The sequence below is a fragment of the Schistocerca cancellata genome, chromosome 1 (assembly GCF_023864275.1).
Source record: "Schistocerca cancellata isolate TAMUIC-IGC-003103 chromosome 1, iqSchCanc2.1, whole genome shotgun sequence".
NCBI classification, from domain to species: Eukaryota; Metazoa; Arthropoda; class Insecta; order Orthoptera; family Acrididae; genus Schistocerca; species Schistocerca cancellata.
The window spans coordinates 986881616-987025794 of record NC_064626.1 but is presented as its reverse complement, the minus strand read 5'-3'; positions in this window follow the sequence as shown (position 1 = coordinate 987025794).

Sequence of the window (144179 nt, the reverse complement as noted above, 5' to 3'; positions counted from 1 at the left end):
TGGAACGGTTTATCTGACGTCCAAAAGGGCTTGTCAGTGGCTACCGGGCTAAGAGTGGTTTTTTTTAAATCTTACGGGACTTAACTGCTAAGGTCGTCAGTCTCTAAGCTTACACACTACTTAACCTAAATTATCCCAAGGACAAACACACGCATCCATGTGCGAGGGAGGACTCGAAACTCCGCCGGGACCAGCCGCACAGTCCACGACTGCATCGCCTAAGACCGCTCGGCTAATGGCTCTGAGCACTATGGAACTTAACATCTGAAGTCATGAGTCCCCTAGAACTTAGAACTACTTAAACCTAACTAACCTAAGGACATCACACACATCCATGCCCGAGGCAGGATTCGAACCTACGACCGTAGCGGTCGCGCGATTCCAGACTGAAGCGCCTAGAACCGCATGGCCACACCGGCCGCTCGGCTAATCTCGCGCGGCTAAGGGTGTGTTGTATTCTGCATAGTTGTCAAAGATAGGGTGCCTAGAAAACCTGCTTCTCGGATCACTAGACAACAATTCAAGCAAATCGTAATAAAGAGTTTTATTACAAAAGGAAATGATCACAATACTTAACTTTGAGAAATACAGATGTACGGCGAGCAAAGGGCGACTGACAAAATAAACCATGTTCTTCAGTATATACAATTCCTAAGTCGCTGGGCTCAGTGCCTAATTTCAATGCGAAGTGGTCGCGACCAATCGGGAGCGGCGCTTATGTTCTCTTCGCCTAGAGGCCGCTGCTGTCGCGCGTTGTCGCCCTAGAGAGGTATCGGTCAAGGTGCTATTGGCTGACGTCTTCTTCGCGACCCTCTCTTCTCTAACGTTCCCGACTGGCGATGCCGGCGCTTGACTTTACGCCGTAACAGGGTGGACGCATTTCTGAAACAGTTAAGTGTGTGCATGCCGCCGTGGTTCAAGTATGCCGTGCCCGGTAACATGGGGCTATCCAAAACCGGAACTGAGGAAACTGTGTAACACCAAGAGCTACAGATGAGAGGGGTGAACGACGGCTGCGGAGATGTGAACGAGCGGTTAGACGTGCAACTGTTGAGCAACTGACCACCTGGATGAACCAAGGGGCTACCAACAATGTCTCTTTAAGGGCTGTTCAGTAGATGTTGCTGCCGGGCCCCCGCAGCAGGCGCCGGTTTCAAGCACCCGCCCTGATGTTGTTCATGCGCAACGAAGGCTGGAATTTGCAGTACAGTACGGCAACTGGACGTCCACCTAGTGGCGACAGGTGGCCTTTCCAGATAAATCATGTTTTATGCTCCATTGGATAGACGACCGTCCCGGAGCGAAACACCCAGCAACAATCGTCGGAAGGATCCAGGCCGCTGGAGGGAACTTTATGGTCTGGGGAAAGTTCTCACGGCATTCTCTGGGTGATCTCGGCGTTCTGGAAGGCACAGTGGGCAAACACAAGCGTGCATCCATCGTTGGGGACTATGTCCAACCCTACATGCAGTTTGTATTCCCTCGGCACGATAGCATCTGCCGGCAGTACAATGCAACCTATCATACAGCTCGCAGCGTACATGCGAAGAGCATCAGGATGAGTTTACCATCAAAGTGCCTGGGTTTAATCCCAATAGGGAATCTGTGGGCTCTATCGGCTGTTTGTGACATGGATCCTCAACCGAGAAACATAGCGCAGCACTGGAATCGGCATGGCTCCATATCCGTGTCGGTACCTTCCAGAACCCATTCCTGCACATCTCGCTATGGATTTTAGAAATATTGACTGTGTAAACGTGAGTGCGTTACGTATTTGAGTAGCTCTCGACATAAATAATGGATGTTGCGTTACTTCAAGCTATTAACGGGAGGTTTACTATCTTTGTCCCGAAAAAAGCATGTTCTTTGAGAATTTTTTTCTCGGGATGTGTTGTAGATATCAATGTGAAATTTAGTCAAAATGTTTATCGATATTTCCTCTACGAAATAGAATTTTTTCGCCCGGAAATGTCGAAGAGCAAAGGCGGAAGTGCCGTCAGAACGAAACAAAATTTCGATGTAGACCTCCACGCGCGGTATGTCACAGGTCAGCTGGCTCGTCTGAAATCAAAATGGAGTTGACGTTAGAGAAATATATAAGATTCTTTAGGAGTTGTACCTCGCTTAAGTTATTTGGACCATAGGAAACAAAGTGGCGGCCATTTGAAAAAAAAAGGTTTTTTCATCGATTTTTCGAATTCGTCGGCCAAGTAAAAATATGTATAGTTGATGGATTGGAATAAAGTGGTACAACTCCTAGACAATTTAGTTAGCTTCGTCGAAAACAAAGAATCTTGCCAATCGGTTCAGTAGATTTGAAGTTACCAAACAAAAACGCATTTGAAGTTTTGACTACACATAAATACAATACTATGGGACGTATGTTCAATCTGCTATTCTGGATCCATAAACTAGTCCTTCCTCTTCCTCACAGAGGGCGTTCTGCTCGATCTGGGCCATCCTGCGCTGCTCCAGAGCCGCTCGCACATCCGGTGACAAGCTGTTTTCGGCCGCTTGAATCCTGTGGTCGTCCGAATGCTTAGAGAACTGCATCGAATAGAGTCCCAGGGTGACGTCCATCGTTGTTATGGTATTCAGAATTGCTGAATACCCTTCGTTGAAGCTGTTCACTGCCAGGAATGTCGCAATCTCCACAGTCTTCGCACCAGAATGCAAATGCTTGGGGCTAGCTTCCAAACACATACGTTCAAACTTTCATTTGAATTTTGTGTGTTTCCTCCCAAGCACCTGTACAATAACTCGTCCTCCGAAAGAAAAAAAAATTGGTGCGCGAGAAAGGCCGATTTCAGGCAGGTGCATTTTTTTGTTCAACCGCGAATAACAAACATTTCCGTCCCGTATTCGGAAAAACCTCTTCAGAGATGGGTTCTAAACACATTTATGGATCCAAAAATGCAATTTTAAAAAATCGATTTCTTGAACCAAAAGATAGTAAACCTCCTCTTAATTCATGATAAGGAATAATAATACAGTGCTTTTGTTACAGGTATGTAGTGTACGACAACCTTTTTACGGTAACCTCATCAATTAGCCTTCGTCATTACGATGCGCTTCCTCTGTTACTTCAATTAATGAAATGTGATTCCGACTACAGAACAGTGGAGATCAAGGTAATTCTCCCCCACCCCCTCTCCCTCGTGATATCAGCACCATATCTAATGTGAATTACATCGAACAGCTCTAATGCGGTATGTCCTCTGGAAAAGGTAACCTCGACAGAATTCTCATATTCTAATGTTCGCAAAGTTAACGTACCTATAAGAAAGTAGACCCTTGACATTGTTTTCGATGACGTTAGACACTGTTGGATATTGGCACCGCGCATTTACCTCTTAATCCCACGATTCGGACTTCTTGCTGAAGCTTTCTTCCGAGAACTGGCTGCACACTGCGCCTCTTGGTACAATGTAAACCTATATCGTATTCGTCGCAGGTGACGCCTGACATTTGCGTCCTCGCATTCGTAGCACGTTCGAGGGCTCTCGCTGTAGCGTCAAGGGGTTTTTCGCATCAGACCTACCAGCTATGTGACTAACACTCAGGGACGATGTACGGCTATTGGCAATACAAATCGACAGGCGAAACTGACGGCAATCTGCCAGATATTACGGAGGAGGTGATGCACACACCTGGGTGCGAGGTCAGTTAACGTAAAAAATTATAAACTGATGCTGTGTTAGACGATAATGCTATACCCAGTAATTAAATGTACACAGGCATAAAGTCATGCTTAGTATTTTGACTGACACTGGCTTGGTAAAAACGTAATAAAAAGTAGACGGTATCATTGCTTCTGAGATTCGGTGTTCCGATAAGTCCACGAGATCTCAATGACGCGGATCTATTTCATGTTCCACACACAACTAGCAGGAGTGATATTAAATCACGCACGAGCAGAATTTAATCATGGTAAACATTTGGTTTAAGAATAATGAAAGAAGAGACCTGGAGGCAAGGGTTACAGACGGTTTATACAGGTTGTCTATACCTAAATCCCCTAATTTCAATTTGCTCCCGATACAAAATTAAATTAAATAAATTTAGATCCTTCTAAAAAATATGTTGTATATCAAGTTAAGCTTTAAAAAAATTATGACATCAAATCAAAACGCTTCCATGTGAGGTCCTGCGGTGACGCGAAGAATGTCTAGGTCTGTGTCCAGTTTCCATACAGGTCCATTGCAACATGTCCGAAGGAATGGTGCCGATGACTTCCACAACCGAGTACAGACGTCTTGAAGGTCTCCCACTGCGGTGGCGAACAGTTTGCCCCTCGTGTAGCCCCAGAGGAAAAAAATACAGTGGTGTGGTGTCAGGAGAACGTGGAGGCCAATTCATGGGTCTATCATCCGGTCGACTAGGTCAAGCGTTTCTCATGCAGATCCATATCGCCGTCAGAATCACGCACCTTGCACGAGTACAGACGAAACCGATTTTTGAGGTCCGTGTGAATAGTTGCACGTGACATCTGAAGTTCCTGTGTAGCCTAACGAATTTATTTGCGTGGATTGCGTTGGAACGCTTGGCGGACATTCCCAGCACGTCTTCAGAGAAACGCCGACCACCTGCAAGCCGCTTCAGAACTCTGCCAGTGCCTAGAAATTGACTATGCCATGCTTTTATCCTCTTGGCATGTGGTGCTAGTTTCCTGTAAACAGATATAAACTGCCTTTGCACCATAACAATGGATTTAACCTCTAAGTACCATAGCACAATTTGGCCTTATGCTGATGACGCCATTTTCTCTCGGACGGACAACAATGAAACAATGAAGACGCGCCAAACGTTGACAAAAGTTAGACAGCAACTTCAGGTCCTTCTGCACCCTATGGACAAGTCCCACCTGAACAAAGAACCATTTGTTATTCTTAAACCACCTGAAAAATAGTACATTTCGGTGTAGACACCTTGTATAAAGGTAACCAAGACAACTCCTCCAGTAGGAGCCTCGTGGAACTGGAACGTTGACTGCCAGCATGCCTTCACACAGCCATCTGTTAAGAATATTCATAATGACTAGTCAGTCGAAACTAGTATAGCCATTAAACAATTTATGTAAGCATAAACTTTATACCTTGTTCGAAATTCTGAAGGTGGCAGGGCCAAGTATAAGAAGGGAAAGGTAATCTAAAACATTCACAGAAACCAGAATACAGCTGGAAGAGTCGAAGGACAGCAATACTTGAGAAGGGAGGGAGACACGGTTGCAGCCTATCCTCGATTCTATAGTAATATGTGCATTAAGCAATCAGTAAGGGAAACCAAGGAGAAATTTGGAAAGAGAATCGAAGTTTAGGGACAAGAAATAAAAAGAAGTTTGCCGATCATATTTTGATTCTTTCAGATACGACAAAGGCTTCTGAAGAACAATTGAGCTGAATGGATAGCGTCTTGAGAAGAGGTTATATGGTGAACATCAACAAAGGTAAAACAATGGTAATGGAATGTAGTTGAAGTGCAGTGCGGAGGATATTAGGATAGGAAATGAGACACTAACAGTAGTATACGAGCTGCGCTGTTTGGTCAGCAAAGTAACTGAGAATCCTAGAAGTGAAAGGGATATAAAGTGCAAACCTGCAACTTCAAGAAAATCTTTTCTAAAAAGGGAATGAATTTAAGGTGCAGTAGTTAAGAAGAGATGAAGAGACGTGCACAGGATAGACTAACATTCCGAGCTACGTTAAACCGGTTATGAACTGAAGATCATGTCAACAAAAGATATTTTAAGAATGAGATTTTCACTCTGCAGCGGAGTGTGCGTTGATATGAAACTTCCTGGCAGATTAAAACTGTGTGCCCGACCGAGACTCGAACTCGGGACCTTTGCCTTTCGCAGGCAAGTGCTCTACCAACTGAGCTACCCAAGCACGACTCACGCCCCGTCCTCACAGCTTTACTTTCGCCAGTACCTCGTCTCCTACCTTCCAAACTTACAGAAGCTCTCCTGCGAACCTTGCAGACCTAGCACTCCTGAAGGAAAGGATATTGCGGAGACATGGCTTAGTCACAGCCTAGGGGATGTTTCCAGAATGAGATTTTCACTCTGCAGCAGTGTGTGCGCTGACATGAAACTTCCTGGCAGATTAAAACTGTGTGCCGGACCGAGACTCGAAAGAGAGCTTCTGTTAAGTTTGGAAGGTAGGAGACGAGGTACTGGCGGAAGTAAAGCTGTGAGGACGGGGCGTGAGTCGTGCTTGGGTAGCTCAGTTGGTAGAGCACTTGCTCGCGAAAGGCAAAGGTCCCGAGTTCGAGTCTCGGTCCGGCACACAGTTTTAATCTGCCAGGAAGTTTCAAGAGATATTTTGCAGACTTTGCAGAATCGCACTCCACGTGAAGAATCACATCACTAGGAAACTATCGACAAATTGTAGCGGCTTTGTAGCGGACTAAGTCAAAAGTTGGAGCAGTTTATCTTTCACTGTTGGACCAAGACCACGGATACTGGAATACACTGTCGGGGTTACGTTTACGTGCAGTCGGGCTGTGAGCTTTCAGGTCACCGTGAACACTCTCCCAACGGCGCACTGCATTGAAGCTTACCTTGCGCACACATGTTTAACTCATATGCAGGTATGAATTAATCGAGATTTTCCATGTTTTAGTCTATTGTTGTTATTGTTATTATTATTATTATTATTATGAAGGTTTATAGTAATCAAACTATTTTTTCTATGATCGGTGAAATGCTAGTGTAAAACCTCTGTAGGACGTCAAAACCTTTCATTATCTCGGAGGTCACGGTTATTTTTCTGTGGGAAGAGTCTCACACAGGCTTAAACCACATAGACCTGCAGCACGGAAAAATCCCCAACAATATCATTTTAAACTCTTTCAACTATATTAACAGATTTTCTGTTCTGGGGAGTTACGTTACAACTCTTTTCACTTTTTCAGTTTTTGTCTTTGTCCACTCTCAGTTCACTCACTACCTTTGCATTTTTTTCTTCTTGTTGATAGCTTTCATTCTGTGTCGTTATGAAACATATTATTGCAAAGTCCTCCATTTCTGCATACTTCCCATTTATTATATCCTTTAACCTTACAAACACTTTTAGGCTATGATCAATGAAACTGCCGTGGAACTATTGAAATTCTCTTCACATTTTCAAAGCGAATTCCATAAAACTTTCAGTTGGCTTCCTTAAAGATTCTCTTGAAACTGTTTGAAGCCAGTTCTTTCCTGAAACATTTACACGATCAGTTAGTTTACTGTAGAAATGTGGTAACTGGGAATGTTCGTGTTTATATGTAACATATCCTACAATGATGTCTTTTCCTTCAAATCTGGAACATTTTCCTCTTCGCATTCTGTGCAATTCTCAAAAAATTCTCCCACCTCTGAAACAGCCTCTTCAATTTCCTTGTTATTGCATTCACTTTCTCGTTGATGGTATGTCTTGCTTCTCAGAAGATGACGGTTCTACAATCGTATGTCGAGTTTCCGCCAATCTACGACTCTACGAGTATTAACATTTAAAGTATCAAATTATTTATTCTTGCATGTACTTCATGATAGGGTGTCGCTCGCTTTCACAGCAGTGGTTGTTTTTACAGTAAACGTTTTGTCTAGTAATAATTTCTTCATTAGTTCATAGTATGTTTACCTGTAAAATATCTTATTCTTCTTTACAGTAGCTTCTTTTTTGGCCTGAATACTTCTCTCATTATTAGGCTCATTACTATGCACTAATTCGTAGATTTGGAGTTGGAACAGCATCAGTCTTCAACTTGCGTTTCGAAGGACTGTTCAACGGTTCACTTTTCAAATCCCTTTCATAATCTGAATCAGTAGAATGAACAGACACGAGCATTTTCAACTGAAAACGAATTTGCACATTTACAAGCATTCATTTATTTTCGTTTCGTCTCATTGTATATAGTAAATACTTGAAACTTAATCCCTAACTTACCTACATGTCTGCTGTGGTTAGTACAAGTGGCGATCGCGCTGCAAACCGTTTCTTTTTTACCTACAAACTGCCTCTAAAAATTCGTCAACACATTGGTAGTTATGGTGTAGCTCTGTACTCAATCACCAGTCACTAATAAAAAATTCACACTGCCGTAAACAACCTGGTTTACGCTCTTAAACATAATTACAGCATACTACGGTATTGCAATTGTGAGATACTGAGCTCTAGTTGGGTTCAATTTGACGTTAGCAGCGCGGCATGCTACTGTGCATACACCTCGTGATCCGTACCGTGTGTTCTAGAACCCGTGGCCGAGACCTTATCAAGGTGTAAAGTGCATGGCGGAGAGTACATCACAACAATTCTATCGATTTTCCTTCCTATTCTATTTGCGTACAAAGTGAGGGAGAAAATGACTCTCAATATGCTTCAGTAAGTATCCCAATCTCAACCTTATCTTCTTCTCATGATCCGTATACGATATATACTATTGTGGCAGCGTAACTGTCGCACAGTCTTTTCCCTATACAGGTTCTCTAAATTTACACAATAGAGTTTCGCGAGAAGTACCTTATCTTTCGTCCCAGGAATCCCATTTAATTCATCTAAATTTTTTTCTTACACTTATGTATGGCCTATACCGGCCGGTTTACGACCCTATCAGTGTGTCTCTGAATTAGCTCGACCTCTATTGTCATGCGAACCAGAGAAGGACGTCAAGCATTGGATTAATACACTAGAATTGGTGACACAAGCGTCTTCACTGCGATTTCCTTTACAGATGCATTGCATCTTCCGGAACCCTTCTAATAAATCGAACTCTTCCATTTTCCGTTCATAAAACTAATTTTTTACGCGATCATCCCATTTCATACCGTTTCTTAGTATCAAACTTAAATATTCATATGATATGACATGCTCAAGCTGTTTCCCACTAATATTATTATCTGATACTGTCTGATTCCTTATCTTTGCTACTATTTCTCGATCAAATCACGTATTTGCAAAGATACTTCGTACGATATTATCTTGATTAGTAGTAGACGGTGTGACACACTGTTGAACGCCATTTGGAAAGCTGTGAAGACGGAATATTGTATATATGTCACCCTCCTCCATTGTTTGCAAAATATCACGTGCGATAAGCGCATGCTGTGTTTCACACTAGTCGTTTTCCCTACGTCAGCACCGATTCTTTCAGAGAAGCTCGGTTTTCTATATGATCATCATAATGTTTGAGCATAGAACATTCTCTGGGATTCTCTGGGATTACAGATTATCTGCGATATTCCTCTGATTCCGTGGGGTGTCCTATCTTTTTCCCTGACCTGGAATGATCTGCACTCTTCTCCAGTCACACCCGACTACTCGTTGTGCAAGATTTTCTCGATTATTTGAGCTAGTAAAGAAGCTATTTCTGCAGCGTATTCAATGTGCACACTAACCAGGGACTAGGGTAGCGCCTTCAACTATTAATCAAAACGTTCTGGGCCCAAGGTTCCAAAACAGTCATTGTTAAATTTTAAATCACAGGAATGACACCCTTGTAAAAATGAGCGAAGGGGTGGACAGTGGTTTAGGGCACCCTCCTCTCCTCGTGGTGGGGTACTACCCCTAAAAGGCGGAAAAATCAGCAATGATCGAGGGCATGAGGATGCAGTACGCAACGGAAGTCACTGCATTAAAGACGTAATGTGTATCCGTAGGACATGAGAACAATAACTGAAAAAGCGTCAAGATGATCTGTACATTGGCAAATGATTCCTGACTAGTCATCCATTCAGATCTCCGGAAGAGGACTGCCAAGGGAGGGGTGAATATGACAAAAAGATTGAATAATCAGTGAAAAGGTAACGTTCGAAATATCAGAAGTTTGAACGTGGTAGGAAAGCTAGAAAATCTGAAAAGCGAAATGTTAAGTCTCAATCTATGTATTGTGGGTATCAGTAAAGTGAAATGGTAAGAAGATAAGGATTTCTGGTCAGACGAGTACAGGGTAACATGAACAGCAGCAGAAATGTTGTAATTGGAGTCGGATTCATCAAGAGTAAGAAAGTGTGGCAGATAGTGAGTTACTGCCAACAGTTCAGAGGTAGATTTAGTGTCACCAGAATTGACAGCAAACCAATACCGACAAAAATAGTTCAGGTACACATTGAAATATGGCTATACTGAGCCACAGCGCCAGAGATCGCGCCAGAGAGTATTGTTCCGCCGCCTCCACTGGCAGTGATTATTGAGACGTAGCGGCAAGCAGTTCTTGCCGAGAAGTTGTGGTGGACACTGCTTGTCGTGAAGTTGGAGTGAGATGTGGTAGTGGAGAGTGTTGTTCCATGTTTATGCAGTTATTTGATGGGAGAGATAGCAGATGTTATTCCAATGGAGATATTGTAATGATCTGAGTGCTTTTCGTCAATATATATGAAGGTAATACAACACTATGTTCTTTTATTCTTTCAGTGTACTGAATAATGTGTCATTACAGGTTCAGTCAACAAAGCATCTGGCTTGTGTTCTTGTATTAGAGTGTAATTTTGGTTTTCTTGCACAATTATAGTATTTCTAATTTTCTTTTATCACGTCAATATTTAAAAATTCTTGTCTTGTTGAAGAAGAACCGTGCCAGATGTGCGTTGAGTCATACTACCACATACAGAACAGCTACACTTGTGCTTGTTGTAGCGTTGGTTTTATAGTTGCTGGGGACTTAATTAATTAATTGTGTTAATGAAAATTTTCATTTCATTCTTTGTTGTTGTTCTATGCAGTCAGATTGCGTACTAATACTAGTCAGGGCCAGCCGTTTACGAGACTTGCGTAATCGGACACACAGCTACAAAAAAAAATATTTGCATTCCTTATATATATAAATTAAGCCCCCATGCACGTGGCGACCGCTGCTTCGGATCGTCCCTTGGAATTCTTCTGATTGTAAAAATAGTAGACAGTAGTATTGTTGTAGTAATCTGTAGTTTAGTATTTGTAGTCTATGTTGCATGTGTAGATTTGGTAATTGTCATTCTTCTAATGGTATTTTTTCTCAGAATTTGATTTGTTGTCTTGTATACGCGTTTGACAATTTAGTGCAATTATTTCAATTGTTCGATTAATCGTGTTTGAGGGAAACATTTCATGTAAATGGTATTGTTGGAGATAAAGAGTCATTGTGTGTAATTTTCGTACAGTGACGAATTTTTTATGTTTTGTAAATGATTACGCGATCTATGAAAAAGGCAAAAATGATGAATAGTGAGAATGACGAAATTGTTAACATGGCGAACTCGCCAACAGAGGAAAACAGTGTGATGAATAATGAAGTGGAAAACAATGTAATAAGTCGGGAAAATAGTCCGGAACCATTTCAAAATTTTTCTCAATCAGAAAATTCACAGAATACGAGATTAACGATAGGATATTCTGAAATAGTATCGAACACAGATAGCTTTACAGCTATGACGAAGGAAGCTGGTTTTGTGGGAAATGTTAGGGGCGAAAGGAATTTCGAACAAGTTAATATGGAGCAGTTGATGAGTGTAATATTAAATTTTCGATCTGAATTTAAAACAGAGATAGGAACAATTAAAACTGAGATGGGAACAATTAAAACTGATATGGGAACAATGGAAACACGGCTAGACTCACGAATAGGGACATGTTTCAAAAATATGAAAGATGAATTAAAGAAAGAAATTAGAGAAGAAGTACAACCGATTTTGAATTCTCACAATAATAGATTAATTGCAGTAGAGATTAGACAAAGGGAACAGGATAGAGAACAGGAAGAAAGAGATCGCGTGATAGTACAGAAATTTTCAGAGTTACATTTACAACGTGCACACGATAAGAAAGAAATATTTGAGAGAATCGAGGAATCCGTACCAAATGACAGATTATATAACTTAACACAACAATATGAACAGTTAACTACCAAATGTGTCAATACTGAAACCCGAGTCGCGACACTTACGGAAGACGTAAATAAACAGAAAGAACAAATAGGTGATTTATCGGAAAGAGTTGAGGAGATTTCAGATAAATTGACAAGTCTTAGTTTAAATGGGGACAGAGATTCAGATGATACAGCACCATTGCCATTTGCAGAAACCGAAGAGTACCAGAACATAAATAAGCATGTTGAAAATCAGGGAAAATTTAATGAACGCGTTAAAAGGGAAGTTGAGGCATTACGAAAGCAAGTCAAACAAATTGAAGGCGAAATTGTAGGAAAAGACAACAGAGGAAATCTAGAATCACAGATAGCAGAGGGCTTTGAAGAAAATAATTTGTTTCATTTACGGGATGCAACAAGAGAGCGCCAGGCGCGCGAACTTTACAATAATCGGCATTCGGACTGGGACAGACGCGGTAGGTCTTTGTCGCCACGAGGCGAAAACTTTGACTATAAACACTTTTTGACTGTTCGGAAATTTAAGATCTTCCGCAATTCTAAGAATGACATACATCCATGTGCATGGTTAGATCAATTTATGTACGCACTCCCACCAAATTGGCCACTAAGTCACAAACTGGAATTTATGTGTGGATATTTAGAAAACGAACCGGCGACGCGGATGCGCGCACCCATTAGAGATTGTAATAGCCTAAATGATTTTTATCATGCATTTCTATCGGCATATTGGTCCGAAAACACGCAAGACAGAGTCAAACACAGTCTTATTATGCAGCGTAATTTCAAACAGTCTGAGTTCCGCACGCCAGCGGAATATTTTGAAGACATGATTCGAAAGAATCAGTTCTTTTCCAACCCTTATAGCCCGACTGAATTAATTCGCATTTGTTTAACTAAGCTGCCACAATCCATAAGACAAATTGCTTTAGCCGGAAGATGTAAAGACGACATTGAGACTTTTAAGACTTTGTTGCAAGAACTTGAGTATGACAACGACGACGGGACTTCTTGTAACTTTTTCAGTAACAGTAATTACAATAGATTTTCAGAGAAAAGGGATAGTGATCGGAACGGGCGTTATATGGGTAACTTTGAGAATGACAGACGTAACAGACAGGACAATAGATACCAGCCTTATGACAATAACAGACGTTCTAACAGAAATTACACAGACAATTATAATAACGGTAATTCGTACCGGAATGATCAATCATACGGAAACAGTAATTGGTATTATCAAGACAGAAATTATTCAAACAGTAATAGAAATTCTTACTACAGAAATAATCAGGGTAGTAGATACAACGATAATTTCAGAAGTGACAGTCGAAATTACACAAGAAGTAGTTATGCAGACAGAGAGGAAAACAGAAATTTTAATAACAGACAAAACCAAGAATTTGTATCCAACAGACAGGAGGGACCTAATTGGCATCCTCCACGTGACAGAACTTCAGAGAGACAAGTGCAAATCGTAGGAATGGATCCGCGAAATGACGCGAATAATCAAAGACGTGACGCAAACAATCGACAATGACTAGCAGCTTCGGCTTCTGGCAGCAATATAGACGGTTCAGAAAGTAATGACACTACGGCTTTACACTACGTACGCCTGGAAGACATGAGAGACATTTTGTTAGACGAAAAGGAAAATAATGTAGACGCATTTTTACATCCTGTTATTGAAGTATGTGTGGGTAAGAATAAGTTCACTGCAGTTTTAGATTCTGGGAGCCCATTGAACGTCATTAGTGAATCAGTTTTTCGTATATGTGAAAGGACTATTGCCTGTCCTGTGTTACCTATTTCTAAAACTACAATTCGAGGAGCGATTTCTGGAAAAGGTGTAGAAGTTAAACAACAGACCAACCTAAATTTCAATTGTCAAGGATACGAATTTTCTGCTAATTTTATTATTGTTCCATTACTCAGTACACAAATTATATTAGGTATGGAGTTTCTTAACGCACATAAGGCAATTTTGAACTGTAAAGAAGGAAGTGTGAATTTGACTGTTGCCGGAATGCCGAAAAGTTTGAAATTTTTCGAGTGTTTAACAAGATCTGAGTCAGATACAAAATGTTTAAGGTTTCTTACTTCTGATGTTTTCGTTGAGCATTATGACGACAGTGTGTTTATTCAAGACAATGACAATAGATACAGTGACGCGATGGATGATATAATTAATAGCGAAGAATTAATTAATGAAAAGGTTAAGAAAGCTGAAGTGCCAGATGACATTGCAAGAGAAGAGCTGCACCAAATTTTGACTTCACATGCTACAGTATTTAGTCATTACACGGGAACTATACAAGGCCTACAATATCTATTTAAAGTAAAAGAACACACACCATTTCGTGGGAAAACGTACGCTATTCCTTTGGCTTACAGAGACAAGGTTAAGAATGAACTTAAGTACATGTTAGATCAGGGCATTATTGAGCCTGCAGTCAGTCCTTATACTAGCCCATTACACGTTGTTCTTAAAAAGGATGGGTCAATTCGTTTGGTTCTGGATTCCAGACAGATAAATAATATCATCATTCCTGAAACTGACCGTCCACAAAATTTAGATGAACTTCTTCAACATTTTCATGGAATTAAAGTTTTATCCACGATTGATATCCGCGCAAGTTTTTGGCAAATAGAACTCCACCCTGATTGTAGAAAATATACTGCCTTTTTAGCCTTTGGTAACTGTTACCAGTTTCGGAAACTACCGTTTGGACTTACTGTATCTTCAGCAGCATTCATTCGTAGCTTAAATGAAATTTTACCTGTTTATCTTCGTGACAATATTACTTCATATGTTGACGACATTCTTATTGCTAAACATTCTTGGAGTGAGCACAATAAAATTTTGGATTCATTATTACGTATTTTTGCAAGAGTTGGCATTACGGTGAACTTAGAAAAATCTGAATTTGGTCGTTCTCAGGTGAAATTTCTCGGTCATATTATTTCTACAGAAGGTATTCTTCCTGATCCAGAAAAATTAGACGCTATTCGTAACTATGCTGTTCCTACCACAAAACGTGATGTTCGTAGTTTCCTTGGTGTCTGTAATTTTCTTAGACGCTTTGTTAGATTGGACGATTTGGCCACACCTCGTTTATGTGAACTATCCGGAAAGAAATCTAATTGGTGTTGGGATGAGGAAGCTCAGTCAGAATTTGAACAACTTCGTGATGCCTTAGTTGCTGCCCCACTTCTTTCACATCCGGATTTATCTAAAGATTTTTGTTTGGCGACGGACTCATCATACAAAGGCCTAGGTGCACACTTATTTCAAGAGATAGAAGAAAACGGCGTTGTAGTACAGAAAACTATTGCATTTGGAAGTCGTGTTCTTTCTAAATCAGAAAAGAATTATTCGATTATGGAACTTGAAGCTTTGGCGGTTGTTTGGGCTTTTACAAAATTTCGGACATTTTTGTTTGGCAAACATACTAAGGTAGGAGACGAGGTACTGGCAGAAGTAAAGCTGTGAGTACCGGACGTGAGTCGTGCTTCGGTAGCTCAGTTGGTAGAGCACTTGCCCGCGAAAGGCAAAGGTCCCGAGTTCGAGTCTCGGTCGGGCACACAGTTTTAATCTGCCAGGAAGTTTCATACTAAGGTTTACACCGATCATCGAGCTCTGGAATTTCTTATGTCGACAAAATTAACTCACGGCAGATTGTCACGATGGGCGTTGTACCTACAGGAATTTGATTTTAGTATTGTTTACATACAGGGTTCTTCAAATATTGTTGCTGATGCTTTATCACGTGCACCTATGAGTCTGAAACAAAGTGCTGAAGAGGACTGCAAGGAAAACAATTATTGTTTGATGTATATTCAAGGTGTTGCGTTTGAGAACTTTATTTCGTCTTCGCTCCAGGACATCGCTAAGGAGCAAAATAAGGATCCAATCTGGAAGGACATTAAGGAGAAGTGGAGGAGAAAGGAAAGCGTAGCGATTAGACAGCATTATTTAGTTCGCAATGACATTCTTTTTAAACGAAACTCGGTCGACAACTCTGTTTGGTTAGTTTGTATTCCTGATGAGTGGGTTAATAAGCTGATTTGGTATACGCATTTCAGTTATGCACACTTTGGTCCCAGAAAATGCTTTCATAAATTACGAGAAAATTGCTACTTCAATAATATGGAAAAACGTATTCGATTTGTTCTTGCCAAATGCAAATTACGTCAAAAGGCTAAGCCGCCAACAATTTCTCACAGAGCACCGTTGTTTCCTATCATTCCAGCGAAATTAAAGGACATGGCTGCAGTTGATTTGTTCGGTCCAGTGGTTCGATCTACTAATGGTTTTGCGTACATTTTCGTAGCAGTGGAGTTGACATCAAAATATGTGTGTTTTACACCGTTACGCAAAGCAACAGCTCGTTCAGTATCTAATGCTTTCATCAAACATTTCCTTAAAGAAGTGGGTCATGTTGATAAGGTTATATCAGATAATGGATCACAGTTTCGTTCTAAAATTTGGCTTCGTACTCTACGGCGTCGTAAAATTAAACCAATTTTCATTTCACTTTTTCACCCCCAATCTAACGCTTCAGAGAGATGGATGAAGGAAATCAATAAATTGTGTCGTCTTTATTGTCATCAGAATCACAGAACTTGGGATCAGTATCTTCATATTTTTCAAAACATTCTGAATGATCTCCCTAATGATTCAACTTCTTTACCGCCTTTACTGATATTAAAAAACAAAGCACCGACAAATCGCATTTCTGAAATCGTTTCTTTTCCGCCTACACGGAAACTGCGGCATTCTGAAATTGTCAACCTGCCTCTACGAAATATTACATCTGCGGCTGCTAGAAGAGAGAAATCAGCTAAGCGTCCTGGACGTTTAAAAATCTTGTCAGTTGGTCAGAAGGTGTTAATTAAGTCTCATCGTTTGTCTCACAAAGGAAAAGGCTTGTGTCGCAAATTTTTTCTGCTTTATAACGGTCCATATAGAATTCGTAAAATTATACATGATAACACTGTTGAAGTAGAAACTCTGATATCACGACGCTCTAAGGGAATACATCATATATCTAACGTTAAAATTTTTGTGGAATGACATACTTTCGAGAAACCAACAGTTTACGTAAACATGCAGAGAATACAAGGATACCGCGCTGTGTTTTGGCGGCGCGGCGGCACATACTCAAAGCAACAGTGAAGTCTGCGCGCCGCACAAGGCAGTCGTTGACCGCAAACAGTTGCTTTCTACGTCACGCGCCTACAGCTGATCGAGCGCTCGGTGCGAATGCACTGACAGCCGTAAACAAATACACAGTTTAATTTCTCCGATTAAATTCAGTATAAGGCTATAGTGACTTGATGAATTATGTTATTAACATTCAGTATTTTTCAGGATACGGTTCTATAAAATATTTCAGAACTTCAGGTAATTTCTGTGCGTGTCCGACGTTAAGACGACTTGCTATCGAGAAATTTTCAGGAAGAATGTAATTTCCAAGAAGAAACTAATAAACTAAAAAAAAGGTAACTGTTAATTGAGTTCATTTTCAGGTAACATGTTTCCACTTAGGTACGTACTTTAGACGTAATTTGCTGCTCGCGATTAAGTGATTCATACTTTGTGCTAAATTTCATGTTCTATGAATTTACTTGTGAAGCGACGTGCTTGCGTACGTTAACTGATTTTGACAATGATTATTAATGAACTGAGTTGTAACTTGTGTATATTATGCATCGCTTGGCTGCTAGGCTTTTTCACTGATGTCATATTTTTTAATTATGTGCCTGCTGTGCTTATTTATTTAAATTATAATTGTCAGCTGATTAACTGTGCTGACTGTGGTTATGTATGTAGGTTACACTTTGTCATTTATCTGCTTGCGCCTTCATGTTTACTTATTAAGATTACATATGAACATTTATTTGCTTATGCTGATATGATGCTAATGACCTGTTTATTACGTAAGATATATGTTTACTGCTATGCGTATGGATTGCATATTTATACACTTCTGTTTGTCGTCACAACTACTCTTTAATTTAGTATATAGAAATGCTGATATACTGTGTATAAACATAGAGTTTAGGTCACACTATTGTATTAATTACAGATTGTTCGCTTGGCAGAGCCTCGTTGTAAGAATTGTGCTGCATCCACTTGTTGACATTCTGTTCACTACTGGTATATTTACTCGCTATTGCTTGTTTTGCTTACGCTCAGTGCTTTATATTTTAACATAAGAAAATGAACTGCAGTAATTCGACGATCGACTTTAGTACAAGAAACGTCATAGAAGTCACATGAGCTGGAGGTTTTATGGAAGCTGTATAAATTTATGCTAATAGGAAGGAAGCTAACGACATGACATACCAAAACTAGGTTTAGACCATTGACAGTTATTACACTGCATTTTTTGTGAGCAACTGAAATAGGAAGTGACACTTGACACAAGAAATACTCCACATGTTTGCTTCTGTTTGCCATAATTCTTGAAGTGGTGTACACACTGTGAAATATTATGATCATTCACACTCCGTAATCGTACTTAATTACTGAGAGTTATTCGAACTAAGTCTGTTAGAGGTCATGTATGCATTTCTTTGTTTATAATTCATAATGAGTAGAAGATTTTGGCTCAGATGGATTACACAGAGGTTGTGTGTTGACAGTGTGTCTTCGGATTGTATGGGATGATGAGGTTTGCATTAGGATTTTATCCGTACTTGTTCGAGGAGACTGACTAGAGGAAAGAGTTGTTATGGAAGTGAAATGATATTGGCGATAAGGTTTATATGTATCGACGTATTGAAGAGATATTATTGAGGTATTGAGATTGTGTGAAATTGATGATTGTTGAAGTTTTGGTGGATAAGAGGTAAAGTGAGTGAGGTGCATATTTTTTTTTGTTGGTCTATATGGAACAAGGAGGATGAAGATAGCAGACTAGAACACTAAAGCGGAAGGAAGATTGTCTACACACACTTTGTTAAATCACTAAGCAGTACATATTTTTTTTGAAGAGAGGAAGTATTTGCATATCTTGGCACACTGACAGTTGTTCAGCAACCGTACATTTGATCTGGCTTGGCAAACATTGGACTTGACATGATGACTATGACGTTGACTTAACTATTATTGACTGTTATACAGTGCTGCCACTACCACTTGATACACATGATGAACATCAAATTTTGACAGAATTGCAATTACACAGTTGACACTATTCAATTACACAGTAGTACTTAATGTGGATGAAAGATGAGTGAGTGTGTTTTGTGTGTTTTCCTTTCCTAATCCTACCCACCTATCTCCTAAATATTATTTTATTTGTTTGTAGTGGCTTGCACTGACACCCATAACTATTATAGGTTTACTGATGTTTGTGTATTTGTAATAGTTAATATGACAATTATCTGACATCATTTGTGTATTTGTTATGATTTGTATGTTTAGTGTAAAAGCATTTGTATGTGTATTCAAACTATTGTTCATGCTTGAACTGTCTGATCAGTGATGGTGAATATTATGAACTGTTACATGCACTTTTCAACATGATGTGTGACACTTAGAAATGTTTAATTTCTGCTGATGAACTGTGTGATCAGTGATAGTAAATATTATGGAGTGTTGCTTGTACTTTTTCTACATGATTGGTGCCACTAGGACATGTTTAATTTCTGCTGATGAACAGTGTGATCAGTGATAGTGAATATTATGGACTGTTACTTGTACTTTTTCTATATGATTGGTGCCAATAGGACATGTTTAATTTCTGCTTATAAACTGTGATGAACAGTGTGATCAGTGATAGTGAATATGATGGACTGCTCTCTGCACCTGCTCATCATTGCTGGGTGCAACTGATGGAACTGCTTTTATTGAAATGATGTCACTTGTTGCTCTCTGCACCTACTCAACAATACTGGGTGCACAGATGGAGCTACTTCTATGGAAATGATGTCATTTGTCGGTGTCTGCACCTACTCAACATTGCTGGGTGCCACTGATGAACTGCTTCTGCTGAAATGATGTCACCTGATGCTGTCTGCACCTGTTCCACAATGCTGGGTGCCACTGATGGACTGCTACTGAAATGATGTCACCTGATGCTGTCTGCACCTGTTCCACAATGCTGGGTGCCACTGATGGACTGCTTCTACTGAAATGATGTCACCTGATAGTGTCTGCACCTACTCAACATTGCTGGGTGCCACTGATGGACTGCTTCTACTGAAATGATGTCACCTGTTGGAGTCTGCACCTACTCCACAATGCTGGGTGCCACTGATGGAACTGCTTCTGGTGAAATGATGTCACCTGATGGTGTCTGCACCTGTTCCACAATGCTGGGTGCAACTGATGGAACTGATTCTACTGAGATGATGTAACCTGTTGCTGTCTGCACCTGCTCAACATTGCTGGGTGCCACTGATGGACTGCTTCTACTGAAATGATGTCACCTGATGGTGTCTGCACCTACTCGACATTGCTGGGTGCTACTGCTGGAACTGTCAACTACTTGTTTCTTGAACTATGGAAAGGATTTATGTGAATATTTGTATAAACTGATTTTTTGTGTATTACTGTTTGTGAAAAGTTATGAGACTCTTACCTGTACATATTCGTCATTGCTGACGCTATTGATTGAACTGTTTAACCACATGATATTTGTGTAAACTATTATGTAAAGTCATATGTATGAAAAAATTTGTATTCCTTACTGTATTTTATATATTAGGCTATTGTAAGGTCAGTGCAAAGCCAAAATTTTATCTAGTTATATGATATTTACGTATTAATATTATCTTTTATTTTTGTCTGTATTTTTTTTGACGAATTTGGTGGTATTTTCACCACCAATGCTGGCAAAAATACCATCAAATTCTAGCCCGTGGAGGAGGGGCATATGAAAGGTGGCTACACTGAGCCACAGCGCCAGAGATCGCGCCAGAGAGTATTGTTCCGCCGCCTCCACTGGCAGTGATTATTGAGACGTAGCGGCAAGCAGTTATTGTCGAGAAGTTGTGGTGGACACTGCTTGTCGTGAAGTTGGAGTGAGATGTGGTAGTGGAGAGTGTTGTTCCATGTTTATGCAGTTATTTGATGGGAGAGATAGCAGATGTTATTCCAATGGAGATATTGTAATGATCTGAGTGCTTTTCGTCAATATATATGAAGGTAATACAACACTATGTTCTTTTATTCTTTCAGTGTACTGAATAATGTGTCATTACAGGTTCAGTCAACAAAGCATCTGGCTTGTGTTCTTGTATTAGAGTGTAATTTTGGTTTTCTTGCACAATTATAGTATTTCTAATTTTCTTTTATCACATCAATATTTAAAAATTCTTGTCTTGTTGAAGAAGAACCGTGCCAGATGTGCGTTGAGTCATACTACCACATACAGAACAGCTACACTTGTGCTTTTTGTGGCGTTGGTTTTATAGTTATTGGAGACTTAATTAATTAATTGTGTTAATGAAAATTTTCATTTCATTCTTTGTTGTTGTTCTATGCAGTCAGATTGCGTACTAATACTAGTCAGGGCCAGCCGTTTACGAGACTTGCGTAATCGGACACACAGCTACAAAAAAAAATATTTGCATTCTATATAAATTAAGCCCCCATGCAACATTCCGACGTCACAAGCAGAATACGGAGACCGAGAAAGTATATGAGGATACTGAACGCATGAGAAATGAAAATCTGACAATTACGTGGGAATGGAATGTTGAAGCAGGGGAAGGAACAGAATGAAGAATTACGGGAGAACGTGGGCTCGATAGCAATAATGACAGGTAAGAAAGTCTAATTAAATTCTGCTATCAGTTTAATCTAGTAATAGCGAATATACTGTTCAAATAAGAAAGAGGGGAAGGTTGTTGTTGTCGTTGTTGTTGTCTTCAGTCCAAAGACAGGTTTGATGCAGCTCTCCATGCTACTCTATCCTGTGCAAACCGCTTCATCTCTGAATAACTACTACAACCTACATTTTTCTGAATCTGCTTACTGTATTCTCCACTTGGTCTCCCTCTACGATTTTTGCCCCCAAACTTCCCTCCAATAATAAATTGGTGATCCTTTGATGTCTCAAGATGTGTTCTATCAATCGATCCTTCCATTTAATCAAGTTGTGCCGCAAATTTTTGTCTCCCCAATTCTATTCAGTACTTCCTCATTAGTTACGTGATCGACCCATCTAAGCTTCAACATTCTTCTTTAGCACCACATTTCGAAAGCGTCTAACCTCTTTTTGTCTAAACTGCCTATCGTCCATGTCTCCCTTCCATACATGCTACACTCCAGTACAATACTTCCAGAAAGACTTCCTAATACTTAAATCTATATTCGATGTTAGGAAATGTCTCTTTTTCAGAAACGCTTTTGTTGTCATTGCCAGCCTACATTTCATAGCCTCTCTACTTCACCCATCATCATTTATTTTTCTGCCCAAACAGCAAAACTCATCTACTACATTAAGTGTCTCGTTTTCTAATCTGATTCCCTTAGCAGCACCTTATCGTCCTTGTTTTGTTTTTGTTGGTGTTCATCTTATATCCTCGTTTCAAGACACTGTCCATTCCGTTCAACTGCTCTTCCAAGTCCTCTGCTGTCTCTGACAGAATTACAATGTCATCGGCAAACCTCAAAGTTTTTATTTCTATACCCTTAGCTTTAATTCCTACTCCAGATTTTTCTTTGGTTTTCTTTACTGCTTGTTCAATGTACAAACTGAATAATATCTGGGATAGGGTACAGCCCAGTCTCACTCCTTTCTCAACCACTGCTTCCCTTTCATACCTCTCGACTCTTACAACTTCCTTCTGGTTTCTGTACAAGTTGTAAATAGCCTTTCGCTCCCGGTATTTTATCCCTGCTACTTTCAGAATTTCAAAGAGAATATTCCAGTCAACACTGTCAAAAGCTTTCTCTAAGTCTAAAAATGCTATTAATGTAGGTTTGCCTCTTCTTAACCCATTTTGTAAGATAAGTCGTAGGGTCAGTATTGCCTCGCGTGTACCCACATTTCTACGGAATCGAAACTGATCTTCCCCGAGGTTTGCTTCTACCAGATTTTTCATTCTTCTGTATAGAATTCGTGTTAATATTTTGCAGCCACGACTTATTAAACTGACAATTCAGTAATTCTGTCACCAGCCAGCAACTGATTCCTTTGGAATAGGAATTACCATATTCTTCTTGAAGTCCGTAGGCATGTCGCCTGTCTGATACATCTTGCCCACCAGGTGGAAGCGTTTTATCATGTCTGGGTCTTCCAAGGTTTTCAACAGTTCTGGCAGTATATCGTCAACTCTTGTGACCTTGTTTCGACTTAGGTCTTTCAGAGGTCTGTCAAATTCTTCTCGCAGTATCTCCCCATCTCATCTTCATCTACGTCCACTTCCCTTTCTATAACGTAGCCCTCAAGTTCATCTCCCTTATATACAGGGCGAGTCACTAACTATTACCACCAAGAATAACTCCGAAAATATGATAGTAGCTGCAAAGTTTGTGGGACTAAAGTTGCATGGGACAACGGAGACAATAATATGACGTTGGCGTTTTGTTGTTAGGTGGGGTCGCTTCAGAGATATGAAGGTCAACTTTGTTTTTCTAAATGGGATGCTATAGTTTGGTACTTATTTTCTGATAGCGGATATCGAGACGAATCCAATTATGTGTAACAGTAAGGTCTTTGAAAGGTCAACGAAAGTCACAAAGGTGGCAGCAATGTTCATTTACAGAAGGTGTTCGAAGCGATGACCATTGGTATCAATGCAGTGCTGCAATGTTCTTATCATGGATTTTGTGGTATTCCTTATCACATCGACACTTATCGAAGCACATGCTCTGACAATTCTCTCTTGTATATCTTCAGGTGTAGTTGGAACGTCTTTATAAAAAATGTCTTTTGCGAATCCCAACAAGAAAAAATCCAGAGGCGTCAAGTCTGGCGAACGAACCGGCCACGACACATCTCCTCCGCGTCCAATCCAAATATCTGGGAATTGTCTCTGCAACTCATTTCTAGCCATCAGCGAAAAATGTGCCGGACACCCATCGTGTTCATAACACATTCTGTTCCTTGTTCCTAAAGGTATTTCTTCCAATAACAGACCTAATTTTTTCTTGCAGGAGTGTGGTGTACTTCCTACCATTTAGATTTCCTTCGATGAAATAGGGGCGTATAATTCTGTCCTCCAGAATCCCACACCATACATTACCCGACCACGGTTTTTGGTGTGCAACTTGCAGCAAAATGGCTCTGAGCACTATGCGACTTAACTTCTTAGGTCATCAGTCGCCTAGAACTTAGAACTAATTAAACCTAACTAACCTAAGGACACCACACACATCCACGCCCGAGGCAGGATTCGAACCTGTGACCGTAGCGGTCGCTCGTTTCCAGACTGCAGCGCCTAGAAACGCATGGCCACTCCGACCGGCCAACTTGCAGCAGCCAACATGGATTTTCAGTTGCCCAATTATGCATGTTATGCAAATTAACATTTCCATGATTCGTGAATGTAGCCTCGTCAGAAAATAAAATCAAATTAATAAATGTCTCATCCCTCTGAATCTGAAGTTGAGCCCGTCGGCAGAATTCAGTGCGATGCATACAATCCGTACCAGTTAATTCTTGTTGGAGACTGATATGGTAAGGGTGATATTTATCGCGATGCAGAACACGAACAACACGACGCTGGCTCATGCCAGATTCCCTTGCGATTTGACGCGAATTAAGACAAGGATCTCGAACCACAGTGACAAGAGTACCAATTTCCGTTTCCTCATTAGTAACTTGCCTTTGCTGGATATGTTTTCGATGCGTTAAAGGTCCAGTTGTTCTCAATTTATCATACACAAATTTAAATGTAAGACGTGTGGGGTGAGTACGTTGAGGATATCTTTCAGCGTATAGGCCTCTAGATCCCACTGAATTATGTTGGCATTCTCCATAAATGAGAAGCATATAGACTTGTTCTTCGAAGGAATACATCATTCACGATCGTTTGATTTCACAATATCAGTCTTACCGGTCCTATTACTGTTGTGTAGCGAAACCGTCAAATGGTATTTACATGTCAATGGCACGTTAGATGGACACGCCGTATTAGGCGAATATTTACTATTTGCACGACATAAAAGGGAGAATTATCAGAGCATGTGGTTCAAATGGCTCTGAGCACTATGGGACTTAACATCTGAGGTCATCAGTCCCCTAGAACTTAGAACTACTTAAACCTAACTAACCTAAGGATATCACACAATCCATGCCCAAGGCAGGATTCGAAACTGCGACCATAGCAGTCGCGCGGTGCCAGACTGAAGCGGCTAGAACCGTTCGGCCACAGCGGCCGGCTATCAGAGCATGTGCTTCCGTAAGTGCCGAAGTGATAAGGAATACCACTCAGTCTATGATAAGAAGATTGCAGCGCTGATACCAATGGTCATCACTTCGAACACCTTCTGTAAATGGACGTTCATGCCACCTTTGTGACCTTCGTTGACCTTCAAAGACCTTACTGTTACACATCATTGGATTCGTCTCGATATCCACTATCAGAAAATAACTATCAAACTATAGTATCCCATTTTTAAAAAAAAGCAAAGTTGACCTTCATATCTCTGACGCAACCCCACATAGAAACAAAAAACCAACGTCATATCATGGCTCCCGTTGTCCCTTGCAACATTTGTCCCAGAAAATTTTCAGCTACTATCATACTTTTGGAATTATTCTGCCACGAGAAGTGGCCGCGCGGTTTCAGGTGCCATGTCACAGACTGCGCGGCCCCTCCTGCCGGAGGTTCGAGTCCTCCTTCGGGCATGGGTGTGTGTGTTGTTCTTAGTATAAGTTAAAGTAGTGTGTAAGACTAGGGACCGATGACCTCAGGAGTTTGGTCCCATAGGAATTCACACACATTTGAACATTTGGAGTTATTCTAGGTGGCAATAGTTAGTGACTCACCCTGTAGATCCTCTATGAACTCCATCTACGTTTCAGCTTTCCCCTCTTTGTTTAGGACTGATTTTCCATCTGAGTTGTTGATATTCATACAGCTGCTTCTCTTTTCTATAAAGGTTTCTTTAATTTTCCTGTAGACGGTATCAATCTTTCTTCTAGTGAAATATGCTTCTAAATCGTTACATTTGTCCTGCTGCTTAGCCATTTTGCACTTCCTGTCACTCTTATTTTTTAAACGTTTTTATTCCCTTTGATCCGATTCATTTGCTGCATTTTTAAATTTTCTCATTTCATCACTTAAATTCAATATCTTCTCTGTTATCCAAGGATTTCTACAATGGTTTGTTTTTTTACCTCTTTGATCTTCTGCTGTCTTCACTATTTCGTCCCTTAAAGCTACCCATTCGTCTTCTACTGCATTCCTTTCCCCTGTTCTAGTTAACTGTCGTCTAACCTCCCTATGAAGCACTCTACAACCTCTGATTCTTTCAGTTTATCCAGGTCTCAGCGCCTTAAATTCCTATCTTTTTGCAGTTTGTTCAGTTTTAATAAAGTTCGTAACTAATAGATTGTGGTCAGAGTCCACGTCTGCCCTGGAAATGTCCTACAATTTAAAATATGGTCCAGAAATATCTGCCTTGCCATTATATAATCAATCTGAAGTCTTCCACTTATACAATCTTCTTCCATGATTCGTAAACCAAATGCTCTGTGCAAAATTCTACCAGGCGACTTCCTCTTTCATTCTTTTCCCCCAATTCATACTCACTTACCATTTTTCCTTCCCTTCATTTCCATGCTATCGAATTCCAGTCCCCCATCACAACTGAATTTTCATCTCCATTAACTGTCTGAATGATTTCATCTCTTCATGAATTTCTGCAGTTTCTTCATCATCTACAGAGCTAGTTGGCACGATAACTTGTACTACTGTGCTAGGTGTTGACTTCATGTCTGTCTTCGTTACGATAATACGTTCACTAAGCTGTTTATATTAACTTACTCGCATTCCTACTTTCTTATTCATTATTAAACCCACTCCTGCATTGCCCCTATTTGACTTTGTAATTTTAACTCCATATTCACCTGACAGAAGTCTTATTCCTCCTGCCACCGAACTTCTCTAATTTCCACTATATCCAACTTCAGCCTATCCATTTCCATTTTTAATTTTTTAAATCTACCATCCCGATTAAGGGATCTAACATTCCATGCTCAGTTCCATAGAATGCCAGTTTTGTTTCTCCTTATAACGCCATCTTCTTGAGTAGTCCTTGCCCGGAGATTCGAATGGTGCACTATTTTACCTCCAGAGTATTTCCCCAAGAAGAATCCATCATCACTTAACCATACAGTACAGCTGAATGCCCTCGTGAAAAATTACGGCTGTAGTTTCCCCTTGCTTTCAGTCGTTCGAAGTACAGGGTTATTACAAATGATTGAAGCGATTTCACAGCTCTACAATAACTTTATTATTTGAGATATTTTCACAATGCTTTGCAGACACATACAAAAACTCAAAAAGTTTTTTTAGGCATTCACAAATGTTCGATATGTGCTCCTTTAGTAATTCGGCAGACATCAAGCTGATAATCAAGTTCCTCCTACACTCGGCGCAGCATGTCCCCATCAATGAGTTCGAAAGCATCGTTGATGCGAGCTCGCAGTTCTGGCACGTTTCTTGGTAGAGGAGGTTTAAACACTGAATCTTTCACACCCCACAGAAAGAAATCGCATAGCGTTAAATCGCGAGAGCGTGGAGGCCATGACATGAATTGCTGATCATGATCTCCACCACGACCGATCCATCGGTTTTCCAATCTCCTGTTTAAGAAATGTCGAACATCATGATGGAAGTGCGGTGGAGCACCATCCTGTTGAAAGATGAAGTCGGCGCTGTCGGTCTCCAGTTGTGGCATGAGCCAATTTTCCAGCATGTCCAGATACACGTGTCCTGTAACGTTTTTTTCGCAGAAGAAAAAGGGGCCGTAAACTTTAAACTGTGAGATTGCACAAAACACGGTAACTTTTGGTGAATTGCGAATTTGCTGCACGAATGCGTCAGGATTCTCTACCGCCCAGATTCGCACATTGTGTCTGTTCACTTCACCATTAAGAAAAAATGTTGCTTCATCACTGAAAACAAGTTTCGCACTGAACGCACCCTCTTCCATGAGCTGTTGCAACCGCGCCGAAAATTCAAAGCGTTTGACTTTGTCATCGGGTGTCAGGGCTTGTAGCAATTGTAAACGGTAAGGCTTCTGCTTTAGCCTTTTCCGTAAGATTTTCCAAACCGTCGGCTGTGGTACGTTTAGCTCCCTGCTTGCTTTATTCGTCGACTTCGCGGGCTACGCGTGAAACTTGCCCGCACGCGTTCAACCGTTTCTTCGCTCACTGCAGGCCGACCCGTTGATTTCCCCTTACAGAGGCATCCAGAAGCTTTAAATTGCGCATACCATCGCCGAATGGAGTTAGCAGTTGGTGGATCTTAGTTGAACGTCGTCCTGAAGTGTCGTTGCACTGTTATGACTGACTGATGTGAGTGCATTTCAAGCACGACATACGCTTTCTCGGCTCCTGTCGCCATTTTGTCTCACTGCGCTCTCGAGCGCTCTGGCGGCAGAAATCTGAAGTGCGGCTTCAGCCGAACAAAACTTTATGAGTATCTGTAGTGTGTCGTGACCATATGTCAATGAATGGAGCTACAGTGAATTTATGAAATCGCTTCAATCATTTGTAATAGCCCTGCACCAGCACAGCGAGAGGAGGTTTAAGTGGTTAAAGCCAAGAGAGACAGGAATATTCCATCTGAATAACATTATTGGCAAAAGGAGATTCCAGAATGAGATATGAGACTGTAAGGCGTACACAGGAGAAGATGTAGATTAAGATCACTATTTGGTAACGATGAAGAGTAAATGGAAGCTTAAGAGAGTCATCCGAAAGAAACTCTGTGAAAAAAGTGGTTTATTTGAAGTACTATGGAATTATAGAGTGCATTTAAAGTTCCTTACGTCTGTAGATATTGTGGTAATGAATACTGCAATAGCCACTTCAGTTGAAGAGGAGAGATAATATGTAAAAAGGGCAATCGCAGAATTTGCACAGACAAACATACATACAACGAAGGTAACAGCGAAGAAACATTTGTTAACACAAGAAATACTTCAGCTGATCGACGAAAGAAGGAAGTACAAAAAACTGTTCAGGAAAGTATCGGAATACAGCATTACAACTAACTTAAGAATGAAATAAATAGGAAATGTAGGAAAGCGGAGACGAAACGGCTGTTGGAAAAAATGCAAACAAAACGAAAAAGAAATGGTCGTCAGAAAGACTGATACAGTATATAGAAAAGTCAAAACAATCTTCGTGAAATTAAAAGTAAACGCGTCAACATTAAGAGCGGAAAATAAATTTCACTGTTGAACGCAGAGAAAGGAGCGCATAAACTGCATAAGTACATTGAAGACCTCTATCACGAGGAGGAACTGTCTCTTGGCTTGATAGAAGAAGAGATGGGAATCAACCTGGAAGTCATAATGGATTCATATCTAGACTCAACAGTTTAATTGAGCTTTGGGAGACCTGAGATCAAATTCCTTAGGAATATCTAAGATCATTGAGGGATATGTCAACCCAACGACTGTTCAAGTTGATTTCTAGAATCTTGCGAAACACCATGATAAATTCGAAAAATTATCATCCACAAAATCCCGAAACGGTAAAGACAACACATGAGAAAACTATGCTACAATCACATGAACAGCCCATGCATCCATGTTGCTGAGCCGGCCGGGGTGGCCGAGCGGTTCTAGGCGCATGGGTGTGTGTGATGTCCTTCAGTTAGTTAGGTTTAAGTAGTTCTAAGTTCTAGGGGACTGATGACCTCAGAAGTTAAGTCCCATAGTGCTCAGAGCCATTTGAACCATGTTGCTGACAAGGACGATAGATAAAAGAATCGTAAAAAATAGATTGTTATGAGATCTATTTGGCTAATAAAGTAACTAGAGAGGCAGTTATGACCTTGCACTTGATTATGGAAGTAGGTCTTAGGAAAAATCAAGACAGGTTCATAGTTTTTTTTTACCTAAAAAAAGCGTTGCCAATGAAAATGGCGCAAGATGTTCGAAATTATGTGGAAAATGAGTGTCAGCTGCAGTGAAAGACGGGTATTACGATGTGTATAAGAGGGGAAAAATGGAAGACCAAGAACGAAGTTTTCGGATTACAAATAGTATAAGACAGAGATGTAGTCTTTCGCTCATACTGTTTAACCTACACATCGAAGAAGCAATGACGAAAATAAATGGAAGATACAGGATTGAGATTTAAAGCCAGGGAGAAAAGATATCAATGATAAGATTCGCTGATGACATTGCTATTCTCAGTGAAAACGAGGAAGAATTGGTTGATCTGCTGAATGGAATGAACAGTCATATGATTACAGAGCATGGGTTGAGAGTAAACAGAAGAAAGTAATGAGAAGTAGCAGAAATGAGATTAACGATAAACTTAACATCATAATTGGGGACAACGAAGTGGAGGAATTCTGCTACATTGGACGCAAAACAACACATGACGAAGGAACCAAGGAGGTCATGAAAAGCAGACTAGCAAACGCAAATAGGGCGTACTTAGCAAAAGGAAGTAGTATCAAACATCGACCCTTAATAGAGTGAGAAATTTCTGAGAATGTATGGTTGGAAGTGATGTATGGACTGTGAGTAAATCGGAGGATAAGATAATAAACGTATAAAGGTGTTGAAATTTAGACGGACTGATAAGATAAAAAATGGGGAGGTTCTCTGCAGAAGCATCGAAGAGAGAAACATGCGAGAAACATAAATAACGGACAGGATGATCGGGCATGAAAAAAAAGGAATAACATCCGTGGTATTTGAAGGAACTTACGAGGGGAAAACTGTAGGGGAGACAGCGACTGGATTACATCCAACAAATAACTGGACACGTTGGCTGCAAGATGAAGAGAATGGCAAAGCAAGGGAGTCCGTGGAGAGTGCATCAAACCAGTCAAAAGACTGGTGAAAAAAGGTTATGTCTACGAAGGGTCAAGTTGCTTTCTCTTAATGTGAGTTGATTTCAACAGCCTTTCGCATTTACTTGATTTCATTTTGAGAAAGAGGATGATAGTTGGGCTATCAGGTTGTAATGTTGTGTGTTTGGCACCACTCATTTTATTTTGCTTGCTGAATTTGATGAAATAGGGGCCTTACATTCTCATCGAATTACTGTGATTTCGCTTTGGATCCTAGAGAGTAACCCATAGATGAGTGGCCATTTTGGCAGTAGAGCATTGTGTTACATGTGCATGAACTTATAACAGCTCCAACTGTTGTGTTTCAGAGATCAGAAGCGGTATTGTTATTACACAGATCACACACTCCCCCGAACACACCCAAAAACATATATTTTTCATATTAGGTGCATTGCGCTGCCACCTTCTGCCAAGTACTCCATATCAGTGATCTCAGTAGTCATTAGACATCGTGAGAGAGCAGAATGGAGCGCTCCGCAGAACTCACGAACTTCGAACGTGGTCAGGTGATCGGATGTCTCTTGTTTCATACGTCTGTACGCGAGATTTCGACACTCCTAACATCCCTAGGTCCACTGTTTTCGATGTGATAGTGAAGTGGAAACGTGAAGGGACACGAATAGCACAATAGCCTACAGGCCGACCTCGTCGGACAGTTTGGCGGGAGGTGAGAAAACTTTGATTTCATGGTCGAACGGCTGCTTATAAGCCACACATCACTCCGGTAAATGCCAAACGACGCCTGCTTGGTGTAAGAAGGGTAAAAATTGGACGATTGAATAGCGGAAAAACTTTGTGTGTAGTGACGAATCACGGTACTCAATGAGGCGATCCGATGACAGAGTGTGGGTATGGCGAATGCACTGTGAACGTCATCTGCCAACGTGTGCAGTGCCAACAGTAAAATTCGAAGGCGGTGGTGTTATGGTGTGGTCGTGTTTTTCATGGAGGGGGCTTGCACCTCTTGTTGTTTTGCGTGGCACTATCACAGCACAGGCCTACACTGATGCTTTAAGCACTTTCTTGCTTCCCACTGCTGAAGAGCAATTCGGGGATGGCGATTACATCTTTCAACACGATCGAGCACCTGTTCATAATGCACAGCCTGTGGCGGAGTGGTTACACGACAATAACATTCCTGCAATGGACTGGCCTTCACAGAGTCCTGACCTGAATCCTATAGAACGCCTTTGGGATGTTTTGGAAAGCCGTCTTCGTGCCAGGCCTCACCGACCTACATCGATAACTCTCCTCGGTGCAGCACTTCGTGAAGAACGGGCTGCCATTCTCCAAGAAACCTTCCAGCACCTGATTGAACGTATGGCTGCGAGAATGGAAGCCATCATCAAGGCTATGGGTGGACCAACACCATATTGAATTCCAGCATTACCTATGGAGGGCGCCACGAACTTGTAAGTCATTTTCAGCCTGGTGTCCGGGTATTTTTGATCACATAGTGTATTTATAAGCAATAATCATTACAATTATCTCTCAGAGACGCACGGTACAGAAATGATCATGGTTTATTTACAGACTCAGTTGAAACGATGGTATAAGCTGTAGGCTCGACATTATTGTTTATGCTAGGACTGTAATGAAAAACCTGATTCAAAACATACCTCGATATGCTGACAAGGCTGATTGGAAATGTACTACAATGTTTTGAGAAATTGTTCGTAAGTACAACTGTTACATCTCGTTGAAAACTATTAAACATTTGATAACAAAAAAAAAACCTGTTGCATAAATTTCTCAATAGTTCTTGCCCATCAGATTGCCATAGGAACAATTTCATTTTTTATTATTTTAATGTAAAGAAATTTTAAACAGTAGTGAAAATCATTTTTTGAACGCGGTCTCCTTTCAGCGTTTGTTACGTAAGCGCTTAAGTGGGAAAAAATTATCTTCATTTTATTATCTGTTGCTATGTTACACAGATTACTATTACTCTGCGGTTTATTCAGCTGTCTTAAGCCCAACTGTCTGGGCTGACTGTTTTGCGTAATATTGTTTAGATTTGATAGCGAGCCTTTCGCTTCTTTGTACAGTATGTAATAAGAAAACTGTCACTTTTTTTTTACAAAGATCGTAGCGCAAGTGGTTCAATGAATTTGTCGGAAATCTCAGTTAGTTTAGGAACTTTTGTCGAAAGCATTTTGTTTTCTTGTGTAAACACATTTCTGACATAGATGACCTCAATTTATCCAGTCCATTCTTATCGCATTTTAAAGACTTTGTTTGATTTTTTTGTTTCTGTTTAATTTTCCTTCGATAGCATGGTTGGTAAGATCTGAGCATTGCCTTGATTCGAGCAGGACAAGGGGAGTAATACTCCGTTTAGGAAGTAAGTAAGATATTTGCCTGAAGCGGCTCGGGAACCACGGATGTCCTAAACCAAGATGTCCAGAACTGGTTCTGTGCCCAGTTGCCAATCAATCAGTCTCTGGCATCTTCGGTATCGCTCCATCTCGCTCCTCAGAAGTGTGGCAGTGTTGCTGGAGGTACATATTAAATAATTTCTGTAGCTACGTCTGTGATGAAAGCCGATAACTGAAGACTCTCTGTGGGGATGGGTTGGAAACCAAGTCTACAGAGGAAGAGTAAAGACAAGGCACAGTTAAGTCGCTCAGTCAATGGACAACGCTATTCTCATAAAATTACACCAAGAATTCTCACAGGAACACATTCATTGCTGTGAAGCTAGCAGAAAGATGTACTGAGTTCACTGATTCTTATCGTTACGAATAGAACTGATTATTTCTATTGCTGTGTATATTTAGTTATGAATAAGTAACCTATCAGTTGTTTCTCCATGACCGCAGCATGTTGTCATGTATATTCCAATTGAATTAAATTTATTGAAATGGAAATAATAAAATTAATGTGGATGGCACTCAACGACGTGGAATGGCATAAGTGAAATCCGTTCATAAATCCTGAACCCGCAATACAATGAGTGCATCGTAACAAATGAAAACTTCTACTAGACTGGGGGAAGGGAGGGGGAGTAGAAGAGTTCGAAACTGCGTCTCATGTATAACCGCAAGCAGTTGTCTTAACCAGTATAACTACCACCAGGCCGGACTAAACTTTTCATCGCTATTAACGCTTCCATCCCTTTCTTCAAAATTATGTTTTGTGTGTTCACGTACGAGAATTAGAGGATCATGCTAGAATGACGGTGTGCATGATGATGTAGTATACGTTCACTATAGAGAATCACTAGTGATGAAGCTTCTACTAAAAACCAACATTAACAGTACATCAGCTACCTTAAGGAACATGATGCTTGATGAAAGTAACCATTTTGCAGTAAATGTGTCTATTGTTCTCCAAAAAGCGAACGTCCAATCAGTAGTACTGCCTACATTTAATTATAGCATAGATTCGTTTATCAGTTTTGAATATGCAGTTCGCGACCTGAATTGACGGAGAAAATTATATTGACTTCCGCGTTTTGTGATGTAGAATCACTGCAGCCACTTCCAAATCAATCTGAAACCTTCTCATTTCTTTACGCTGTGATCTCTGTGCATGCTTCGTCTCTTGAACTGGTTGTCGACTTCCCTCTCAAGTCGGAGCAGGTGCAGACAGTGCCTATGCTGGTCATTGGGAGCTCTAGCTCCAGACAGGTAATGAACTCCTCAGACAAATATCAGACACATCGGAAAATAGGCTTCCCGCGCAGGTGTGTCTCGTCTGGGATGTGGAGAAGGCTCTGCCGGCGGTTGTTGAACACACTGTGCAATCGTCTGCAAATCGTAGCTCAAGTCGGCATGAATGGCGTTTGCTGCTTGGGTTCTTAGGCCATCCACGCTTCCCTTAGGCGTTTGGCAGAACTGGTGAGGGCACCTACTATCTCACACAGGTGCAAGCTCAGCTCGCTCTGTGTAGCATCGTACCCAGAGTCGGTCGCAATCCTCTAGTTTGGAGACGAGCGGGAGGTCTAAACCAGACTTCAGACGATTCTGCCGGGATATCGGTTGCGAATTTCTCGACCTCCATCAACTGTAGAGCCCAGCTCAAGAAGCCAGGCGGGCACTACATAAAAGTGAACGAACTGGTATCAAATTAATTATTCAAATTAATTAACTGGTCAAATAATCCCCCCCCCCCATGGTGACGTCAAAGGTTTTTCCCAGCCGACCAGACCTCTGAGAAATCCCTACCCTGCCCCTCCCCTCCCTCACCCACAAAAAAGGGTGAGAAATTCAGATTCTGGCGTGAAATTAGGCGAATTGAGCTACTTCCATTAACCTAATTCCCCCCTCCTCCGTTCATATGACGTCATCCACTCCCGACCACGACAAATCCCGGGAAATGATGGGAAATGGTCAATCTCTGTCAAACTGCAGGAGAGGAAGGGTAGGTTAGTCTATTTAATTTATTTTTGGTGGGAAGCTGAAGTATAGATTGATCCAAATTAATAACTAATCATAAAGATCAGTCCTAATGACACATAAATAGCCGCGCGGGATTAGCCGAGCGGTCTGGGCGCTGCAGTCATGGACTGTGAGGCTGGTCCCGGCGGAGGTTCGAGTCCTCCCTCAGGCATGGGTGTGTGTGCTTGTCCTTACGATAATTTAGGTTAAATAGTGTGTAAGCATAGGGACTGATGACCTTAGTAGTTAAGTCTCATTAGATTTCACACACGTTTGAACATTTTTGAACACGTCAATATATATAGTGCTACACTATCACCACCTGAAATCTGCTCAAATATGAATATGTCACACAAACCTGGCGTTATCCTGCTGCAAAACTCGAAACTAGTAGCAGGCGCACTCGAAATAAACAGTAACTCTACATAAAGCGCTACCTTCACCTACAACACGAAATAAATAAATATCTCTGTAACTCTAACCGGGATGCTCATCTCATCTACGAGTCGAAATAAATGAAACACTGCGTGGGCTTAGTTTATGTTTGCTGTTGGAATCAGTGGCGTCAAGGAAATTGTTTATAACTTCCCTTACTTTTCGCGACATAGTTCTACAATGAGAAATCCACACTAAATCCAGACTGGTATCTAAGCACAGACGGGAAAATCGGAACAATTACATATCTAAAAGTTCAAGACATATTTCGAAACCCACAACAGGTCGCGGAAAAAGCGTAGACATACATCAGATTGGATGCCTAAAAAATTCTCCTAGTTTCGAAGCACTGTCCTACAAATGAGAAAAATGGCTGGAATTTTCGAAGTCCTACAAATTCTGGTCTGGAGATACTGTAAGGCCAAAACGGTGGGTGGGGGACATTGTCACACCAGTCCGAAACAGAGGAGACTGGTCTACGTGGACTGTCTCTGAACACTCGAACATAGAAGACATCACTTGACTCTCTTACATCATGGAACTGTCCATAGATGCTTTGTTCTGCCCCTGTCTTGTTCAAACCAGTCTGTAGAGACCCCTACGTCCCCCACAAAGGTTGGCCTGTGACTCTCTGATGTAGTGGAACGTCCCGTGAATGGGACATCTTGATTGGTTCTTATTGAATTTACTCACCTAAATGCTGCTGTTGGTGTGGGAGCACTGTCCGCCACTGTCTACAGACGGACGAATTACAAGAATTTCAGCGGAAAATTGTCTTGTGCAGATCGAAAAACATACAGCTGTCATATTACACTGACAGTTAACAAAACTAGTCTACAGGTCAAGAAATATGGAAACTATCGCCCAAGACATTTAGTCGATTGCACTGTTCTGCTACTGTCGAGGAAAGCTTGAATTTTTCGGCGTGAAACAGATTTCCATCCAGGCTATATCACCACAAACATTTATACCACCATAGCATATCGCTGTAGTAAAAACACAATTCGTATCCTGCACCACACAAAATCATAACTTCAGCATCCTGCATGTAGCTGTCGACCGCCAGGCACTCATGCATTTACCATCTGCGCACACAGATCCCAAAAACAAGCACATGCACCGTATATAGTCGCAGAAGCAGATATCCCCTGCGAAGTCGGTCATCCACCGCAGCCAATGGTCACGAGCCAACTGCTCTTAGGAAGTCAGAAATAAATGGATCAGTCTCCAGAGTTCACGAAGAGTGCTGCGCCATCATACATTGATGTGATAGATAGTGGCTATTGCTATTTCCTCATCTGTACTTTTTCCTTGCGGTATCACTGGAATGATCCGCGGTTCTATTGATGGTGTGTTTGCTGGAGTCCAGTACTGACTTGCACTGTGCTGTTTGAAACTCTAGGTGCACTTCCGTTACTCAGAGCCACCACAACAGAGAGAGGAATGGGATGGAATGATTTTAAATTACCCAAACGAACATGTAATTTCCCTCATTCATCCACATTTTTATCGTAATTTCCTCGATTTTACGGATTTTCCATCAGTTTTCAAGATTTCATTATGTTTCCCTCTATTTTACGTATTTTCCATCAATTTTCTCGATTTCATCAGGTTCTTCAGTAATTTAAACGCAGTTTACTCAATCACTCGCGTCCAAAACGGCGGCCCTCGATGACTTCTCACGTCGACAACGCGTCTCTTCGCTTCGTCCTCATATTCCCCTCTCCTCACACCTAATTAATACGTATCGCATTAAAAGATAAGGAGACGCGGCTGCACTGGCTGGATGCTTAGTGGCTCTTCGGCGTTGTCGGAGTGAGCCTCCAACGCGAACACCCTTGGGCAGTAACCCGCGCCAGGCTGTTGCAACCAGCACGTGTCACATGAAGAGCGAGCGGAGGGATAACAACCGCACGTACATGGCACCAAACTTTTCACATTACTGGAAGTTAGCTACCAGGTGTCATGACCAGGTGTCATGAGAGACCCATCCTTAATTCTTACATTACTGGCCATTAAAATTGCTACACCACGAAGATAACGTGCTACAGACGCGAAATTTAACCGACAGAAAGAAGATACTGTTATATGCAAATGATTAGCTTTTCAGAGCATTCACACAAGTTTGGCGCCGGTGGCGACACCTACAATGTGCTGACATGAGGGAAGTTTCCAACCGATTTCTCATACACAAACAGCAGTTGACCGGCGTTGCCTGGTGAAACGTTGTTGTGATGCCTCGTATAAGGAGGAGAAATGCGTACCATCACGTTTTTTTACTTTGATAAAGGTCGGATTGTAGCCAATCGTGATTACGGTTTATCGTATCGCGACATTGCTGCTCGCGTTGGTCGAGATCCAAGGACTGTTAGCAGAATATGGAACCGGTGTGTTCAGGAGGGTAATGTGGAACGCCGTGCTGGAACCCAACGGCCTCGTATCACTAGCAGTCGAGATGACAGGGATCTTATCCGCTTGGCTGTAACGGATCGTGCAGCCACGTCTCGATCCCTGAGTCAACAGATGGGGGCATTTGCAAGACAACAGCCATCTACACGAACAGTTCGACGACGTTTGCAGCAGCATGGACTATCAGCTCGGAGACCATAGCTGCGGTTACCCTTGACGCTGCATCACAGATAGGAGCGCCTGCGATGGTGTACTCAACGACGAACCTGGGTGCACGGATGGCAAACTGTCATTTTCTCGGATGAATCCAGGTTCTGTGTACAGCATCATGATGGTCGCATCCGCGTTTGGCGACATCGCGGTGAACGCACATTGGAAGCGTGTATTCGTCATCGCCATAGTGGCGTATCACCCGTCGTGATGGTATGGGGTACCATTGGTTACACGTCTCGATCACCTCTTGTTCGCACTGACGGCACTTTGAACAGTGAACGTTACATTTCAGATGTGTTACAACCCGTGGCTCTAACCTTCATTCGATCCTTACGAAATCCTACATTTCAGCAGGATAATGCACGACCGCATGTTGCAGGTCCTGTATGGGCCTTTCTGGATACAGAAAATGTTCGACTGCTGCTCTGGCCAGCACATTCTCCAGATCTCTCATCAATTGAAAACGTCTGGACAATAGTGGCCGAGCAACTGGCTCGTCACTATACGCCAGTCACTACTCTTGATGAACTGTGGTATCGTGTTGAAGCTGCATGGGCAGCTGTACCTGTACACGCCATCCAAGCTCTGTTTGACTCAATGCCCAGGCGTATCAAAGCCGTTATTACGGCCAGAGGTGGTTGTTCTGGGTACTGATTTCTCAGGATCTATGCACCCAAATTGCGTGAAAATGTAATCACATGTCAGTTCTTGTATAATATATTTGTCCAATGAATACCCGTTTATCATCTGCATTTCTTCTTGGTGTAACAATTTTAATGGCCAGTAGTGTACATCCCTCCAAGCGCTTTGAAATATATGTATATCGGTATCTAGCGCATATATCAACACATGGTGAAAATATGGTATTTTCCGAACATTAGGACGCGTCCCTCCTTCGTTTATAATAGCGCTCTATAGCAAACGAAAATGTGGTTGGAAAACCTATTATTTCCTAACATCCAGTGGTTTAAAAGGTTGGGAATGCCGCCAACCAAGTCTCGTCAAATGGCATAGTATTCATGTACACAAAATTTACGTTGGTATTTAGCGTAAATATAGAAGCGCACACACACACACACACACACACACACACACACACACACACAGCACCGCGCGCGCAATAAAAACACGATCTTTTCCGGGCATTACAGCGTGTATAAAGGTGCGCTATAGTAAACGAAATTGTGTACGTCTGGAAACACTGCGCTACTCCATCTGGGTTATTTCACAACGTCCGGCGGTATTAAAGGTCGGAATGCCATCAAACTTTACGCACCATAACGATTGTTTTTACTAACTATCCTGTAGTCACTAATGTGTAGTGTAAGCTACTGGTTTGAATACACGTTTAAAATAAGCAGGGACACAGTACCGCATCCCGTGAGCCGAAGCTGTTCACACTGTTGTAAACTAATCAAGTTTCCGCATGTTTCTTTTTTTGTTATCAGCATTCATCTTCTTTTATACTACTCACAGTTGATCTTACACCATGCACCGAGCGAGGTGGCGCAGTGGTTAGCACACTGGACTCGCATTCGGGAGGACGACGGTTCAATCCCGCGTTCGGCCATCCTGATTTAGGTTTTCCGTTATTTCCCTAGATCACTTCAGGCAAATGCCGGGATGGTTCCTTTGAAGGGGCACGGCCGATTTCCTTCCCCTTCCTTCCCTAATCCGAGATTGTGCTCCGTCTCTAATGACCTCGTTGTCGACGGGACGTTAAACACTAATCTCCTCCTCCCTCCTCCTCTTACACAACGCGACGTCAAGTTTTCTGCACACAGTTCCGGGGAGAGTGTCCTGTTGTCAATAAGAAATGCTACCTTCCGGCATCCTATGAACACGTAGACCATTCCTCGCGCTAAAAAATGTCTTCACTTTCCACTGTGCGAGCAACACCTCAGCGATGTGTAAACAAAAGGCTGTGACATAAACGCACGACAGCATCCAGAATAATCTGTGCAAAAATATGCAGCGGCAATTGGGCATAACATCGTGAACATTCTAAGACTCATTCCCCTCTCCCTCGACGCTGACTGATGCTGGTCCTGAATCACCCACCACAGCGAAGTGGAGAACATCGCTTTCCTCGCGAATGCTTGATTTAACCACACTGGAATGATTCTGATGGGAGACTAGCGACGAGTTCGTTCCAGGATCCTCTTGTGGTGTGGGTAACAACAGATTTTTTTGGGGGGGAGGGGGGACATCTGTACTATGACAGCAGAAGTTGCACCGAGTTAACGAACTATTGTAAACAGTGAAATGACGTCTCCTCAAAAACGGAACTTTCAGAAACGATCCAAACTCATCGGGTTGCATCTTCCACATTTGATCAGTTGAAACAACGCCTCTGTCTCGTGATGCGAGAACAGTTGATCTTGTGACGCGTATCATTCGGTGTTAATGTCGGTTTATACATCAATGTATAAATAGAGAATATATTGTGGAGCAAAACAGTGCATCAAGACGCTGACGGAACTACAACTCACAAAAAGCTTCTAATTGTCTTCTTCCAGTACAGGTCTTTGGAGAGACTTGCTTCCATGTACTAATACGTGTGTTTTGCCTACATGTGAAAGATACTGGTCTGTATTGATATTTCATGCGCCTCAAATATATGTAATAGATACGTGCACGAGAATTTATTTACAGACACTAACTTTGAACGCTCTCAAACTGACAATCGGCTGGAACCATGATCGCCTTATTTTTATTATTGCCGTGCTAGTGTTCTTTTAATAGTTGGTCATTTATACGACCATAAAAGTCATGTTGCATCAGTTCATATTTTATGGAAACACACACACACACAAAATCAGCTGCGTACTGAATTCCGCCACGAATTTTGGCCGTGCGAGGTGGCATACCGATTAGCACATTGGACTCGCATTCGAGAGGACGACGGTTGAAACCCGCGTCCGGCCGTCCGGAGCTAGGTTTTCCGTGAGTTCCTGAATCACTTCACGTAAATGCCGCGATGGTTCCTGTGAAGGGCACGGCCGACTTGCTTCCCCGCCCATCCCTAATCCGATGGGACCGATGACCTTCTGTTTGGTCCCGTCCCCCGAATCAACCAACCAACCATGAATTTTGCTCTGAGAATTACTAACTCCACCACAGATACCAGTTCATAACGAGCCAGACAATATCACATTTACCACAAATCTCACGTGCAGTGATCATTTCTTGTAATTACAAAGAGCGCCAGTGAATACTACATGCACGAGGTATAAAATGAAAAGTACACTGAATCAGGAGACATCGCTCGAGTGAAATACAGCACATATATTAACGAGAAGAGGGGTTTTTACATATCTGAAAGGCATTAGATACATTACTAAACTAGTAACATGATGTAGGTTGTCGAAGATTCAATCTAAATGAAAGTAACTGGAATATGTCTCTAGTGAGTATAACACAGTGGCTAAGGTTATCGATATCCAGCAGCGATGTAAATGATTTTTTTTGTTGACGCTGTTGTTCTCAACTGTAAGGTATTGCCTGCAGACACAAGTGAACTAACGTAACCGATAGATTCCTGTAGGAATCAAGCACTGTCGTCATAAATGGAAATGGCGTTGACATATGACTTAACTGAAATTTCTAGACAGTAAGCTTTGTAGAAAATGGAAAGGTCCTTTCATTTAGGAAAAAGAATAATCGTATTGCAGTACCCCGCGGTATGTGAGATTGCGAAAGCTATCACAGTAATGGACCTACCCAGACCCCGTCACACTCCACTTAAGACTCCATGTAAACCGTTAATAACGCAACGGAATCGCCATCTTGAAATGCCCCAACATAGAATCATAAGACGGAAAATTACAATTATCAACTGTACTTATCCATTCAATCAATAGAATAAATCGTTTACCTAAAGGGAGCTACGTGCCCCTCAAATAAAAATTGCAAATGAAAAATAAACCGATTATTTATTGTATTAACCAATTACAAAGTATTTGTATCAACACTCTACGAAAAAACAAAGTTAATTGCTGACGACAGCTAACGAGATAGGCAAGTGGAGGGATGAATGTTGTATCCTAGTCGCAAATTAAATCATTAATCAATTACAGCCCAACGATTAATTAAAAAACTTCAGTGGTCGATTGAATACCACACCAAACGATACTAAGGCATTAATCGCGTTTAGTGGAGCTGTAGCATCGCTACGCTTTCCTATATAAACATTAACCCCATCTAGTGAGCCGTGCTGCTGTATACCCTCACCAATCTCCTGCAGCGGTAAGTCGGAGGACGGTGGTCGTAGTGGAGAATCAGAATCTTGCTCGTCAGGACTCGGACATCTCGAAGTGCCACGTCGCCTCGAGCCAGCGACCTGTCTCCATCCAAGTCCAACGAAGAGTGCCCCTTTTTCTCCATCAGCTCCCGACTCGCCAATTTGTGCCAATCTGGCCGCAAAAAACGAATAAGGAAGAATGTTACTGTTTTCCGCCAATAGCGTGTCACTGCCACTTTTTACTAATTCTCACCCCGGAATGTCGTCAGTCAAGGGCCAATCAGAGCACATCTACTTCGCTAATTTGTCCCAGAAATTCCTGTCTGACGTCAGCCGGCAATGGGCGAATCAGAGCGTTGTTTAACGCTTCTGAATTTCCCGAGTTCTTCTCAGCGAGGTTTGCCCCAACATTCTAAGACTCGTACATTTCAGCCATAAATTGTGGTGTCCGAGCAAGCGCTAGAAACTTTTGCCCTCGGTCATCTGAAGAGGTGAATCGTGCCACAGGCCGCTAATCCCGACTAAATGAGGAGGACTGGTAAGTTCTGTAAGCTTTCGTTGGTGACCACTTGGCACACAAGAGCCAGCACAAAGCTAAGTGTGCCCACAACTCACCTGTCACACTCAGAGCAGTGTGCGAGCTGTACGTATTCACAGACTGTAACTATTAGCCCCTTTACAGACACCCAATGAAATTTTATAAAATTATTTCCCTGTAATAAATCAACGTAATGAGACTTTAAGTAGTTGCACCCAAGTGTTCTGCCTATCGCCAGTCGTGACAAGGGGCAGATAAATTTAGTATAAATCGAAGGAGGCAAGCCAGTTTGCTTGTAACTTTCTAGTATCTATTTAATGATCCAAGAATATTTAACAAATTGGTTCAAAGCTTAGTAAACCATTAGATGGATCTCTCCTTCTGACTCGTAATATGTGAAAACTCGGTGTTCAGTCTCTCCGAAAGTTCTTCTTTGGACCTTTCATCACCGTCGACTGTAAATCAGATCAATCAGTAGAGAGCTGACAGCAGCGGAGGCAATTAGAAACATTTTGCGAGGTGTATGGTGATAATGCCATTGGACAGAGCACGGTGAGAAAATGGTTTTCTCATTTTGACATTACTCACTCGCCGGGTTTTGATGAAGATGTTTATGCAGAAGTTAGCTGTACCCTTCTAAGTTACTCTTTCTACATTAAGTGTGTCAATCCTTCCTGTTCTGGTATACGTCGACTATCCTGCAAGAATGCACGTAACACAAATAAAAGACGCGAAGTCTATTTAATTGTAATTATGCCCTTTATCCCTCGACAAATATGTGATAACTACGACGTGTCGAGAAGTTTTTGAAACTGGGAAGCTATAGTAGGCCGTTAGAAATGATACCTAACTGGTGTGAATGTGGAAATAATTTTTCGGACGCTATTTACCTATAAATGATTATCACGCTACTTGTCGGGATGCTACGCTGAAGGAACGTAATGTTACTGTGGTTAGCGCTCCGACATATCACCAGGTATGTGTAGGAAGTGTTCCTGTAAAAAAATTTACGTATGGCTAGTCGTAAGGGGAGGATGGATTTGATGAGGATAATTGCGATTTAAGTTCATTGACGAGTATGTCCGACCATAATAAACAACTACACAATATCCCAAAGTAAGGGTTCAAATGGGTCTGGTACAATGTACAAACAGGGCAACCAACACGGCTGTAAGATTATGGATACGCAGAACGTCCTGTCTGAAACACTGCCTGAAAATTGCAAAACTGCAATAATTTGTCCCATACACAAGAAAGGAATGTGGAAATTACAGAGGAATCAGTTTGCTGAATATAACATACAAAATCCTGTCAATGATCATTCTGGAAAAGTTTAAACCTTACGTAGAAAACATTATTCAAGATTACCAGGCTGGATTCCGAACAAACCGTTCCACAACTGATAATTTGTTTACTATACCACAGATCTTTGAGAAATATTGGAAATTTAACAAAAACATCCACTGTCTCTTCATTGACTTCCAGCGAGCCTATGACAGCATCCACAGAAGTAGCCTCTAGAACACATTACGAGAATTTAGTATACCCAGTAAAATCATTAGGATGATACAACTGCGCATGGATGGCTCCCAGGCAGCAGTGAAGTTCAGAGGATCCATATCCCCTATTAAAACAGGCTTACGACAAGGACACGTTCTTTCATGTGTCCTCTTCAACCTTCTATTGGAGAAATTGGTTCAGGAGAGTAAGTTACATCTATACAATGGTCTCCGATTCGAACACAGTGAAGTAAAACTCCTGGCTTATGCAGATGATATAGTGTTGCTGAGTGAAACCGAAGAAGAACTGAAAGACATGTACAGATCTCTCAGGCACAGTGCCAGCAAAATGGGGTTTTTAATTAACCAAGAGAAAACAGAATATATGGAAATAGGTCGAGTCATAAACCCAAATCCTTGCTTTGAAATTGACCAACATTCTAAATTCAGAAAAGTTCTTTAGTTTAAATACCTTGGATCACATTTCAACAGTAAAAATATCATAACAGTGAATATAAACGAAAGAATAGCCTCAGGGTCAAGATGTCTGTCCTCACTAAGCAATCCACTCAAAAGTAAAGCTTTGTCAGTCACACACAAAGATGAAGATATACAACACTATCATCTGCCCCGTAGTACTGTACTGTACAGAAAGCTGGGAGCTTACAAGGAATGAAAAAGAAAAACTGAATATTTTAGAAAGAAAAGTAATGAGAAAAATCTGGGGACGTGTGTTGGAGAATGGCGTATGGAGAATTCGAAAGAACAATGAAATTTATCAGTTAATGAAGCGGCCCACTATCATCCAGAAATTAAAAAGTTGGAGACAGCAATTGGCTGGACATGTGGCTAGAATGGAAAACAACAGGATCACCAAGAAAGCATTTGAAGGAATTCTCCAGGCAACAAGACCATTGGGCCGACCTCATACAAGGTGGAAGGATGACATAGAGAAGGACGTCGCACCATTACGAATTTCCGCGGGGTGGAGAGAGACTGCGAGAGATAGAAGGTGGTGGAAGCAGATCGTTGATGCAGCGCGTGGTCGACAGGGTCTGTGATCGCTGAGAAGAGAGAGAGAGAAGGTCCTGTCATCAGCTCCTCTAAGCAGACCCTCACCTCTTCTTTGTCGTACTATCGACTGCGATGTTTATTACAGTATACCAATCCATATCGGTTATGTCTTTCCAAACCTTTCGTCCGCGGTAGCGCTGTTGATTATCCCATAGCGCCGGACACCTGTGCTTTACAACACTTGTTTGAGTCTTGGCGGGATGCAGCACCCTCTGGAAGCGTTGACTGAAAATTCACGCAGTCTGTTCTCGAATCTGTTTTGCTGGAAACACTGAATGTCAAATAAATTCCTAGAACTAAGGAGAATCGAAACACGTAGCCGGTGTGAGTGTGGTCATACCATAATTTTTTCGGACACTATACACATACACATAAGAGCCAAACTAATTTATATTCCTGTCTAATATGTAGACTATCAGGGGTCCTATTTCACTCCAACTGCACATGCCCCACACCATTACAGAGCCTGCAGCACCTAGAACATTACCCTGCTGATATGCAGGGTTCATGGATTTATGAAGTTGTCTCCATACCCGTACACGTCCATCCGCTCGATGCAATTTGAAACAAGACTCGACCGACCAGGCAACATGTTTCCAGTCATCAACAGTCGGCGTTGACGGGTCCAAGTGAGGCGTAAAGCTTTGTGTCGTGCAGTCGTCAAGAGTACTAGAGTGGGCGTTCGGTTCCGAAAGGCCATATCGATGATGTTTCGTTGTATGGTTCGCACGCTGACACTTATTGATGGCCCAGGTTTGAAATCTGCAGCAGTTTGCGGAAGGGTTCCACGTTTGTCACGTCGAACGATCTCTTCAGTGGTCGTTGTTCCCTTTCTTGTAGGATTTTTTTCCGGCCGCAGGGATGTCGGAGATTTGATTTTTTACCGGATTCCTGATATTCACGGTACACCTGTAAAATAATCGTACGGGAAAATCGCCAATTCTTCGCTACCCTGGAGGTTCTGTGTCCCATCGTTCGACTAAAACACCACGTTCAAACTCACTTAATTCTTGACAACCTGCCACTGTAGCAGCAGGAACCAACCTAACATAATTCATTTGATATCAAAAGTGCGCCAGAACAGGCTTTGTTCGAAACTCCTTTTTGGAATCAGTGATGAACTCCCTGTCGAAGATGAAGTTGGATCAGCTACATTACAATCAGAGAAAGTTCGTACCTGCAGACTGGGAATAGAAGAGGTTAATATGATATTAGTGAATTGCAGGATCATCCATGGTATGGCTCCAAAATAGTAAAGCGATGCCCAGCTAGTATTAACGGAAGTGAAATTATAATTTCAAATCAGAATGTACATAGGGAGTTCAGAGAGTAAATTACACATTTCGTCTCACGCTAAGACGGTTTCACAACAAGAATAGTTCATTGCCAGAAGAGAATCCCTGTTCCGAGTTTTCTGTACACACCGTTCTGCTGCGGCACAGATGACTGGGTTACATCGCAGTGTGCGAGCGACATGGCGTGGCGACTGGAAACTTATTCCTAAGTTGAAGTACGCGGGATGGTACCATTATTGTGAGCAAAATTTATAAATTGCACATAGATTCATCGTGAAATTCTGCGTTATATGGACCAAATGCAATATCGAGACCAACTTAAGTGAAATGGTGCCAGAAATTTGACAAAGGGCGCACAGTCGTAGGTGATGCTGATCTGAAAGTAATGAAAATCTTGTGCCATTCAGCTTTCATAATTTCGGCAAGCCGAAAGAACATCTGCGGGTAAACAGATTTTATAACGATGCGGACTTCCTCACAGCGGTTCTCGAATGGCTCCGTGACCAAGGAGCGATCATCGATGGACTGAACGATTGATAAAACAGTCCGACCAGTGTTTACAGAGATTTGGTGGCTATGTTGACAAATAGTGCCAAATATCTGCGCCACTTTGAAGTGTAGTGCTGCATTTAATAAAAGTTACTTGGTCTGCCATAATAACACATTCTCTTACGTCGTGAATCACAGTAGAGCAGCGATTAGCAGTCTAACAACACTTTACTACATAGTCACAGAACATACAATACAACAAGTCAAAGATACATTGTCCTAAGAGTAAACAGTCTCTCACTTGCCCAAAGTACATCACTCTGTGACATCCTCCCCACCCTGGTCGACCTCCAAAGGTACGGCCAGCTGCACAGGACGACTAATGATGTGACCTTCTGATGTCCGGAGTATTATCGTCCTTACCCTGCCATCTCTTCCTGGTAGTACCTTTTCTATCCTGGCCTTCTTCCACATATGTCGCGGACGAAGGTCCTCTTGGATCAGCACGATGTCGCCTGGGCGAAAGGGGATGACTCGTCCCGATGGGTGTTTAACTTCATGGTAGTTCCTGAGCTCCAATAGGTATTCTTTAACCCAACGGTTCCAAAAACTGTCACAGAGTTGCTGTCTCAGTCGGAATTCCTTTGTTAAATTCGTGTTCGCTGAAGGCTCTGGTCCCGTCGGAATAGTCGTAAGTTTTTCTCCCGTCAGAAAATGGAAAGGGGTGAGTGCATTACAATCATCTCCTGGTGTGATGGGCCTGGAGTTCACCGCGGCTTCAATACTGATCCAGGTGGTGTTCAGTTGTTCCTCAGTGAGTTTTGCGAGTCCCAATACCTTCCGTAGGCAACGCTTTATAGTGCCCACCATTCTTTCCCACCATCCTCCCCACCAAGCCGCCTGGGAGACAATGAATTTCCAAGTATACCGTGGTGGGCGAGGAACTGATAAGTTTTTGTGGTGGTTAATGCCTTCCAAAGTTGGGCTAGTTCCATATTCGTTGCCTGGAATGTTTTCGCGTTATCTGTATTTATCGTGTGGGGTAGTCCACGTTTACCGGCGAATCGCTGAAATGCCATAAGAAACTTGTCCGTTGACAAGTCTGTACAGAGTTCGAGGTGTAGAGCTCGTGTGATAGCACATGTGAAAAGAGTGACATATGACTTGTGTGTTTCCTTCCCCACATTGATGAATAGTGGGCGAGCAGAGTCTATTCCGGTTACAGCAAATGGTTTGGCAGGTGAAACTCGTTCAGGTGGCAAGTGTAACAGGACACAAATTTCAGAGCATCTGAGTGGTCATCAAGAGATACTCAGTTCTGAAGACAAAACTATGGAGCCCAAATGGGTAACATTTGAAACGTCCCCTTAGAAAAATTTATGAATGACTGTGCTGATAAACCTCTTGCATTATTTGATTTTCAAACAGCTGAGCAGAACTGAACGTACTCAGACATTTCGCTCTTTACCTATTCTGATCAGCACTGAACTGACACACAATATTTTTAAGCACTGAACTGACACACAATATTTTTAGCGCAACGCAATCTGACATTCAAAAATCCCTAGAAAAGAATGGCCCTGACTAACAATAACCTATACCTTTCATGAATCACTTACCTCACAAAAATCTTCGTTATTCGAACTACTGCAATACAGCGAGCGCCAATACTGCCAGCTAAATAAAAGATTATAACTACTGAAGGCATTAACTACTGATAGGCATAGTTAGCAAATGGAAGATTTTGATAGAGGACAAACAATGTATTTACCTTAATTGTGTTTAAAAGTCTTAATATATATATCAGTTCATGATATCCAGTATTACAAATTTACTCTTTCTGGCGGACACACGTCCAGATCGTCCGCTCTCAAAACTCCGCCATCTCTCTCCCCACATCCACCACTGCTGGCGGCTCACCTCCAACTGCGCAACGCTACGCGCTGTTCACATCCGACTGCCCAACACTACAATGGCAAATATTCCAACAATGCAAACCAGCCACAGACTGCACACAGCACAGTCAGTGATTTTCATACAGAGCGCTACGTGACGTTACCAACATAAAAACCTAAACAGCCTACTTACATAGCCCCTATGCTCCCCACAAAAATTTTACAAATTGTTTTGGGCAGTGGCCGATAAAGATTTGAAAATTTTTTTCATAATTACAATAGCAAATAAATCAAATGCACACACTTATTGATACAATGTTGGTCAAAAGCTAAAATTTTATCACAGTCTATAAAGACAGTCCTGATCATTCATCACAGTATTAATTACAATTTTATGCACAAAGTCTGAGCAATAAAAGAAAATGCACAAGGAAGTAGTGGATTTTCATGCAGTCTTGAAGAAGTAGTGTAGGCCTTCCAACGGAAAGACAGTGCTGACTCTTGACATGCAGACAGGTAATGGGCCACAACAGAGCAAACCCACAGCAGAGTCAGTCGAAGTTTTGAAGAATATTGATAGATAGGTCATCACAGAGCAGACCACTGTAGTCCTGTTAGAGATTACGGTATTGATGGGCCACCACAGGTGCAGACCCACTGCAGTCCTTGTAGAAATAATGGTATTGGTGGACCATCAAAGATGCAGACCCACTGTAGTCCTTGCAGACACGGCCAGTAGCCATCTGTTGCGACTGTGCAGGTGCACAATCACCATAGAAGAGTCTTGCGGACAATATAGCAAGTCCATAAACCACCACTTGTGCACTCACAAAGTTTTTGGAATTGTCCTTAGAACCAGCAATGCTGTTAACCAGTCCCTTGCTAAATTATTAACACAAGTGAAAACACTAACAGTCCCAACCTCTCACATATTGTGCATTTAGTATGACCAATAGATATGTGTGCAGTAAAATGAATGCTTACAAGTTACTTAATTTGATGAACTGGTGTCCATTACAATTTTATAACATGAGAATGCAATTACAAAGATACAGAAAACACCATTAAAACATAATAATACAGATAACATTTGTAGTAATACCGGCTTTACAAAAGAATAGAACTAGACATATACATCAGTGTTACAGAAATTATGACATAAGTAAATATATAAAATAATGAGAATAGTTTTCGAAACATTAATTTCAAACATGAGCATTAAAACAGAACAGAATAAATAATGTCTAAACACCTTTACAAAGAAAATAACATATTATTAGAAAAAATTCTACAACATAACTCTTATCAGCTAAACACACAAAGACAGGAAAAACACAAATACACAAGAGTACACAAACACATAGCGGAATAACACAAAAGGAAAGGACAGGGTTTGTTTTCAGTGTAACATTTGGTACTGCAGTCCAACCCAAAACTTCATTCCATAGATCTCTCCTCTTATTTCAACATTTGCTCCTGCAAAAAAATCCTATCTAACCCTGTTGTCCCTAAACCCTACAGTTTGGTTTGTATCCTCTTTCAAAATAAATATTTCTCATTGTACAATACTCATTTTTGCCCAACTCTTTTTCATATAACTTCTCAATGCTTTCTTTCCCTATTCTTCATAGGTAGTTTCTTATATAGTCTACCCCCTCTTAAGCTAACTTAAATCTACTGAGCTCAGATATATATATTAAGGGACGAGGCAATGCAGCAGCACATAACAAATTAACACAAACAGCAATGACAAAAAAATGCAAATTGGCAAAGCAAGCAGCAGTATATCTAAATTACCAAAGCAATTGCAATATTACAACTAATATAAGGCACTGTGCAGCAAACAAGAAAAATAAATCGGTAGTAAAACAGGCTTAACAGAGTAATACAAAGTGAAACTCAGTAGCACTATGCCTGGCAAACAGCAGCAGCAAATGCAATAACTTATACCTAAACATGACAAACCCACAAGCAGAAAACATATTACAGTAAAGATGGCCATGTCTAATACCTACGTCACATCTTAACACTAGAGTGATGCATCACCTTGACTTACTCCACGAAACAAGTTACCCAGTCATTGACAAAATTTATGTATGCAATTCCTGTGAAGGGAAATATCTTTTTGTGCTCCCTCGCTTTTTGGAATTAGATCATAAAATTATTATTTACTGGATCTGTAGGCATAAAAATCTATCTTAGTACATCTATTAAATTTTATTTTAACCAATGATGCAGTGCAGCTAGAAACTACATATTAAACAAAATAGGCAAATATACAGGGTGTTACAAAAAGGTATGGCCAAACTTGCAGGAAACATTCTTCGCACACAAATAAAGAAAAGATGTTATGTGGACATGTGTCCGGAAACGCTTAATTTCCATGTTAGAGCTCATTTTACTTTCGTCAGTATGTATTGTACTTCCTCGATACACCGCCAGTTGGCCCAATTGAAGGGAGGTAATGTTGACCTCGGTGCTTGTGTTGACATGCGACTCATTGCTCTACAGTACTAGCATCAAGCACATCAGTACGTAGCATCAACAGGTTAGTGTTCATCACGAACGTGGTTTTGCAGTCAGTGCAATGTTTACAAATGCAGAGTTGGCAGATGCCCATTTGATGTATGGATTAGCACGGGGCAATAGCCGTGGCGCGGTACGTTTGTATCGAGACAGATTTCCAGAACGAAGGTGTCCCATCAGGAAGACGTTCGAAGCAATTGATTGGCGTCTTAGGGAGCACGGAACATTCCAGCCTATGGCTCGCGACTGGGGAAGACCTAGAACGACGAGGACACCTGCAATGGACGAGGCAGTTCTTCGTGCATTTGACGATAACCCTAATGTCAGCGTCAGAGAAGTTGCTGCCGTACAAGGTAACGTTGACCATGTCACTGTATGCAGAGTGCTACGGGAGAACCAGTGGTTTCCGTACCATGTACAGCGTGTGCAGGCACTATCAGGAGCTGATTGGCCTCCACGGGTACACTTCTGCGAATGGTTCATCCATTAATGTGTCAATCCTCATTTCAGTGCAAATGTTCTCTTTACGGATGAGGCTTCAGTCCAACATGATCAAATTGTAAATTTTCACAATCAACATATGTGGGCTGACGAGAATCCGCACGCAATTGTGCAATCAACACAGATTTTCTTTGAACGTTTGGGCAGGATTGTTGGTGATGTCTAGATTGGGCCCCATGTTCTTCCACTTGCGCTCAATGGAGCACGTTATCATGATTTCATACGGGATACTCTACCTGTGCTGCTAGAACATGTGCCTTTACAAGTACGACACAACATGTGGTTCATGCACGAAGGAGCTCCTGCACATTTCAGCCGAAGTGTTCGTACGCTTCTCAACAACAGATTCGGTGACCGATGGATTGGTAGAGGCGGACCAATTCCATGGCCTCCACGCTCTCCTGACCTCAACCCTCTTGACTTTCATTTATGGGGGCATTTGAAAGCTCTTGTCTACGCAACCCCGGTACCAAATGTAGAAAAAAATGGTTCAAATGGCTCTGAGCACTATGCGACTTAATTTCTGAGGTCATCAGTCGCCTAGAACTTAGAACTAATTAAACCTAACTAACCTAAAGACATCACACACATCCATGCCCGAGGCAGGATTCGAACCTGCGACCGTAGCGGTCTCTCGGCTCCAGACTGTAGCGCCTAGAACCGCACGTCACTCCAGCCGGCCCAAATGTAGAGACTCTTCGTGCTCGTATTGTGGACGGCTGTGGTACAATATGCCATTCTCCAGGGCTGCATCAGCACATCAGGGATTCCATGCGACGGAGGGTGGACGCATGTATCCTCGCTAATGGAGGACACATTTTGAACATTTCCTGTAACAAAGTGTTTGAAGTCGCGCTGGTACGTTCTGTAGCGGTGTGTTTCCATTCCATGATTAATATGATTTGAAGAGAAGTAATAAAATGAGCTCTAACATGGAAAGTAAGCGTTTCCGGACACATGTGCACATAACATACTTTCTTTCTTTGTGATTGAGGAATGTTTCCTGAAAATTTGGCCATACCTTTTTGTAACACCCTGTATATACAAAGCAAAGCATGAAACATCATTCACTAGCGATATGGCAGGCAGTAAAAAAAATCTCTCAACTAGAAAGACAGTAGTCATAATCAGGTGTACATATATGAAATATTTCTCATCATTTCATTAGGAATTTCAGTAAATATCAGAAAGTATGACGTCAAAACTGTAATCATATGTTTCCAAGTAATAACGTGTCATATTTCCGATGCTTTCTACAAAGCAATAGTTAGGTTAATGGCCTCTTTTTTCTCCACCTAATGGCTTTTGCTCCTGGCAGGTGGGCGCCCACAACGCATTACGTCAAGGTCACTTAGCTCTCTTACCGAAATATTTACTACAGCAGTGACAGTCTCATATAAAAAAAATCCACAGGTTGAGAATTTGCGTTACAAATGTGTAGAAAGAAAATCCTATAAATATAACAGTGATACATTCACACATATACACACATTTCATAACTCTTAAAGTACGATTCTTGGTTTTCAACATCCTTTTTCACAAACCAGAGTTCCTAACTTCTATTCATTATTCATATACATATTAACACGTAATCACATTCCCCATATACGGTAGCACCAGCTTATTGATCATAAACATGCCTCAACAGCATAATACACATCGTCATCATAATAATATCATAACAGATCAATCACATCTCAAAATCGTTGCAGCTTCTTTCAATAATTTCAAGACCTTCAATAAAGTCATCTATCTCAAATATACTTCAAAAATCATGATCCCTTACCAAATACGACATTCAAAGCTCTCATAGTATCTCAATGGTTCCGAAAAAATATGAAGAGTTCATGAAGCACAGACAAAATACAATTTCATAAGTGTGAAGTTATCCAACTGTGTAATTACGTAAACATCTGTCACTGATGTAGTAAAAAAAATGTTTGTCTCTCTCAGTTAAATGATCAGATAGCTGTGTAATTTATGTGTTAGAGAAATATGGTACCGATGTGTATAGTTATATAAGCAAATACCATATTAGCTAGGGCTCCTTGTGCTTGCCACACACATGGTACACAAAGTAAGCGTGTACCCCCCCTGAGGATTAATGTAATTATACCCTCAGGTGTTACAGATTACAGCAATGGAATGAAATTTATCACGGAAAACCTTTGAATCTTTGTATTTCAAAAATCTTTAAACACAAATGTTTTAAGTACAAAATTAATCACTCAAATACGTGTCCTTTAGCGCTAAATGTGCGTCTTGCTGTAAGATAATTCTGTGGAAGTGTCGTAGTTATCGTCCTCCGTAAGCTAAGTTCTGTAGAAGTCAATGTACTTGCCTCATCATAAACAAAAGCGAAATGCTATGCGTATAGATATCGTAGTTATTACGTACATTACCGTGATCAAGAAAGTGTGTGTCACACATTAGTAGCGTCGTGATATAATCGTGTAGCTCTCAAAGAAACCAAATCCTAAGTCATCTTTAATCTCACATAAAGTACTTCAAATAAAGAATGGCTTTTCAAGTAAACCAAAATGTTGCATTAAAATCTCATTAGCAGTATATGTTCTAAGTATATAAGCCTTATAGTCGTTACGTAATCGTGCAACTAACAAGCAAGAATTTACAAACAACAACACTGTGTCGTGTGTTCACTATAACAATGCATTCGTAATTACTGTCTAAATATGTTCCCTAGGTTCTAGACTGGATAGTTAACTTCTAAACATTGTTGCATGTTAACAGTTTCTAAGTGTGACAAAGCGTACTAGTAACATGAAGTGAAAAATTTTATAGCAAAGACTAAGTTAAAAAAAAAAAAAAAAAACAGATTATCTCTCAATAAACGGTTTTACATGTGAAATGTGGTGCAATCCTTTACTCTTCCTAGTAAGCAGAGTTTCAACTTCAACGCAATTAGCATGTGGTACACATCGGATTCTGTAAGGTCCATTGTAAATCAGAAAGAATTTGTGACTCAAGTGTTTCTTCTTATGTGACAATGAATGAGCTTTAATGAGAACATCCTGACCAATATATAATTTTTTGCATTTGCTTTACCGTGCAGTTTTCTCCTTTTGTCTGCTGCAGATTTTATATTTTTAATAGCCAAATCAATTATGTCTTTGTGTCGACGTTTACGTGTATTCGGAAAAGGTACAATCTCTCTGATTCTGTTTGGTGGTTCTTCATTCTTCAGTATAAGAATAGGTGTTAAAGCAGTGGAGTCATGAGGCATTTCATTCAGCACGTTTTGAAATAAGTGTAAATATCTGTCCCAATACTGATGCTTTCTGTGACAATAAAGTCTGCAAAGCTTATTGATTTCTTTCATAATCTGTTCAGACGGGTTACAATGTGGTGAGTACAATGAAATAAAAACAGGTTTGATTTTATGCTTCCGAAGCATGCGTGACCAAACAGCAGACCTGAATTTGCTGTTCGTTATCTGAAATGACTTTACTAACGTGTCCAACTTCACGTAAGAAATTTTTAACAAAGGCGTTGGATACAGACCGTCCAGTGGCTTTACGTAACTGTGTGAAAGAAACAAATTTTGAAGTAAGTGCAACAGCGACTAGAACGTACGAAAATACATTCGATGTTCTGACAAGGGGTCCCAAGAGATCAACAGCAGCAAATTCTTTTAATTTAGAAGGAATGATAGGAAACAATGGAGCACGATGTAAGATGGTAGATGGTTTAGCTTTTTGACAAAGTTTACAAACAGACAAAACTCTTCGAATTCTCTTTTCCATACTGTTAAAATAACAAGTCGTCCGAAGAATATGATAACATTTTCGTGGACCAAAATGTGCGTAGCTGAAATGAATGTACCAAATGAACTTATTAACAAAATCGTCTGGAATGCAGAGTACCCATAGCTTGTCATCAACAGTGGAGCGTTTGAAGAGTATGTTGTTTCTAACCAGATAATAATGCCGAATCTGTGTGTGTGTGTCTTTTCACGCCATTTACTTTTGATGTCTTTCCAAATCGGATCTTTATCTTGTTCATGAGCAATGTCCTTTAAAGACGTGGTGATGAAGTTTTCATAGGCGACTTTTTTCTCGAGATTGCCTTCTGTGTTACTTTTCTCAAGCCCAGCCGGTGCGCGTGACAGTGCGTCCGCAACAATGTTCTCCTTGCCAGGAATGTAGACTATTGTGAAGTGGAATTCTTGCAGAAACAATGCCCAACGTTTTATCCTGTCATGATTTAATTTTGAGGACATAGGAAATTGTAATGCACGATGATCACTGTATACTTTTACGTGCTTACCTGAAAGAAAGAAACGGAATTTGTTAAATGCCCAAACGATGGCTAAAGCTTCTAATTCAGTAACGGAATAATTTTTTTCAGATTTTGTTAGCACTCGGTTAGCAAAAGCAATGGTTTACTGAACAGTAGTGTCATTTTCTATAGCTTCTTGAAATAAATGGGCACCGAGACCAACTTTAGAAGAATCCGTGATAAGGCAGAATTCTTGTGACAGATCTGGATGAGCTAGTATTGGCGCGTTAAGTAGCGCTTCTTTCAAAGAATTGAATTCCAGTTGTGCCTGTTCGTCCCATTTCCAAATAGTATTTTTTCCAGTGAGAGAACAAAATTTTGGTGTAACTAGAATTTGCATATTCAGAAAACGACGGTAAAAATTTACGAGACCTAGGAAACTGCGGACTTGTTTTTTTTTTTTTTTTGTGGATGGAACTGGAATGGCTCTGATTGCTTCTAACTTTTCAGGATCCAGCTGAATGCCTTCAGAAGAAATAATGTGTCCCAAAAACCTCACCTTTGACCTACCGAATTCAGACTTTTCCAAGTTAACTGTAATTCCAGTTTCTGCAAAAATACGTAACAAACTGTTGAGAATACGATTATGTTGTTCCCATGAAGCTCCTGCTATTAGAATATCGTCCACATATAAGGTGATGTGACGTTTTCAGAACTCAGGTAATATGGAATTTAGCCCGCAAATGAATACTGCCAAAGAAATGTTCAAACCAAAAGGAAGTTTCCGAAACTGGTAACAAACGCCGAAACAAAGGAAAGCTGTGTATTTTCTACATTCTGGATGAAGTTCGATCTGATTAAAGCTGGACCTGAGATCAATAGAAGACAACACTTTTACACCATTAAAATTTTGAAGAAATTCTTCCAACGTTTGCAGCCTGTCTGTTTTAGGAATGATGATAGTATTGATTTGTCTTGAGTCTAAGACAGGCCTGATCGATCCATTGTTCTTCTCAACAACATGTAATGGATTGCTGTATGAGCTTGCTGCAGGTTCAATAATGCCCTCGTCAAGCATAGATTGTATTTCTGTTCTAACACGGTCCCTCTAATGTGCCGGAATTACGCATGGTCTAACACAAAATTTAGTATGCTCACGAACACGAAATTGGTATTGAAATTCCTTGATTGTTCCTGTTGTGTGAGTAAAAACTGTAGAATGTGCTTGTAAAATATCAAAAAGGTCCTGCCTATCAATGTCATTACAGTTCTCAATTGTTTGAATTTTATTCTGAATTAACTCATTAGTATCAAATATGCCGTCGATATCATCCCTGTCAGTACTTGCTGAGTGATTGTTAGTGTCAAGTTCCGTCCAAAATTCCGAACTGTTGTCTAACATAAGGTAAAGCCGATTAATTTCCTCGTCATGGCTTGAGAGCCAATCTTTAAATTTCAAAGCTATTGACTTACCTTCTTTCTCTAAACTTATTTTAGCATCGTAAATGTTGCTTTGTATTCATTCAAAAAGTCTACTCCCAATATAATTTCCGTCGACAATAATGGAACAATAAGAAAGTTCATAGAGAAGCTGTGGTTTTGACAAAAGAATTCTAAGTTGGTTTGTTTTTCCAACGACTGCACCTTGTAATTTAATCTTATGTAACGGAAGTGTGGGACAATCGTTCGATTTGTTGCATTTGCTAAAGGCTGTTTCACTAATTACTGAAATGGGACTGCCAGAGTCAATTACTGCCATAAATTTTACGCCATTTACTGTAATGTGAATTACAGGATATGCAATGTTGTTACGTTCTACGTCGTATTCCTGGAGTAAGATGTCCCTAATGTCTTTCATTTTTAGGTAATTACTGGCTACGGTAGCTACGTCGTCAGCTTCGTAAGTACGTTTTGTGGCTATCAGCTGTGTGAGTCATTGTCTCTTTGTTGGCGCACGTCGTTATTGGGATTTAGAGATCTAATTTCTACAGATTCACCTTGTCGAGAGGGCACTACCCTGTTTGAATCCCGCCAGTTCTGATGAAATTCAGATCTGCCGTTTTGTCGGTAGTTTACATAGTTTCTTTTTTGTCGGTCATGTGGTGGAGAATTTCTCCCTGAATCGTAACTGTGCGGTGGACCGTTGCATCTCAAGTTATTCTGTCTCCCTTGATAATAATTATTTTGGTTCCCATATTGTCTGTTTCTCTGATTGTCACAGTGATCGTCATTACCGCAGAGAGGTGATCTTTCCCTGTAATTATTACTACTCTGCCAACGGTTGTCATACGGGTGGTGTCTGTTTTGGTCACGATTTACTTTGTAAGAATAGCCTTGTCATGTCCAATTATTATTTCTGTCATCGCGGAATTGTGACGGATGTGACCAGTAATTGTTGTGCTCCTGTTTTCGCATTCCGCGATTGTCAGTGTCAATTTCCAACTCTTGTAACAGTCCCTGAAAAGCTTCAATGTCGTCTTTGCAACGTCCTGCCAAAATAATATGTCGTAAATGTTCAGGCAGTTTGATTAAGCAAATGCGGATCCGTTCTGAGGGGCTGTGTGGTTTTGACAGATACTGATTCTTATGCAACATGTCTTCAAAATATTTGACAAGACTGGAAAATTCAGATTGTTCAAATTGTTTCATCATCATGATGCTATTTTTACGCGATCTTGAGTACCTTCAGACCAATATGCTGAGAGGAAGGCTTGATAAAATTCTCCTTCACTGTGACAATCGTGAATGACTGATCGCATTCTTACAGCTGGTTCATTCTCTAAATAATCACACATAAATTCTAATCTGTGCTCTAATGACCAGTTGGGAGGAAAACAATGAGAGAACTGATGAAGCCACGGTTGTGGATGAATATCGTTTACAGAATTCTTAAATGTTTTGAATTTACGTGTAGTAATGATCAGCTTATATTCAAAATCATCACGTCGGCGAGTCGCATATCGGTGATTGTTACTTCTTTTAGGCGGTTCCATCTCAAAATTCGGTGTACCTTGCCAATTTGTTTCATAATTTCCGAAGTGCCCTGTGTTATTATTTTGTGGCTGTACCGTATTTCTATGTCCCTCTTCCCATATTGGAGCGCGAGTGTCCTCTGAAATATGTAATTCTTGTATTACCTGTGTCAACTGATGTTGTACTTCTCGGATTTCTCTTTTGCACCATGTATTGATTTGATTTTGATTTTGTTTGAATTTCCTAATTTGTTCATACTCTTCTGTGTCAGTGAAGGCTACGGGTCTTGTGTCATTCAGATCATAATCTACCTTTGTAGATAAGTTAGTGAACTGATCCGAATGTTCGGCTGCTTTCTCCGATAATGAACTGATTTCCTCAGTGTGTTTTTCTGAACCACGTTTCACAGTGTCCATTTGTGCTGAATTCGTATCTACTGTGTCCTTTAAGTTTTCCTGAGTTTTTGCAAGTTGCGTAACTGAATCGGTAGATGCAACTGAGTCAATTTTAGCTTGCAAGGTGTCGTGATTTTCATGGACAATAGTTTGCTTCGTGATTCTGTAATGCATTTTCATGACGCGAAAAAAATGGTTGGAAATGCTCATAAATTTGTGTGTTTACGTCATTACAGACTTTTTGACATTTCGATTCGATTTTAAGCAACTCAGCAGTTTTTTCAAGCGTGGTTTCGTAACTTTCGAAGCTGTTGCTGTGACTGTTTTTGATTTTGTTCCATTGCGTCTAACTGTTGCTGTGTTTGTCTCTGGTTTTGTTCCATTGTGTCTAACTTTTGAAGCTTTTGTCCCATTTGTTGCATTAATTGTAATAACAATGCACTGGTGTCTGAAACATGTTCCTCAGTGCTATTCGGTAGTGCATTTGCACCGGCAATATTCACATTTTGATAAGCAGAAAATGTGTCTTGACTTATTTGAAAAAACTGTGCGGACCAAACCCTGAATCTACAGTATTTACTAGATTGTGTCCTGTCATTTTAGATTCCTGAGGCGAGCTGTTGCCGACCGATCGATCGATAATGGTTCCCTGTTCACTAATTTTTTCACTGTCTACACCATTATTTGCCGCCCGCTCCATTTCTCTATGCACAATTACCAAATTCCTACTTTTAATGTCTGTTAATTCATTACACGGTGGTGCTGATAAGCTATAATCATCGTCACTATCATTTCTCAATTTACTTTGGAGCCTAGTGTTACGTTTTTCACACGCCATAATTATCCCGTATTTCACACGATAACAAGAAAAGCACAATTTGGAGGGCAAAAACAAGAAAACACATTACCATAGCACTAAAAAGAATATCTCGTTAACTGCAAGCGCAGCTGTGAAATACTTGGTGCAAATCTACATGCATGCCACAAGTGTTTTACTGTACAACAATGAAAAACTACAGCTACAAAGGAAATTCTCTCTATAATTACGCGCTAGCAATAAACAATAGCTACACTAATTACACAAACTGCAAGAAAAAATCTGAAGATTCCAGTGAGGTATCCTCAGATAAGGGTCGACATATGAAACGTCCCCTTAGAAAAATGTATGAATGACTGTGCTGATAAACCTCTTACATTATTTGATTTTCAAACAGCTGAGCAGAACTGAACGTACTCAGATATTTCGCTCTTTACCTATTCTGATCAACACTAAACTGACACACAAAATTTTTAGCGCAACGCAATCTGACTTTCAAAAATCCCTAGAAAAGAATGGCCCTGACTAACAATAACCTATATCTTTCTTGAATCACTTACCTCACAAAAATCTTTGTTACTCGAGCTACTGCAATACAGCAAGCGCCAATACTGCCAGCTAAATAAAAGATTATAACTACTGAAGGCACTAACTACTGATAGGCATAGTTAGCAAATGAAAGATTTTGATAGAGAACAAACAATGTATTTACCTTAATTGTGTTTAAAAGTCATAATATATATATCAGTTCATGATATCCATTATTACAAATTTACTCTTTCTGGCGGAAACACGTCCAGATCGTCCACTCTTAAAATTCAGCCATCTCTCTCCCCACATCCACCACTGCTGGCGGCTCACCTCCAACTGCGCAACGCTACGCGCTGTTCACATCCAACTGCCCAACACTACAATGGCAAATATTCCAACAATGCAAACCAGTCACAGACTGCACACAGCACGGTCAGTGATTTTCATACAGAGCGCTACGTGACGTTACCGACATACACTCCTGGAAATGGAAAAAAGAACACATTGACACCGGTGTGTCAGACCCACCATACTTGCTCCGGACACTGCGAGAGGGCTGTACAAGCAATGATCACACGCACGGCACAGCGGACACACCAGGAACCGCGGTGTTGGCCGTCGAATGGCGCTAGCTGCGCAGCATTTGTGCACCGCCGCCGTCAGTGTCAGCCAGTTTGCCGTGGCATACGGAGCTCCATCGCAGTCTTTAACACTGGTAGCATGCCGCGACAGCGTGGACGTGAACCGTATGTGCAGTTGACGGACTTTGAGCGAGGGCGTATAGTGGGCATGCGGGAGGCCGGGTGGACGTACCCCCGAATTGCTCAACACGTGGGGCGTGAGGTCTCCACAGTACATCGATGTTGTCGCCAGTGGTCGGCGGAAGGTGCACGTGCCCGTCGACCTGGGACCGGACCGCAGCGACGCACAGATGCACGCCAAGACCGTAGGATCCTACGCAGTGCCGTAGGGGACCGCACCGCCACTTCCCAGCAAATTAGGGACACTGTTGCTCCTGGGGTATCGGCGAGGACCATTCGCAACCGTCTCCATGAAGCTGGGCTACGGTCCCGCACACCGTTAGGCCGTCTTCCGCTCACGCCCCAACATCGTGCAGCCCGCCTCCAGTGGTGTCGCGACAGGCGTGAATGGAGGGACGAATGGAGACGTGTCGTCTTCAGCGATGAGAGTCGCTTCTGCCTTGGTGCCAATGATGGTTGTATGCGTGTTTGGCGCCGTGCAGGTGAGCGCCACAATCAGGACTGCATACGACCGAGGCACACAGGGCCAACACCCGGCATCATGGTGTGGGGAGCGATCTCCTACACTGGCCGTACATCACTGGTGATCGTCGAGGGGACACTGAATAGTGCACGGTACATCCAAACCGTCATCGAACCCATCGTTCTACCATTCCTAGACCGGCAAGGGAACTTGCTGTTCCAACAGGACAATGCACGTCCGCATGTATCCCGTGCCACCCAACGTGCTCTAGAAGGTGTAAGTCAACTACCCTGGCCAGCAAGATCTCCGGATCTGTCCCCCATTGAGCATGTTTGGGACTGGATGAAGCGTCGTCTCACGCGGTCTGCACGTCCAGCACGAACGCTGGTCCAACTGAGGCGCCAGGTGGAAATGGCATGGCAAGCCGTTCCACAGGACTACATCCAGCATCTCTACGATCGTCTCCATGGGAGAATAGCAGCCTGCATTGCTGCGAAAGGTGGATATACACTGTACTAGTGCCGACATTTTGCATGCTCTGTTGCCTGTGTCTATGTGCCTGTGGTTCTGTCAGTGTGATCATGTGATGTATCTGACCCCAGGAATGTGTCAATAAAGTTTCCCCTTCCTGGGACAATGAATTCACGGTGTTCTTATTTCAATTTCCAGGAGTGTAAAAACCTAAACAGCTTACTTACACATTCAAAAGATAAGTATGTGCCGAACAATGTTTTATGAAGTGGTAAAGACCCACCATGGTTTAACAGCCATGTTAGAAAGTTGCTACGACAGCAAAGAGAGCTTCACCATATAGTTAAACGAACTAAAAGCTTAGCTGACATCAAAAGCTGAAGTTAAAGAGAACAGTGAGAGAAGCGTTCCGTAAATCTGAAAGCAAAGCTTTACCAGCCGATCTGACTGAAAAGTCTAAGAAATTTTGATCCTAAGTATGCTAAATTCGGTCTTCCGAAACAGATTCATCGCGGTAGATCATAATACTTTTCCTCCTTTCAGTTATCGCATAAATGTCATTGTAACAGATATTACAGTCGCAAAAGACAATACCTGTATTATTGCGACTTCGGAAAAGAGACCTAAAACGAAAATGACAACATTTATATTGAGATAAATGATCACGAAATAGAAAAGCAACTGCAATCGAACAACAGTGGAAAGGCACCTGGACCAGATGAGGTACGTGTGAGATTATACAGCGATTATGCGAAAGCACTTGCTCCACTTCTAGCAGTAGGATACTGTGGGTCACTGGACATAACGAAATAACGGCTGAAAAAAACGAGAATCATTCTTGGTTTCAAGAAATATTGTAGGAAAGATGTCAATAATTATATCGCTGTAGTCAGTCTGTTATAGAATTACGGAACATGTTTTATGCTAACGTATTATTAAGTTTTCGGAGGCAGAAAATCTCCTCTTCAAAAATCAACACGGTTTCTGCGAAGATTTTGCAAAACTCAGCGTACTCTATTCGTCATGAGACCCAGAGCGCCGTAGACAACCTCAAGATTGATACTGTGTTTCCTGTCGAGAACTGTGAATGGATTCAGAGCTTCCTCTTAATGGAACAAAACTGGAAAATGTAAATATGGTACCAAGACAATCCCATCGAAGTGTGATAGAACCGCTGCTGTTTACAATATATATGAATGATCTATGGGTAACGACTGAAGCTCGATGAGGCCATCCGCAGATGATGCAGTTGTCTATAAGAAGGTAGCAACGCAAGAAGGTGGCCGAGAATTGCTGGAAGACCTGCAGAGAATCCGTAATACCTGCAGGGAAACAGTTGCACTTAACATAAGTAAATGTAACGTACTGCACATACAAAGGCGAAGAAATTCACAACTGTACAATTACAATATTGCCGACAAGTCAAATAGTGAATGTTGTAAAAGGCCTTGAAGTAACCATCTGGAGCGATCTGAAATGAAATGACCACGTAAGACAAACAGTAGGAAAAGCAGATGACAAGCTGAGAATCATTGGCGGAATCTCAAGAAAATGTACACTACTGGCCATTAAAATTGCTACACCAAGAAGGAATGAAGATGATAAACGGGTATTCACAAATATATTATACTAGAACTGACATGTGATTACATTTTCACGCAATTTGGGTGCATAGATCCTGAGAAATCAGTATCCAGAACATACATCTCTGGTCGTAAATAACGGCCTTGATACGCCTGGGCATTGAGTCAAACAGAGCTTGGATGGCGTGTACAGGTACAGCTGCCCATGCAGCTTCAACACGATACCACAGTTCATCAAGAGTAGTGACTGGCGTATTGTGACGAGCCAGTTTCTCGGCCACCATGGACCAGAGGTTTTCAATTGGTGAGAGATCTGGAGAATGTGCTGGCCAGGGCAGCAGTCGAACGTTTTCAGTATCCAGAAAGGCCCGTACAGGAGCTGCAACATAAGGTCGTGTATTATCCTGCTGAGATGTAGGGTTTCGCAGGGATCGAATGAAGGGTAGAGCCACGGGTCGTAACACATCTGAAATGTAACGTCCACTGTTCAAAGTGCCGTCAATGCGAACAAGAGGTGACCGAGACGTGTAACCAATGGCACCCCATACCATCACGCCGGGTGATACGCCAGTATGGCGATGACGAATGAACGCTTCGAATGTGCGTTCACCGCGATGTCGCCAAACACGGATGCGACCATCATGATGCTGTAAACAGAACCTGGATTCAGCCGAAAACATGATGTTTTGCCATTCGTGCACCCAGGTTCGTCGTTGAGTACACCATCGCAGGCGCTCCTGTCTGTGATGCAGCGTCAAGGGTAACCGCAGCCGTGGTCTCCGAGCTGATAGTCCATGCTGCTGCAAACGACGTCGAACTGTTCGTGCAGATGGTTGTTGTCTTGCAAACGTTCCCATCTGTTGACTCAGGGATCTAGACGTGGCTGCACGATCCGTTACAGCCATGCGGATAAGATGCCTGTCATCTCGACTGCTAGTGATACGAGGCCGTTGGGATCCAGCACGGCGTTCCGTGTTACACTCCTGGATCCACCGATTCCATATTCTGCGAACAGTCATTGGATCTCGACCAACGCGAGCAGCAGTGTCGCGATACGATAAACCGCAATCACGATAGGCTACAATCTGACCTTTATCAAAGTCGGAAACGTGATGGTACGCATTTCTCCTCGTTACACGAGGCATCACAACAACGTTTCACCAGGCAACGGCGGTCAACTGCTGTTTGTGTATGAGAAATCGGTTGGAAACTTTCCTCATGTCAGCACGTTGTAGGTGTCGCCAGCGGCGCCAACCTTGTGTGAATGCTCTGAAAGGTAATCATTTCATATCACAGCATCTTCTTCCTGTCGGTTAAATTTCGCGTCTGTAGCACGTCATCTTCGTGGTGTAGCAATATTAATGGCCAGTAGCGTAATTTATCCACGGAAGAAGTGGCTTACAAAACACTTGTTTGACCGATTACCGAATATTTTTTATCGGCCTGGGAATATTACCATGTTGGATTAATAGAAGAGATGCACAAGATCCAAAGAAGAGAGGCGCTTGGCGTTTAGTCTGCGCGAGAGCATTACGAGATGCTCAAAAAACTCCAGTGGCAGGCGCTACAAGCGAGGCGCTGTGCGTCACGAAAATATTTACTTCTAATAGTCCGAGAGAGTACCCGGGAAGAGACGGGAAACATTCTATTTCCTCCTGCCTCCATTATCTCTCCAAAAGTATTCGAGCTCCTATTAGTGGACAATAAGATCTGGTGCTCCGGCCTTTGTCTTTATGATGGTTTGAACTCTTGGGGATGCTTTCAGTGAATGTCAGAAGGTAATGTAATTGAGCGCTGGTCAGGGGCGAAGTCAACGCTCTAAAACATTCCACAGATGTGCCACTTGGTTCAATTTGGGGCTATGGGCAGGCCACTCCATTTCAGGAATGTTATTGTCCGCAAACCATTGCCTCATAGATGCTGATTTGTAACAGGGCACATTGTGATGCTGAAACAGTTATCCCTCTGAACTAGTTTTCGAAGGAGCTTTGCTCAGTTAATATCTAACCGCATTATCTGCACGTTAGGGGTATTGCATACTTATCGGTTCAAAATGGTTCAAATGGCTCTGAGCACTATGGGACTCAACATCTGAGGTCATCAGTCCCCTAGAACTTAGAACTGCTTAAACCTAACTAACCTAAGGACATGACACACATCCATGCCAGAGGCACACCGGCTGGCATACTTACCGGACATTACCTCATTTCGATCACTTCGTTTCCGTATGCGATAAGTTGCTTACTAGATTCCCCTAGAAGATGGAACTGGAGAAACATCTAGAAACTGAATGAAGTTATATAAGGGACTGCATAACCTACAGAACATTTGTGTTCTACATAGTTCTCCACCTGTCTGTTACCGAAAAAGTAATAGTATTTAGATCAAAATTAAAATTTTCGACGTTTAATTCATGTTTTATTCGAAGATTGTTGATTTGTAACATGAAACAGAGGGATGTTGTAGTAAAAATAATCAATTTAAACGATACAGATCTTCAATAGAGTGCTGGAAAACGCATTTTCCTACAAAAAAAGGTAAACGTAAAAGAACTGCGAAACAAAAACATATCAAACAGCACTTCAATACTTCATGGAGCTTATTTAAAACGTGTTTCTGTTATTTATAAACAACTTTAGCACATATAAGTAATAACAGGAAGCTCTTGCATTTGATCGTGATGAAGAACGCTCTACTGAATAAAAGATAGCTACAATAATTATATAGAGTATTTAATGTTTTTGCATGTAAACTGTGCTCGCATCAAAGGTAATTGTCTTGGTTAGAAAAGTGACATGATTAACTGGTTTTTATCACTTATAAAATATTACTTAAATTTTGTAAAGGTATAAAATACATTGGACTAACAGTGAACGATTTGCGGTTCTAATTACGAGGGCTACTCGGAAAGTAAGGTCCGGTTGATCGTGAAATGGAAAGAACCATGAAAATCAAAAATGTTTTATTTGAAACAGCTACATCTTTCAGTTGCTTCTCTACACAGTCGCCGCTCCGACTTAGACATTCGTCGTACCTTCGTAACCAGCTTTCCAGTACCCTCATTATAGAAGGCACTCGCCTGTACTTTCCGCCAATTCTCTACGCTAGTCTACATCTCGTTACCAGTGTCAAAATTTTCTTTTCATAGCCAGTGGTTCGTGTGGGCAGAGATGACTGTCAAGGAGAGCCAATTACGAGCTGTATTGTGGGTGATCAAACACATCCCTTTGAAAACGCTGCAGGAGCATCTTCATTGCCCCTGCAGAGTGCGGCCGAGAATTTTCATGAAGAAGGAAATGCATGGCAGTTATATTATGTGGGTTGCATGACATCAGGCGTAATCTCTCACCAGGCCCTCAAACTTGGTGGGAGACCCTATTGTTCTAGTACTCTTTATGTGCTCACTGTGATCTCAGAACTGAAAATAGCGACTTGACGCGATGACGGGTATACTAGAGACAGTGCTCAACAGGTCTGTGCAAAGCTTCATCGGATTTCCATTGTGGTTCCCAATTCGCGCCCGATCGGACCTTACTATCCGAATATTCCTCGTATGTGTAAAAACAAAGAAACAAGAAAGAGAAGTCGTCGGCTTCCAGTTTCTGTCACAAATTCATTTACTTTTCTTCCCTTACCAGTGCTACAGTCCTACCATTTATTAAGTCATTTACGTAGTGCACCGCGTGCTACGCGCGGGGTAGCCGAGCGGTCTAAGTGCACCTTGTCACGGTCCGCGCGGCTCTCCCCGTCGGAGGTTCGAGTCCTCCCTCGGGCATGGTTGTGTGTGTTGTCCTCAGCGTAAGTTAGTTTAAGTTAGGATAAGTAGTGTGTAAGCTTAGGGCCCGATGACCTCAGCTGTTTGGTCCCACAAGACCTTCCCACTACCACGTTGTTTTGGTAGCGTGTAACTCTTAGCATGTTTCATAACTCCAAGCCTCATGTTTACAGTCTGGCACTATCCAGTCGCATCGCTCTTTACACCAACTCAGGCGTCGAATTTTGTTTCATTATCGTAGTCTGTATTAATTTTATATCTGAAGCACTCGTCTCCGCAAGTGAAGGCGCTAACGCAGGCCAGAGTGGTGTTTAGTTCGAACTGAAATGGTTGAAGACATTGCAATTGTTGAGATTTCGCCATCCGAGAGAGGAGATGGTAGGATACAGTCCCATTTGGAGTATTCGAGAAGAAGCTTATCATTTGACTGTTTTTGACAACTGGTGTAGGGGAAATAAAGGTCAAACTGAATCCCGACAGCAATCTATTTCATTAGAAAAATACCAGCTTTGCGCCAGACACTTCAACTACATGGTAGATATTTACCTTTCTGTACAGCAGTCTGGTATTTAGAAGTGACTATTGATATATAAATGTTATTTGTCAGGCGTGTGGAGAATTTACGGATAAAACCCTTAGAAAAGGCAAAGATACTTATCTATTTCTTCATTAGCAGCTAATTAAACGAGGCTACAAAACGAAGTCTATGTAACTGTACAGGTCTTTCAAGAATGCTCTACGGAACTTGCCTTGAAGCACAGAAGCAAATCGTGCCTACAAGACATACAGGTGGCACAAAAGAAAGGCTACGGTGGTTCTTAGGAGGGAACAGATATTCCTGTGTAACGGATTTACACCACAGCGCCCACATAAAGACGCTAGAGGAAGAAATTTCGATTCGTTGTACAGTACTTCCTCACAATTCGATCAGGCCCGTGGGACAGTCAGGCAACTACAACGTATCGTAAGGAAGTGGTTTATAAGGCGCTTGTTCGACGACTCTTGGGAGCGTTACCTGGTAGGAGTGACAGAAGAGATAGCGAAGATACAAGAAAGAGAGGCACGTTTTGTCACGGGGTTGTTCGGTTGGCGCGTTATGGAGACGCTCAACAAATTCCATTGGCAGATGTTACAAGAGAGACGTTGTGCATCATGGAGAGGTTTACTATTCAAATTTCGAGAGAGTAGTTTCCGGGAACAGTCGGACAACATATTACTTCCTGCCACATACATTTCGCCTAATGACCACGACGAGAAAATGCGAGAAATTAGAGCCAATACAGAGACTTACCCACTATCATTCTCCCCGCGTGCCATTCTGCGTGGAACAGGAAAGGGGGGTAACAGAAATACCCTCCGACACACGCCATTGGGTGACTTGCGGAGTACGATATAGAAGTAGTATGGGTATCATGAATTATCGACCCTAATACTGACATAAGGTTCCTAGAACATTATATAAATGAGAACTGAGTTTTAGCACAAGACTGAAAGTGATAGTGTGCTATGAATTGTAGCAACTTGTACTTTCTGCGCAACTAGCTGGATGAGGTGGCACTGCTCTTGCTCATGTCTTTGGCCAGAGGTCACGAGGTGAGCTGCCGCGGCGGCAACGAGATATATGGGCCCTTCAACGAACTTGTAACGTCACACCATTCGCTTCACCGTCGCACTTGGCGAAAGCTCTATTCCATGCAGAGCCCACGGAAAATCAATATTTAATTGAAAGGATGCCCATTAAAGGTATGCTATCGATAACTTGCATGCATTTAAACAAGGAGTCAAGAATTATGAAACTCGTCTGAAATAGTTACTCGCTCCCCACCGGAGATGGCTGCTGGCACTCGTAAAACTAGCGGTGTCACATACTCTGACGTAGGCGCCGCGGCCTGTCTTTATCGTGGGCCTCGGCTGCCATGGTGCGACACGTCACCTGCTCCACTCGCAATGTGTGAACATCTGCCGGGAGCCACACCGCGACCGTGGGGAGCGGTCGGGAACCTGCGGCCCCTCACAACCGTCAACGGGGGACGTGGTTGTGCTGAGTGGCGAAGGCAGATGGAAGCGTGCCGCTCTTACGCGTGGGGACAGCGGAGCAAGAGATGCCGCGACGCCAACGAAAGCCTCCATCGGTAGGCGTGTTATTAGGCGCTGACGAATCGAGAGGTGGAACCAGACCTTTATTGGGGCGTTGGCCAGATTCATCCGAAGCAGCGTAGAAGGCTGAAGGCGACGCAGTGGCCGTAGTGGGACTCGCGGAGAGTCGGTCGGTGTACAACCAGCGAGCACGAAGTCTAATGCGGAAATGGTGTGCCGAGAAGCCGGGATTTAGAATCCATTACAGGTTATTGTGTGACGTGGCCGCAGAGTGTGGAAACAACAGCCCAGGAGGGTGGATGGTGTCTACCCCGCACGGAAGGATGACGATTCCAGTAGATAGCCGGCCCTTGGTGGCCGAGCGGTTCTAGGCGCTTCAGTCTGGAACCGCGCGACCGCTGCGGTCGCAGGTTCGAATCATGCCTCGGGCATGGATGTGTGTGATGTCCTTAGGTTAGTTAGGTTTAAGTACCTCTTAAGTTCTAGGGGACTGATTACATCAGATGTTAAGTTCCATAGTGCTCAGAGCCATTTCAACCATTTCCAGTAGATATGCAGACAGGAGCTACGAGGAGCGCTAATAGAGTGCTTTCGGTGACCGACAGTGGAATTCAGTCACTTGATTTAATTCAGACCTCTTTACAATGTTCAGTGAATGGTTCAAGCAGTACATTGAATGGTGCAAGCAGTGTGCAATGAGTATAACGATTTTTGAAGTGATATTTCACCCGGATACACAATTGTTGTCTCAAAACAGTGCTCTGTAAGTCCTGCTTGTCATTTTGCTGTGAGTTTAGGAAAGATTTTTATATGTACAGAGAATAGAAATTGTTCATTTCATGTTTGCAGTATTCTAGTTGGTTGGCTGTAGTGTTGCTTGTAGTGAGTAGTTGACGAAGGGAGTGGTTTACAGATGTAGTACTTGGTTTTGTTATCATCGTATGAATGCCAAAGTATAAAATCTGCTCTTATTGTTTGTATTAAGTTGGTTCTGACTGAAGATTATTTACATTTTCTGCGTGTTGTATTTTCGATCCAAGAGGCCGGATATTGAGAAACGTTTGCGTTCTTTTTATTGTTTCCAATTTTAGTGTTGCTGGTGCGGTGTTAATTTCAAATTGTTTCATTACTATGCTAAATAAATTTTAAATCATTTTTTGTGTCGTTCTAAATCCTAATTCTTCAGGAAGTGTAACTGGGCCATATAATTGAATTCAGTTTGTTAAACTGTAATTTTGTTTGTTGTAAGGATACATATTTTCGTTTTGTAAGTACCGTTTGTCAAAGACAGTCGATGTGTCTTAAATGTTCCAGAGTTCCAGAACAAGTAGAGGTATTTGCGAAATCTTAAGTGATTGTCTCTGCAAAACTTTACATAAGTTTGAGAGTGCATTTAGCGTATCGTCTAAAATCAGTAAACCTACAATGAAATTGGAATTCATCATTTCTAACAAGATTCCTCCAGCTACACTTGTTAAACCCACGCCGTCCTTGTGTATATGTTCACATGCCATTATAATGGACTTGTAGGTTAGGAAAATAGTATGAACTGTGCGATAGGTACTTAACCATGGGATGCCAACAGCTTAGGGTATTTTTAAAACAGGTTGCTCTAAAGCACACTGAATTTCATGCAAAACATTTTCTAGTTTGGAAGAACCATGAAAAAGTTTGTAAAGATCTTTAACAACATGTGATGTGCGTTTTATAATGGGGTGGTTATTCCTAGAGTTGGTGGCAGCAATTGACAAAACATGTATTCTACAGTGAATGTATGGCAGCTCATGGGCCTTCCTCCCTGACAACCGAGCGCGGACTCCTGAGATAGAACCACTAAAATTAGCAGCACCGTCGAAAGAACAAGATAATAATCTGTCGCAAGAAAGTTTTCTTTTCTTTAGTTCAGTATCAATTGATGTAAATATGGATTCAGCTGAAGTGCTTTTCAACTCAACGAGACATAAAAACCTTTCCTTCACTTCAAACGATGGAGACGGTGCAGCATATCGAACTACTAAAGACAGTTCACTTTGGTTGGAAACATTTGTAGATTCGTCTGTCATTAATGAAAACTACTTGTCATGGAGAACTGTTTCATCTTGAAAGTTTAAAGACTCTCCCAAACAAGTCAACAATTCTGATGCAGTATATTTACTAAGATATGTGGACCTTCCACCCTGAAATTTTAACCACTTTTCAAGATTAATTTCGCTCTTCAGTACTACCTTACGAATTAGAGGTTCATATTTTGTTGTGTGGGGTATTTCTTCCTTACTAAGGAAATACAGACTTCGAATTAACGATGACAATGCTTGGCGTTTTAAAGCTTTTTCATTTTCATTTTGTTTAAATATCTGTGTATGAATTGGAACGTTTAACCCTAGCATTACCAACGGGGGGGCCTCGTAGGCCCACTGACTCAGTTTTTCTATGTTGTATCCACACCCTTTGATATATGAACTTGAAAGCAAAGGTAATTGTTCGTTATTGACTGTACTATTGAGTCATTACAGAATTTCGGAATAAAAATGTAATTAAAATTCATTTACTTGATTTAATTCTCTGTGGGCCTTAGAAGCCCACCCGTTGGTAATAGCAAGGAAAGATTTACGAGGTTGAGTCTCTCGTTTCAAATTCTTACCATGAAACGAATTTTGGCATTGTTGCCTTCAGACATATTATTATGAAGCGGACCATTGTTATTTTCAGTGTTTCTGCTGCTGTTGAACCAGCAACATGAGTAGACATCGTTTACGTGATAGTTCCATTGAAAGAGTGCTAGAAGAAGTTTTGAACGAATCAGATTTAGAGGAAAGTGAAGTGGATGATGATGTGGAAGAAATTAGAACTGATTCATCGTCTGAGAATGAAGATGAGGTTGAAGCCAATCCACCAGATGATAATGATACGGAATGTGATAAATTCATTGCAAAAAGTGGACGAGAGTATATTACGAAGCCATCTCGACAATATCGGCGTTCTGTACAAAATATAGTGCGAGAAAGAATGGGGCTAGGACAACAAGGAAGAATTGCGTCTCCGAAAGAGGCTATAGAGCTCTTTTTTACACCTCAAATTATGAATCTAATAAAACTACACTCAAATGAAGAGGCTTCTCGACTAGGTATTCAGCACACAGATGAAGATGAGTTATTTTGTTATATAGGACTCTTGCTAATCATGGGTTCAAATCATGACAATAAGATACCTGTCCAAGATTTATGGTCTTTGCTTCAGGGCCGACAAGTGTACTATGGATCAATGAGTCGGACCCGATTTTTCGAATTGACTAAAATATTGAGGTTTGATGATAAGAACACAAGAGAAATTCGTCGTCAGACTGACAAGTTTGCTCCAATGAGGGAAATTTTTGAAAGCTTCAATTCTTCACTTCCATTGTATTTCATTCCTGGTCTACATACAACAGTGGATGAGATGTTGTCTTTGTTCCGTGGTCGCTGTCCATTCAAGGTGTTTCTAAAAGAAAAACTTGGAAAATACGGCATTCTAATTCGAATGCTGTCTGATTCTGAGACTAGATATGTGATCAGCATGGACATCTATACAGGCAAGTCAGGAAATACACAGCATTCAAATGGACCGATGGAAATTGTAAAGAGACTAATAAAACCTATTGAAAAATCAGGCCGTAATGTTACCACAGATCGGTACTATACTTCAGTGGAGCTTGCTGAGACTCTATGGAATGATTTTCACCTCACACTTGTTGGCACCCTACAGTCTAACAGACGACACATACCTGAAGAGCTGAAGACTACAACTGGCCGCAGTTTACACTCTTCCATCTTTGCTTATACTGACCCTCAGACACAGAGGCCACCAGTTACTCTTGCATCAACGCTAGTCCGCGAGAAGCCAAAACGACTGCTGTTGATGCTTTCAACTTATCACTCAGAAGGGGTGTTGAATGAAGACTCAAAAAAGACTAACATAAATCTTTTTTATAATTCTACAAAGGAAGGCGTGGACACCATAGACCAGATGGCAAGACACTACAGCACAAAGAGAGGAACAAGAAGATGGCCTTTGTCCCTCTTCTATACACTCATTGACATAGCAGCAATAAATGCATATTCACTCTTCCTCCTCAACTTTCCGAATTGGAAAAAGAATTTGCTAAACCGCAGAAGAGTTTTTATCACTAACTTAGGTCTCGAACTAATAAGATCTCAAGTAGATAAACGGGCACAAAATTTGTATGGACTTCAGAAGCCAGTAATAATGGCAATGGAAAGCATCACACAACGGAAGCTCAGCTGCTCTGTAGAACCATCATCCTCAACAGCAGAACCAGGAACACGTGGACGGTGCCACCTATGCTGCCAAGAAGCTGCATCTAAAAAGATCAAGTACAACAAGCTGGGAAAGTCAACTGTTACCTGCTCTCGGTGCCACAAACACGTCTGTGGGAAACACTGCAGGAAGACAGTGTTGTGTGAAAAATGCGTTGCAGAATGAGACAGTAAATTTTGTTTGCTTCATGTAGTGTATCGAATTAAAAAAGTCGTTTTTATAAGAAAACACTATTTTGAAACATTATTCCAAAAAATATATAAACTGAATCTCGTGATTTGTTCATTTTATTCCTATTATAATAACATCTTTTATTATCCAGTATACAAAAACAATGTCTAAGCATTTTGAATTGTTATTAGAGGTATCAGAAGTAAATAAACTTGATTTATGATAAAATAAATTGTGGTATTGTTTATGGGTCTTTGAGGCCCCCCCGTTGGTATTACATGTAACAAAAAATACGTTGGTAATGCTAGGGTTAATGCCTGTAATCTACAGTTTTCAAGTGCAACGGCTCTTGCATGTTTTTCTGAGTTGGTGTGCTTTTCTAGTTTTCCTATGCTTCCGGTAGCTTTTCTAAATTTAGTGAAAGGTACAGAAATGAACACTCCTGTTTTCTGTAGAGCATCGATACTGTTTTTTAAATGCATTTCACACAATTTGCAGAAAGCCCCATCCCGCTCGTGATCAAATGGTTCAAATGGCTCTGAGCACTATGGGACTTAACATCTGAGGTCATCAGTCCCCTAGAACTTAGAACTACTTAAACCTAACTAACCTAAGGACATCACACACATCCATGCCCGAGGCAGGATTCGAACCTGCGACCGTAGCAGTCGCGCGGTTCCGGACTGAAGCGCCTAGAACCGCTGGGCCACATCGGCCGGCCGCTCGTGAACAAAGTACAACCAATTAATTGTACTTATATTCCCATTTTGCTGATACTTAATCTCGCGTTCAATACTTTGTTTAGAATTGCAATTTACGGATGGGCCAGAAATAGCACATTTATCGTTTGAAAACTGTGGAAGGGAAACTGAAGACTTGGTAGACCTACGCAATTCATTGTCACAATCACTAGCATTTCTTTCAGTAGACTCATACTCGTCTTTGTCTTTTGCAATACACTGTCTTTTATTAGAAAAGAAAGAAATTAAAGTTTGTTGTTTCGACATTGTATTTCGGCACTAACACTGTTTTTTATGTTATAAACTGACGAAGACTGCACGTAGTACACTACATAATCACATCACACTTCCATAGTAACCTGTCGACTGACTGTTACAACCTTACAACAGTTTCAACAATGCACTGAGTTTTATACAACAATGAAAGCTTAGATTATACTCGTAGAGCAGCGTTGCCAAACGTCCCACTCATGGTGGAATGTACCGCTTCTATAGGCAAAAATTGTGTATCCCCATTGACACTGTGAAAATCATTGTCAAGTGTACACAAATATTTGGTTTGAGCTTTGGACTCATCGATTAGGAAAAATCTATATGGCTATTAAATCTTGGAAATATTCCCAGTAATGCAATAAGAAAATTAAAACAATATTTTATAATGTCAGATGCTACTTCCAAATCCATAGCAATACCCGGGGACGTGTTTTGCGACATCAGGTTTATTCTAAGGGCAAATAAAGTATAGATACGAGTGGCGGATAAGAATAAAGTTCGCAGCGAGGGTGGGGTGCGTAGCTAAGGGATTAGCTTACACGTTAGGCCGATTGGAGGTGCGGTGAGGGAAGACATGAGAGAGGAAAGGCTGACTTATTTCACAATCGACGTTGCCAACACACCTTGCAACGATTGGCTTTACCACACACTTATTAAACAGCAACTGCTAATTTGTTGGTGTTGGCAATAATAGTAATAATAATAATAATAATAATAATAATAATAATAATAACAGAACAATCGACGCTAAGTGATCCAAACCGAACCGATAAGTAACAAAACCAAACTATAGGGGCAGCAGCCTTTTCAGTAGTTGCAGGGGCAACAGTCTGGATGATTGACTGATCTGGTCTTGCAACACTAACCAAAACGGCCGTGCTGTGCTGGTACTGCGAACGGCTGAAAGCAAGGGTAAACTACAGCCGTAATTTTTCCCGAGGGCATGCACCTTTACTGTATGGTTAAATGATGATGGCGTCCTCTTGGGTAAAATATTCCGGAGGTAAAATAGTCCCCCATTCGGATCTCCGGGTGGGGTCTACTCAAGAGGACGTCGTTAGCAGGAGAAAGAAAATTGGCGTTCTACGGATCGGAGCGTGGAATGTCAGATCCCTTAATCGGGCAGGTAGGTTAGAAAATTTAAAAAGGGAAATGGATAGGTTGAAGTTAGATATAGTGGGAATTAGTGAAGTTCGGTGGCAGGAGGAACAATCAGATAGTGGTAATGCAGGAGTAGGTTTAATAATGAATAAAAAAATAGGAGTGCGGGTAAGCTACTACAAAAAGCATAGTGAACGCATTATTGTGGCCAAGATAGACACGAAGCCCATGCCCACTACAGTAGTACAAGTTTATATGTCAACTAGCTCTGCAGATGATGAAGAAATTGATGAAATGTATAATGAGATAAAAGAAATTATTCAGATAGTGAAGGGAGACGAAAATTTAATAGTCATGGGTGACTGAAATTCGAGAGTAGGAAAAGGGAGAGAAGGAAACATGGTGGATGAATATGGATTGGGGGAGAGAAATGAAAGAGGAAGCCGTCTGGTAGAATTTTGCACAGAGCATAACTTAATCATTGCTAACACTTGGTTCAAGAATCATAAAAGAAGGTTGTATACATGGAAGAATCCTGGAGATACTAAAAGGTATCAGATAGATTATATAATGGTAAGACAGAGATTTAGGAACCAGGTTTTAAATTGTAAGACATTTCCTGGGGCAGATGTGGATTCTGACCACAATCAATTGGTTATGAACTGCAGATTGAAACTGAAGAAACTGCAAAAAGGTGGGAATTTAAGGAGATGGGACCTGGATAAACTGAAAGAAACAGAGGTTGTAGAGAGTTTCAGGGAGAGCATAAGGGAACAATTGACAGGAATGGGGGAAAGAAATACAGTAGAAGAAGAATGGGTAGCTCTGAGGGATGAAGTAGTGAAGGCAGCAGAGGATCAAGTAGGTAAAAAGACGAGGGCGAATAGAAATCCTTGGGTAACAGAAGAAATACTGAATTTAATTGATGAAAGGAGAAAATATAAAAACGCAGTAAATGAAGCAGGCAAAAAGGAATACAAACGTCTCAAAAATGAGATCGACAGGAAGTGCCAAATAGCTAAGCAGGCATGGCTAGAGGACAAATATAAGGATGTAGAGGCTTATCTCACTAGGGGTAAGATAGATACTGCCTACAGGAAAATTAAAGAGACCTTTGGAGTAAAGAGAACCACTTGTATGAATATCAAGAGCTCAGATGGAAACACAGTTCTAAGCAAAGAAGGGAAAGCAGAAAGGTGGAAGGAGTATATAAAGGGTCTATACAAGGGTGATGTACTTGAGGAGAATATTATGGAAATGGAAGAGGATGTAGATGAAGACGAAATGGGAGATACGATACTGCGTGAAGAGTTTGACAGAGCACTGAAAGACCTGAGTCGAAACAAGGCCCCCGGAGTAGACAGCATTCCATTGGAACTACTGACGGCCTTGGGAGAGCCAGTCCTGACAAAACTCTACCATCTGGTGAGCAAGATGTATGAAACAGGCGAAATACCTTCAGACTACAAGAAGAATATAATAATTCCAATCCCAAAGAAAGCAGGCGTTGACAGATGTAAAAATTACCGAACTATCAGTTTAATAAGTCACAGCTGCAAAATACTAACGCAAATTCTTTACAGACGAATGGAAAAACTGGTAGAAGCCAACCTCGGGGAAGATCAGTTTGGATTCCGCAGAAATGTTGGAACACGTGAGGCAATACTGACCTTACGACTTATCTTAGAAAATAGATTAAGGAAAGGCAAACCTACATTTCTAGCATTTGTAGACTTAGAGAAAGCTTTTGACAATGTTGACTGGAATACTCTCTTTCAAATTCTAAAGGTGGCAGGGGTAAAATACAGAGAGCGAAAGGCTATTTACAATTTGTACAGAAACCAGATGGCAGTTATAAGAGTTGAGGGACATGAAAGGGAAGCAGTGGTTGGGAAGGGAGTAAGACAGGGTTGTAGCCTATCCCCGATGTTATTCAATCTGTATATTGAGCAAGCAGTAAAGGAAACAAAAGAAAAATTCGGAGTAGGTATTAAAATCCATGGAGAAGAAATAAAAACGTTGAGGTTCGCCGATGACATTGTAATTCTGACAGAGACAGCAAAGGACTTGGAAGAGCAGTTGAACGGAGTGGACAGTGTCTTGAAAGGAGGATATAAGATGAACATCAACAAAAGCAAAACGAAGATAATGGAATGTAGTCGAATTAAGTCGGGTGATGCTGGGGGAATTAGATTAGGAAATGAGACACTTAAAGTCGTAAAGGAGTTTTGCTATTTGGGGAGCAAAATAACTGATGATGGTCGAAGTAGAGAGGATATAAAATGTAGACTGGCAATGGCAAGGAAATCGTTTTTGAAGAAGAGAAATTTGTTAACATCGAGTATAGATTTAAGTGTCAGGAAGTCGTTTCTGAAAGTATTTGTATAGAGTGTAGCCATGTATGGAAGTGAAACGTGGACGATAAATAGTTTAGACAAGAAGAGAATAGAAGCTTTCGAAATGTGGTGCTACAGAAGAATGCTGAAGATTAGATGGGTATATCACACAACTAATGAGGAGGTATTGAATAGAATTGGGTAGAAGAGGAGTTTGTGGCACAACTTGACAAGAAGAAGGGACCGGTTGGTAGGACATGTTCTGAGGCATCAAGGGGGCACAAATTTAGCATTGGAGGGCAGCGTTTAGGGTAAAAATCGTAGTGGGAGACCAAGAGATGAATACACTAAGCAGATTCAGAAGGATGTAGGTTGCAGTAAGTACTGGGAGATGAAGAAGCTTGCACAGGATAGAGTAGCATGGAGAGCTGCATCAAACCAGTCTCAGGACTAAAGGCAACAACACAGGGACCCAGCCGCCACCTATTGCGTTACACATTCATTTTGCTTGTAAAAACTGCATGTCATCACGACTTCTCCATAGTTGACTCCAAACTTCGTTAGCAACAGCAGTGGCGTAGTTTAAATTTTGTCACAACGGTACAAGTTAACAGACCAGGTGATAATTTTCATGTTTCACCACAACTATAGATATGAATTTCTCGGGGGGAATTTCTAATTTCCGGGGGGACTTTCCGGACGGGCCATCCCCTGTATTCATCACTGCTCTGCACAAATCGACCATAAAGAAACTTAAAATCAACGAAATGAAGCCAACTCTCACACATCGACAACATCACATAGAAATGGCATGTTGTTGTTGTTGTGGTCTTCAGTCCTGAGACTGGTTTGATGCAGCTCTCCATGCTACTCTATCCTGTGCAAGCTTCTTCATCTCCCAGTACCTACTGCAACCTACATCCTTCAGAATCTGCTTAGTGTATTCATCTCTTGGTCTCCCCCTACGATTTTTACCCTCCACGTTGCCCTCCAATACTAAATTGGTGATCCCTTGATGCCTCAGAACATGTCGTACCAACCGATCCCTTCTTCTGGTCAAGTTGCGCCACAAACTTCTCTTCTCCCCAATCCTATTCAATACTTCCTCATTAGTTATGTGATCTACCCATCTAATCTTCAGCATTCTTCTGTAGCACCACATTTCGAAAGCTTCTATTCTCTTCTCGTCCAAACTATTTACCATCCATGTTTCACTTCCATACATGGCTACACTTCATACAAATACTTTCAGAAATGACTTCCTGACACTTAAATCTATACTCGATGTTAACAAATTTCTCTTCTTCAGTAACGCTTTCCTTGCCATTGCCAGTCTACATTTTATATCCTCTCTACTTCGACCATCATCAGTTATTTTGCTCCCCAAATAGCAAAACTCCTTTACTACTTTAAGTGTCTCATTTCCTAATCTAATTCCCTCAGCATCACCCGACTTAATTCGACTACATTCCATTATCCTCGTTTTGCTTTTGTTGATGTTCATCTTATATCCTCCCTTCAAGATACCATCCATTCCGTTCATCTGCTCTTCCAAGTCCTTTGCTGTCTCTGACAGAATTACAATGTCATCGGCGAACCTCAACGTTTTTATTTCTTCTCCATGGATTTTAATACCTACTCCGAATTTATCTTTTGTTTACTTTACTGCTTGCTCAATATACAGATTGAATAACATCGGGGATAGGCTACAACCCTGTCTTACTCTCTTCCCCACCGCTGCTTCCCTTTCATGTTCCTCAACTCTTATAACTGCCATCTGGTTTCTGTACAAATTGTAAATAGCCTTTCGCTCCCTGCATTTTACCCCTGCTACCTTTAGAATTTGAAAGAGAGTATTCCAGTCAACATTGTCAAAAGCTTTCTCTAAGTCTACAAATGCTAGAAACGTAGGTTTGCCTTTCCTTAGTCTTTCTTCTAAGATAAGTCGTAAGGTCAGTATTGCCTCATGTGTTCCAGTATTTCTACGGAATCCAAACTCATCTTCCCCGAGGTTGTCTTCTACTAGTCTTTCCATTCGTCTGTAAAGAATTCGTGTTAGTATTTTGCAGCTGTGGCTTATTAAACTGATTGTTCGGTAATTTTCACATCTGTCAACACCTGCTTTCTTTGGGATTGGAATTATTATATTCTTCTTGAAGTCTGAGGGTATTTCACCTGTCTCATACATCTTGCTCACCAGATGGTAGAGTTTTGTCAGGACTGGCTCTCCCAAGGCCGTCAGTATTTCCAATGGAATGTTGTCTACTCACAGGGCCTTGTTTCGACTCAGGTCTTTCAGTGCTCTGTCAAACTCTTCACGCAGTATCGTATCTCCCATTTCATCTTCATCTACATCCTCTTCCATTTCCATAATATTTTCCTCAAGTACATCGCCCTTGTATAGACCCTCTATATACTCCTTCCACCTTTCTGCTTTCCCTTCTTTGCTTAGAACTGTGTTTCCATCTGAGCTCTTGATATTCATACAAGTGGTTCTCTTTACTCCAAAGGTCTCTGTAATTTTCCTGTATTCAGTATCTATCTTACCCCCAGTGAGATAAGCCTCTACATCCTTATATTTGTCCTCTAGCCATGCCTGCTTAGCCATTTGGCTCTTCCTGTCGATCTCATTTTTGAGACGTTTGTATTCCTTTTTGCCTGCATCATTTACTGCGTTTTTATATTTTCTCCTTTCATCAATTAAATTCACTATTTCTTCTGTTACCCAAGGATTTCTACTCGCCCTCGTCTTTTTACCTACTTGATCCTCTGCTGCCTTCACTACTTCATCCCTCAAAGCTACCCATTCCTCTTCTACTGTATTTCTTTCCACCATTCCTGTCAATTGTTCCCTTATGCTCTCCCTGAAACTCTGTACAACCTCTGTTTCTTTCAGTTTATCCAGGTCCCATCTCCTTAAATTGGCATAACAAACACAAAAAACGCAGTTGAAAATGGGAGTCATTTCCCGAAACACGTCGGGTGAAACATAAAATGAAGAAAATCGTGACTGGTAGCAGATGAGATATTTATAAACAATCCTGTTGTTTTCACAGTCGCAGGCTTTCATAACCATTTATAATGGATAAAATCAGCTTAAAGAATTCTGCTACTCGGGCAGCAAAATAACCCATGATGGATGTAGCAAGTAGGACATGAAAAGCAGAAGGCATTGGCAAAAAGAGCATTTCTGGCCAAGAGAAGTACACTAGTATCAAACATATGCCTCAGTTTGAGGAGGAAATTTCTGAGAATTTGGAGCACAGCATTGTGTGGTAATGACACATGGAGAGTGAGAAAACCGGAATAGCAGAGGATCGAAGCATTTGGAGTGATAAAGTAAGGAATGAGGAGGTGCTCCGGAGAATCGGCGAGGAAAGGAATGTATGGAAAACATTGACAGGAAGAGGGGACGTGGTGGTGGGACATCTATTAAGACATCAGGGAATAAATTTCATAGTGCTAGAGGGAACGGTAGAGGGTAAAAACATTAGCGGAAAACAGAGATTGGAATATATTCAGCAAATAATTGAGGACGTAGGTTGAAGTGCTACCCTGGCGTGAAGAGGTTGGCGCAGGAGAGGAAATCGTGGCGGGCCGCATCAAACCAGTCAGAAGACTAATGACTCAAAGAAAAAAATGCTACTAGCGTTTTTCGCATCAGCTCCAGTTGAAGCATTTTTTTTCACTTCAGTTCATGTTTGCATTCCAGACAGTATATACACTTTTCCAGATCGAGGGCACTTTGTGATTAGTAAGTTTATCAAAGAACTAACTGAAAGTTGTATATTCAATTAAATTCTCAGAAATATTGCGTCGTTATTCCAAGTGTGAAAGACAGCTGTTGCTTCGCTTCGAATGGGTTCAGAACTATCTCACAAAACGTTCTTAAAAATCTTTCACTGCACTGCGGTTTTCCGCTATTCTTTCCGTTTCCGTTATCTTACAGCATATTTTTTAAAACACTCCGTAGTGCCGAATAAACTAAAAGATAATGCTTGAAACTGTGTTGTGTAATTCTCTTATCTTTTTCAACGGTCTTCTTTATGAATGTTTCATTCCTGTCAATTTACTTCTTTTACTATGTTTGGTATTTTAAAATACCTACCTGAAAAGTTAATTCAATAGTGTGAAATATGCTGCAAATTGTATTGTTTCGGGGAAATTAAGTGAAAATCCTGACGCTCCTTGGAACTGGGGATTTATGGGTGAGGAAGAGGGGTGAGAGTAACAGATATTTTTTAATTGTTCCAAGATACATAATACAATTTTCATACCTCGCCCCGTCCCTTCTACCGCCTACCCCAAACATCTTGAATTGCGGTGGAGAACGACGTATCTTATCTGTTCGTAGAGGAGCTCAGTATCCCAGCAATATACGGAAGTAATGTATGTCTTCGTGCTGCTCAATGGTGCTAAGTCATGGCATTTTTTCAATTTTCGTATTGACCGACTAGGCTCACGTGACATCTTAAATTCCTATTCAGACTTCGCTGTTTGCTGTTTCTCCTGTACTAATTCATCTTAATATCGTTCGTCATAATCGATGTTTTAGGAAAGCTTGCAACTGTGTCATTCATGATTTAAATAATGAAAAATTGTACCAGTTACTTATTTTTTCATGCTTAGCACGACACGTTTTGAGTATTTATTCTCATTTCCAAGTGAATTTTTTGACACGAATATTTTTGGCGACATTTGCATGTGTTATTTTCTGCCTCTCTTGCGTTGTAAATTTCTTTTTGAGGTTTACTGCAATAGGAAAATCGGTCAGAACGAATCTTGGAGTGTTTTTATACGCTAGTATTAGAAATGATATTTTTATTTGTCTGCTTACAGATAGTGTGCCCCCTCTATTATACAGAATGTCACATACACGCAAATCATCACTTACACTGTTTGTTTTTGTAATAAAAACATGCTACAAAGATATTACGACATTATGGTTTCACAAAGAGTTTGTTATCAGTGAAAGGTGTTACGTGTTTTTGGATTACATCATATATATAAAGTTGTCAGTTATAAAATTTATTTTTACCACTATTAACTCTTGAATTATTGATTAAATTTTTGTTATATTACAAAATGAACATATTTTTGAGAATTACTACATTTTTAAGAAAATTACTAGATTTTTATGAAAATTATTACACTTATATATGCAGGAAACACATCTGAAAAAGTTAACTGCTTCACTATCTAGTTTGTCATTGTGAAACGTCTTCACCTTGGTTTTTGTGGTGTACAAAAATATCAAGCCGCTCCATTAAATTCTTTATGTGTGATTCTTGGATGTGATGGAGTATCGTAAGATCTTCTTCTATGTTTTCGAGTGAGTGTCTAGCGTTTTTTGTACGTGTAGTTATTGCTGATTTTGTAGATTGGTTATGTGTGTGTCACACAGTTCTACATAAGGAAGCTGCGTATAAAACGATGGTTCACAGAGCAAGCAAAATGCCGATGAACAAAGAGGTCAGGGAAAAAGAATTAGACATCATTAAGCAAATTGCAGTGGGCAGTGACTTCCCCAGTTCAGTGATAAACAATGTGCAGAAACAAATAACAAGAAAGGAGGTATCAATAATACAATCACCTGTGGACGACCAGCACACCTTACGTAGGTAACATTTCTCGAATAATAGCAAACCTAGTTAGGTCACATAAAGTGAAGGTACTTCTGTCCACAAATAACGAACTGCAATAGAAATTAGTCCACACATTAAACAATAGAAAAGGTAAATTCTCAGACTGAGAAGTGTACAAAATCACATGAAAAACTTGCTCAAACAACTACATGGGACAAATTGGCAAGAAATTTTCAAATCAGATACACTGATCACATCAACTGTCAAACAGATAACCAGTTTACAAAATCAGCGATAGCAATACACACAAAAAAATAATGGACATGCATATGAAAACATAGAAGTGAGTCTTAAGATATTCCACCGCATCCAAAAATCACATATAATGGATTTAATGGTGGAACTTGAATTTTTTATGCAACACAAAAACCAGTGGCCTAGCCGCAGTGGTAACACCGGTTCCCGTCAGATGACCGAAGTTAAGCGCTGTTGGGTTTGGCTAGCACTTGGATGGGTGCGCGCCCGGTCTACCGAGCGTTGTTGGCAAGCGGCGTGCATTCAGCCCTTGTGAGGCAAATTGAAGAGCTACTTGATTGAGAAGTAGCAACTCTGGTCAGGAAAAACTGACAACGACCGGGAGAGCGGTGTGCTGACCATACGCCTCTCCTAATCTGCATCCGGCAACGCCTAAAGGCTGAGGGTGACATGGCGGTCGGTCAGTGCTCATAAAATGTAGTAATTCTCATAAAAATGTCGTAAGTCTCATGATTATCTACATTTTTCGATATAAAAAAAGATGTAATCAACAATTGAAAAGTCAATAATGGTAAAAACAATTTAAAACTGACAACCATCGCCTTTGACTGATAAGAAAACTCTTTGTGAAACCATAGTGTCATAATATCTTTGTAGCACGTTTTGATTACAGAAACATACAGTGCAAATGATTATTTGCATGTGTGACACATTCTATGTAATGGCGGGGCACAATACCTATAAATAGACAAACAAAAATATCGCCTCTGTCGCTAGCATATATAACACTCCGAGATTTATTTTTTCCGACTATCCTATTGCAGTATAACCTCAAAAAGACATCCACAGTGTCCACAGTGCAAGAGAGGCAGAGAATCACACATAAAAAATCACCAAACACATTCATGTTAACAAATGCACTTTAAAATGAGAACAGATTCTCGAAAGTCGTTGTGCTAAACATGAATAAATAGTAACTTGTGCAGTTTTTCATCATTTAAATCACTCATTCATCTTCTCCGTATGTTACCTTTTTCTTTCTTCTGTCCCTGTTGTATTTTATTTTTTTATTTTTTCTATATTGAAGATTTTCTAAGCTTGGTATTTTATTCTTAAAAAGGCTTCTTTCTATTATTTGGAGCTGTTTGACGTTTCTTTTTAGTTCTTTTCTTATTTCTGTTCTCCATGCTACAGTCGATTTCTTTATCAAGAAATACAGTAAGATTTGTTTCATTAGCTCTTTCTCTTTCATTCGTGCGAGATTCATTTTCACTTTGCCATTACCTCTGATATTTTCTCTACATTTTCGTAGATCTCCTCATTAGTTCTCATTTTCTAACAATCTATACTTTGCTTTGCACCTATTGTCTTTTTGATAATCTGTCTTTCAAGTACCTATATTTTCTCCGTTCATCGTTGAGCATTCACATGCATATAAACATTATGGTCTTACAACTGTGGTGTAATGTTCTAGTTTTTTTTCTAGATGTACATATTCAGATTTTTTAGTCAAATCGTATACGACTTCCATTTTATTAATTCTTACAGCTATCGCAGTTGTGTGTATATAGTTTCTCCAACATATGTAAATTTTCTGACTCACTCAGTTTTGGCTATTATGTCTCTATGATTTTTTATATATCTCTCTTCCGTCCAAATCCCAGATCCTTGCAGTTTTTTTTGAAAACGCAATTAAACATACCCTTGTCTAACATCAGTTCTTATTTCATATAGCTGAGATAGATGAGATGCATCAGCCATAAATTCCAGTTTAGGTATTGCATTTGTTGGAGTTTGACAAATTATGTTTGCTGGTTTAGCTTTAACATCAGATTCTCTAATAATTTTACTAACTGGTCTTCTGTCTACTTTCTTGAAATCAATAAATGATACTAGTACAGTTTTGCTGATTAACATCCTGTAGCGAATTATTGATGTTAAGTTAAAAACCCTTTCATCGCTTCTGCGCAGGACCTTCGTTATATATTTTTTTTATACAGAAAAATAGTTACTTCTAACAAAATGTCCACAAACACCAAGAACGCTACATTTGTCATAAACTGGATAGTGAATTCGCAGAACAATGAAAAATGAAGTAATGGGCAAAAGTTAAAATATAAGGCCGATATTATTACAAAATGAGCGCTAAACTAATTAGAGGAAAATCTGGGAAGAAATTCAGTTTTAAAGTGTTTTAGAAAAACGATGAGATCTTGGGTTAATAGCAATATGGACTAAAAGGCAGACTGATTTTGTCCGATTAACCGGAAAAAGCGACATCTGTGATGATCCAGGGATACTAAAACATCATAAACGATTTCATAAACTGGAATTACGTTGCTGCATAATACAACTCCACTGACGTACTCTGGTGGCTAAGTATTTGTTTAGCACATGAATTCTGAAAAAGGGAGAAGAAATTAACATAACAGGAATGATGTGCTACTAGGCTTTTGGCAGATTAATAGCAAGAACCCTGAAGTCGACATGCAGCAGACATCCTATTGGCACGAAGTGTACTACATGCTTGAATATGCAAATGAATAGCAGGTGCCTCCGCACCAAGTAGGCACGAGTAACAGTATTTCATTTGTCTCTGTTTTTGTGTGTTTGTGTCTGTGTGTGTGTGTGTGTGTGTGGGTGTGTGTGTGGGTGGGTGGGTGTGTGTGTGTCTGTGTGTGCGTGAAGCTTCATCACTTCCCCTTAACCTACACTTCATTTTGGCAAGCAAGAAACTTAGCTTCTTTGTTTATTTCACTGTAGTGAAATCTATGAGGGCCATACTGGTGTCCATAATCATATTGTAGCATAGGATTTAGGCGTAATGGGAAGGAAGGAAGATTCGGGTTTAACGTCCCGCCAACATCGAGGCCATTAGAGACGGAGGAGAAGCTCGGATTGTTTCAAAGCTTGGGAAGGAAATCGGCCGTCTCCTCTCAAAGGAGCCATCCAGACATTTCCTTGGACCGATAACATGGGAAACCTGAATCAGGATGACCGGACGCGGGCTTGGACTGTTATTCTCCCGAATGCGAGTTCAGTATGTGCTAACCACTGCGCCGCCTCGATCGGTTGGGGTGGTATGGGCTTCGGGCTGTGGTTTTCAGGTGTGGGCTTACTTTGACAAACAGAATTTACAAAACAGAAATATTTATCCTCACAACAAGCAAAATAACAGTTTAACAAACTAAATTCAATTATATGGCCCAGTTACACTTTCTGAAGAATTAGGATTTACAACGACGCAATAAATGAATTAAAATTTATTTAGCACAGAAATGAAACAATTTGAAATTAACACCGCACCAGTAACACTAAAATTGGAAACAATAAAAAGAACACAAACGTTTCTCAATATCCGACCTCTTGGATCGAAAATACAACACGCAGAAAATGAAAATAATCTTCAGTGGATATGTAGATAACATCGGAAGTTCACTGAGGCTTTTTGCGGATGATGCTGTAGTATATCGAGAGGTTGTAATAATGGAAAATTGTACTGAAATGCAGGAGGATCTGCAACGAATTGACGCATGGGGCAGGGAATGGCAATTGAATCTCAATGTAGACAAATGTAATGTGCTGCGAATACATAGAAAGAAAGATCTTTTTTCATTAAGCTACAATATAGCAGGTCAGCAACTCGAGCAGTTAATTCCATAAATTATCTGGGAGTACGCGTTAGGAGTGATTTAAAATGGAATGATCATATAAAGTTGATCGTCGGTAAAGCAGATGCCAGACTGAGATTCATTGGAAAAATCCTAAGGAAATGCAATCCGAAAACAAAGGAAGTAGGTTACAGTACACTTGTTCACCCACTGCTTGAATATTGCTCAGCAGTGTGGGATCCGTACCAGATAGGGTTGATAGAAGAGATAGAGAAGATCCAATGGAGAGCAGCGTGCTTCGTTACTTATCATTTAGTAATCGCGAAAGCGTTACGGAGATGATAGATAAACTCCAGTGGAAGACTTTGCAGGAGAGACGCTCAGTAGCTCGGTAGGGGCTTTTGTTGAAGTTTCGAGAACATACCTTCACCGAGGAGTCAGGCAGTATATTGCTCCCTCCTACGTATATCACGCGAAGAGACCATGAGGATAAAATCGGAGAGATTAGAGCCCACACGGAGGCATACCAACAATCTTTCTTTCCACGAACAATACGAGACTGGAATAGAAAAGAGAACCGACAGAGATACTCAAAGTACCCTCCGCCACGCACCGTCGGGTGGCTTGCGGAGTATGGATGTAGATGTAGATGTAGTCAGAACCAACTTAATACAAACAATAAGAGCAGAATTTATATTTTGGCATCCATACGATAACAACAAAACCAAGTACTATATCTGTAAACCATTCCCTTCATCAACTACTCACTACGAGCAACACTACAGCCAACCAACTAGAATACTGCAAATATGAAATGAACAATTACTATTCTCTGTACATATAAAAATCTTTGCTAAACTTACAGCAAAATGACAAGCAGGACTTACAGAGCTCTGTTTTGAGACAACTATAGTGTTTCCGGGTGAAATATGACTTCAAAAATCGTTACACTCATTGCACACTGCTTGCACCATTCACTGTACTGCTTGAACCAATCACTGAACATTGTACACAGGTCTGAATGAAATCAACTGACTAAATTCCACTGTCGGTCACCGAAAGCACACTATTAGTGCTCCTCTCGTAATACGAACGCCCCTGTCTGCATATCTACTGGAATCGTCATCCTTTCGTGCGGGGAAGACACCAGCCACCGTCCTGGGATGTTGTTTCCACACTCTGCGGCCACGTCACACAATAACCTGTAATGGATTCGAAATCCCGGCTTCTCGGCACACCATTTCCACAGTAGACTTCGTTCTCGCTGGTTGTACACCGACCGACTCTCCGCGAGTCGCCTTCGGCCTTCTACGCTGACCGAACGGTTCTAGGCGCTACAGTCTGGAACCGTGCGACCGCCACGGTCGTAGGTTCGAATCCTGCCTCGGGCATGGATGTGTGTGATGTCCTTAGGTTAGTTAGGTTTAAGTAGTTCTAAGCTCTAGGGGACTGATGACCTCAGATGTTAAGTCCCATAGTGCTCAGAACCATTTGAACCATTTGAACCTTCTACGCTGCTTCGGATGAATCTGGCCAACGCCCCAATACAGGCCTGGCTCAACCTCTCGATTCGTCAGCGCCTAATAACACGCCTACCGATGGAGGCTTTCGTTGGCGTCGCGGCATCTCTTGCCCCGCTGTCCCCGTAAGCGTGGCACGCTTCCATCAACCTCAGCCTTTACCAGTCAGCACAACCACGTCCATCGTTGATTGTTAGTGAGCAGCGCAGGCTCCCGTCCGCTCCCCACGGTCACGGTGTGGTTCCCGGCATATGTTTCCACGTTGCGAGTGGAGCAGGTGACGTTTCGCACCACGGCAGTCGAGGCCCACGAGAAAGACAGGCCGCGACGCCTACGTCAGAGTATGTGACACCGCTAGTTTTACGAGTGCCAGCAGCCATCTCCGGCGGGGAGCGAGTAACTATTTGAGACAGGTGTAATAATTTTGACCAACGGCCTTGCCGCAGTGGTAACACTGGTTCCCGTCAGATCATCGAAGTTCAGCAGTGTCGGGCTGGGATAGCACTTGGGTGGGTAACCATTCGATCTGTCCAGCGTTGTGGGTAAGCGGGGTGCATTCAGCCCTTGTGAGGCAAACTGAGAAGCTACTTGATTGTGAGGTAGCGGCTCCGGTCACGAAATCTGACAACGGCCGGGAGAGCGGTGTGCTGACCACATGCCCCTCCATATCTGCATCCAGTGTTGCCTGTGGGCTGAGGATGACACGCCGGCCGGCCGGTATACCGTTGGGCCTTCATGGCCTGTTCGGACGGAGTTTAGTTTAGTTAATAATTCTTGACCGCGTGTTTAAATGCACGCAAATTATCGATAGCATACCTTTAATGGGTATTCTTTCAATTAATAATTGATTTTCCGTGGTCTCAGCATGGAATAGAGCGTTCGCCAAGTGCGACGGTCAACCGAATAGTGTGATGTTACAATTTCGTTGAAGGGCCCATATATCTCGTTGGCTCCGCGGCAGCTCACCTCGTGACCTCTGGCCAAAGACATGAGCAAGAGCAGTGCCACCTCATCCAGCTAGTTGCGCAGAAAGTATAAGTTGCTACAGTTCATAGCACACTATCACTTTCAGTCTAGTGCTAAAACTCAGTTCTCATTTACTAATGTTCTAGGAACCTTATATCAGTATTAGGGTCGATAGTTCATGATGCCGATACTACTTCTACATCGTACTCCGCAAGTCACCCAATGGCGTGTGTCGGAGGGTATTTCTGTTACCACTAATCCCCCCTATCCTGTTCCACGCAGAATGGCACGCGGGGAGAATGATAGTGGGTAAGTCTCTGTATTGGCTCTAATTTCTCGCATTTTCTCGTCGTGGTCATTAGGCGAAATGTATGTGGCAGGAAGTAATATGTTGTCCGACTGTTTCCGGAAACTGCTCTCTCGAAATTTGAATAGTAAACCTCTCCATGATGCACAACGCCTCTCTTGTAACATCTGCCAATGGAGTTTGTTGAGCATCTCCATAACGTGCCAACCGAACAACCCCGTGACGAAACGTGCCTCTCTTTCTTGTATCTTTGCTATCTCTTCTGTCAGTCCTACCTGGTAAGGATCCCAAGAGTCGGTCGAACAAGCGCCTTATGACTTATAAACCACTTCCTTACGATATGATACGGGCCTGATCGATTTGTGAAGAGGTTCTGTACAACGAATCGAAATTTTGTCCTCCAGCGTCTTTATGTGGGCGCTGTGGTGTAAATCCGTTACACAGGAATATCTGTTCCCTCCTAAGAACCACCGTAGCCTTTCTTTTGTGCCACCTGTATGTCTTGTAGGCACGATTTGCTTCTGTGCTTCAAGGCAAGTTCCGTAGAGCATTCTTGAAAGACCTGTACAGTTACATAGACTTCGTTTTGTAGCCTCGTTTAATTAGCTGCTAATGAAGAAATAGATAAGTATCTTTGCCTTTTCTAAGGGTTTTATCCGTAAATTCTCCACACGCCTGACAAATAACATTTATATATCAATAGTCACTTCTAAATACCAGACTGCTGTACAGAAAGGTAAATATCTACCATGTAGTTGAAGTGTCTGGCGCAAAGCTGGTATTTTTCTAATGAAATAGATTGCTGTCGGGATTCAGTTTGACCTTTATTTCCCCTACACCAGTTGTCAAAAACAGTCAAATGATAAGCTTCTTCTCGAATACTCCAAATGGGACTGTATCCTACCATCTCCTCTCTCGGATGGCGAAATCTCAACAATTGCAATGTCTTCAACCATTTCAGTTCGAACTAAACACCACTCTGGCCTGCGTTAGCGCCTTCACTTGCGGAGACGAGTGCTTCAGATATAAAATTAATACAGACTACGATAATGAAACAAAATTCGACGCCTGAGTTGGTGTAAAGAGCGATGCGACTGGATAGTGCCAGACTGTAAACATGAGGCTTGGAGTTATGAAACATGCTAAGAGTTACACGCTACCAAAACAACGTGGTAGTGGGAAGGTCTTGTGGGACCAAACAGCTGAGGTCATCGGGCCCTAAGCTTACACACTACTTAACCTAACTTAAACTAACTTATGCTAAGGACAACACACACACCCATGCCCGAGGGAGGACTCGAACCTCCGACGAGGAGAGCCGCGCGGACCGTGACAAGGCGCCTGAGGCCGCTCGGCTACCCCGCGCGGCCCCAAAACAACGGTTCGGTGCACTACGTAAATGACGCAATAAATGTAAGGACTGTAGCACTGGTAAGGGAAGAAAGGTAAATGAATGTGTGAGAGATACTGGAAGCCGACGACTTCTCTTTCTTGTTTCTTTGTTTTTGGACATACTAGGAATATTCGGAAAGTAAGGTCCGACCGGGCGCGAAATGGGAACCACAATGGAAATCCGATGAAGCTTTGCACAGGCCTGTTGTGCACTGTCTCTAGTATGCCCGTCATCGCGTCAAGTCGCGCATTTTAGTCCTGAGTGCACAGTGGGCACAAAAAGATGACTAGAATAATAGGGTCTCCCACCAAGTTTGGGGCCTGGTGAGAGATTACGTCTGATGACATGCAGCCCACATAATATAACTGCCACGCATTTCCTTCTTCATGAAAATTCTCGGCTGCACTCTGCAGGGGCAATGAAGATGCTCCAGCAGCGTTTTCGAAGGGATGTGTTTGATCACCCACAATACAGCTCGTAATTGGCTCTCCTTGACAGTCATCTCTGCCCACACGAACCACAGGCTATGAAAAGAAAATTTTGGCACAGATAACGAGATGTAGACTAGCGTAGAGAATTGGCGGAAAGCACAGGCGAGTGCCTTCTATAATGAGGGTACTGGAAAGCTGGTAGAAAGGTACCACGAATGTCTAAGTCGCAGTGGCGACTGTGTTGAGAAGCAACTGAAAGATGTAGCTGTTACAAATAAAACATTTTTGATTTTCATAGTTGTTTCTTTTATTCAATAGAATGTTCTTCATCACGATCAAATGCAAGCGCTTCCTGTTATTATTGATATGTGCTAAAGTTGTTTATGAATAACAGAAACATGTTTCATATAAGCTCCATGAAGTATTGAAGTGCTGTTTAATATGTTTTTGTTTCGCAGTTTTTTTACTTTTACCCTTATTTAGAAAATGTGATTCCTAGCGCTCTAGTGTAGATCTGCATCTATTTTATTTTGGTTTTTATTACAACATCCGTCTGTTTCATGTTACAAATCAACAATCTTCGAATAAAACTTGAATTAAACGTGGAAAATTTTAATTTTGATGTACATACCATTACTTTTTCGGTAACAGGCAGGTGGAGAACTATGTAGAACAGAAATTTTCTGTAGGTTATGCAGTCCTTTATATAGCCTCATTCAGTTTCTAGGGGAATCTAGTAAGCTACTTATCGCATACGCAAACGAAGTGATCGAAATGAGGCAACGTCCGGTAAGTATGCCAGCTTGTGTGGCCGAGCAGTTCTAGACGCTTCAGTCTGGAACCGCGCGACCGCTACGGTCGCAGGTTCAAATGCGGCCTCTGGCATGGATGTGTGTCATGTCCTTAGGTTAGTTAGGTTTAAGTAGTTCTAAGTTCTAGGGGACTGATGACCTCAGATGTTGAGTCCCATAGTGCTCAGAGCAATTTGAACCATTTTGAACCGATAAGTATGCAATACACCTAACGTGCAGATAATGCCATTAGATCTTAACTGAGCAAAGCTCCTTGGAAAACTATCGTAGCTTACGCTTACGTACGTATGACTGTCTACGGTAGCCTACAGTATCCTGTGGCAATCCGATGGAAGGGTTTTGGTTTGGAGAATGTTTTATCCTGTGGCAATCCGATGGAAGGGTTTTGGTTTGGAGAATGTTACCTGCCATTGCGCTTAGTGCCAGCAGTAAAGTACAGAGGAGGTGGTGTTATGGCATGGGGGTGTTTTTGGTGCCTATAATGTGGTCTCCTTATTGCGCTAAGCAAAGCGCTAAATGCGGAAAGATATGAACACATTTTACAGCATTATGTACTACATACACTACAGTAACAGTTCAGAGGGATGACTGTTTCAGCATCACAATTCACCATGTTGCAAAGCAACATCTTTGAGGCAATGGTTCGTGGACAATAACACTCCTGAAATGGAGTGACCTGCCCGTAGCCTCAAATTGAACCAAGTGGCACATCTATGGAATGTTTTAGAGCGTTGATTTCGCCCCAGACCAGCGCTCACTTTCACTACCTTCTGACAATCATTGAAAGTGTCCCCAATAGAGTTCAAACCATCATAAAGACCGGAGCACCCGATCTTATTGTCCACTAACAGGAGTTCGAATACTTTTGGTGAGATAGTGGAGGCAGGAGGAAATATAATGTTGCCCAGCTCTTCCCTGGTACTCTCTCGGACTATCAGAAGTAAATACACCATTAGCCATTAAAATTGCTACACCAAGAAGAAATGTAGATGATAAACGGGTATTCATTGGACAAATATGTTATACTAGAACTGACATGTGATTGTATTTTCACGCAATTTGTGTGCATAGATGCTGAGAAATCAATACCCAGAACAACCACCTATGGCCGTAATAACGGCCATGATACGCATGAGCATTGAGTCAAGCCGGCCGGAGTGACCGAGCGGTTCTAGGCGCTACAGTCTGTAACCGCGCGACCACTACGGTCGCAGGTTCGAAGAATGCCTCGGGCATGGATGTGTGTGATGTCCTCAGGTTAGTTAGGTTTAAGTAGTTCTAAGTTCTAGGGGACTAATGACCTCAGAAGTTAAGTCCCGTAGTGCTCAGAGCCATTTGAACCATTTGAACCATTGAGTCAAACAGAGCTTGGATGGCGTGTACAGGTAGAGCTGCCCATGCAGCTTCAACACGACACCACAGTTCATCAAGAGCAGTGACTGGCGTATTGTGACGAACCAGTTGCTCGGCCACCATTGACCAGACCTTTTCAGTTGGTAAGAGATCTGGAGAATGTACTGGCCAGGGCAGCTGTCGAACACTTTCTGTGTACAGAAAGGCCCGTACAGGACCTGCAACATGCGGTCGTGCATTATCCTGCTGGAATGTAGGATTTCGCAGGGATCGAATGAATGTAGGATTTCGCAGGGATCGAATGAAGGGTAGAGCCACGGGTTGTAACACATCCGAAATGTAACGTCCACTGTTCAAAGTGCCGTCAATGCGAATAAGAGGTGACCGAGGCTTGTAACCAATGGGACCCCATACCATCACACCGGGTGATACGCCAGTATGGCGATGATGAATACACATTTCCAATGTGCGTTCACCGCGATGTCGCCAAACACGGATGCTACCATCATGATACTGTAAATGAACCTGGATTCATCCGAAAAAAATGACGTTTTGCCATCCGTGCACCCAGGTTCGTGGTTGAGTACACCAGCGCAGGCGCTCCTGTTTGTGATCAGCGTCAAGGGTAACCGCAGCCATGGTCTCCGAGCTGATAGTCCATGCTGCTGCAAACGTCGTCGAACTGTTCATGCAGATGGTGGTTGTCTTGCAAACGTCCCCATCTGTTGACTCAGGGATCGAGACGCGACTGCACGATCCGTTACAGCCATGCGGATAAGATGCCTGTCATCTCGACTGCTAGTGATACGAGGTCGTTGGGATCCAGCACGGCGTTCCGTATTACCCTCCTGAACCCACCGATTCCATATTCTGCTAACAGTCATTGGATCTCGACCAACGCGAGCAGCAATGTCGCGATAGGATAAACCGCAATCGCGATAGGCCACAATCCGACCTTTATCAAAGTCGTAGACGTGATGGTACGCATTTCTCCTCCTTACACGAGGCATCACAACAACGTTTTACCAGGCAACGCCGGTCAACGGCTGTTTGTGTATGAGAAATCGGTTGGAAACTTTCCTCATATTAGCACATTTTAGGTTTCACCACCGGCGCCAACCTTGTGTGAATGCTCTGAAAAGCTAATCATTTTCATATCACAGCATCTTCTTCCTGTCGGTTAAATTTCGCTCTGTGGCACGTCATCTTCGTGGTGTAGCTATTTTAATGGCCAGTAGTGTATCTTCGTGATGCACAACGCCTCGCTTGTAGCGCCTGCCACTTGAGTTTTTTGAACATCGCATAATGCTTTCGCGCAGACTAAACCCAATGCGCCACTCTTCTTTGGATTTTGTGTATCTCTTCTATTAATCCAACATGGTAATATTCGTAGACCGATAAAAATATTCGGTAACCGGTCAAAGAAGTGTTTTGTAAGCCACTTATTCCGTGGATAAATTACATTTTCTTGAGATTCTCCCAGTGATTCTCATCTGCTTTTCCTACTGTTTGTCTTACGTGGTCATTTTATTTCAGGTCGCTCCAGATGCTTACTTCAAGGCCTTTTACAACATTCACTATTTGACTTGCCGGCAATATTGTAATAGTACAGTTGTGGATTTCTTCGCCTTTGTATGTGCAGTACGTTACATTTACTTATGTTACGTGTCAACTGTTTTCCCTGCACGATCACGGATCCTCTGCAGGTCTTCCAGCAATTCTCGGCCGCCTTCTTGCTTTGCTACCTTCTTATAGGCAACTGCATCATCTGCGGACGGCCTCATCGAGCTTCAGATGTTACCCATAGATCATTCATATACAGGGTGGTCCATTGATAGTGACTGGACCAAATATCTCACGAAATAAGCACCAAACGAAAAAACTACAAAGAACGAAACTCATCTAGCTTGAAGGGGGGAACCAGATGGCGCTATGGTTGGCCCGTTAGACGGCACTGCCATAGGTCAAACGGATATCAACGGTGTTTTTTAAAATAGGAACCCCCATTTTTATTACATATTCGTGTAGTAGGGAGTAAAGAAATATGAATGTTTTAGTTGGACCACATTTTTCGCTTTGTGATAGATGGCGCTGCAATAGTAACAAACGTATAAGTACGTGGTATCACGTAACATTCTGCCAGTGCTGACGGTATTTGCTTCGTGATACATTAACCATGTTAAAATGGACCGTTTACCAATTGCGGAAAAGGTCAATATCGTGTTGATGTATGGCTGTTGTGATCAAAATGCCCAACGGGCGTGTGTTATGTATGCTGCACGGTATACTAGGCGACGTCGTCCAAGAGTCCAGACCGTTCGCCGGATAGTTACGTTATTTAAGGAAACAGGAAGTGTTCAGCCTCATGTGAAACGTCAACCACGACCTGCAACAAATGATGATGCCCAAGTAGGTGTTTTAGTTGCTGTCGCGGCTAATCCGCACATCAGTTGCAGACAAATTGCGCGAGAATCGGGAATCTCAAAAACGTAGGTGTCGAGAATGATAGATCGATTGCACCCGTACCATATTTCTACGCACCAGGAATTGCATGGCGACGACTTTGAACGTCGTATACAGTTCTGCCACTGGGCACAAGAGAAATTACGGGACAATGACAGATTTTTTGCACGCGTTCTATTTAGCGACGAAGCATCATTCATCAACAGCGGTAACGTAAACCGGCATAATATGAGTAGAGTAGAGCAACTTATGTTCTACTACATTCTGCATTGTTGCCAAATTTATTCAAGATGGCTGCGATGACGTCTTCCAAGATGGCGGCATGTAGACTTGGCAACAGTGCATGATGTCATCCAAGATGGCGGCTTTTGGGGGGAAAATAGTCCAATTGTGCTATGTCCACTAACCTAACCTCCAGAAAAAATGGCGGTAATTTTGAATTTTGGCGGGAAAAAGACCAATTGGGCTAAGTCCACTAACCTAAGCCTCCAGAAAAAATAGGCGCGAAATTCAAATTCCAACAAGATAATGAATGCAGAACCTTACTTCTTTTTATTATTATTCATTATCATTTATTAACATTGGTTATCATTCATTATCATTTATTATTATTATAATTATTATTATTTATTATTATTGGCCTACCTCCACTACAAAATTCACTCCAAATTGCAGCACAATAATGGCTGCAAAACCGTACTTGTCTTTATTATTATTGATTATTATTCATTATCATTCATCATTTATTATTATTTATTATTAGTATTGTCCTACCTCCACCAGAAAATTGCGCCAAATTCAAATTCCAACACGATAATGTCTCGAAAACTGGACTTCTGTTTATTATTATCATTTATTCAAGACGTATGATTTCGAAGGGAAGAAAGCCATTTGTGTTACATCCATAGCAAATAATCTGTCACAAGTTCAAATTCCAACACCATAATCTATTACATCCATAGCAAAAAATCTGTCACAAGTTCAAATTCCAGCACCATAGTCTATCACACGTACGAACTTTCGCCGTCACTTATCTTTTTTCACTGTGAACATATCAAAATCGCGTCAAATAATAAAATGCACTTATAGTAACCTAAGTCACGTCCTTTGATTTTGCAGGGGGAAAGGGACTGAAGTCTTTATTTCAAGCAGTACGGTCATCACTTGTTCTCCAACACAATTAGTACACATCTTTGATATCGCAGAGCAGTCGCCACGACGTCCGCGCCCCAACTGAATTAGTTCAAATCCTCGTCACCCCCTGGCCCAGCCGGCCAGCGTGGGGACCCACTGCTGACGCCTGTCACGTGAGGTGGCCGCTCGCGCTGGACTGGCGGCCGATGTGCTGGGGGCGGCCAGCGCTAGCCACGGGCCCGGCGATCGCTCCCACGTCGTAAACATGTTTTCGCTAGACACGCTGGAACTTGCCGAGTTTGACGACACAGAGGTCCCTTGTCCGTTCATCACGTGTATTCGTCGCCTCCGCACGTTTCCCGCCAAAATTGTTTGCCTCGGAGCTTGATCACACAACGGTCGGCCGTTCCACAAAGAACGCCCTGCCACTCTTTTGGCGCGAAAGTTGTTTTCCTGGGCACATTCAAACCTGTCGATGCCGACCGTTCACTGTTCACCACGTGTCTTTGTGCGACCAAGAAGCTGTGCTACAGTTTTGGCCCCAAAGTTTGCTCGACAGTGGAATCTGCCATGACTGTATAACAGCATGTTTGGTAGGCACTAGAACGCTCGCTAATTGACTCTCTCTCGCACGCACGTTATAACTGGACACTCGCCGCGCCGCCGCCCCGCTGATGTCCGACCACTTACGTCACACACCCTCCGTATACGCGACGGACATAGTCTTCTGTAAATATGCTAAGTCCCACATCACTCATCTAACCTATCAATTACCTAAGTACTTAATTCTATTTCAATTTTAATCATATTAAATAATTCAATTTACAATTTCATATACGTATGCAGAGGTGTTCAACTACCTAATTTCAACTACTTTTCGAGGACCAGACCGCCACCTCTTCCTAGGACCCAGCGCCGAGTTTGAATTCTGGCAGTAAAGAAAAGTCACTTCCGCTTTCTCTACCAACCTAAGAAAATTTTTGCAAAGAAAGGGCACTTGTACTAACCTTAGCCACCCGACCGCCACTTCCTAGGAAACAGCGCCAAAGTTGAATTCCGCTAATAAACAAAGCTCACTTGCGCTTTCGCCACCAACCTAAGAAAATTGTTGCAAACGAAGCTCATCACCACTAGACTAAGCTACCAGGACTCAACCTCTTCCTACGCATTTTGGGTAAAAGGACTCACCCTGCACTAGGCCCATGGATGGAGGAATGAATTTACTTTATTTAGGGATGGTGTATATGTATCACAGAACACACGCACCGATATGTCCCACACCATACAGACCTGCGAACCACTCCTACATAACTCGTTTATAATGCTCTAGACACACGCTTGCTAAATGTAAACAGTTAAAAATAACGCATAGCACAGCCTACAGATATGCGAACCGCTCGTAAATAATGCAAAACATTTACGTCCAAATAGCCAAACAACTCCTAATTCTCGGAAATAATTTCAGTTCAAATGGTTCAAATGGCTCTGAGCACTATGGGACTTAACATCTATGATCATCAGTCCCCTAGAACTTAGAACTACTTAAACCTAAGTAACCTAAGGACGTCACACAACACCCAGTCCTCACGAGGCATAATTTCAGTACATAGGCTGATGGAAGGAGTGTACTTTCTTTATGTGGGACATATCTTTTTGAAACTTTTGCATCTCATATGTTTCGATCTGTAAGGCTGACCTAAGGCAGGTTCTGAACTCGAGTAGTGCACTACACTTGGCAACACAACCACACCCATCAAGATATTCATTCCAATCCAGACCTGTAGCTCCTCTATACATAAATTTGTCCAGTTATCTCTTGACTCGCTCACAGTCTGACCAGATTGCCATTTTTGCGCAAAAACCGCTCAGACTGGGCTGTGCTGCTCAGGAAAGTAAGGAAGGACTACACTCTATTTATTTTGAGCCGTTTTATTTAATCGTGGAGCATATTTGTCACAAAACACCCGCACTGATCCAACTGTCTGGACGTGGTTTCACCTTGGTTTCGCCATGTATTGAAGATAATCACCACAGCACTCCTCGGACGCCCGACGTGTCGTGCAAGCTTCCGAAATGCTCGTGCAGAATAACCAGGCCATCACAATCTGCTCTCGCTCAAGCTGAGATAGATTGCGCGCCTTTCCCATCCTACACACGGACAGCACGCTGAATGATACTGCATGCACCGTCCGTGTGTCTGACTAGCACCATTCGTCGCCAGGTGACGCTGCTATCGCCTCGACTGGTTTATATCGATAGTAGGTCGGTGGCCATAATGTTCTAGCTGATCAGTGTGTCTTGGCATGCGTCTCTGTGATCGTATTAGCATTGTCAGTTGCCTTCAAATAGCCGCAGATCCCTTGGGTCTCATCTGATTTGCAATGATAGCGGCCGGCCCAGTACTCGGTGAAATAAGTTGCAGAATTCTTACTTTGACAAGACGACAACGATGTTTATGCATTCGAGGGTTGGATTCCCTCACTTCTTCATCGAAGACTTTCACTGCCTGGGCTACTCTCAGGGTGCATCTTCGACGTGGAAGATCCCCATCATTTCCTTGCCGTGTCGTCTGCTCGCCGTCCGGTCCTCGCCGCCGCCGCCGCCGCCGCCGCCGCCGCCGTCTGGTCGCCACCGCCTGGTCGCCGCCTGCCGGTGCTCGCCGCCGCCGCCGTTCGGTCGCCGCAGCCGCCGCAGCCGCCTTCTGGTCGCCGCCGCCGCCCTTCTCGCGCGCCGCCACCGCCCTTCTCGCGCGCCGCCACCATGTCCCAACCCACCACCACTATCATTTTCACCTCTCCCTCCGCTGCTCCAACCACCATCACATGGAGCTCATCCTCCACCCCACTTCCCGTCCTTCCTTCTCTCCCTGCCCACCCCACCCCTGCGCCACTTTCGGCTGTAACCACACCCAACTCCTCCTCCCCTATCACTGTCGCCCCATCGACAGCTATTGACTCTCCGCCGCTCCCTGCACCGCCTCCGATGGGCTCCAGGCCAGCACGAATCTCTGCTCGACGTTCCACAGTCTCTGTGACTCCCACGCCCCCTCCGTCTGCGTCATCCGCTGCTCAGGGTGGTCCTGCCCCCCGCCATCTCCCCCTGCAACCCGTACCCCTGCCCCCTCTCCACCCAGTCGTGCCCACGAAACCTTCAAAGCGCCCGAATGTTGACCCTTCCCCCGAAGTCTCCTCCACAAAAACCCCCAATCCCCGTGACCCACCCACCCCCATGGACGCGGCCCCGACCCCCGCCCCCGCCACGCCTGCCACCCACACCTTTGTCCTTTCCAATCCTGACCCTCAGTTCCTTGATGCCCGCTCCCTCACCCTCGCCATCCGGAAATACTACCCCAGTGCTCCCATCTCCCAACTGATTCCTCACAAGGACTCGGTCCTCATAAAATCCCCCAATGCTTCCTTCCACACCTATCTCCTCTTCCGCATCCCCCGTATCCAATTTGGCCAACGTGCAACCCTCACCCCCTACCACACCCCGTCCTCTCCCCGTCAGCCTCAACCTCCCCGACGTCCGCCAACCTTCACTGCTGTGATCACGAAGCTTAGCCCCGTGATCACGGAGGCTGAGGTGTTGGCGGAACTCAACTCCCGGCCCGACATTGAAATCTGCTCGGCCCATCGCATCTTCAATGATGCCGGGCCGACTTTTCTCATGCGGATATTCACTGAATCCTCCTCCTCCATTGACCGCCTCCTCACCGAGGGAGCCCTCATCTACAATCAGCGCCATAAGGTGGATCCCTCCCATTCCCCAGTCCAATCCTACCGCTGCCAACGCTGTCTCACCTACAATGACCACGTTACCTCTGCCTGCAAGAACCCCCCTACTTGTCCCCACTGCAAAGCTTCACACTTCCTCAAGCATTGCCCCAACCTCACCTCTCCCCCCTCCTGCAACACTTGCAACGAACCCCATCCTACCTACTCCTCGAAGTGTAAAGCGAAACCTTCACCAGTAACCCCTGAGCTCACCGTCCCTGTCCGTCCTGTTGATGACCCCATCCACCCCAACAACTCGCTCCGCCCTCCCCCTACTGCTGAGGACATCATCCGTTTCACCACCATTGTGCTCCAAAACATCCACCCCTTCCAGCACTCACACACTCTTTCCCAAATCGCCCTCGCTGCCCGTTCCATCTTCCATCTTACCACCTATGCCACATACTCCCACAACCAGGCCCACTTCACCTTCACCCCCCTCACCACCCTCGTCTAGCTCTCCACTCCCATGGTACAACAACCGTACCATATCCTGTACCACAACATTCGCTCCCTGCCCACCTACAAACTCCTCTTCCTCCACACCCTCCGTCAGCACCGCGTGGATGCCTTCGTCCTAAATGAAACCTTCCTTCAACCCCGTATCTCCGTCTCCACGGCTCCTTACACCCTACACCGCACTGATAACCCGTACCCTCTGGCACGTGGCGGAGTTGCTATAGGCCACCTCAAGCACCTCCCTGTCCGGCCCCAACCTCTCCTTAACAATCCTGCCAAGCATCTCACCCTCAGCCTCTTCTTCCCCACCCTTACCATCACCTGTGCCACCATTTATGTCCGCCCTCGCACCCCCATCCCGTATGATTTCCTGGCCCACATTGACCGCACCTTCTCCACCTACGTGATTGCCGCCGACCTCAATATCCACAGCCGTGGCATCGGTTTCTCACCACTCTCCAGGGAGACCTGGTTCCCCTGCCTCAGCACACCCGACCCGAATCCAACACCACTCCTGATGTGGTCCTTGCTTCTCCCAACCTCCTTGGGCGCATCACTGCAGATGTCCTTGACCTCATTGGCAGTGACCATGCTCCTGTTCTCCTCACTATCTCTAATGGTCGCCATCCCCGCAATGCTCCTCGCCCTGACGTCCCTCCTACACTTGTCCATCATTACTCCCGTGCCAACTGGGATGCCTACCGGGACTCCATTCACACCCAGGTTGACGGCCACGACCTTACCCTCCATTCTCCTGATGACATCTCTCGCACTGCTGCCTTCCTGCACCGGACCTTGTCTGACGCCGTCGCCACCCATATCCCCACCAAAGCCATCCACCCTCACCGCCCCGCCCTGCCTCCACAGGCCGTCCTTCTCCTTCGAGAGTCCCGCCGCCTCTACCGCTCTTTTCTCCGCACTCGTGACCAGGATACACTTACCCGCCACCGGCAATTACAACGACACATCCGCAACCTGCTTGTTGCGAAGAAATGCCGTGCCTGGCGCCAGACATGTACACAATTCAACACCACGCTCCCCACAAACTCTTCCAAGTATTGGTCTGCTTTCCACCGCCTTACTGGGAACCGCCCCACCCCCCAGTACCCTCTCCTCCTTAATGACCGTCCCTTTCCTGACAACCTCAGTAAGGCCAACCACTTTGCCTCCCACCTCTCTGATGTTTTTTCCATCCCAGATGATCCCCACTTTGATTATTCCCTCTTCCCTGATGTCATGGACCGTGCGAATACCTCTGTTCCTCCCCTTGCTCCTAGCTTCCAGTACTTGGGCCACACCCCACCATCTGCACTTAACACTCCCATCACTACACAGGACATCAGCCTCACACTCCGCACTAAACGCAACACTGCTCCCGGCCACGACTGCGTTACCTACGGCCACCTCAAACACTGCCCTCCCTCCTTCCTTTCCCTCCTTGCCACCCTCTACAATGTCATCCTTGCCACTGGCTTCTATCCCGACCTGTGGAAAACCTCCCGTATCCTGATGTTCTCCAAACCCAATAAGCCTCCATCTGATGCCTCTTCCTATCGTCCTATCTGTCTCACATCGGTGTTCAGCAAGCTCTTGGAATCCATCCTGCCCGCATCTCGTGGTCGTGCAGTAGCGTTTTCACTTCCCACGCCCGGGTTCCCGGGTTCGATTCCCGGCGGGGTCAGAGATTTTCTCTGCCTCGTGATGGCTGGGTGTTGTGTGCTGTCCTTAGGTTAGTTAGGTTTAAGTAGTTCTAAGTTCTAGGGGACTTATGACCACAGCAGTTGAGTCCCATAGTGCTCAGAGCCATTTGAACCATTTTGAATCCATCCTTTCCCGGCGCATCCATCTCCACCTCCACCAAAACCACCTCCTCCCAAACACCCAATGTGGCTTTCGACCTTCCTTCTCTGCTGATGACCAACACCTCTGCCTCACTCATCTCCTCTCCCTCCAGCTTAACTCTCGTCGCTCCGCCATTTTTGTCTCACTTGACTTCGAAAAGGCCTACGACCGTGTCTGGCATCCCGGTCTCCTGTTTAAACTCCAAACCTACGCCCTTCCTATCAACTACATCCGTCTGGTGGCCTCCTTCCTCTCCCACCGCCCCTCCTATGTTACCATCCATAATGCCAATTCCCACAACCTCTACCCCTCTGCCGGTGTGCCCCAGGGCTCTGTCCTCTCCCCTCTCCTCTACCTCTTGTACATGGCGGATATGCCCCAACCCCCCCCCCCCCCCTCCAGTACACCTCTTGCAATATGCTGATGACACCGCATTCCTCGCCCTCGCTCCTACCCTCCACCGGTCCCAACACCTTCTCCAGAATCACCTTGACCTTTTTGCTGCATGGTGTAACCAGTGGCTCCTGAAACTCAATCCTTCCAAGACCCAGGCAATCATCGTAGGTCGTACCACTCGCTCCTTCCGGCTCCTGGATTTCTCCCTTACTGTCTGCGCACGTCCTGTCCGCCTCACCCCCACCCTCACCTACCTTGGCCTCACCATTGACCGTCACCTCACCTGGATACCTCATCTCCGCTCCATCCAATCCAAAGCCCACAACTGCCTCCGACTCCTCAAACTCCTCTCTGGCTGGACGTGGGGGTTGCACCCCTCTACCATCCTCCACACCTACAAATCCTTAAACCGTCCCATCCTCTGTTATGCCAGTCCTGCCTGGATGTCTGCCCCCCCCCCCCAAATTCTATAAATCCCTCCAGATCCTTGAGCGTCATGCACTCCGCCTCGCCTTCCGTATCCGCCTCCCGTCCCCCACGCAGATCCTCTATGATCTCATTCCTTTCCCCCCATCTGCTCCTATTCCTCGAACATATCCGCATCCTCTACACCTCCCGCCGTCTTGAACCCCCTCACCCCCTGGTTGCGCCTCTCCTCTCTCATCCCCGCCCCCTGCCACGTCTTCACCGTTATGTCCCCCCTACCCTCAATCTCTACACCCTACATCTCCTTTCCCAAGGTGGCTTCCATCAACTCCCCCTCCCGGACGATGCCCTCTATCCCTCCATTTATCCTTCCTATCAACTCTGATCCTCACTCCCCCTCCTTTCCTCTGTCCTTTCCCTGGGCTCCCTCTTCCCCCCCTTCCATCCTGTTTTCTCCCCACTAAACCTCTCCCTACCTCCCTTCTCCCCCCCCCCAAAGTCCTTTTGTATTCCCCTCCTCCGCCTACCCCACTCCCTGTCACCTCTGCCCCCCACCCCTCTTATGGGTCCTTTCTCGTGTTGCGAACAGAAACCATGCTGTCGCTAGGTGTGACTTTTATGTCTTTTGCGAACAGAATCCAGACTGTCGCCGTGTTTTTTTTTTAATTGTCTGTCTATTGTTTTCCCTGTCTGCTTCGTATGTATTTTATTCGCATCATCATCCCTCTGTTCTTTGTTTTAAGTTCCACGATTTCTTTACGCCATGTTACTCTTTAAGTCTCCGATTTTATCGCCTGTTTTTTATTATTTATTCTCTTGATCTTTCTCACAAAGTCTGTAGGCTGAAGAACGGCATACTAAGCTGCTGCCAGCCCGCCCCCTTCGGGGGGAATTGAAATTCAATAAAGAAAAAAAAAAGATGTTTATGAATCACCTCACTAAGGGCGTGTAGGGTAATACGTGTCCCGGAAGAAAACGGACTGTGTCATCACAAAGGGAAATGTACGCTCTGAATTTTTTTTTTCTGCCTCTGGGCCACATGTAGATGGCAAGTTTTGTTGAAGTATGCTCTTCCTGTGCCTACTGTACTGTGTACGACTCGTTCTGTGGCAGGAGGCTTCCTTCAGGCTGAAGATGATGGGCCGGTCTTTCCATAATCCTCCTAAATGGGTTCTGAAAAAATCGTAAAGGGCTGGTTTGCAGGAAGAGTAATTTCCACACGTCGGCTGTTTCCAACATCCACTGCAGAAAAAGTTCTTTATGTTCTGACAGGAGGCAGCACAGCATTGTAGGGAACAGCAGGAAATAGGCGAATAGGATGTCTCCGGATTTTGATTATCTGAAGGGTCTATACGTTAAATAATTTCGAGAAGCATTTTGGGAGATCGCAGAATCGAGTACTCAATCGACAGCTCTCCGGCGTATTGGAATCGTGGACTCTCGATAGTGCTGAGCGCATGCGCTGATTCGAGAGTATTACTGGTTTCTGTGTCGAGATACTTAGTGCAATACGGCAGTCTGGGAGAATCCGAAATGCGTTCCCAGGAGTGGATGTGGAACTTTACTTAGGTATTTCCAATTATTTTGAGCTTGAACCTGTTCGGAACAAAGAGAGACCTCAGAAGAGAGCGTGGAGCCATTAGCTAGCTGGAGGTGGGTTTGGACGAAATTGACAGACTAGGATAGGGTTAATTAAATTTTGTTGTTTCCATGCAAATCGAAGCGATTTTTTTAGTGACTCTTTCCCTATTGACTTTCAACTAATCGTACATTCCTGTTTTGTTGTTGTCGTGATTGTCGGCGACGAGAGCTGCAAGCAGCCAGAGGGGGGCGGAGTACAGAGCTGTTAACGGCGAACACATTCCAGTTCAGTGGTCGGAGCTCGAAAGTTGGATTGCTATAGAGCTTTGATTATTGCCATAGCAGTGAGAAGTTTAACCGTGTTTCTCGAGTCAAAGCGAGGCTGGCGGTCCTTATTTTGAAAAATTTTGCGTGTGCAGCAGTGTGAAAAATTAATCCAGGTCCTTCAACAAACGCTTCCGATTAATCTGCGGAGGAGCACATCTCTTAGTTTGTTTCGGGCTCCGCACATTGCCAAGAGCGCGTTGATTCTGGCGCGGCCTCAAGTGTGATTTTGCGCGTCGCTACGGAAGCTCTGAGCAAAAGACGAAAGGAACGTTTCGAGAGTATGAACAAAACTGATTGGTGAATACCCATCGTTGTCGTCTGTATAACCGTCATCTGTCAGTCACAGCTACTGACTACTAAGCACTGTCCACAAAACGTTCTCCACCTCCATTCGTCTGCAGCAGGCCAGCCGCGGGCGCGGGAGGAGCTGGCGCACTCCGGGAGCCTGACAGAGTGGCGCTGATGGGCGGAGGAAAAAGAAGACTGCAGCACGACTCCGCGACCGCAGCACTGTCAGCGTGCCAGCCTGAAAACAGACCAATCGATTTTGTCTAGTGACGACTGGTTTGCTCACAATAGAGTTACTTTAACATAAGATTTGCACTCTATATTAAATATACTAAATCCGCCCTACCACGAGACGTGAAAACGTACGTGGACGAGAAGCTGGTGACGTCACAGCGTGGAATTACACGTGCCACTACACTGCAAAGCATGAAATTAAGACTCTCGCACGTCAGATTTTTGCCTCGCGGAGAGGAACGTTGCCAGTGAGCTGCAACATCGGTTTTACGTCACAAGCAGATCTTAGGAGACGCCGTAGTCTATGTTAAGCTCCGTATTTCTTTTATTATAGATTACGTGGTATGAATAAACGTAGTTTCAAAGCATCAGCACATTGAGAATCTCTCGAAAACGCGTCGTTTTAGGTACGATTTGTTATAATAAAATTACATGAAACTACATATGTTGGTTAAAGACTTCCAGTATTTGATGATTTTAGTGTTTGTGTTTTGAAAGTGTGTCGTTTCAGTGCTACGGATAACTCAAGCGCTGCAGCAATGTCGATGCGGTAGAGTAGTAAATAGCGTAGCGTCGTGAGCATTAAAGTGAAAAGTAGCTGGTGTGTCTAGCTACCCCCAAATTTTTTTCAGCTTCTGTTTTCTAAAATATTCTGGGTCTTTCTTATTAATTTAATTAATAATAATCTGTTATCTGCAATATTCGATGTTATTTATTATAAATAACGCATTTGCCCCAATTCTTGTTGCATAGGGCAACGACTGAACTGTTTCCCCAGTGGCCAGAAATATTTATGTTGCTGCCGGTCTATGTCAGAAAGTAAACACAAATTACACACAGGAAAAGTTTGCTATTATGAAACTTTGTGTACAATATATGTACCAATCTCATGGTTTTATGGTCCGCCTCATGTTTGTATCTTTCCGGTAAATATCTTTTTCAACGTTGGTGAGCAGCTTCGAAAAAATCTCCTCTTCCGTTCGAATGAAATTACGAAACGAATCCCCATCTTGAAGCCTTTGCGAAGAACGTTGTTTTAGAGTGATAATAGTCAACACAGCATCGAGAATATGGATATCATGCATGCTTAAGCTGAAATCAGACACTATAGTCTAAGTATATTCAATTTAAAACCTTAAATGAGATGGAAATTCAATCGAGTTAGCGAATAACTTCTACTACTATGGGTCTCAGATATACGTAGAGCATTATGTAGTATTCCTCTACCAGGACTTCGCTGTTCAAGCCAACGACGAGTACAGATTCTTTTTCGCAATTGTCCCCGTTCTTGTCCGACAGTCGCTAACAGAATCAACGCAGCCATTTTACGCGCGTCCGTAAAGAAATTGTGTGATCTGCGCTGCTGTAACAAATCACAGAGAGGAGTATGTTCCGTGAGATGCAGCAGGTCGTTTCTGAGTGTGCAGTAATCATGACGGACATCACGTCTGACGTGCTTCGCAACGAGAAGCACGTCCAAAGTGAGGATGGGTCCAGCCGTATTCATTCTTCAAAAGAAAGAAGTGGAGAATCCACATCGTTTAGTGTGGAGTAGGAGTCGTTTTGCTTTTTTCTGTTATTAGTAGCAAAATAAAATGCGTAAAATGCCGCCACACTACTATGCGTTGAAAGAGAGAGAGAGAAACCCTCGTTGGAACGCCCCTGCGACCTCGGTCACAGACGACAGGAAGCACATGTCTTCTCACGTGATTCCAGCGAACCAAGATGTGAGTGGAACAGAGATCAAGCGTCTCTAAGATGCTCATTTGATTGCTCACGTATCTTTAAAGGTCAACATCAGTAAGCTCACCTTTAAAAAGCATACTTTGGAGAGCTGTAAAGTACCAGCAGGTCATGGAGCCATCACCGCTGACGTACGTCCTACCGGTCGGTTGAATGGGGTCAGTGCGGTAAGATGGGTCGGCATGGAGACCTGACAGAATGGCGGAAAGGAGGTCCCGCGTTTGGACGAGCTCATAAACACAGCAAGAATGGTGTTGCTCGGTTTGTTGGTGTATCAGCGCAAACTGTCCAACGTAACTACAGGGAATGGCGAAAGTGGTCATAAAAAGATCCTAACCGACAGGGACCGGACAAGAGGGCCACGACTTGCCAATTACAGTTGGTTTCAAACCGAACAGAAATTTCTGCTGTCAATAAAGGCAGGTCCATCTCACAAGCTTCCAGGTTCACAAGCAAAAGGAGACTGCATGCAATAGACATTTGGAGTCTGGTGCCTTGCAAAAGGCCATTGCTTACAGCGGCACAAAAATCTGCATGTCTTCTACGGGCCCAGTAAAACAGGAAGTGGACTTAGCTGACTAAGGCGTGTAATGTGTTCTGAGGAACCGGGGTTTTGCCTCTTTTCAAATCATGCAAGACATCGAGTGCACTGCGATGCTTTGGAGATGTGAGATGTTTTTCGTATCGTGACTTGGGCCCATTCCTTCAGGTTACCGTGAACGTGAATCAGAATGTTTATTTCAACTTTACAGGTCAGTAATTGCCGCCCTTTGTTCTACATCTTCATGTTGAGAATGGGTGGACACTACCTTCTTCCTAGATGAGGACAGGCCTGTTCACAGTGCTTCACGCATAAATTCCTGGTTAAAGTAACACTGAGGCACGCTATCGCACCACGACTGGGCCGCTAACTCACCCGACCTTCCCGCCGGATGAGTTCGTGGAAATGCCGTGACGTTTCTTTGTAGTTCCTACGTAATGGCTTGACGCGATGACCCACAAATTTTTCTCATTTTTAATCTATGAAAAATTGAAAATTTAGTTGTATTCAAACATCAGATTCAGTAAAATAAGTAAGCTGACAGCAAAATGGAGGAACCGTAAAACAGTACTGATAACATTATATTTACAATTTGTCGAATGCTGCAAAAAGTTCTGAAAAAAGACTTGACCAGTTATGATAAGACCTAGAAAGAAAAAATATCGGATTGCCACAAAGCTGTATTTCCGAGTATACTCTAACCACAACAACAGCTGCGGTTCGTACTTGCGAAATTTACGCAATATTTCCGTGAATTTAAATGGGGTTTCGTCTTTCCTTTGGTTGTCTGACACTTGTTGTGATAAAGTGCCTTCCATCAGGAAAAGTACAAAGATTTCGCGGCCACTTGTATTGATACGGAAAGAACTGATGCAGCTGTTAGTTTCTGACACTGACGCGATAAATGTATGCCGTGAGCGCACCAGTCAGTTACCAAACCATTACAAGCAATCAAATCTGTCTCATTATAACAACATAATTTATGTGGCAACCAGAGTATATGCCAGAAGCGTTTATATAATCAATGATTCTTTTAGCTGGTAAGAATTAAGTATTGGTAGTTCGCGTTAGAATGCCGAACTGTATAAAGTATAAAATGTTTGGAAGGGAAAATGAATATAATGCCACAAACATAGCTCACAGAGACACTGAAAAGAAACAGGCTCTTCAGTCGGTTGTCACTTAAAATGTGAATTGGGCAGCCATTAACTGACATCAGGGCTGGGGAGTAACACGTTACTTGTAAAGCCGTTACTAGTAACAGTTTCTCTTTAATGATAACGGTTGGTAACGGCGTTATTATTTCCATAACATAACTTTAACTGTGACTAAGTTATTTTATTGCTAACGATTTAAATACAGTGTCGTTATTTTTTAATCGCATGAAACAGATTGTGTTGTGAGAATACCAAGACACTAGACAGCATATCACCAGCCTTTATTTTGAAATAAAAGAAATAATTTTTGTTTCGATGTTAAATCTTTTTAACAACGTACTTAAGAAATGTGTGAGTTACTATACGCTTTATTGCCATTGCAGCATTTAATCTTGCTCATTCATTCATAACATTCATCTGTAGTATTACTTGTTTTACTTGTTGTCTTTCCATGTGTTCGTTTACGAAATGAGGTGGACAAGAAACAAAGTTTACAAACTTCTCTCACTCTACGTCGCAGAGAAGTGCCTCTGGATTGTTCGAAGTCATAGAAAAATATTAAACAGAATTATTACTGCCTACAAAAAAATTCCACCAGCACCAAAGAAGTAGATGCATCAATTAAGTCTCTCACTTCTCCATACCGCAGCAACAACAACAACAGGACTGACTGGAAAATTTGTCGAAAGTTACGTGAGTCACCAGCCTGCGAAAGGGCGGTGACAACAACAAAAATCACGAAGCTTTCTATGAAGCAGAAATGAATGTATGTAAGAGGCAGCATTCAGTAGTAAACTCGGATGCGATTCAGGATGGTCAGCAGTGGATTCCTCTCTTATATTCATTGGAAGTGTGAGTGAAATTGAGACTAAATAAGTTTTTTGTACTGAAATTGACAATTTGGACTAATTAATGTGAAAATAAAAATATGATGAATTAAATATACATTTCAGAGATATTAATGTAACTGAATTATGTTTACGTAATCCTTCATCCAGAGCTTCACAAACTGCAGGTAGTATATGAGATATGGCTGGATATGAAATGTGGAATAAATATACAAGGATTGCTAGGTATATCCTGTTGCCAAAAAAAAAGAGAGGTAATAGCAAGTATTCTCTTCAAAGGAATTGCGTTTCTGAAATTTGTGTCTTTCTTTGAAACAACTGGTCCTGCAATATTCAGAATTTGAAAATCGGACGACGACATCCTAGTGAAGTTATGAAAACCAGAACCGTCTTTCAAATTCTACTCTCACAGCGTGTCATTCTCGCCACATTTTCAATAGTATGCTTTCATCTACAAACGGCAACTACGTCAAAAACGCTTATTTCGTCGTCGAGGACTGTTAACGCAGCATCACATATCATTAATTCTTTACTTGTCACAGGGTAGTACACGATGTGAACTGTTTGCTGCCAGTTCAGCGTAGCAGACAATGCGAATAGGTGTGTAGACATGTTTGTCGCCAGTTTAGACGGGAACGCGAACAACTAACAATGTTGCCAACATGCTACGGAACAAGCTACAAACAATGTTGCGAACAGAAATAAATTTTTAAACTCAGTGTAAAAGCGGCTTTAGGTATTGAAATAAAAGTGTGACTGATGGCACTGTTTTATTTAAATAGGATATATTCTCAACGTTTATAATTATAAACATGAACAATCTAATATTTTCAGTTCTCAGCTTTCTTTTAGATAAATACCCACATCCCCTAAAACAAATTGAAAAAAAGAAATCGCAAGGCACAAAAAAAGTACAGCAGTAGCATTACAGGTTCAACATCAAAACAAACAACACTTCCATTTTGGAGCAACCCTTCAGCTCCAAAGTATGTAACCTGAAGTAGTAACAAACTTTGTCATAGATACTGCTCAGACATTCCATAGTACAGGAGCCGCCATTTAAAGATCCTATAGGTTCTGTTGCCATAATCTCTGTCAGTTGTGTCAAGAAAAAAATGTAAGCGAATGATTGAACAAGGAATGAAGCATGAAATACAAGGCGAACTTGCGAGGGTATCCGTGTGGTGGCAACTACCACCGATGTATGAAGCAAAGCAAAAGGTACTCTCATAAATTTATCATTTTAGATTATATTATTTCTTATTTAATTTATTTACTTAGCCTACTATGTAATTTAATGTGCAGATCAACACAGTTCTCATCAGCTTTCCTAGTGTTTTCAAGGGCTGTCCATTGATTATTCAACTACATTACGTTACTGTGTTTTAGGAGTACCATAGGAATAGCTGGTCATTGGCTTGAACCAGTCACACTAAAAAGAATAATGAGAGTGATGGCCTTTAGACGCATAAAAGAAAGGCATACATACGATGCTCTGGCCGAGGAAATGAACACTTTTTAAAATATCAGATACAAAATAAAGTATTTAGCACCCCACACCTGCCTAATGTTGTGCAGGGCCCCCTCAAGCATGCACAAGCGCCGCAACACGACGTGGCACGGACTCGTTTAATGTCAGAAGTAGTGCTGAAGGGTAATTCACACCCTGAATCCTGCAGGGCTGTCCATAAATCCGTAAGAGTACGAGGGGTTGAATATCTCTCCTGAACAGCACTTTGCAAGGCATCCCAGATATGCACAATAATGTTCACGTCTGGGAAGTTTGACGGCCAGCGGAAGTGTATAAACTCAGAAAAGTGTTCCTAGAACCACTGTGTAGCAGTTCTGGACGTGTAGGCTGTCGCTTTGTCCTGTTGGAATTGCCCGAAGGCACAATGGACATGAATAGATGCTTACGTTCGTGACACTTGTCAGTCGTATCTAGACGTATCAGGGGTCCCTCACTCCAACTGTACACGCTCCGCACCATTACAGAGCTTCCACCAGCTTGAACAGTCCGCTGCTGACATTCAGGATCCATGGATTCATGAGGTTGTCTCCATATCCGTACAAGTTCATCCCCTCGATAAAAATTGAAACGAAACTCGTCCGACCAGCCAACATGTTTCCAGTCGTCAACAACCCAATGTCGATGTTGACGAGCCCAGGCGAGGCATAAAGCTTTGTATCGTGCAATCATCAAGGGTACACGAGAGGACCTTCGGCTCCGAAAGCCGATATCGATTATGTTTCGTTGAACGGTTCGCACGCTGACACTTGTTGATGGCATAGCGTTGAAATCTGCAGCAATTTGTGGATGGGTTTCACTTTTGTCACGTTAGACGATTCTCTCCAGTCGTCGTTGGTCCCGTTCTTGCAGGATCTTTTTTCGGTCGCACCGATGTCGGAGATTTGATGTTTTACCGGATTCCTGATATTCACGGTACACTAGTGAAATAGTTGTACAGGAAAATACCCACTTCATCGCTACCTCGGTGATGCTGTGTCCCAGCGCTCGTGCGACGACAATAGCATCACGTTCAAACTCACTTAACTCTTGAACCGTGGTATTGACTGTCTGGGCATGGTTGAACTGGGCATGCTGTATCAACCTTACACAAACACATTGTATAATTTAAACGTATTGGGTTGGTGTATAAGTTCGTAGCCTTTTTCCATAAGTTTAATAAACACAATAGATACACGCAATAGAGACTTCAGTCATGAATAATATATTCTCCTTCACTATTTACAACAGTTTGCCAGCGCTGGGGTAATTTTTCGATTCCGCGACTGTAGAAACCACGTGGTTTTGGGGCGAAGAACTCGTCATACCATGTTCGGAGCGCATCTTCATCGGGAAGGGAAGTTCCTCGAAGGTTGTTCAATAGAGAGTGGAAAAGGGAAAATCTGACGGTGCAAGGTGGATGCGGAATGACTTCCCAACCCAACTCCTGTACAGGGTTTTTTGCCAGTCTAGCAGAATGAGGACGGTCGTTATCTTGGAGTAGTATCATTTCACGCAGTCTTCATGGTCTCAGTTCTGGGATTGAGTCTGCAAAATGTCACAGTTCTTGACAGTAAATGTCATCAGTCATGGTTACTCCTCGGGGAAGCAATTCGTGGTACAATACACCGTCGCTGTTCCACCAGATACAAAACATTGACAGGTCTTTGTACAGGGAGTTGCTGCTTTGTTTTGGCTTAACGATTCTTTTCTTTTCCTTTTGTTGCCATAAAGACACAATTTATCGTTCCAGTGACGCTATAGGATAGGAATGGTCGGTATTGTTCGCGAGCCAATTGATGACTAGGAAGCAGAGATGCATATTTTTATGATTTTGGCTTAGGTCTTGTGGTACCCAACAGACGATTTTTTAACCTTTCCACATTGCATGCAAATGTCGCACGAAGATGGAATAATCACAGTTCATCACATTTGCCAGTTCTCAAATACACTGTCGTGGATCATTGTGGATTAATGCATTTAAACGATCGTCATCAAACCCTGAAGGTCTTCGAGAACGTGTAGAGCCACTAATGTCAAAATGGCACTCCTTAAACGAGAAAACCTATTTGTTGCTTTGCTCTGTTCAGCTGCGTTCTCCTCATACACTCCGCAACCGTTTGTGGCTACCTCCGCTGCTGTCACTCCTCTATTGAACTCAAGCAGAAGTGTACGTCGAAAATGTTCCGATTTCTCCACTTGGCACTCCATTTTCTAGCTCCCACAGTGCTACTCGCTGTCTTCAAATGAAAATATGCAAACTTATACAGCAAGAGTGAACCACAAATAAAAAATTACTATCGATAAATAAATACGTAGAAATAGGAATACCAACATGTAAAACAATAACGCTGTGAACGTATGCACCAAGCTAATATTTTATATTCGGATTTATATTCGTTCTACGGAATTCGGCTTTCATTTGCGTTTCACGTAATTCTCTTGTCCTACAGTTTGGAAACCTTTTAACTACGTCCGACATACTTTTAAAATTATCATTATTTAGTGATTTCTTTGATATATGTAACCCAGTGCATTTTCGGTTGAATTACTGTAAATACTGTAGCATGTGCGGGTGTTACTTTATTGGAACAGCTTCTTTATAACAATGTGCATTAAGCCACTATCGTAGGAAGTAAAATTTTCAATCCTGGCCCTATAATTATATAACTGTCCTAATTCCAATTTAAGACATGTATTTATTCGAATTGTCCTTTAAGTCCAAGGTTTAGTTAAAGCAGTCATAATAATACGTAAATTACCAAATTGCAGATAACTTTTGGTGCGGTTGTGGGAACACGAACTGCAGTCGAATGATCTTTGTGGTCCGCTCCAGTGAGCAGAGAAATACCTACTATCTTTTGCCGCGTACCAAAACTTTACTAGCTGAAATTTTCCACCACCCTTAATCCACTTAACACAAGGTCATAACACATTTTGTAAAGTTAGTTCTAGTACGATTCTGTAAATATGAGTGATGATTTTTATTTGTACCAAGTATATCATCTTTCTTTCAGTTTATGCAGTTTTCTGTATGTGTTTCCTTAAGAATCCAGTAATTAGAACATGTGTCATTTCTCTAGCTATTCGATAACGTAGTGGACATGTTTGGGTTAATGCAGCTACTGCTTCATTCACCAATAAGTAGCTACACAGTCCGATTTGTGGGTACCATCAACTTAAAGATCGTTCACATACATGTTTAAATATAACACATGAGAACGCTGGAATTTCATTTTGATTAACTTACGTACCGATATGTTTAACAAAAATCTAATTTCTTTCTGAGAGTACGCTAAATGCAGTTTGCCAATCTCCATCCGAAGTGAGGAAAGTTACAGTGTTTTTCATTTTTTAAAACTTTCTGTCGCACTGCACCTCACTTCGTCGATAACACGAAGGAGAATTACTCAGCTCACTTACTTCAATCATGGTAAACGAATTCCTCATTTCAATATTTTCGTAATGTTACAGGAGGAGTAAATGTAATACCATCCCTAAGAAATATTATCACTGTAACAGAAGAGTAGTTTTCTCAGCAGCTACATTTAATTATCAATGATCATCCATAAGGTAAACTATATCAAACTGCAATTCAAATCTGACTTTCAGTAAACAATAGTTTCGTGAGAACATTTCTCTCATTGTGCTGCTTAGCAAGTGAGAGTGTTTAAGACGTTGGTCGGAGGGGTGTTAACCACAGATCCGCGGACTATACTCACGGCGCCTGGAATTGGTTATGACTGCCTGTGTTCGTTATATCTGTGATGTTCGACTCTTTGATCATATTTCACCATCATACGCACAGCTATCCTAGACGCGTCCAGACAGGCGCACAGATTTCCATACCCTCTGTCTTCTCTACTGTACTGTACATTGCCCCTCATATCTCTTATCGACCTTAACGCTCTTGTCTGAACAACAAGGTAGAAACACGCGTTCCCATCAGAGCAAAATCCTTTCTTTCTCACTCCATCGTTTTGCCACCTTCTCGACGTCCTTCACAGAAGCAGGAATCCGACTCTGGAACAACCTCCCGCATTATGCTGGGGCTACAACTTTGCTTTCGCCGTTTTTTTCTCAGAGTTCGAGGCTGTATTGTGAGCATATTACAAAAAATTTACGTTTCAAAGTATTGGCCATTGCTGGCCACTACTTTCTCCCATCTTTCGGTCAGCGTAGGAATCCCGCGGCGGAAGAATTGGGCGTCTTTCGAGAAGATCCAGGCATCGATCCAATTTTGCAATTGTTTAGCCAGGTCGTGTGCCATTGAACTAAAAAGTTGGTAGTCACTGGGAACAATGTCTGGAGAATACGGCGGGTGGGGTAGGACTTCCCATTTCAATGTTTCCAGGTATGTTTTGGCGGGTTTTGCGACATGGGGTCGAGCACTATCATGCTGCAAAATCACCTTTTCATGTCTATCGCTGTATTGTGGCCGTTTGTCTTTCAGTGATCAATTGTTTTCCATAAATATCTCTTGTGATTGTTCCCATCGGTTGCAATAGCATCGAAAGCTTTCTCTGTTTCACAACCATGCCGGTCTTCAACGTCAAAATCTCCGTTCTTGAAGCATGGAATCCATTTTCTGCAAAATTCTGTCATTAACAGGCGTCTCATCACAGGTCTTACCCAGCTTATTATGAGCCTCAGCTGCAGATTTCTTCATATCAAAGCAGAAAATTAAAACCTCCAGCAGATGACGAGAATTGGACACGTAAGTTGACATATTCAGCCGAGAATAACTTTAAGATGCAATCAAAAATCGAATAATATTTTGATGGCGTTATGTTCTCAAATGCCTAAGCTTGTATGACACTTACGACCTACAACTTGGGCCACTACTTTCCACTAATGCCGTCTACTGCAAAACGGCGGAAGCAAAGTTGTAGACCTAATATTAGAGAACTAAATAACATCTCCTGCTTCAAAAGACAGGAAAGGACATATCTCTCATGCAACAATAAGATTACCATTGTCATTGTATGCACTCGTTACCGTTCTACATCTCACTTTGCAACCTGATGTTCCTTGTTGTCCAGTATTCTTAGCCGAAGTAGTCTCCTTAAATTTCCTTTTCCCAAGAATCCGGTATATCAGAAACCATCTATTTTGTGGACCTATGAATTTTTCTTTTATCTGCTACTGTCATTATTGACAATGAAACTGTTGACAATCCAGAGGCTTGATCAAGAGTATTCAAGTATAATTTCACTCGGACCGCAACAATAGGGAGCAAACTCAAACCAAAGTCGTGAATTTGTTTAGATGTGCATTTCCACAAAAGGATTACACTAAAATGACAGTAATAAATATAGCTCTTGGTTTAAAAAAGTATTTTCTTTTACATAAATATCAACAAAGATACCTCTGCCTGATTACCAAACGACAATGTTTTCTACGTACCTCCTATAGCGAAACTAATTAGAATCATAAAAGTAATTTTTTTTGTAATTTGATAATAACAGTTAAAGTGTATGTGCCAGTGGAAGACAAATTGTGAGTTAGCTGGACCTTACAAACGGCACGAATATTTCTTGCAGTAGGAACGTCCAAGCAGGAAGGCGTTCGTAACAGTTTGACCTCGGAGACATAAAGTGGGCTTGCCTACGCGCACATCACCGCCAACGCTAATTAAACGCGACAGCTATACTCAGCCGTGCGCTTTAAGAATCTGTGTAAAAATACCATGTTTCCTCATGGCTCTTCTTCCATACCTAGCAAGGTGGCAGGGTAATCATGAATATTTGAAAATAGGTTATACTGAGGCACCCTTTACAGTGTGTAGATAAATATGATTTCGCCATTCGTTTTGTAATAAATGACGAAGTAGCAAATCCCGTTAATGAAATCAAAGCTGTTAATTAAAGAATATCCTACATAGTACTCAGAAACCAAGTGTCAGACATTACACTTATCATTGTCACGCCCCGACAGAAGATACAACAGACGAAGAAAAGAAAGAGTTCTATGACCAACTACATCAAACAACTGAGAGCATGCCATCTAAAAACATCAAGATAACTCTGGGAGATGTTAATGGAAAAGCAGGAAAAGAGAAATTCCGTATACCAATTTCAGGAAGGCACAATTTGCGTGACAAGGCCAATGCTAATGGTTAGAGGATGATCAGCTTAGCTATTTCAGAGAACCTGAGAGTACGTTCGATTTACTTCGAACAGAAAAGAATACGTAAGGGAACCTGGCGCTCACCGGGTGGAAGAACTACCAACCAGATATGTAATATCTTGCTGGACTACCGCTATAGCTATAGAGTCATGAAAACCACGTCTTACAGAGCAGACGTCTGAGCATCATACCACTTCCTTGGTTTTGTGCAGATTTAAAATGATGTTCATCTACATGTATAATAATAAGAAGAAGGAGACACCATAACCTGCTCTGAATGTCGAGAAACTGAGAAAAAGTTCAATTACTGAACAATATGTTATAGAAATCAAAAACCGATTTGAGGCCCTAGAAAACCTGAAAGAAAGAGAGAATGTGGAGCAGAAGTGGAAACATATAGAGTCCACGGTGTAGCGGAGGATACATTGAGAAGAAATAAGAGGAAATGTTTCAACGAGACATGCCAGAAGACTACAGAAAAGAGAAGGAAAATGGGAGACGAGTAGCTGGCTGACAGGGAGAAAGAGCAGAAAAGGGAACCTTTTCTCAGCATCAGAAGGGAGGCGAAGCGAATCACGAGGACAGAGAATATATCTAAACACCTTATTACTCAACCTCTTTCCGTAAAGATAAGAACGGCAACTTGATAAATAAAAAGCAAAGAATTGTAAAAAGATGGAGAAAATAGTCTGAGAACTCTTAAATCGCCCAGGCCCTGATGAGATGCTACCTGCAGACACCACGGAGGAAAGGAAAGGTGAAGAAAAATGGGAATTGACTGAACAAGATGTGAAGATTGCAATCAAAGACTCAGAAATAACAAGGCCCCAGGGGAGGGCAGGATAACAGAAGAATTAACCAAAGAGGGAGGTGAGAGCGTGCGCTTGGAGGTGTATTAACTGATCCATTTGATACGGAAGAGTGAGGCATTGCCAGAAAAATGGAAATTGTCTGTAATGTGCCCGATATGCAAGAAGGGAAGCAAAAAGGAACAAGCATCAGCTTGCTGAAAGTAACCTACAAGATACTGTCTGTCATTATCCTCAGTAAACTACAACCATTCATAGAGAAAAAAATGGATCAAATGGCTATGAGCACTATGGGACTTAACTTCTGAGGTCATCAGTCCCCTAGAACTTAGAACTACTTAAACCTAACTAACCTAAGGACAACACACACATCCATGCCCGAGGCAGGATTCGAACCTGCGACCGTAGCGGCTGCGCGGTTTCAGGCTGTAGCGCCTAGAACCGCTCGGCCACCCCGGCCGGCATTCATAGAGAATAATGTACGGGAACGCCAATATGGCTTTTGATCAAACCGATCAACAATAGATCACATTTTCACCCTAAGACAGTTATCTGAAAAACACTGGGTAAGTGATAAAAATATCTATAGTCTGTACGTCGATTTGCACCGTGCATATGACAGCATCCACAGGAATAACTGGTACAAGGCACTGTGTGATTTCAGAATCGCTGAGAAGCTCGTGAGAATAGTGCAAACTTTTATGATGGCTCAAGGACAGCAGTGCGATATCGAGGGGTCACGTCAGAAACGTTCGAAATTGAGACAGGACTCCAACAACGAAATTCTCTCTCATGTGTTCTGCGCAGTGTCATCTAATGTCATCTTAGAGAAAGTAATAAGGCAATGTAGGCATCGGGAGTGGGTTGGAGTGCATATGGATGGTAATTCCAATTGTCTCATATACGCAGATGATATAGTACTGCTAAATGAATTAAGCCGTGAGTTGAAAGAAATATACCAGAAAATGGACAACTACCCACAGAAGGTTGAGCTAAAGGTGAATCAAGACGAAATGGAATTTATGCAATTAGGAAGAAGACAAGAGCAGCAAGAATCCCTTGAGGTAGAGTTCACCACTTCAAATACTTAGGATCATCATTTACCAGCGACTACAGCAAGGAAAAGGACGTGAAAGAAAGAATACCAGTGGGAATGAAATGCATGTATTCCCTCAGGTCAACGCTCATATTCCCGCAGGGCAACGCTCAGCTCAAAATCTATATCAGCGTATCCTAAGATAAGAATATATAACACAGTGATATGTCCAGCAGTCATGTACGGTTCAGAAACCTGGAGCATGACTAAACAACAAAAGGAAAAGCTACTAATATTTGAAAAAAGAGTAACGAGGAAGATATGGAGACCGATCCTCGATAAAGGAGAGTGGAGGAGGAGGAAGAATGAGGAAATCTACCTCTTGATGCAACAACCAACATTCCTGCTGAAGCCGAAGAGCAAAGGAATCAAGCGGGCGGATCATGTAGCTCGTATGCCAGAATAAAGAAAGGTAAAGAAAGTATTTGAGACTCAACCAAAGATCAGACGCCCCACAGGACGATCAAGGACATAGATGTATGGACGACCTGGCGAAGGACGTGGCAGTTCTGGGGATTGAAGACAAGACACCTGGAGGAACCGAACACAAAACAGAAAAGAATTGAGGCAGTTTGGGAAAACACCACGTGGTCTGCAAGGCCTGTGATCGCTGGATATCTGATACGTGATTTACTCTTTAATTCCGGATATATGATACGTGATTTACGCTTTAATAAGAGATTGTCATATCTGAGTTTTCCAAAAGGAATCAACAGAACCCTAATAATTAGAAGAACGTTACTGATTTCTAGAATTAGAGTCGTCGTGTTCCTTTCTGATGGGAAATTTTTTTGTTTCGGAAAGGGAGGAATGGGTAATTTTTTGTCAAAACTATGGAGCTAGCCTAGAAATAGGCATATCGTTACCAAATTGAAGGTATTTCGTAGTAAGGATGAAGGTTATTTCTAAAATGAGTCAGATGGTTGCTCGGACAGTCCACGGGTGTACTGCCGGTCCATAGTGTCCAACGGGCACAATATTTCGGCTATCAGACATGTCGCCTTCGTCAGGTGCGCTGACGGGCTGAGTTCCTGAGGGCGGCCGTCCGTCCTAAATCCCCTTCCCCCGCGAGGCGTTCTCTCCACGGTCCGCGCCCGCGGCCGCGCGTCGGCGGTCGCTGAGAGGCTGGCGTCGGCGTCTGTGGTGGCGTCGCTGTAACTGCCTCTTCCGCCATGGTCGCTCGTTCGTTTTCTTTGCTGAGCCTCTTTTTAATTAGACTCAGTGTTGGTTCCCAAGCCTTGCTGAGGTTATAGCCGCAATCTTTGTTGATGAGTCCGTCCCTGGTACGAATTTCGATAGCCTCTCTAACAACGCTGTCCCAGTATTTAGATGTCTGTGCCAAGACCCTGGTATGTTGGTAGTCCATTTCGTGATTATCGGACAAACAGTTCTCTGCGACTGCGAATTTATTGGGGCACATAAGTCGAGTGTGCCTCTGATATTCCCGGCAACGATCTTCGATGGTGCGCACTGTCTGTCCAATGTAAGTCTTCCCACACTCACAGGGAATCCGGTATATGCCGCCCTTCCGCAAACCGAGATCGTCTTTGACACTTCCCAATAATGCTAGTGTTTTATTGGGTGGCCAAAAGGCAGTTCCTATTCGGTGTTTCCTCAATATTCGTCCTATTTTCCCCGATAGTGCATCAGTATACGGTATATAGGCGGTGGCTGTCTCTTCCTCCGTGACTTCGTCCATCTCCACACGCTGTACTGTAGAGGTGGGGCGGAGAGCGCGTCTGATCTGCCATTCCGGGTACCCATTTTTCCGAAATACAGTTTTGAGGTGTTCCATCTCATGGGGCAGACTCTGCGTCCGAGATGGTGCGCGCCCTGTGCACCAGTGTTTTTAGTATCCCATTCCTCTACGAAGGGTGGTGGCAGCTATTTGCATGCAAATACAGGTCGGTGTGCGTTTTCTTCCTGTATACCCCATGGCCCAGGATGCCATCCGCTCTTCTTTTGACCATACCGTCGAGGAATGGTAAACTTCCTTCTGCTTCGGTCTCCATAGTGAATTTGATGTTCGGATGTATGGAGTTCAGGTGTGTAAGGAATTCTAGGAGCTTGTCCCTTCCATTGGACCATATCACGAACGTGTCATCAACATAACGTAGGAAACAAGCAGGTTTCCATTTGGATGACGCCAAAGCTTCCTCCTCGAAATACTCCATATGGAAATTCGCGACCACGGGCGAAAGTGGGCTCTCCATTGCGACTCCTTCTGTTTGCTCATACTATTCTCCATTAAACAGAAAATACGTGGAGGTCAGAACGTACCTGAAAAGGTCGGTCGTCTTCTCGTCAAATTTCTGTGCAATGAGCTCAACTGACTCTCGAATAGGCACCCTTGTGAATAACGAGACAACGTCAAAACTCAGCAGAGTATCTGAGTCTTTCAGCTTGAAGTTCTCTAGACGTTTTACGAAATCCATAGAATTCCGAACGTAATGAGGGCATTTACCCAAGTAAGGGCTTAGTAGTTCTGCCAGGTATTTGGCCAGCAAATATGTAGGTGCCCTAATGTTGCTGACAATTGGGCGTAACAGCACCCCTTCTTTGTGGACTTTACGGAGTCCATAAAGTCTTGGCGGTACAGGTCCTTGAGGTGTCAATTTCTTGGCGAAACCCTCTGTTAAATCCGCGTCCTTGAGAAGAGCCTTAGTCTTGTTCTCCACCTTCTTTGTGGGGTCAGCGTTGATCTTCCTGTAAGATTCGTCACTTAGCAGGCTCTGCATCTTCTCAATGTAGTCCTTTTGGGAAAGGACAACTGCAGCATTGCCTTTGTCAGCTGGTAAGACAACAATCTCAGGGCTCTGTCTCAGGTCTCGAATGGCTGCCCTCTCCCTGATAGTAATGTTCGACTTGATCGGTTTAGTTCTCGTCAGAGCACGGCAGGTTTTCCGGCGCACTTCTTCAGCTGCTTCAGGGGGTATCGCGCAGCGACCTGTTCAGTTGTACTGACGATGTCCGCTACCAGCGTGAACCTAGGTGTGGGCGCAAAATTAAGTCCCTTCTCCAGAACAGAGACTGCATCACCAGTCAGCTCAATGTCCGTGAGATTAATGACCGTCTTGCGTGGGGCCTCCAGCGATGGTTTGTCAAAGAGACGAGAAAATTTAGATATCTGACGTCCCGAGGCCTTCTTATGTGCAGCATCGGCAGTCACCCAGGTAACACCATCAATAGAGTCCCAGGTCCCAGAATTAAAATTATGTAGTTTAAGTAGTTCCTGGGAGTTGTACTGAAGGATGCGGCGGGTAAAGTGCACCCTCTCACGAACCAAGCCGAGGCTGGCACGCTTTTTAATTCTCTTAGCTGCTGCAGAGTCGAGGTGATGCGTGACCTTAGCAAAGTTTGGCACGACCTGATCGGCACGACATCTCTTCAGAAAGAAAAGAGCACTCATCAAACGGCTCCTTCGGTGGCGCAGCTTGTCGAATTTCTTCAAGCTGCGATACATCTCCTCCCCGTAGAGGTATATGATGTGATTCTTCAACTTCTCCCAGCGTTTTTCTTGCCCCACCTCTACAGTACAGCGTGTGGAAATGGACGAAGTCACGGAGGAAGAGATAACCACCGCCTATATACCGTATACTGGCGCACTATCGGGGAAAATAGGACGAATAGGAACTGTGTTTTGCCCACCAATAAAACATGAGCATTATTGGGAAGTGTCAAAGGCGATCTCGGTTTGCGGAAACTGGCATGTACCAGATTCCCTGTGAGTGTGGGAAGACTTACATTGGACAGACAGTGCGCACCATCGAAGATCGTTGCCGGGAATATCAGAGGCACACTCGACTTATGTGCCCCAACAAGTCGGCAGTCGCAGAACACTGTTTGTCCGAAAATCACGAAATGGACTACCAACATACCTGGATCTTGGCACAGCCATCTAAATACTGCTCTGTAGAGCAGTTTGTGTAGATATAACGAATAAAGCATTACCAGGTGCAAAACATGTTAGAAAGTGACTATTATGGTGGCTATACTGAAATGGCCTGGAGAGTATCATGGTAAAAGCAAAACGCAAAAGCAGGCTCGATCATAGCTATGAATTCACTTTCAAAGTCAAGAACGTATAAGTCCGCATTAATATCCACACTGATAATAAAGAATGTGAGGTCAGTGCCAAAATGAAGTAGCCTGGTTACTAGCAGATCTTGAATTTGGAAATACGAGGACTGATATGTCTGCCGACTGCGGCTCAAAATATATCCAGGTACTGGTAGCAATGATTGAAAAAGTTTATTTGTCAAAGATTAATAGCCCATCTACTCCAGTGTCGATTAAACCAAAACATAAAATAAGTCATTTCTTGAAATATAACATTAATACTTCTGGCAGCTGAGGGCCAGATAAATTGTACTGAGTCTAAGTTCATTATGCACGCACTTTATAAAAGTCAAAGTCCCACAGTAAGCAAAATAGTCTAACAAGAAATCCGCTGAGTGCGAGGTCGCTTACGCCCAATGATGTTTACGACGCTCTACATATTATCTACTATGCAACCACAATATTGGCTGCTAATGGGAACAGAAGGCGGAGCTGGAGGTATCCAATGGAGAGCACACGAGTAACAAACACCGGTGCTACAGTGCTAGTTGTATTGATACAAAGCAGAGCAATGACAACAATAAACAAACAAACATTGCATTATATCTACAACAACAGTTACCGATGGTGACATTTCCTCAGAAAGGAACCCGAGGAATTTCGCAGAGTGAGAAAGAAGTGGCAGATGAAATATTAGCGTTTCTGCAAGATGAGTGAGTGGAATGTGTTGTGTCGTATACGCTCGACTGTGTGGACAATGTACATGAGGAGAACAGTGATGACGATATATGCTTAACAAGTGAAAGTAATACTGAAACAGGTGTCGAGCCATGCACTTCATGATCCTTGTCGAACAGGGATCCACGAATCACGTCTCCAGTGAAAAGTAGTAAAGACCAATCACTGTCCAAGGAGCAGTTACAAGGACATAACTAAGATTTTGATAAAGAGGAAGGGGGAGGGGACAGATTTGTTAAAGAGAACCTTAAAAAGGATCATCTTTTTATTTATTCTGAAAACAAACTTTTTTTTAAATTTTATGTTCATAATTTGCTTTTGGAAAGCCATCATACAAATAGTATTTGGTCTATTAAATTAAGCAAGAAAAGCTTTTCTTAAATAAGTATAGCATATGTTCTAAATAAATATTTCAATATTTCTTTATTTGGCAGTGTGATAACCTCACTTCATTGCTAAACGAATTAAAAGTCTAATATAATGTATTGCCGCTTTGCTAACAAAACACAGCTGCTTCTTCTAATATAAGGTTCACTGTCGCAGAACAGAAGAATCTTAACGATGGATTGAATAACTTATAACGTTGGAGGGCTGAAACCTCTTTTGGCAATAGCTATCTTTCTCTTACTACAATCTTTTATTTAAATTTCCGACCTAAGAAACCAAATCAGAGTTCCTTCAGCACATCAGAGCTTCTCAAGTTCCTCAATTCAGTCTCAGATTGTATTAAAGTATCTTTCAGTTCACTGAAATTTTTCAATTTTCTTCAGTGATCAATAACTTATTTTTAAATTATTAATTATTATTTCAACAGTCAACTTGAAACTATTGCAATCAGATTTATTTATAAAACAAAACAGAATACACTAATACTATGAGCTACAGTTTTGGGATCTTAACATTGAGTCACGCATTGATTTCAATTAGACTTTCTAGTATTTTATATATATATATATATATATATATATATATATATATATATATATATATATATATATATATATATTTATTTATTTATAAGTTGTATGTAATGTGGTATGACGATAGTAATTATACTAGAACTTGCACTACTCACGGTAATTTCTTTACCGATTTTGGTGCAGGTTGGAGAGAGAGAGCAGATTTTGTGAACTGCGGGTTCTCGCTTGTATCCAGGAGGAATAGTGTTTGATCACGCGAAGGTGGTTTGAACCTGACATTTTACCCGGATTGCCTTCACGCAGTCTGATTGCGTGGGACCTAACTGAATATTGTAAGGTAAATGGATGAAGAAAAGTGGATTATGGTAATGGTTATCAAATCTGCGAATGAATATATTAGAACATACCGCTGTAGAGGGCTGGCATGTAACATAGTTTGCATACAACGTAAAAACACTGAGGTTACTCAAAGAAAAGAATAAAAAGGAATTTCATTATAACATATCAGTATATTCTGAAATAATCCATAACACTAAGCACGAACAAATAACCATGGAATATAAAACTTAAATTTTGCACTTCTTACGCACATTCCGTGCTACGACAGTGTCCTTTCTTGTATGTCCAATATTTTCTCAAAATTAATTCTCCTTGCGTGGGCGTGAATATTTAGTAGCACGGCGGGTCATAGTGTCTATTTGAAGCAGTTAATGCTGGACTCGCGTCTTCGTGTAGACGCACATTACAAAAATATTTCTTTTCCTAACATTTGCGCTGTGATGCGTAACATTTTACCATCTACAGCTCGATGGCTGTTCTTCTCTTTTATGACAAATATTTTATATACAGAGCATCCGAAACCCAATAATATTACAACTTGTAATGTTTGCGACCTCACAAATGAGTCTGCGTTTATCCATGATAATGTGGTTATACAGTCTTTGATGCTAATAAGCTCCTCTGTGAAGTACAACAGACGTTGTCGCTTATATGACATTTATTTACAAATACGTTAGAGCTGTGGCTGTTCGACTCAGCCGGCCGAAGTGGCCGTGCGGTTAAAGGCGCTGCAGTCTGGAACCGCAAGACCGCTACGGTCGCAGGTTCGAATCCTGCCTCGGGCATGGATGTTTGTGGTGTCCTTAGGTTAGTTAGGTTTAACTAGTTCTAAGTTCTAGGGGACTAATGACCTCAGCAGTTGAGTCCCATAGTGCTCAGAGCCATTTGAACCATTTGTTCGACTCACTGTTTCAAAGGTATTACAAATAAGACATTTTACGGTAGAACATCTTTCTTGCAGTAGAACTGTAAGCATGATACATCGCCGTTCCACAAGTGAGCCACCTATATGCACAGACTCTTGTCGATCGCTAGCAGCCTTCCAATGTATATATCGCTGAAATCGCATATTGTCGAAATGTTATGCAAATCAAAATTAAAATTAAATAATGTCTACCCGAGAAATATATAACTATTCCCCAAATCAAGATAAGTGCTATTAGAAAAGTAAGGAAAAATTATTTTTTATATAACTGTTTCTACAACTTAAAAATTATGGTTTGAAGATAACCATAGAAAACGCTTCAGTTATTATAATGTTGCAAGAGTATAAATATATTTTGGAAGAAGGGAAGGGGGGCGGGAGGGAGGACGGGGATGCAAGGTGCACTCGGCTCGGAAGAATTCAAGCAGCCCGCTGAGAAAATCTTTTAGAAATCAACGAACTCTAGAGTGTGCTGTCATCACATTCCCCTTCTACTCTCCACAAAACCCTCCCCGTCGTTCTATTTCGGAACTGGTTTTCATAATTTAGTACCGCTGGGGTGACCGGATTGTGTGATACTTTACTATTTGGGCTACTAATGATTGAATTTTGAACAAATATTTTAAAGAAATGCAACTACACCCGTTTGTGCAATATTTTTATTGGATTTTATGGTGATAGAGGCAAATCAAAGTGCATTTTTGTGCACTACTTTAAATTTAATGTTATTTGTAGTTATGATTACCGCTCCGCTGCCTTGTGAAATACTGAAATATTACCAAGTTCTGTTAGTCTCCAAATAACACACCAATGCTAACAATAAACTGATATCGATGGGTAATTAGGCTATAATACTCGTAGTTGCGCGTACATATTTTCAACTTACCATAACACTAGTGGACGATTGAAAATTGGTTTTCCTCTTCTGTCTTCTTACAAACTTACCTGAAATTAGAAGCTATCACAACAGTACACAGAACAAAAGCAATAAACGGCAACGCTATCGTTGGATTCAGCTGCAGGTAGGAACTGGACTGATTAACAAAGCACAACTGAGATCAAGTAAGGCCAACAATGTACAGTAGTTGGTTTGTGATAAAGTATGGATGGGCGATAGCTAATAGTGCTATCGACATAGCGATAATTTATATCTGTCGATTGCGTTGTTGACTATCAGCACTGCGTAGTCCTTTGAAAATCAAAAAAAATCTTTCATTTTCACTACATGGCAGCTAGGTCACGTGTAAATTCATTTAGCCGATGGAGGGTGTGAGCAACCAGTGGACCCCCATCCCCCTTTGCCTACGTCCTTGGCGGGTACTACACATAATTACGTACTTGCAATATCATCCGTAGCATATTAAAAAAATAATGAACGGATTTCGAATAAATCCGCAGCAATACGACAGTTCAGTGCATAAGAAAAGCTACGGATATTCGAGAGAGAACAAGGCGCACTTATTACAAGAACTGATGTCTGCTCGTTTCAAGGTGCTCGACACGGTTTACAGGATGTGCATCATAGTGACCTGCTACGTTATGCATATCAAACTGCACGTGTCATAGATTACAATGATTTCAAGGAAAGCAGTGGATGCTTGCATAACTTCATACAGCGCTACAGACCTGGAAGACGTAAGATAATGAAATTTCAAACAAAGCGTCAACTTGACGATGCACAGCAAACTGCGGAAGCGGGCCGAAAATTTGTAGATGAGATAAACAAACTTATCCCATCGTTCTGTAAGGAATTTATTAACACCGACCAGTCGGCATCTGAAGAGAAATTACAGATACCAACTGAGTTATATCAGAAGCATCTAACATCAGTGCCTTAACGAGTTCGTCTACTATTATGCCGACTCTTAATCTGAAGGGTAAATTAAACTGAAAGTTACATATTGTGCTGCGAGATGTTGGAGGTGCTCTACCCCCTACGATTCGTTCTCGTGTGCATGATCTTGCAAGGGCAGTACGGAATATTTACGTCACAGAAAGCGAGAATGAGAGTGAGAAAATGGGCTTAAGAGAACTACGGCAAAGGTATGAGCACTGCTTTTGGCCAATAGCTGGCCAAAATAACTCGCTTTTACTTGACTCCTGCTCTGAGAATAAAAATAATACTTCTTTAGAGCAGCTATCTCTTCTGCAAAGCCGGCCGGAGTGGCAGAGCGGTTCTAGGCGCTACAGTCTGAAACAGCGCGACCGCTGCGGTCGCAGGTTCGAATCCTGCCTCTGGCATGGGTGTGTGTGATGTCCTTAGGTTAGTTAGGTTTAAGTAGTTCTAAGTTCTAGGGGGCTGATGACCTCAGAAGTCAAGTCCCATAGTGCTCAGAGCTATTTGAACCATTTGAACATTCTGAAAGTGTATGATATTGCAATTCATACCACCTGCAACCACTGGTGAAATTCAGCCTCTGGATGTTTGTTTTTCTCCGTGCCTATAAAATATTTTATCGCACTACCTGCAACTACGTTCTAAAGGATAGCCAGTTTCACGATAAGCTCCACGAGAGACTGTTTCTCATTCGGGTGCATGCCATAACAGTCCATCAGTTCTCATTGCCCCAATATGATTCTGCATTCTTTCTTTAAGAGTAGATTCCTGGCTGAACATCCTGCACGGTTTGTAGCTCCCCAGGAGTTCGCCTTCGATCTTGATGGTGCGAACCTTTGTGATCACTGTGGCGCGCCATTTTTAATTCGGTGTTCGTGGTGCGAGTAAATGGTTTGTTTTGAATATCGACGATGTCCATTTTGAGAAGATTAATGCATAAATCTCATAGGAGGTTGATCTCTGCACCTCCCAGACACTCGTTTTTTGTCGCCCCCTGATGCGCAGGGTGAGTTATGAGCAGCTAACATTTTTCCTGTCATATTTGTTAACACAACACTTTCAAATGAGCCTTACTAAAGACAGAACTTGCGACTTCGCACTCAACGGACTCCTTGTAAGTCCAGCGTGTAGCTGTTTCAAAGTTAAACGAGAATGAATTACAAGTTCACAAGTCTGCCACGACGACAGTCGCCATCTTCTTCGGTGAGGAGGTCACGCACACTCTACAGCTGGCAGCTCCCAGCGTCACGAAATAAGACGCAGCAACGGCGTGGAGGTGGCTCTCGGGTGAGAATCTTGATTGACGGAATCCTTTCAGAATCGGCGCCTGGCTCAGGAAACTCATTCGGAGCGAACTGACTGGTCTGGTCCGAGTACCGCCCTAAATACCACTCAGCGCTAGGCTACAAGCGGGCCTATTTTCGATCACGTGTCTTGCTAAAGAGAAAAGGTCCATGCAGCCCACAGCCTCTAGCGGTGCTTGGGTTGGCTTCTGGTGGGGCGGAAAACTGTCCCCGGTGAGTTAGCTATCTTCGAAGCACTAATGTGACGTTGTTTGCTGACACTGCAGGCCTCAGCACAGTAGCAAAACGGAGACGCCTGGTTACTTACATGTCTTGAATTCTATAGAAAATGCGTGCAAAGTTCTGAAGTGACGTATCACACAGTGGATGCCGCTGCTCAAGATGATATGGAATATTTAAATAGAATTAAGAGGAAAAGACTGAACAACAGATACGATATGGATCATTATGAGCTATTTATTTTCTTATTTACAATTCTACTTAACGCAGCCGTATTTAATGTTGATTATCAGTCGCTATAGATTTTGAAGCGCACAGGTCTTCATCATTAGGAACATGTGGATACCATCGACATACTAGTGCATATTTATTAACGAGCCGTGATTATGAAATAATATAATTAACAGATGCGCGGCATGTCGATGGTCACCACTAGTGCCTGATGATGGGGCCCTGAGCACTTCGAACTCTATATCGATTAATAATCAACATTAAATGGAAAGTGCAAGTGATATAATTGCGTTTAATTGAATCAAATGTGAGTGAAATAACGCCTGAAATCCGCCAGCTGGAGCATGGAAACTAACGAATACATCTCCAGGACACACACATTAGTTAACAGCGCTGGAAATCGCCACTGAAGATGCTTCACAAGTAAAAGAAGGGAAACGTGTATGACAATAAACAAACTGCCTTCAGTTAGTTGCATAGACGGAACATAACCTCTATGAATTTTAAAGCAACTAAGGAAAGATAAAAACAGAAAAAAGGACAATTAAATATGACTTTTGGAAGTAGATATAACAAAGAAAGTAAATAGTTCATTATTCCTCGCAACAAATACCATCAGCTGATGTCCCCATATTCTTCCAGCAAAATGGAAAGTCTACGATAACCTGTACGGATACATGTCGTAAAAACATTTTTCGTCATTAGACCATACTTCTCTGCGTCAATCATTCTGCTTTTTTTATGGTCCTGTGTCCAACATTCCCGGAGGATTTATGCAGTATTTTCTAAATGAAACCGATATTTTCTTTAAATTTTTAAAATGATCATGTGCAGTGTTAATATCCGTTTTTACAAGAACAGCTCAAAATGTGTTTGTCCCTCAACAATTGAAGACTGGAAACGAGAAACGCTGAACGTGCCAACATTAAATATTTTCGTTTCTTTCCTGTAAACTACTTAATGTTCCCTGGCTAATACCTTGAGATATGTTGGAATTACCAGAGAACCTCATCGTACTTCACAATACCTCCACTAGATTTAGCAGTACGTAAGTTCCTTCGTAAAGTGTGGAACGCTGAATGTGCTGAGTGTGTCTGCGGTAGTACACATGTTATAACCTATTTCTCGCTCACTTTCCTACAAGAAACAAGCAATAACAGCTTTTGCTTTATTTCAGTTATTTTCGATGTCAATCTTTTGTGTGCAGTGCTTTATGGTGGGAAAGAATAGCAATATTAGAAACGTGTAGAGGGATACTGAGCTAAGAATTCAGGGAACGCTGTACGTAACGAACAGACAGTTGTTGCTCAGAAGGAACCAGTACAACGTGATGTAAGATCAGATTGTTAGAATTTAACTGCATGTTGTGCAGCATAATGAAATAAAACAAAATATTCTGGGGATCAAACAGCGTGATCCTCCCGTCTTAAGAAATATTCCATGTCTTCCACTGTCCTACAAATTAAGTGCTGAAAAAAATGACCTATTAGCCATGGTCGATCTTGTTAAAGTGAAATACAGGGAATTTTATTTCTCATTGTGTCAATAATGTCAATACTAGTCTTCGTTACTTGTCTAAAATGCGTGAGGTGACGCTGTGCGCATTCAGTGATTCCATGCAAGCGAAGCATGGCTCTTACATTTTTACGTTAACTTTCATTTTTATATTTTTTAAGTTCTAAAGTTAATTCACTTTTGCAATACTTTTTTCTGTCAGGCGTTACAGGTGATTTGAAAGTAGAAATGCAATTGAAAAGTTCGATGAATGCTCTCGAAAAATAAAGGAAACGAGAGTTACAAACAAAATACCTTCAGTGGCCTTCAAAGTAAGCACCATTAGCTACAGCACACTTGTCACATAAGTTATAAAGCTTTTTGTGGAATCGCCCGAAGCACCGTGATGACACACTGTGGGATAACCGCATCATTACAGGAGATGAGATCTGGTGCTGCCAGTACGATCCGGAGACCAAGTGACAGTATATGCCATGGTATTCATCGTCTTCGTAGCCTCCCAGGAAAAGTCGGCTGACAAAATCTAAGATGTAAGACGATGTTCATTACCGTTTTCGACAGTAGGGGCTTGAATCGCCATGAATTTCTACCCGAGGGAGGCGTGGAAGGCGAAGAATACACGTCATTGGCTGTCGCTTGGTCTTCAGATCCTATTGGCAGCATCCGATCTCCTCTTCTGTGATTTGCCGCTGTCCGACGAGTGACCGCCGTGTTTCGAGTGGTTCGACAAAAGGCGTTTGCTGACTGTTTGCAAACAGCTTTACAACCTATGTCAGAAATGCGTGGGAGCTACCAGTAAGGGTATTTTGTTTGTAACTCTTGTTTATTTATCTTCTAAGAGCATTCGCACCTTCTATCATGATCTGCATTCCTTCGAATAAAATTATTTGTAAAGCGAATCTGTCACGGTTTTTTGCTGTTTCCTTACATTTTGCCATTTCAGCGTTTCGCATTTCCAGTCGAATATTGTCAAACAACGTAAGCTGTGATTTTTAAGGGAATACCAGTTTTCGCAGATTACCGTAAATTGTTTTGTTTGCAGAATGTACTGTCCGAAGTCATTAACGTAAGCCAAGTGTGCCGCAGCCACAGTATGTGAGGAGCTTACGTCCGCAGGGTCCCGGCGCGGCGCGGCGCGTGCTGTGGCGTTTAAGGCGCTAACGAGCTGGCAGAGGCCCCGCCTATTAAGTTATCGCGGCTATCAGATGCAGACTGGCGCCGCCATCCGTCTGTGTCAAGATCTCGGCGATACGCAGAGTCCTGACCCGCAGCGCGTGCGGTAAACATATTGCACTTTCAGGCCTCCCAATTAAAACTCTCACTTTTCATCTGTTTAACGGCAATATAGTCTCTTAAGGAGCATAAACGGAAACTCTGTCGCTTCTCGTAGGGGATCAGAGCGTGGCAGAATGTTTTTAATCCCTTATTGCCCATTAAGGATCAACGAGACGTAACTACAAAAACACCCTGCTTTGAGATAAATCGATTTAAAGGCTTTATACTAAAAACTGGGTACTTTCTAACAATTTTTCGCACAGCCTTTTACGGTAAATAAGAAGCATATTTCATTCATTGTTGTTTTCTACTAATTAGTACGTATTATAGTCACTCGGTAGATGCTAGTGAAATATTTTATGAAATTAGGCACGTAGTTATGATTGCGCGATCATTTCATGGCTGCTGCTGTATAACTTACGGTCCACAAAAAAGTAATATATAGCTTCCAATCCCAGTGAAGGATACTCCTATTTCAGTGATTTAGCTACCCTGCCTACACGATCTCTTGGTTTGTCGTACCTCTTTATCCTGTATAAACCATGGCCTCACCACTTCTACCTAGTCCTTTATATTTTCCTCCATATTTTCAACCGACGGTGGAAGACAACGGGAAACCACCCCAGTGTTTTGTTGCCTGCTGTTAAATATTCCGGAGATATAAACAGTCCACAATTGGATCTCCGGGGACACAGCCGCAAACAAAACTATGAACTTCCAAAGGTATATACAAAAGATTGCGACTTGGAATGTACACAGATTATGCCAAATTGGAAAGTAACAGATTGTGTAAAGGGAATACCAGCGAGCTAAAATCGGGATATTACCTCTAGCAGAGACTCTCTGAAAAAGCAGAGGGCACTTCAAAACAGCTAAAGGCAGTACAGTATTTTTTTATGGTAGACCAGATAACTCCATCAGTGGTCGTGACTCGTTAATACACAAGGGATGCAATGCCGCGGTGATTGAGCAGAAGCCTGTCAGTGACCGAATAATAGTGATATTCAACACAAGTCCTTGCAAGCTAAATGTAATACAGGCATGCGCACCAAATTCAATAGCTGATGATGAAGAGATAGAATAATTTTATGAGTCTCTTTCTAACTGCCTACAATCAGTACCAAAAAAGGAAGTCCCCACACTGCAAGAAAATTTTAATGCTAAGGGGAAGTGGGACTAATCGCATGAAGGACAGGGTGATTAAATTAAAGTTAAACTTTCAAAACGCTGCAGAAATAACACCGCTGGTCAGAATGACGTCAAATCGCAACGGAATATTATCGGAGATGGGGGAAAACGAATGGCAGCAGAAAAAAATAGTGTGGAAGTTGATCAATAGATAGCGCAGTATGTGTCAGAATACGTAAATGAAAACACCCGTCATGCGCACGACCACTGAAGTTGGTATAAACACGCCGGGTACACGGCTTTTCCTCCCTTCGCATCTGCGACGTTCGCCATGACTGTCTCAATGCAGGATCCCGCTCTGCATGTAAAGCTGTATTACAAGAATGATGATCTACACACGTCACTCTGCAGAAGTTCCCGGACACTGAAGGGTTTGAAAAAAGACCTTGGTCCGATGACTGCCGTGGGTCTGGAGCAAATGATTCGGAAATTCGAAAAGACAGGTTCTCATGGTGTGCAACCTGATGGAGGAAGGAAACGAACTGATCCCACGTCAGTGGAAGCAGTAGCCACAGCAATGCAGGAGGAGACGAGTGGTGGTGTGCAAACGTGTAGCGCACGGAAAATGGCCCGGATATTGAACATATCCGTGAGCACGGTGCGTAAAATCGTAAGAAACATCCTTCTTTCTTATCCATTCAAAATTGCCCATGTGCACGAGTTGTTCCCGTTGACCTGACAGCAAGAGAGACCTTTGCTTTAGAATTTCTTGCTCGCGTGGAAGTGGACAATGATTGGCCGTGGAAGATTTTGTGGACAGACGAAGCCCACTTCCATCTGACAGGATATATCAATACACAGAATTGTCGAATATTGGCAACGGAAAAGCCACACGTACGTCAATTAGTAATTTAGGCATTTTTAAATGATTCATTTGTCATTTGTAGTCGGCCACTCTTAAATTATGATGCTTACAGCGCCATCTGTTGCTACATTTTGTAACTATTTGTTTTTCTTCTGCCATACGTTTTCCCCCTTCTCCAATTCCGTTGCAATTTGACGTCATTCTGACCAATGGTGTTATTTCTACAGTGGTTTGAAAGTTTAATTATAATCACCCTGTACTTGGCTGTCATGGTTTAGGCAAAAGAAATGGTCATGGAGATTCAGTTCTGCTAGGAAAGTGAGTTTGTTATAACCATCACCTGCTTCCTATACCATCCACGAAGACTTTGCAGCTGGACTTTACCAGGTGGAATGTACCGTAATCAGTTAGACAATTCATTGATTGGCTTAAGATAGAGATCGCCAATTAAAAACATTAAGACTCTTCCTGGTGCGACTGGGATCTGACCATCAGCTTCTATGTCTGGAAGTGAGAATGAAGCTGTCAAAATAAAAAAGGGTCACCTCCAAACGCAAGAAGATTACAGCAAAAGACCAAAATTGAAATTTTTAGGAATCGAATACAAGAAACACTTTGGACCGATCAGTCAGATAACATGACATCTGCAAAGAAATGTAATTTGCTGAAGGAGACATTAGTTTAAAAAACTGAGAAAGTAGTCAACGATAGCAAAAAGGCGAAGAATAAAAATAACTGGCTTATTAGTGAAATCATAAAAATCACTTACGACAAAAAAGTACTGAACATGGCAGGGTTACTGGGAACTCAGCAGTACCGCAAGTTATCGGAGTTAATACAGAGAAGCTGCCGAGGAAACAAAAATAATTACATCAATGCAAAATGTGAGAGAACGGAGAAACTCCGGGATTGCAATGAGACCAGGTGCATGTTCATTGCAGTGAAGAAATTAACAAGATCCTTAAAACCAAGAAGATGGGACACAGAAGACGAAGATGGCACATGTCTAACCAACATTGAACTACATGCTGGTCGGTGGAGAACGTATTGCAACAAGTTGTACATGGATAAAAACGGAAAACTTGGTTGTGCAAACTGTCCATCAAAGAAGCAACCTAAAAAAGAACCTTAAAAGAAAAAGTCGGAAAAGCTGTAGTTAAATTGAAAAATAACAAAGCACCTGAACCTGACCTTTTCACTGCCTAAATGATCAAAGTACCTGGAGATTCGGTTTGAAAACCATGCATGAAATATGTAGCAACTTACGGAATAACGGAACATGGACAGAAGACGGGACCATGTAGGTAATGATTTCGTTTCATAAGAAAGGAAATGCACAGCGATGTGAAAACTACAGAATCATTTCATTAATTTCACATTCCGGCAAGATTCTTCTAAATGTCATCCATGAATGCCTGAGAACTCACTTACATAAAGAAATAAGACCAGAACAAGCTGGGATTCTCAATGTCAGACACGGAAAATGTAGGGATTTCAATACCCCATTAGTTCTTTGTTACTTGGACTATAGCAAGGCTGTCGATTGTATTCGATGGAAACAGCTGTGGAACATAATAGCAGAAATGGGCGTTCCTAATCATCTTATTACCCATATCAGAAATCTCTACTCTGATTGTAAGGCAATGAAATGAAATGATCGTGTGGCGTTGTTGGCCGGGAAGCCACGCACGAGGAAGTTCGGCCGCCCGGTGCAAGTCATTTCAGGTGACGCCAAACTGGGTGACCTGCGCGTCGGTGATAATGAGATGATGATGAGGACAACACAACTCCCTGTCATTGGCGGAGCAAATCTCCAATCTGGCCGGGAATCGCCGGGCCCACTGCTTGGTAGGCAAGCCCGTTACCACTCAGCTAAGGAGATGGACTATAAGGCAATAATCAGACTAAATAAAACTACTTCAAATCCTTTTGAACCATGTAAAAGAGTTAGACAGGTGTGCATTCTATCGCCGGTTCTGTTTAACATCTGTGGAGAATATGTTATCAGAACAAGTCTTCTTGGCTGGACTGGAGGGATCCAAAATGGAGGACAAAGAATCAGTAATTTAAGATTTACTGATGACATCACACTGTACGCCAAATCACGAGTGGAAATGAAGGAACTACTGGACAGAGATAAGAGAGAAAGCGGGAAATTTGGATTGTCAATTAATAAGAAAAAGATCTAGATCATGGTAACTGACAGGGGGGAATCACTACCAACTAATGATGTATTGTCAGAATATGAAGAAGTTGATCACTTCGTCTATCTGGGCTCACCAGTTCACAAAGAGGGTGGCTGTACACAGGAAATACGACATAGGATTGTTCTAGGAAGGGATACTACATAGAAACTGACAGTGATTTGGAAAGACCGAACCGTAGTCAGACATACTAAATTGAGATTGCTCAATTCTCTAGCGTTTCCGGTTTTTTTTACGGCTCTGAAACATGGACAGCAAGTGAAGGGGACAGCAAAATAGTTTATGCTTTTGAGATGTGAACATACCGTAGGTTGCTGAGAATATCGTGGATGGACAAACAGACCAATAAATCAGTCCTTCAAGAACACAGAAGAGGTTGTCCAATATCTGTTTCCACGAATCCTGCAGTTCTTTGGATACATAGTTCGACGACTGAAGGATAATTTGGAAAAGATGATCATCCAAGGCAAAGTCGAAGGAAGAATATTGAAGGGAGGACCATAGACACGATGGATAGACCAGATAAAGAAGAAGACACATCAAACATGGGGCCAGCTACTCCGAGATGCAGAATACAGGAAAAATGGAAACAGACTGTTAAGAGGATTCTGTGATGAGTCACCAACTTTCAACTTGGAAAGACGGAGCGTTGATGATGATGAAGTAACATTATAATATTAGAGATAATTTCAGCTGTATTTTAAGGTCATTATCAGTACAGATACTTGGAACCAACAATGGGAATGTGTGTCAGTGGTACTTAGTGGCACCAGTAAGCGAGATAACTGTTTCTCAGCAGGTTTATTGTCAGTCTGCGAAGAAGAGTACAAAAAGGCAGTTTTACTTTCATAATACATTACTGATATGCAGTAACACTGAATTCACAGTAAATAATTGCGAATCAACAGTTTTTTGCGGTTTTATTTTCACGTAACAAACACTGTTAACCTTCAATTGAACAAAACACAGCCCTCTCTTACACCTGTTTAGTGTTTGCGAATTACTGTTTCCAAAATGACAAAACGTAGATATTTAAACGAGTAATGTAAGCTAAAAGTGGTTTACATAAAACAGTTAAAGCGACTAACTAACAACAAGTAAATGAGATAAAAAAATAAAACATGAAGTCTATTCCTCTGATTCTTCCACGTTTTCCTTATTTTCTAACTCCATAGCAATACTGAGTCCTTGATGCAATGTGTTTCGGCACTTATAGAATTTATTACGTAAATCTGTAAGATCTTTTTTTTTCCTTCCCTTGCTTATGAAGAGAGGACTACCATATGCTTGGCACAGAATATTGTCTTTGGGTCCCGAATTCGATGAATTTCATGGGCCTCGTCTTTTCTTGTGTACCAAACTTTAAATATACGATCATCATAGAAATACTTTAAAGACTGTCATGTCAGGTTGATCTTTCCGGTGTTCCATCCAAACAATCTTAAACACTTTACAAATTATTCATTTTTAACAGTTTTCTTATTCCGAATTAATTTCTTCTAAAGCGGGCTGAGATCTAAAATTTGACTGTAATCAATTTCTGACACTCTGCACTTGATGGAAGTCATTCTTATAATAGTATACCAGCCAACAGGATCAAAAACATCCATTTGTTTACTTTTTTCGATGCTGACATGCAGTGAGTCTACTTCCATTTGTAAATGTACCGGCTCAAAGAAGCATTCGTGGATAGTTGGCATGTTCAGTATAAGGCTCAAAGAAGTATTGGTTGATAGTTGGAATGTTCAGTATATTCACTGCATGCAAACATTTACTGGTCGTGTTGGCATTCTCGTTCTGGCCCTCGCATTTATCAGAAAGCAAGGTTACCCATTTTCCCTCCTGAAAGACTCTTCAAAAATTTCCACACACATAAAACCACCTCTGTGGAGCCCCTTTCTGCTGTTTTCTCGTCATCCCACAGGTACCAATCGGTTTAGCTTTCCCCTACATTAAGCACTGTGAGATAGTGCAAGGGAGCCTTCTTTCACAGAATATTGCCTTTGTCTTACCCACAGGGCAGTAAAGGACAGCTTGCAAGTCAAATTCAGGCAGCACAGATTCACCTTTTCTTGCTCTGTCTTTAATTTCTTAAACTCCCTTGCCATTTTTTTCCTTCTCATAAGCTCTACCTGGTCCCGTTTTAAAGAGTTTGCTTCCTTTTTCCTCCCCCGAAACAAGTGAAAACTTTAAATATCTATCACATATATCTTTTCGTAGCCTTTGGCATTGCAGATTACATTCCGTTCTGAATATCTGCTGATACAATCATAATTTCTCAGCTGTCTTTCCTTCTTCATGGCTTTGTTCCCAATGTAGCTCATACCTCATCTTAATACTCATAATCGTAGGGAAATAATATGCTGTACACTGTTTCCTGTTGTGATGAGAAGGAAGGGAAGGAAAACACCCAATGTGTTTATTTATAGCCTCTTTACTTTCTTCTGGTCTCTACTTCTCTTTTTCTCAATTACATGGTGTTCATCGTTTTTAAGATTAGTTTCAGAAATATCAGATGCCTTGAGAAAAAACTGCATACATACTTAAATCTTATCAGCTTGCTTTATTAGACAGAATTTCTTGGTCGTCTTCCTTCATGAGTTACCGGATCCTGTTCTCATTCTTTGTAGGTACCTCTGAATTATTTTGTAGAAATATGTGCGTGACAATGCTGTTGATTGATTTTTCAGTGATATCTTTTCCATTCCTCTTTAACTGCGACCATTATCCGTTTTCTTATTTTGTTAATATTCTCAACATCATCCACAATTTCCCCATCCTGATTGTGATGATTTTCTGGAGCACACGTTTCATCCTCGGCAATCTTTGTGACATTCTTCACAAGGGAGGTTCCACGTTCAACATTTCTGTCGCAACAATAACAAGACACACATCCAGAGAAAGGAAGAAGCAAATTAACTGTGGACTGCAATAGTGTCTAGTAATTGTTTGGGTACTCACTGGAGTTAGTGGATTCGTCTGGTTGATAGGAAGGAGCGGCAGTAGGGTAATGCAGCTCTGATACCAATTGTTATATCAAATTGATATGAAAATTAATTAAATTGATCTATTAATTACCTCAACCCCTAGATGATGTCATGTGTCTTCCCCAGCCAGCAGGTGGGTCCCCACACCCTCACCCTGCCCATCCGTCCCGCTCCCCCCCTCCCTACCCCTCCCCCTTCCCCATCTACCCTATTCGCAGGAATCTCAAATTTTCGTGGGAATCCTGAATTTTCGCTGTAAAATCGAATTTTTACTGTAAAATTCAGTTGTAAATTCAGGGGACGTAATATTATGGAAAATTGTTGATGGAAATGGTTTATAAAACGGAGATAGGTGGTAGAAGAAAATTTCGAGGTCGGGAAATTGGGGAAATATGCACTGCAAAGGACATAATTGGTATTTCGTAGAACAGGGATGCTCTTATTTATCTTCCGATCACATTACATACTGTGGTCGCTCCACCGGGTGCTACGCGTGGCCAGCCGCGCGGTCGTCACTGTCTGGCGAAGGATCTTGCTTGCACTGCAGACTGTCAGTAATGGACCCGCCCTCCACTTCCACACAGCCCCACACGTGGGGCCTGTAGCAACCAGCCAGCTGTCAAACAGAAATTAGCAGACGATTGTAATATAAGCCACCATTCCCTAGGCGCGGGCGGAGAGCATCTACCACGAACAGTACAATTGTTTTCGAAGGTTAGTGTCTTCTCCCCACAGCTGTGCCCTAACGAACACCAACGTGTATTTCGAGGAATCAGATGCCATTGGAAGTGCCAGGCTGTCTGTTTGACCGAGAAGGAACAAAAGGTGTTTCTCTAAAGATAGCAGCTGTGTCCAATTTTCGAGCCACATGCAGTCACTTGTCAGAAAACAAAGGATGTTTCGAAAGTTTCCTCTATCTGTTCGTCAAGAATTTTTTTCTCCCTCACAGCAGCGTTCTGTTTTTCAACCACGTGGACCAAGCCTTCGTCAGCCCGCTTGAAGAGAAACTGTGCCCCAACGAACAGTAACATGTATTTCGAGGGATGCTGCTGAAGTCGGAAGTTCCAGGCTATCTGTTTGCCCGAGAAGGAACAAAAGGTGTTTTTATAAAGATAGTAGCTGTGTCCAATTTTCCAGCCACATGCAGCCACTTGCCAGCAAACAAAGAACGTTTGTGATGTTTCCCCCTATCTGTTTGTCACATAATTCTTTCTCCCTCACAGTAGTGTTCTGTTTCTCAGCCACCTGCACCA